Genomic DNA, 144,179 nt, shown 5'->3' on the forward strand with positions numbered 1-144,179 from the left:
TCAATAACTCTAGTGACCTCACCATGAGACAAATGATAATACCACAATTCTCATCTTTTTACTATGCAAAAAGAGACAACAAGCATCCACAGGGCTTTCACATGGGATTTTGTCCACTGGGAGTTTGCAATAAATTTATCAAGGTCACTAACCTCTTTTTAAATCCTAAAAGAGCTATTTATTTCTCTTTGAGAATGTCTAGTTGAAACTGAAGAAATAGCTTATCTGTCTGGATTTGTATGTTCTTGTATGAAACATGTTGAGGTGGGTGTGCCATAATTATCCCTTCAGGTGCCAATGGGTTAACTCATATCTGTTCTGTCAGAATATTTTTTAAAAATAGAAGAACCGTAGCCAGTACAAAACATGTTAAAAATTTATTAAAAAAACTCTGAAAAAATCTCTGACAGTTTTAACTTTATATAGCCAGTGAACGTTTTTTATACATTTTTAGAATATTTTTTGTTTTGAACATCTCTCATACTTCTAAATGAGGCCAGAGTGCTTACTTGGAAACCAAAACCAGGATCTTTACATTCAGTAAAAGTACTGTATGTCATTTAATTAATAAATAATAAAGTTTAGTTGATGTTTAGCTGATGTGGTGTCAATAGCCATAGGAAGCTACATATATAATGCTTCAGTGAGCAAGTAAGTTAGTAATTTATCAAAATACACGGACACATTTTAAATGGGCAGGTAAGCGCTTATAAATGCAGGGAATAGTATCACAAAGGATGAATAAAAGCAATTTAAATATATAATCCTACAGTACTGGTCATTGTCGGAGGTGCAGTAACCTCATGGTTAGTGCGCTCGCCTCAGGAGCGAATGGTCCGGGTTCGGGCCCTGTCCAGGGACGTTGTGTTGTGTTCGTGGGCACTCTACTCTCACAGTGCCTCTCTCCACCCAGGTGTATGAATGGGTACTGGCAAATTTAATGCTGGGGGGTAAGCCTGCGATGGACTAGCATCCCATCCAGGGGGGAGTAGAAATACTTCTAGTCGCTTTATGCTACCGAAACCGGGATAAGCTCCAGCCTGATGAGCCACTCGGCTCGTATGTAGACTTTACCTTTTACCTCCCTAACAGCCGTACTTTCGAATTCCATCCATTTACGACTGATACATTTTCAACAAATTTACTTCTTTGTTAAGAAAATAATATTTGAGATTTCAGTAATGTTATATTTTAATTTTATTTGATTTTCCTTCAAAATGTCAATGTTAATTCCCTGACACAAAATAAAATTACCTAACCCAATCTCGTTCCCAGAGTCTTCGTTCCCCTTGACCAGCAGTCGGAAAACGAGAGCTCTGGGAGGAACCATTATGAAGTAACCGAATTCTGGTGATTCTGCCTGTCTGGTTTCATTGTGCAGTCTGCATCTATGGCGCATGCCTGAAATGGTTGCTCCCAGAGCTCTCGTTTTCCGACCGCTGGTCAAGGGGAACAAGACTCTGGGAACGAGATTGTACCTAACCTTGATGAACTAATTTTCCCTAAAACTTTTCTGACCTGTGAAAACCCAGCAACCCATAGCATTCTAACGACGAAAAAGCAACTACATGTCATGTAAAACGACAAAAAAAACAAGATGAGCTTAAACGTTAAACGTTCGCCCAAAACAACTACCAGTAAGGGCTTATATCAGGTGGGCTGATCAACTTTTGTTACTGATAGAAAGAAAATTGTAAACATCATCTTTTGCAAAATAAAACAGGGCAAAGACTCGAAGATGAACTTTATTCATTAATTTATTACTAATCTTTGAACAGCAGTTTTCAACATATTCAGAAAGGCTCACCAATCCATGTGGTTGATTCTTTCGTTGTTGATATCGTGATGCCATCTTGTTCACTCGACGAGTCTGATCCACTCAAGTTTATATCTGCTGAATCATTGCCTGATTCCCATGGTTCGAACTTACACCGCCGTTTTTTGACATTTTCAAATAAGACATCAGGATCTTGATCTATTTTATACATCGGCAAGTCAATAAACGCCAGGAAATCCTTGAAACAAACTCAGTAATTTCAAGGAAATTATTTGGTTGCGAATATGAGCTCGCCAAATATGACGTCACAAATACCCATAATTTCGTTTCCACTCCAAGCGCGGCCATTTCTGGTTCGTTTTCATGTAGCTCTCGGAAATCGTCCAATTTTCGTGTCTTGGGCGCCTCAGTTTACACAGAACTTATTTTTAAGAGTTGATTCTGCTTCATGTTGGTATAACTGACTTTTTGGTAAAGGTTTTTCGACAAAAGAAAAATTGTCAAAATTGCGTTGCATTTGACCTTTAATGGTTCGCAAGACTCAAGCATTGCTGTTTCTGAAGCTATTAAACTTTCCCCCGACAGTGATGCAGCAGTTGCTCGATTGAAGCCCAAGGAGAAATAAATTCAAGAAATCACAGGACGCATCCTGGCCATCGATATCAACAAACAACATGTCTGTGTAAACTGCAAACATCGCAACGACTACGATGAAGACACCCCCGATGACCTTATACAGTGTTCCTCCTGCAAAATAAGCACGCTTAAAGAAAGCCTCCCAGTGGATGTATCAGCATACATCATTATTGCTGATGAAAATCAAGAAAACCTGAGTAGGTTTTACTGCAACCGACAAACCCTGGATGGCATGTTTCAGTCACTTGCGGAAGTCGAGGGATTTAATCTTGAAACAAAGTCAAATAACATGTCCAGGAAATTAATAGTCCAAACTCTCCTCGTAGTAAAACAAATCTCATTTGGGATTTTCATGGAGGACAAAAAAATTAAGTCAATGAAGATAAACAAGTACAATACTTTGTCATCCTCATTGTCACTGTAAGTTTGCGGCTTTTCTGATCCTCACAAGACTTTTCTATTCCTCGGAATGTTATTGTTGTTGATAGTAAGCTATTGTTCTTGTTGTTCATCACAAGTTATTCTTGCGATCAAAGAGGACAAAGAAATTAAGACAGTGAAGGTAAAGAACTAAATATAATTTGTCATCCTCACTGTTGCTTTTGCTATAATTTAATAATGCCACTTAAAAAGTATGTGGGTTTTCTGATCCTCACAACACTTCTCTATCCCTCAAAACGTTGTTGGTGATCACAACTTGTTGTTGATGATCGTAAGTTGTTCTAGCAATCAAAGAGGACAAAAAGTATGCAAATGAAGCTTAAGATATAGAACTAAATATACTTTGTCATCCTCATGGTTGCTGTTGCTATCATTCGATAATGCCACTTCCCGGGGGGGGGGGTACTCCCTTATATAAGCTATATAGGTGTGCTACTCCAGACAGTATGGTTTTTGAGCTGTTTTGGTCTGAAAACGGGTATGGATTTTGGACATTTTGGCCTAAAATTGGGTAATTTTTTGCCTGCTTGTCTGAAATAAGGTATAGATTTTTGCCATTTTTAAGAGTCTGGTCCAAAATTGGGTAGAGAAAATCGCATATTTTGGTCTAAAATGGGTAAGTGTTTAAACAAGCTGGTCGCACACCCCCACCACAAGTTGTTCTGGCGATCAAAGAGGACAAAAACATTTCATAAATGAAGGTAAAGAAGGAAATATACTTTGTCAATAATGCCACTTAAGGCAAAGACTGTATGTGGCTTTTCTGATCCTCACAACACTTCTCTATTCCTCAGAATGTTATTGTTGCTCATCGCAAGTTGTTCTCGTTGTTGTTGTTCAACCATAAGAAAAGTTATGAGAGGGGCTGGACATAAAATGAAGGATTTTTATAGTGGGCACTGTCGCAAGCACCAATGTATAGCTCAATCCTTTTATGCATCACTGGCCCACTTGCTTTGTCCTACTGCCCCGCCCATTGTTGTTAAGAAACTAACCAGAGGTTCCAAGAATTTGTGAAATTGCAAGGAAAGCAAACAAATGGTAGTATGTTTCACTTCTGCTCACTTTCAGTGAAATGCATCACTCCAAGGCCCCAAAGAGCTAGTTCCCTGTGTACATTACCGTATCCTTCCACCCAACCAATTAACCACCCCTACTCATTTTCAGCCCACAATTATGAAGATCCATGCACACAGCATACTTACATGAAGCTCATAGCAATGCATCACACTGCACACATTCATGTATTTCAATAAAAGTAGGCAAAACTGACACAAACCATGAAGTGCAATTACACATAAAAACTCAATCTCATCCCTCAATTAATATGAATGAATTGGCTCACAGAGCCTTTGATTTACTTAAAATGTTACAGAGACAGAGACGTGATTACGCGCCATTACAGCGCTGAGCTACAAACGCTACAAACAGCCAAACAAACTCTCGCAACTTCAAAAAACTCAATAGAATCTACTCACAGCGACTTTCCTTGCTATTTAAAGGTGAATAGAGGTAAACTTGCGTTGATTAATCGTCTATGGAAATGTAAAAAAGGGCCAAAGATTGACGATTACCGCTAATTCGTTCACGAAAATAGATCAACTCGACGGATTCCACCCGCTGTGGCGGTCCGGATGATAAAATTCCGCCCGCTTCAGGAACCAATCAGATTGCAGGATTTGTTGAATTCCGCCCGCTCACGAGCTAAAAAAAAAAAACAAAAAAAAGATATAACCCTGATATTTCATCTCGATAAAAAGGAGAACATATCGTTAAGAATCTGTATATATGAAATCTGTGTTCCATAATCACTTGAAGCTATACATGACTGGACTTATGAAAACCCTGTCAAAAGTTTAAACCAAGTCACCCACGACTCCTATAGGCCTTAAAATCACTCCAAGCGATGAAAAGAAAAAAAGAAAAATAGTGGACGGCAAAAAAAAAAAAAAAAAGGCTGACATTCCTTTTAACTTTTGTATCATCTACTTGGTAGAGCGTCGGACTACCGTGCGGGAGGTCTCGGGTTCGAGCCCCAGACCGGACCAACACTCAGGGTCTTAAAATAACTGAGGAGAATATGCTGCCTTTGCAATGACATCTGCAAATGGTTAGATATTCTAGTCTTCTCGGATAAGGACGATAAACCGTAGGCCCCGTCTCTTGCATCTTCACTGTTATGGTCAACAGGGGACGTTAAAGAACCCACACACTCATCGTAAAGAGCAGGGCACGAAGTTCCCGGTGTTGTGGTCTGGTCTTTGCCCATTGTGCTGTTGAAATGCTCGGAGACATTAGTTGATAAAGCTACTCTACAATCCGAGGGTAAATAAAGTATACTACTACATACTACTACTACTACTTCGGAGGACACTTTTGAAGGACGCGATTTCTTTAGCATTGTTCTCATAAATTCTAGCATACACGTTTTTGGTTGTTGTTGTTATTGTTTTTAATCACTGTAGACAAGCGTTTTACGTGAAGAGCAAGCCTCATACAATGACCTAGCTCGAAAATTGTCAGGATCACGTGATTTGTAAGCTTCCGATCAGTCCGTGTAGGTGAAAGTGGATCTGAACTCAGATAATGATTTATGAAAGGCTGATAATGAATATTTTGTATTTATTAAATAACGCGAGTCCATAAACTATGTCTAAACGTAGTCGTTCGAAATTATATCGAGTTGTACAGTCTCCTGCTACTCCAGCTTCATTGAGTTCGTGACGAATAACGCCATTGTCAAACATCTAAACAGATCAACAAACGCACGAATAAGCAACATCTCCAGAAAAAAATTTGATTCACCTCCACTTGAACGAGCTCAGTAACAACTTATTTGAAGGTTAAGCTGGAACCAGCCCTCGAGTTGTGCGACTTTCGCGCGAGTCTTCTACTTTAGCCTGCTGATCTAACAACACAACGTTTTGTAGAAACCAATATAATGAATATGTTTCACTAATTTTCTTGAGAGACTGATATAGCGAGGTGGAGTGGACGAGACACTCTGGGTTCCAATCACACACCCAACAACGTTTTTTTAATTTTTTTTTTTTTTTTTTCTTGTGAGCGGATTTGTTTATATATCTATGCAGAGTTTGTTTTCTGATGAAAAATCATCTGGAGCTTTTAATCATTCGAGAATTCGTCCAGCACACCTATCGATTTCGAATTCAAAATATGCTAGCCTTATTCGAGTCCTCAGTTGTCACTTGTTTAAGATGGGATTGCGAAGGAAAAACGATGAAGACTTTCTCTTACAATCGTATCGAAGAGAATGAACCTTCAAGTCTTACCTGTAACGGTTTCTTAAGTTAGAATTGAAATCTCGTTCTCCCGGGTTGTTTGCACGCGCAGTCGAAACTCCTTAGAACACCAAGCCAGTTTAGGAGAGCAATCTTTCCTTTATTGTCTTTAATCCTAATCTTGTGGCCTCAAGGCGTTTTCATACGAATCGAAGCAAAGCGGTCAACTGAAATAATTACATCAAGAAATCACTAAATATCGTTGCGTTTCTAACTTAGAAAGTAATCATAATGATTATGCCATGTGCTCATGGTAATAGAGAACCTTGAGAGCGGTTAAAATCTAAGTATAGCTCTCACTAGAGTCACAAATTTACGTAACAATGTAAATTTAAATATTATGGATACATTCATAATTTCTTTTTTGTGTGCGTGTCCCCAATTAGCAGCAATGCTAAATACCCCAGACACGTTAATAAAGGTTTTTGTTGTTGTTGTTGTTGTTGTTACGTTGTAATATCAACATCAGTAAATTGTAGCTTACCAACGTTCGCGGGTCTTGATTTTCCTATGAGAATTTCGTTCTAACTTGTTTCACGATCTTGAACAGAAGGGGTCTTAGCTCGAACTGAATGTGGGCTATGTTCGTTAAGCATTTAATGCATCCATCACGGTAATGTCAATCAAATGGGAAAATATTTCTAAACTTTACCGGAAGCGGTTACATTACCATTACAGACCTTATGATCGTATATAAGCTTTATAAATGCGACTTGTGTCCTGGTGTTACGTTCAGGTCAATTATACAGGGTGCCACTTCAATTGAACAGCATTAAACTGGTTTAGCGTTGAAAATTTCATACCCTGTCGACCGTACAGAAACGATCCACGAATAAGAAACAGCCACGGACACGTAGGGGCCAAACCACCCCCCAAATGTTTCGTCAGTTCTTGGGTATTTCACATTATTTCGCATTACTTAAAAAGTATTGACTCTTTCTACACCAAACTTGGCAGATGAGCAGGAGGCCTATTGCCAATTATATTTACGTGAAACATTTCAGTAAATGTCAAAGTTGTGACGTCACAGTGATGACGTCATATTTTTTTGCCACTTTTGAAGTTTTCAATATGCATATTTTTTACAATGTGTTCGAAAGAGCACATTAAGGGGAGTTGAAACCTGAAAAAATTTTGTCCATATCACAAAAATTAAATGAAATATGGCATTTTTAAATATGAAAAATAACTCTGCAAAATATGGGGTCCCTTCTTGAGAAAAATCCCCAAATTGGAGCCGTAATTTTGTTCCAGCAAATGCAGCTATGTTGCACATGTGATGAGCCAGACGACTAAAGCGAAAATAAAGAAGAAAATCGGAATTAAAAATTATCCCTCTAGTGTTATTGCGTTAAAATTAGTTTTGTTACGTCATAAGCTGTGACGTCACCCGTTTTTTTACTGTTAATACCATCCTAACAAAACCGAAAATCAAATTTCTTAAACGATACGATTTTTGACAACATCAAGCTTTCTATTGTTCTAGGTTATTAGCCTTCGTAGAATAAAACTGAAAAAAATAAGCCAAAGAGACTGACTTAAGAAGGACAGTATGTCGAGGAAAAGGTTGTCGTTATTCATCGTGGTAGATGCAATAATAAAGTGTGTTATCGTTTGTCTCACGATGTTTGGCTGTGATTGGTGCATTTCGATCCTCCTATTGTTCCATTGTTCCGGCGAGTAGCTGTTCCCTCAGTGGTCCGCTGCACCAATCACAGCCGACCTTTGTGATATAAATGATACCGTGCAATCAGTCGACCTTATCGCCTGAAGAAGACTAGCAGTAAGCAGTCGAAACGTCGCGATCTACATCTCAAGTGACTACATCGTGAGACAAACGATAACACACTTTATTAAGGACAGTATGGTTAAGCAAATTCCGGGGGCGACAACAAAAAAACTCCTTAACTTACCATATCTCGAAAAATAATCATCGTAGCAAAAAACGGTTTCCGGCATTTTACTCCTCAAGTCAAGGCCTTTCCAATGACATAATCGTTTTATCAGATTTTACAAAAAATTATAACATGTTTTGGTGACGTCATCAATTATGACGTCATAATCTGACATTTTGTCACAACTTCCAAATTAAAATAAACTGGAGAACAAAGAAAGCTCATCTGCCAAACTTGGTTCAGAAATATATAAACCAAGCAAATATAGCCTTCATGAAACATTACGGGGGTGGTTTGGCCCCTACGTGAGAAACAAATTCCGACCTGGGCGCAAGCGACTGCCAACGCTTTAAATACTGGTCAGCGGATGTAGAAAAAGTTAACATGAATCGAAGGACGGAAGGAATGAGTGCCGTGTTCCATCCATACCTACATCTCGGATTAATAACTAAGTCATTATCCCAGTTTTCTTTTTTTTTTTTTAACGAGGGATTATACGAACTAATTAACATGGCAAAATTGAGCTAGTCAGAAAGGAGATTCTCATCTAGTTGCCTTCTCTGATTTATTATTATTATTTTTTACATGTACTATACCAACACAATTATGGCTCAACTAGGAGTAACATAACCAACGTGGTAACACAATCAACTGTTCTGAATACTTAAAATCATGATTTACGCAAGGTATAGTTTGACCCCAGGAAGCTTTCACTTTCAATTTACACTGGAGGCTCCAAGAAGTCGGAATGCCTTGCCAGATAAGCTCAGAGATCATTCGCAAATTTCTGCATCTAACTCTAATTAAGCACTTAAAACACATTTATTAAAAAGAGAGTTTAAACTAATGATTTGCGGTAAAAAATGTTCATTGTGTTAATTTGTTTTTTGCTTTTATTTACTCCTTTTAGTTGTGAAGTGCTATAGAACGAAACGGGATTAGCGCTATATAAGTGTTACTTCTTCTTCTTCTTCTCCTCCTCCTCCTCCTCCTTCTTCTTCTTCTTCTTCTTCTTCTTCTTCTTCTTCTTCTTCTTCCTCTTCTTCTTCTTCTTCTTCTTCCTCTTCTTCTTCTTCTTCTTCTTCTCCTTCTTCTCCTTCTCCTTCTCCTTCTCCTTCTCCTTCTCCTTCTTCTTCTTCTTCTTCTTCTTGTTATTATTATTAGTGTCATTGTGGGTGATTTTCTCTCGCAGCATCCGAGTCCAAACCATGGACTTTGGGAGGCAAAGAGGGTTTCTACTTGATGAAGAGGGCCCGCCTGAGAAGTTGGGCGGTAGAAAGGAGAGTTATTTTCTAGAGTTCATGTATGTTGATGTTGCCAGGGATTTTATTATTATTATTATTATTATTATTATTATTATTACGCGTATAGCATGTGAGCTAGAGTGGAAATGTCTGTTATGTCTTTTGCTATTTCTTGATATCTCTCTGTATTTTACCCGAGAAGAAGGACAATTCTTTATGTGTGCTGCTAAAACTTCATAAGACTACAAACCTGGGACATTCGTTTTCAGCTCGTGGAGAGCTATCGGGATGGTTGGGAAACCAGGATGTCAGTCGTAAACAATAGAAAATTTGTAATCGATTTCCGATCGTCTCAAGTTCGGCAGGCGCATTCATGCATTCGTTAAATGGTCGTTAAGAATGCTCTTGTTCGGCTATCAATGAAAGAGGTTCGATATGTCACGTGATATTTCGGTGTTCGGTACATGTCTTCGGCAAATCAGCACATGTGGTTGATCACACGTACTGTGTAGGACGTAGCTATTTTTGGAGAAGTTCTATTGACCTGGTGTCCGATTGATTTACGGAGTAGAGGTGAGTTCGTCGTCATTTCTTGTCTTTTACTGTGTCATTATTTCTTTGGATACTACTTTTTGTCCTTGAATTGAAAGACTCAATCCGAAATCATTGGTTTGTAAGACACAGCCAACAACCGTAGGGCCAAAAGACTTGGTCCAAAATCCATTAAAGTAAACACGAAAACCAAAGCAGAAATCCAAGTTAATTCTTCCTGGTACCCATTTTGTCACTTTAGGTTACCAGCAGAAAGCGGGAGAAAGCCATTTACATCTCTTCTAGTGTGAGAAGCGAAATAAATATAAGCTTATCTAGCTACGTACGAGGACACATCGCTTTGTTATACGCTACACATCGCTTTGTTATATACGCTAGTGCTCGGTTGCATTCCTTTGTCGTTATGCTGCCGTACTTTGTAGTTCTTTGCAGCATTGTGGCATTTGTTTTGATTACTATATTACTTTTGTACCATTCAGTCAAGATAGATGTATATCAGCAGATAGAAACTTCGAGGATTTAAATACATGCGCACGTGTTCGAATCGCCATGTCAATGCAAACTTGACAAAGCGCCAGTCACAGATAGTCGATCTCGATACGACAAGTTTATCACGGGTAAAGCTAGGCCATGTAGGTATCGAACCATTGTCACACGTTTGATCGTGAGCTAAGCAGTTTACCTGTCAAGAGAATTAATCGTTTATTAAACAAGTCAAGAAAAACAAGACGAATTATTCGTAAACATATAGCTAAGATATTGCCTAAATCGTCGAGAATCCATGAATGAACACGAAAAAGCAAAAAGGGAGACGACTTAAAATATGCCAGGCAAACATTCAAAACCAGAAGATTTTACTTCAAACACACACATTGTTTCGTTTCTCGCAAAAAGAAAAGTACCACTAGTTTTACAAACAGGAAAAAGAAAAAAAGATTATCCAGTCTGGCTGATGTTTGGGTAAGAGAAAAAACTATGAAACAACGATTAACCTTAGAAAGAACAACTAAATTAGAAGTCTTTGTCAAGTCTGACCTATTTTACCGATAAAGTCCCCTTTCATGCGAAGTAGGACACACTGAGAGGTTTTGTCCATCTAGGGAAATGTTAATCATGTCTGGAGATATTGAGCTTAACCCTGGACCAAAAGAAATAGAAAATACCAGGAAATCTCCACTTGAAACACTACAAATCAGGTTAGCTGAAAATGGATTGAGATTCTTAGATTGTGGAGGCGAAGGAGATTGTTTTTCTCTACAAAGTTATATGGATCACCTGACAATCATATTATCGTGAGCCGTAGTGGTGTCGGCTTTTTAATAAACAACCCAGAAAGGTTTATTGAAAGTAATACAGTCATTCCGTGGGTATCCTATCTTAGTAACATGTCGGTCCCAGGGTACCTGGGCTGATCACTTAATTATACAAGCAGTTGCTGATGCTATGAATCTGATAATACAGATAATTGAATCAAATGAGACCTTTTCTCCAGTGACTACTGTCAGACCACTGAATAATCAAGGTAATCCACCATTCGTCACCTAGGTAAAACGCATTATGTTTCTACGGTTCCAATTTGTGATGATATGAACAATGTAAGAGTTTCATCTTCTGTCAACGGGAAAAGCACTTATGAAACAGATACTATTACAAAAAACCAAGTCCGGTCTATAAATTTAGACAAAACTGATGACAAATGCATGAAGAATGCAGAAAGAAAAACCTATATTCGAGACTATATGAGAAAAAGAAGATCAAATGAGAAATTAAAAAGTCATGATAATCAAATAAGAAGGTCTCACACAATGACTAATATTGAAAAGACCAGAGAGAATAACAGAATTTATCAAAGAAAATCCAGAGAACAGAACAGATCGACCAAAATGGGAAATGAATTGAAAAGAAAATCATGCCAGAATGTTCTTCCTGTTGAGCCAAAGAAGCAATGTATGGATGTCAATGGTTGGTTTCGTTCTGTAGGAGACATTAAGAAAATAATTGAATCTTTTCATTGCAAAATCAGCTCTGGTCCAGAATATTTATGTCTATGCTGTGAGCAAATATGGTACAAAACATCTCTTAAGAAATTTAATGTTCATAATTATAAATCATGTAACCAAAATGTGTTGTCTAAGTGCAATTTAATTGATGATAAGGTCAGACTTAGCAAACATTGGATTTGCTTCACATGCGATTCATATCTTAGGTGTGGAAAAATAAATCCTTGTTCGAAAGCAAACAAAATGGAATTTCCTAATAAACCTATCTGCCTGAATCTTACATCTCTTGAGGAAAGATTAATTTCCCCCAGAATTTCATCCATGCAAACACGTGAGTTACCAAGGGGTGGACAGTTGTCTATTTATTCATGGTGGTGTTGTCAATGTACCAGCTGATGTAGGCTTCACTGTTCACACTTTACCTCGATCTCTCAATGATTCAGAGACAATTCCAATAAAACTGAGGCGACGCCTTAGCTATAAACATCACTACCAATTTCAACACCTTCGACCTCGCAGAGTGCTAGAAGCAATCAGATACCTTGTGCAAACAAGTGAATTATTTAAAAAAGAAAGGATTAAAGTGCAAGAGAGTTGGATTAACGATATATGTTCTGAAAATACTGATGAACGGCATGAATTTTTGAGAGATCCTAAAGCAAACACAGACTGTTCTTCTGATGAGTCTCAAGAAACTTTCAGTGGAACCCAAGAGATTTTGTCTAAAAACAGTCCTAGTGATGTAAATGTTAATGGAGACAGCCTTGAAAGGGCAAATAGTACTGACTCTGTTGATGACAATGATGACTGGTGTGAAGTTGAAGAACATTTCTCAGGTTCATTGGACACTTTGCTACAACCCCAAGAAATGATTAACGGTGTTGACAGAATAATAAGCTTTGCACCAGGAGAAGGGAATAGACCTCTTGGAATATTCATGGACACAGAGTCTGAATATTTATCATTCCCTACTATTTTTTGTGGAAAACAAAGAGCTTATTCCAAAGAGAGAGAAGTGCCTGTCTCCTACAGCACTAGTACTATATGTAAATGGAAATTGCGAAGCAAAGACAGGAGAAGGAGTCTGTGCCAAATATATTTTACAAACTGAAAAAATTGCAAATAAAGCAAATTCAGGATACCGCAAGAATATCATTAAGAAAATGTAAGACAAAGGGAAAAATATACACAGCTGGTGAACTTAAATCTGATGATTATCTTTCTAAACTTATAAATCTCGAAAAAAAGATTATCCAGTCTGGCTGATGTTTGGAATATTCATGGACACAGAGTCTGAATATTTATCATTCCCTACTATTTTTTGTGGAAAACAAAGAGCTTCTTCCAAAGAGAGAGAAGTGCCTGTCTCCTACAGCACTAGTACTATATGTAAATGCTATAGAGTTTTAAGAAATTTAAGAGGTTCACCTCCATACTTTGAAAAGTCCAAAAAAGATTTGTTTGCAATGATACGTCGCTAGGTAATCCAACTTGGTTCTGCTCATTTTCTGCAACCGAAACAAGGTGGTCTCACCTTTTGAGGATACTGGGAAGAGTTGAACATCAAAGAGATTATAGTGATCATGAGATTGCAAACATGACTTGCCTTGGCAAGAGAAGTCAGACCTTATTCAAAAAGATCATGCATACACACACACACACACACATACATACATACATACATACATACATACATACATACATACATACATGCATGCATGCATACATACATACATACCTGTTACTTGTGCCAGAAATTTTGAACACATGGTCTAGTTCTTCATAAAAGATGGCTTGAAAAGCACTGCAACGCCTTTGGTGGAGATAGCAGATTATTTTTACAGAGTTGAATTTCAACGAAAAGGCCTAGGTTCTCCTCACATTCATGCTTTATTTTGGGTTAAAGGAGCACCAGCCTATGGAAAGGCACCTGATGATACTGTTGTACATTTTGTGGACAAGTACTTAACATGTAAAAACAGTCAATCTGATGAAATGAAAGATTTAGTCAATTTACAATTGCATAGGCATGCTAAAACTTGCAAGAAACTAGGGCACAATGTTTGCCGATTGAACTTTCCTATGCCTCCAATGAAAGAAACTGTTATCCTTCAACCTCTCGATGAATTCATGCATGAAGAGAGTCAGCTTAAGATAATTAAAGGCAATTATACCAAAGTCAAGGAACTACTTGATGATATGAAATATGCAGAAGATATAACATTCCATCAATTTCTTCAAAAACTAGAATTATCAGCGTGTGATTACGTTACAGCTATAAAGTATTCCTTGAAACGCCCAACATTATTACTTAAAAGATCACCATCAGAAATAAGGGTAAATAATTGTAATACTAACTTATTAAAAGCATATGGCAAGCAAACATGGACGTACAATTTGTACTAGATCCCTACACATGTGCTGTTTACATTTTGTCTTATATAACTAAAGGCCAAAGGGGTATTAGTAAATTGTTAGACAAAGCAAGCAAGGAGGCAAATTCGGGCAACAAAGATATTTTAAACAGAGTACGCTACATAGGAAATAGGAAATAAATAGTACATAAAAACAAAAAGTGTTATTAGCACCACTCAAATGTCCTTGATGCAGCTGTTGATGACATACAGCATCAAAATAATGAAGAAAATTCTCAACCTATTTCTCCGAACACCCAACATATCAATGACCAAGATCTTGCTTGCAAGACAAAACCAAGTGAACTATTTGACTGTTTTGACCCAGGTGCTAGTAAGGAATATAGTCAATGCGACATTTTTTATGATACTGGAAATTTGCCAAGGTCAAATGATGAAGAAGAACTGCAACAGAATAGAATAAGTGATAGTGATTACAGGAAACTTGTGCGCTCCTTAAATAAAAAAACAAAAACAAACAAAACACAACAAAACATAACAAAAAAAACAAACAAACAAACAAATAAATAGAATTTTTTTGCCATGTACTGCATTCTATCAAGACCAAAGATGAACCTTTGAGATCATTTTTAAGTGGTGGAACTGGAGTTGGGAAAAGTACAGTAACTAATGCATTATACCAAGCACTCGATAGATATCTTAACACAATCCCGGGAGAAAATCCTGACAACATTAAAGTCTTGAGAGCAGCACCTACAGGAAAGGCAGCATTTAACATAAAGGGGAATACGTTGCATTCTACATTCAAAATACCAGTAAACAGAGGTTTTAGTTACTGCACATTGGACAGAAATCGACTAAATACCATTAGAACAAAATTAAGAAAGTTGCAAGTTATATTGATTGATGAAATTTCAATGGTGGAAAGTGGTATGTTTAATTTTCTCAATCTGAGACTCCAACAAATAACAGATACCAACAGACCATTTGGTGGCTTAAGTATTATTGCTGTAGGAGACTTATATCAACTGCAACCAGTTTTTGACAAGTGGATTTTTGAAAGAAGTAATGATGTTTACAGTGCATTTGCTACCAACATATGGAAAGAATATTTTTCCATGTTTGAGCTAACAGAAATAATGCGCCAAAAGGATGATAAAGATTTTGCAGAACTGTTAAATCGTTTAAGAGAAGGGAAGCAGACCCAAGATGATATCACAGTACTTAAATTAAGACTTCTGAAATCAAAACTAGGTGAACCAAATTATTCAGCCTCCCTGACAAATGTATTTTCAAGCAATGAATTAGTAAACGCCTACAATGAAACTGTGTTCAATTTGTTTCAAAGTGCAAAAGCTCAGATAAATGCTATAGGCATTGTTATTGGTGATATATCCGATGAATTAAAAGATGAATTAAAGAAAAAAATCCCCGATGATCCTTCAAAAACAATGGGCTTATACAAAAAACTTAATATTACAGTAGGATCAAAGTATGACTTGACTATAAATGTTGACGTAAGTGATGGACTAACCAATGGAGCAGAACGTGAAGTGCAAGATATTGACTATAGAGTCGCAGAATCTCAGAGACCAAGAATTATTTGGGTAACATTCTCTGATGGAAGTATAAGCAATAAGCAAAGCAAAGAATATTCGTTTCTGTTAAGAGATAAAATGGAAAACAAGACACCAATTTTCGAAATAACGAGACAATTCAAAATATCCAGCAGAAATCAACTTCAAGTTCTAAGAAGACAAGTTCCCTTAAGACCAGCTGCAGCATAGACTATCCATCGTTACCAGCCAGGGTGGTACACTTAATGAATTAGTTGCTGACCTCCCCTCAACAAGTAGGGATCACATCCATTATGTTGCCCTTAGTAGAGCTCAGCTCGTAATATTTCAGGATTACATATGCTTAACTTGAATGAAAAGAAAGTCTCCGTCTCCCTTAAAGTCAGCGAAAAAATGCACAAACTAAGAACATAACCATTAGAATCTTGTACTCCGTCATTATACAAACAAACCTTGACAAATACCTTTAAAATTATTTACACAATATTCAAAAACTAACAGCACCACTTGAAAGTAATTCTCACTAGCTTTCCAACAAGTGGTAATTTCGCATGGTTTTGTTCAAAGATGAAGTTAGAACCACCTGGTTCAATGACAATTTTACTTCAGTAGTCAAAGAGATAAAAAGAAGTTGAAATCCAGATAATAATAATAATAATAATAATAATAATAATAATAAACCAATATTCTTGTTAATATTTATACACTCTCTGGTGATCTGTCGTTATAGGGCAGAGCATTGGACTGCCCAGTGGCCTTTTGAGCCCAAAACGTATGAAATTTGGAGGATCACCACCTTCCTCACCCAGCAAGATGACAGGTAAGATTTAACAAATATATTCCATTTGGCAGAACTCTTATAATGCACGGATGACATCAAAACATGGTAAGAACAAAGAAGTACAGGGTGTGTATGGTATGACCCACAGCCAAGTACCGTGACCCACGTTCTTTCCACATTTTGATGTCCTCTGTGCATTATAAGAGTACACATGCACTGCCAAATGGAATCAATTTGTCTTATACAATTATTTTAAAATCAAAATATTTTGAGTTGAAAACATTTCTGAGTGTAATTCATGACGTCAATCCTGCATCTATACTCTGATCAAAAACTCCCATAGGCCAATCAAAATGTGCTCTACTATCTGCTACTATAATCAACACAGCTAAACAAGAGTGGTCTAAAAGAGATTAAACAATGTGAATGTTGTACGACAATCCCTAACCATATATGATATAAACTCTTTTTAATATGTATTTTTTAACTTGCAGATTTGGTAGGGTATGTGCAAGTCTGTACTAAAATACAGAAGAGTGCTCAGTCATCCAACACCTTCTTTGATGTCCATATGCAAGTAGCAGAACAAAAAACGGTCTTCAAAGTAATGGTGAAGGCACACGAGTTTTCAAAACGGCAACTGTTTCTTGATGCCATGGTTGCACAAAACCAATTATAGGAAAGCACTTACAAGTTTCATGCTCTGGAAATCTTTTCTTCAATTACAACAGTGCAGTACTTGATGAACCTCCACATGATGTGGACTTCAAAGTTTCTCCACCAACAGAAAAAATGGGGCTGTGGTGAGAAATGGGCTTCTCTACGATAGCACTGGCACAATCGAATTGTCTGTATGGCAAGATCATATCAAGCAACTGGATGAAAATAAATTTTACACCATAACAGACACCAAACTGAGATATTATTATGGCAAGTGTCTGTCTAAGACCAAGAAAACACAGATTTTGAACGCTGAGCTACAAGACTTGTCTCAGGGTACCATAACCAAAGAAAACACCCAATTGCTCTGCTACCCAAGCATAATGATTGTAGCCATAAATGTCTACCCAGTTTGCAACATCAAAGATTGTTCCAAAAATATCACTCTCAACACAGCAGGATCACGGGCAATCCACTGTCAAAGCTGCAACAGGGCAATGCCGTTGAAGCAATGTTACTATGAAATGAACATAAACTTCCACTCAGAGAAAGATGACACAATATACAAGGCTACTGCTTTTCCCAAAATAATCAGCGCATTCCTATCCGAAGATATATACAGTTATAAGCAAGACACTGACACCCTGATTGAAAAAATGCTGCTGATCGAAAATGTAGACTTCCAACTTTTGCCTAACCAAAGGCTTGTAACTAACATGAGACAGCACCCTCAGGAGGAAGTAACAGATGAACAGCTACTGAAATCCATACCCAATGTCAGCAACCAGGAGCAATCACAGGAATCTCAGCAAGCACAAAGAAACAAACAAAGTACACCAAGGCCAAAGGACAGAAACGCAACCAAGAAAACAAAGGACAAACCACTAAAATCCAAAAAAGTTAACTAAAAACAAAGATCAACAAGCAGTGGAACATTTAAAGGACAAACAATCTTTAATCTTTTCTCGTACAGCTCCCACTGATAGTGTTTCACCAGTAAAATTGAAATGTTTACTGCTGTTGTATTTAAAACAACCGCAAAATAGGATCAATCACATTTTAAGGACAAACAAACTTTGATCTTTCCTCTTACAGTTCCCATCGATAGTGTGTCAACAATAAAGTTGAAATGTTCACTGCTGTTGTGTTTAAAACAACTAGAAAAGAAGACCAATCACATTTAAAGGACAAGCAGACTTTGATCTTTCCTGTTACAGTTCGATTGATTGAATACCAACATTGAGGTTAACATATACAGTGCATGTAACGTGAAAAAAACAGGATCAAGCACGTTCAAGGGACAAAGAAACTTTATTCTGTTCTGTTTCCATTGATACTTCAAAGTACGATAGTATGTAAGCACTGGCATTCAATTGTGCGGTACAGTTGCGTTTACAAAGAAATGTACTTTTACAGTTATTGTTAATAAACTGTTACTTGCTATTACAGTATTTCTTGAATAAACTACTCTTCTGCTAGAGTGGTTTCAAAACTCCCATTCAGCAAAGTATATTAATCAATGAACAAGACCCAAGATACAACAACTACAACAAACGAATGAAATCGTACAACAGAAAAATGTATTACACTGCATTTGCAACCACTCTATAGGCTTGATAATCCCGCTATATCAGCTCCCTGACACAGTATCTTGCTTACTCTACGAGCTTACCACAGGATGCCTTTGATTTACAATGGTAATGCGTCAATTCTTGTTCGTGCAAAAACCCGCCGAGTCCGCCATTTTTCTTTAAGGTTATTTGAACCAATCAGCCTGTTCGTATGAATGGGCCAATCAGGAAAGGTGTTAGTTCAGCCCTGGCCAGGTTAGTGGAGAAGGCCCTGGGGACGGAGTTGCCTTTAACTTTCAATTTACAACATGGCGGAAGCTCCAAGAAATCGGCTTCCTTCGGGTTTCGACGAGGACTTTGTGGATGCGGTTGAAGATGAGAATCTCTGTTTAATATGTCATTTGCAACTCAAGGAGCCTGTCCTTACAAGATGTGGCCACAGATTTTGTAAAGAATGCCTCGAGGAACATTTTAGAAGGTGCGGCTGTTAGACTACAGTGTCATAAATTTTTAATTCATCTGAATGATTTTTGCAGAACCTAGTTTTCACTCGCTACGAAACCATAAGCTTAAGCACAACAAAAATTCCATTCAAACACTAGGATATGCACGCAGAAACATAGGGATCAAACACTTCTTATTTAATTCAATGCTTGCGCTCTCGTTTCTCAGCTGCTGCAGCTGTTCACGACTCGTGTGCATACGAATCACAATAGGAGCGTCTATGTTTGCATCGCGACTGGGCTTACCAATAGCTAGCTTACTAAATTATAACTGAACCTCTTATAGCTTTCATCGTCGATATAAATTTGATCAACAGAAGATCTAGAGTTGCAGGCTATTCAGTTGGCAGAGAAATGATATGATATTCATTAATTTTTTATGCAAGTGTTTCCATTTGATGCGATATCGACCAAGCTTGTCAAGATCATATGGTGTATGGCTTTTGCGTTATACGATAATTTTTCCTACATTTAGCATCAGTTGCTCAGATTAACAGTCAGTGTCAGTAAAAATCAGATATCATCATGAAAATCGCGGACACAGCCAAAAAACAAAGATTACGCCCATACTTTCTACATTGATAGACCCTTGTCCCAAAGTAAACAAAACAAGGTTTGTTTGTGTTCATATAAGTTTTTTCGAGAATAATTAAATAAAAACCGTGGTGTCCGGAACGAGCGAAATTTTGATATTCGATCCATCGAAATTCTGTCATGTCTCTGGTTTCTCAGCGTAAGTCGAGATTTATCTGTGGAGTTTCCTTTGCGACAACGTTATAGTTACGGCCTCGACCAACTCATTGACGACATAAAAAGCAGATATTCTCAAGTTATAAATATTTTATGTATTTTTTCTCGAAGACACCTTGCGGCTGTTTTTTAATAGCTCTGTGGTACCCTGAAACAACTGCCGAAAGCGTTTGTCGGTGCGCGAAGAAAAACTCAATAACTATACCGCAGATACAATATAAGGATAGACGTTCACAAATATACTTGCAATTTTTTGGGATACCTTTCAGTTTTTTGCAGTAACCGTTGTTTGAAGTTTGCTTATTTTCGAGATTTGCTGCAGCCGCCATATTGAAGTTGCAACTAAGCTGACCACCAAGAAACAATTAATTAAAATATGAAACGCTAAATAAAGTGGTTGTTCCGAAGACGTGGATTGCGAAGTGCGGAGTGCGGAGTGCGGAGTGCGGAGTGCGGAGTGCGGAGTGCGGAGTGCGGAGTGCGGAGTAGGGAGTGCGGAGTGTAACATAAAAAAAAAAAAAAGAAATGGCTTTTTTGGGAAAATATTTTGTTTTATAATTTGTTTTCTCAGAGTGTAACTTTACCCGTGTATTTATTTGTTTCTTTACTTGTTAATCAACATTTTTTTGTTACTATTTTACGACGAGGACTTTGTGGACGCAGTTAAAGATGAGAATATATGTTTGCTATTTCATTTGCCACTTAAGAAGCCTGTTCTTACAAGATGCGGCCACAGGTTTTGTACAGAAGGCCTCGTGGAACATTTTAGAAGGTGCAGCTTTGTCTACGTTGCTAGGCAGCGTCATCTGTTTTTAAAACAACTGGATGATTTTCGCAGGACCTAGTTTTCACTCGCTGCATAAGCATAAGACAAGAAAAACTCCACACAAACACTAGGATAAGCATGCAGAAACACTGGGATCAAACTCTTTTTAATTGAATGCTTGCGCTCTCGTTTCTCAGCTGCTGCAGTTTCTCACGACTCTTCAGTGCGCTTATGATTCACAATAGAAGCGTCTATGTTTACATCGTGACTGGGCTTACCAATAGCTAACTTACTATATTATAATTGAACCTCTTATAGTTTTCATCGCCGATATAAATTTGATCAACAGAAGATCTAAAGTTGCGGGCTATTTAGTTGGCAGAGAAATAATGTGATATTCAGTCCTTTTTTTATGCAAGTGTTTCCGTTTGATGCGATCTCGACCAAGCTTGTCAAGATAATATCGTGTATGGCTTTTGCGTTATACGACAATTTTTCCTTTTATTTAGCATCCGTTTCTTAGATCGATTAAGAGTCAGTGTCAGTAAAAATCAGATATGATCATGAAAATCGCGGACACAGCCAAAAACTTGATTTCGCTCATACCTTCTACATTGATAGACCCTTGTGCCAAAGTAAACAAAACAAGGTTAGTTTGTTTTTCATACTCATTTTTTCGAGAGTAATTATATAAGAACCGAGCAGTCCGGAACGAGCGAAATTTTGATATTCGAAATTGAAATTCTGTCTATGGCTTCTCAGCGTAAATCGAAAATTATCTGTGGATTTTTCTTTGCGATAACGTTATGGTTACGGCCTCGACTAACTCATTGACGACATAAAAAGTAGATATTCTCAAATTATAAATATCTTATGATTTTTTTTTCTCGAAGACACCTTGCAGCTGTTTTTTTTAATAGCTCTGTGGTACCCTGATACAACTGTCGGAAACCCTCATGGATACGCGAAGAAAAACTCAATAACTATGTCACAGATACAGTTTAAGGACAGACGTTCACAAATATACTTGCAATTTTTTGGGATACTTTCCAGTTTTGCGGTAACCGTTGTTTGAAGTTTGCTTATTTTCGAGATTCGCTGCAGCGCCATATTGAAGTTCCAACTAAGCTGACCATCAGGAAACAATTGATCGCATGTGGAAAAGTACATTAGAAATTAAGACTTGGTTTCCGTCTTATCTAGAAAATTAAATTCATTGAACGTAGAATCTAGTAGATTTTTGCTTGTTTACATGAGAATTTTCATTTGGTTTACACAAGATATTTGGTGGCTACTATAGCATGAGGTTGCGTTTTGTTGATGTCTTCGGTTCGGTCGTAACTCTCCTTTCTGCAGCAGGGCACTTTAGTTAAGTTGGTTTTACTTTTCAGAATATACAATCCACAAAAACTGTTTTCCATACAAACACTGATCAAACAAGAAATAATCAAGACTATGTAGTGTGTAAAACAACCGGTGTAAATATAATTTATCTGTCGCACGACTGTCGGCACGCTTCTGCAAAGTGGAGGGTGCAATTTGCAGGTTGCAGGTTGCAGGATATAGATTACGGGTTGCAGGTCAAATAATGATGATGATGATGATGATGATGATGATGGTGGTGGTGGTGGTGATGATAATAATAATAGTCATACAAACTTTATTGAGTACGTTTTCATACAAACTTTGATCTTACATGTATCTGCTATAAAAATTTAGAAATTCTGTTGTTTCTTAAGTTTTTCCCTAAAATAATTTCTGTACAAATTTCAATAGCCTAACCACATAATTGTACTCTGTAAGCATTTATTATATGAAAATAAATAAATAAATAAATAAATAATAATAATAATAATGGTAACAACCAACTTTATTGAGCACCTTTTCATAGAAACTTGAATCTTAGAAGTAAAAAAATCAGAAATTCTGTTCCCTTTGAAAATTTTAACAGCTTACCTACATAATTATATTCTGTAACCATTTAATAATAATAATAATAATAATAATAGCAACAAAAACATCATGAGTTAATCATCATAATTATCATGTAAAGTTTTAGTCAAGAATTTTAATGATCCCAATAAAAGTAATATATATTTTTTTTCTTTGAGGTCTTAAAAACAACAACAACAACAACAATAAATAATGGTAATAGGACTGAGTGGAGTCCAGTTCGGTCTCTAACCATACGAGTGATTACCAAAATCGGACGACCGCGAAGCGGGAGTCCGATTTTTTAATCACGAGTATGATTACAGACTGAATTGGACGACATGATGTCCTGTTAATCAAAACTATGACAAAATTTGAGAAACGAACAAACCATCGATTGATCGCTGAACGATTAAACGTCGTTATGAATGCTGAAAAACACAGCAGTTTACTCAATAAAGTGCACCGCAAGAGCGCGCGCAAAATGACGCGTGCTGTCCAATTACAAGCATGACGCGTACACTGTCCAATTATTGCTAAAATCGGGCTGCTGATAGCCAATCACGTTCGAGAATTATGTTATAGTTTTGATTATAATAATAATAGTAATAATAATCATCATCATCATCATCATCGCTGGACTCACAGCAAACTTGAGGGAATATAAGCACTTATGCACTTTTGAATGTGCATACAGGCTATGAATGTCCTTCATCCAAAGGTAGTTCCACAGATAGTTCTGAAAATAGTGCTGAACTTATTGTTAAGCAAGCACAGTTATCTTCTCCCATTTGATTGGTTCATGGACAATAGACAATAAATTTGACTGAGCAGCGTAAAGGGAAGCACATACACCGAACCGCAAACATTTCCCGAACTTTAATTGGTATCGGTTAGAGATGACGTAAAACAAGAACCCTATTGATCTCAAAAATAGTTAGCATTAAATTATTGAAATTACCCGTACATTCGTGTAAATTAAGATTACTTTGCTGATGAACGTCACAACACTAATATAAACACCAGTGGAGAAATGATTATTAACTTCTACAAGACAGTCTTGCCAATAAAACACTTCCGGGAATTTTAAATTTCAACGTCCGGTATTTATTTATTTATTTATTTATTTATATATCCAGTTAGTTATTTATTCGTACTCAGTATTATTATCTTTATTTGACCTGCAATCTGCAACCTACAACCTGTAACGTTCTAGATATGTACTCTCCTTGTCAGGAAAACCTTATACTGAGTATGTGTTGCTTGAATAAAACAATAAAAACCCTCAATCAGTCTGTAATTACTGCAGGGTCTGTAAAATTTTCTTACTAGACTCTACTTTTTGGACTATTTGTATTTTGGCCAATGCAATAGTGTTTAAGACCGAGTTTACCAAAGGACCAGGCAGGGGTGAAACATGCCATCTCTCCTTTTTGGATGAAACTTTGCCAGATTGAAGGTAATACCCAACAATTCTAAAAGAAAAAGTGTGCCGGCTTTGTGATTTTTCCCCTAGGAGTTAAACCACCCCCCCCCCCCCTCCTGTTTTTTTGGCCAAAATCCCAAAAATATCACTAAAATAAGCATCAAATTTAAACAGCGCTCCTGCTTACAGAGTAAATTGAATTTTATTGGTATTTCACGCAAGTAAAGATTGGACCTATGTTAGTTCACAACAGGAATTTCAAGTCATTTGAAGTGACAGGTACCAATCAAGGAATGTCATTTCCTACCCGTGTCACGCAAAATTTAGCTATAAGGCAAATTAGTTCAAATTCTGACTCAAATATTGCTTAAATCCAACTTTCTAAATCAAAACTAATTTTATCACAGTTTAGAGTCACCCTTGGCCTGATGAAATCAAGAAGAAAATTTTTGGCATCTGTTATTTTTTGGTAACAAAAGCTGTTCAAACAACAGGACAAGAGGCTATTTTTAACAAACAGACAAGGGCAAAAACTAAAATATTAGATATCATAGAATCAGTTTATCAAAGTTATTTCTATGTTAATGTCTTTAACAAAATCTATAGATATGATTTCAGTGATCCACAGAGTGGAAAGGACGTCTGTGACAGAGGAATTGCCACAGTGCAGAAACATGTGCGTTGTAACATAAATGAAAACAACGACATTAAAGGTGATAGTGATATCCTATGGCGGGTTAAAGGGTGTCAGGTATCATTAATATTGTGAAGACTCAAGAGTCAGGCTAGACCTTGAAGCACACAATGTCTGGGATCCTGTCTCTAAAATTTTTAGCCAAAATCCAACAAAGTTAACTAAAAACAAAGATCAACAAGCAGTGGAACATTTAAAGGACAAACAATCTTTAATCTTTTCTCGTACAGCTCCCACTGATAGTGTTTCACCAGTAAAATTGAAATGTTTACTGCTGTTGTATTTAAAACAACCGCAAAATAGGATCAATTACATTTTTAGGACAAACAAACTTTGATCTTTCCTCTTACAGTTCCCATCGATAGTGTGTCAACAATAAAATTGAAATGTTCACTGCTGTTGTGTTTAAAACAACGAGAAAAGAAGACCAATCACATTTAAAGGACAAGCAGACTTTGATCTTTCCTGTTACAGTTCGATTGATTGAATACCAACATTGAGGTTAACATATACAGTGCATGTAACGTGAAAAAAGAGGATCAAGCACGTTCAAGGGACAAAGAAACTTTATTCTGTTCTGTTTCCATTGATACTTCAAAGTACGATAGTATGTAAGCACTGGCATTCAATTGTGCAGTACAGTTGCGTTTACAAAGAAATGTACTTTTACAGTTATTGTTAATAAACTGTTACTTGCTTTTACAGTATTTCTTGAATAAACTACTCGTCTGCTAGAGTGGTTTCAAAACTCCCATTCAGCAAAGTATATTAATCAATGAACAAGACCCAAGATACAACAACTACAACAAACGAATGAAATCGCACAACAGAAAAATGCATTACACTGCATTTGCAACCACTCTATAGGCTTGATAATCCCGCTATATCAGCTCCCTGACACAGTATCTTACTTACTCTACGAGCTTACCACAGGATGCCTTTGATTTACAATGGTAATGCGTCAATTCTTGTTCGTGCAAAAACCCGCCGAGTCCGCCATTTTTCTTTAAGGTTATTTGAACCAATCAGCCTGTTCGTATGAATGGGCCAATCAGCAAAGGTGTTAGTTCAGCCTTGGCCAGGTTAGTGGAGAAGGCCCTGGGGACGGAGTTGCCTTTAACTTTCAATTTACAACATGGCGGAAGCTCCAAGAAATCGGCTTCCTTCGGGTTTCGACGAGGACTTTGTGGATGCGGTTGAAGATGAGAATCTCTGTTTAATATGTCATTTGCAACTCAAGGAGCCTGTCCTTACAAGATGTGGCCACAGATTTTGTAAAGAATGCCTCGAGGAACATTTTAGAAGGTGCGGCTGTTAGACTACAGTGTCATAAATTTTCAATTCATCTGAATGATTTTTGCAGAACCTAGTTTTCACTCGCTACGAAACCATAAGCTTAAGCACAACAAAAATTCCATTCAAACACTAGGATATGCACGCGGAAACATAGGGATCAAACACTTCTTATTTAATTCAATGCTTGCACTCTCGTTTCTCAGCTGCTGCAGCTGTTCACGACTCGTGCACTGATATTTCACAAAAGAAGCGCCAATGTTTGCATCGCGACTGGGCTTACCAATGGCTAGCTTACTAAATTATAACTGAACCTCTTATAGCTTTCATCGTCGATATAAATTTGATCAACAGAAGATCTAGAGTTGCAGGCTATTCAGTTGGCAGAGAAATGATATGATATTCATTAATTTTTTATGCAAGTGTTTCCATTTGATGCGATATCGACCAAGCTTGTCAAGATCATATGGTGTATGGCTTTTGCGTTATACGATAATTTTTCCTTACATTTAGCATCAGTTGCTCAGATTAACAGTCAGTGTCAGTAAAAATCAGATATCATCATGAAAATCGCGGACACAGCCAAAAAAACAAAGATTACGCCCATACTTTCTACATTGATAGACCCTTGTCCCAAAGTAAACAAAACAAGGTTTGTTTGTGTTCATATAAGTTTTTTCGAGAATAATTAAATAAAAACCGTGGTGTCCGGAACGAGCGAAATTTTGATATTCGATCCATCGAAATTCTGTCATGTCTATGGTTTCTCAGCATAAGTGGAAATTTATCTGTGGAGTTCCCTTTACGACAACGTTATAGTTACGGCCTCGACCAGCTCATTGACGACATAAAAAGCAGGTATTCTCAAGTTATAAATATTTTATGTATTTTTTTCTCGAAGACACCTTGCGGCTGTTTTTTAATAGCTCTGTGGTACCCTGAAACAACTGCCGAAAGCGTTTGTCGGTGCGCGAAGAAAAACTCAATAACTATACCGCAGATACAATATAAGGATAGACGTTCACAAATATACTTGCAATTTTTTGGGATACCTTTCAGTTTTTTGCAGTAACCGTTGTTTGAAGTTTGCTTATTTTCGAGATTTGCTGCAGCCGCCATATTGAAGTTGCAACTAAGCTGACCACCAAGAAACAATTAATTAAAATATGAAACGCTAAATAAAGTGGTTGTTCCGAAGACGTGGATTGCGAAGTGCGGAGTGCGGAGTGCGGAGTGCGGAGTGCGGAGTGCGGAGTGCGGAGTGCGGAGTGCGGAGTGCGGAGTGCGGAGTGCGGAGTGCGGAGTGCGGAGTGCGGAGTGCGGAGTGCGGAGTGCGGAGTGCGGAGTGTAACATAAAAAAAAAAAAAAAAGAAATGGCTTTTTTGGGAAAATATTTTGTTTTATAATTTGTTTTCTCAGAGTGCAACTTTAGATGTGTATTTATTTGTTTCTTTACTTGTTAATCAACATTTTTTTGTTACTATTTTACGACGAGGACTTTGTGGACGCAGTTAAAGATGAGAATATATGTTTGCTATTTCATTTGCCACTTAAGAAGCCTGTTCTTACAAGATGCGGCCACAGGTTTTGTACAGAAGGCCTCGTGGAACATTTTAGAAGGTGCAGCTTTGTCTACGTTGCTAGGCAGCGTCATCTGTTTTTAAAACAACTGGATGATTTTCGCAGGACCTAGTTTTCACTCGCTGCATAAGCATAAGACAAGAAAAACTCCACACAAACACTAGGATAAGCATGCAGAAACACTGGGATCAAACTCTTTTTAATTGAATGCTTGCGCTCTCGTTTCTCAGCTGCTGGAGTTGCTCACGACTCTTCAGTGTGCTTATGATTCACAATAGAAGCGTCTATGTTTACATCGTGACTGGGCTTACCAATAGCTAACTTACTATATTATAATTGAACCTCTTATAGTTTTCATCGCCGATATAAATTTGATCAACAGAAGATCTAAAGTTGCGGGCTATTTAGTTGGCAGAGAAATAATGTGATATTCAGTCCTTTTTTTATGCAAGTGTTTCCGTTTGATGCGATCTCGACCAAGCTTGTCAAGATAATATCGTGTATGGCTTTTGCGTTATACGACAATTTTTCCTTTTATTTAGCATCCGTTTCTTAGATCGATTAAGAGTCAGTGTCAGTAAAAATCAGATATGATCATGAAAATCGCGGACACAGCCAAAAACTTGATTTCGCTCATACCTTCTACATTGATAGACCCTTGTGCCAAAGTAAACACAAGGTTAGTTTATTTTCATACTCATTTTTTCGAGAGTAATTATATAAGAACCGAGCAGTCCGGAACGAGCGAAATTTTGATATTCGAAATTGAAATTCTGTCTATGGCTTCTCAGCGTAAATCGAAAATTATCTGTGGATTTTCCTTTGCGATAACATTATGGTTACGGCCTCGACTAACTCATTGACGACATAAAAAGTAGATATTCTCAAATTATAAATATCTTATGATTTTTTTTTCTCGAAGACACCTTGCAGCTGTTTTTTTTAATAGCTCTGTGGTACCCTGATACAACTGTCGGAAACCCTCATGGATACGCGAAGAAAAACTCAATAACTATGTCACAGATACAGTTTAAGGACAGACGTTCACAAATATACTTGCAATTTTTTGGGATACTTTCCAGTTTTGCGGTAACCGTTGTTTGAAGTTTGCTTATTTTCGAGATTCGCTGCAGCCGCCATATTGAAGTTCCAACTAAGCTGACCATCAGAAACAATTGATCGCATGTGGAAAAGTACATTAGAAATTAAGACTTGGTTTCTGTCTTATCTAGAAAATTAAATTCATTGAAGGTAGAGTCTAGTAGATTTTTGCTTGTTTACATGAGAATCTTCATTTGGTTTACACAAGATACTTGGTGGCTACTATAGCATGAGGTTGCGTTTTGTTGATGTCTTCGGTTCGGTCGTAACTCTCCTTTCTGCAGCAGGGCACTTTAGTTAAGTTGGTTTTACTTTTCAGAATATACAATCCACAAAAACTGTTTTCCATACAAACACTGATCAAACAAGAAATAATCAAGACTATGTAGTGTGTAAAACAACCGGTGTAAATATAATTTATCTGTCGCACGACTGTCGGCACGCTTCTGCAAAGTGGAGGGTGTAATTTGCAGGTTGCAGGTTGCAGGATATAGATTACAGGTTGCAGGTCAAATAATGATGATGATGATGATGATGATGATGGTGGTTGTGGTGGTTGTGGTGGTGGTGGTGGTGGTCAATATCGGTATATTATGAGGTAAAAGTTAATAAAAGAAATAAACTATTAAGGCCTATTTCAACAGTGTTGACATAATGGCTCCCTCCTGGGTTCCAACGTCAATATCAATGTTCTTAAAGTCATAAAAGGCTTTCCTTCTAGCTCTTGAATCTCTTAGGCAGATTAGTGCGGATCTTAGTAAAGCAAAGGATGTCCTTGCTCTTATCCAGGAGATTGTTTTAGCATAATGTTCTCCTTTCTTGATGGATATCAGCTGCACCAGTCTGGTATGGTATTGCAAGCACTCGTTTCCCATGCCACCTGTTGACGTGAAAATAAGGGGTGTAAAAGTTGCTTGTTCGATATCCAAAATCCTCCTCGCGTAAAGGCGCTTCTTCTCGTTCTCATGATTGCGGTATATCTGTTGGAGCTCTAGGTCCCTATACGAATCAGCATTAGGGTGACAAACCCTCACGTCAAAGAATGCTGATCGTTGGTTCTCCCAGAATCTGCGCGCATGAATATCTAATCTCGCATCTGGAGCTCGATTAGAACCTCTTCCCAGCTGTTCACCCGAGATGTCTTGCAGGACAGGCTCAATCTCAACATCGGTACAAACCATATTCAGGAGTTCGCCTTCTAAGTCCTTCAGCTCATTGTGGCGTTGGGTAACGAACCCACCTCTCTTGCATATCATTGCGAGGTCCACTGTAAAATAATAATAATAATAATAATAATAATAATAATACTTGTAACACGTTCGGTTTTGTCCACTATCAGGAGACGTACAAACGGCTCTTCAGGAGTCAATCGAAAGTGCTTTTAATCAGGTCTCTTACTTTCGTGATCTTACACGTTCAGCGAGCTATCGAGAGAATTGAATATATAAGTGATGCCAATCATACTATGATTAAATGTCACGTGAATCATATCAACGTCAATAAACAATCTATTGTGTCCATATTGTAACAATAATAATAGCAACAAAAACATCATGAGTTAGTCATCATAATTATCGTGTAAAGTTTTAGTCAAGAATTTTAATGATCCCAATAAAAGTAATATATATATTTTTTCTTTGAGGTCTTAAAAACAACAACAACAACAACAACAATAAATAATGGTAATAGGACTGAGTGAAGTCCAATTCGGTCTCTAACCATACGAGTGATTACCAAAATCGGACGACCGCGAAGCGGGAGTCCGATTTTTTAATCACGAGTATGATTACAGACTGAATTGGACGACATGATGTCCTGTTAATCAAAACTATGACAAAATTTGAGAAACGAACAAACCATCGATTGATCGCTGAACGATTAAACGTCGTTATGAATGCTGAAAAACACAGCAGTTTACTCAATAAAGTGCACCGCAAGAGCGCGCGCAAAATGACGCGTGCTGTCCAATTACAAGCATGACGCGTACACTGTCCAATTATTGCTAAAATCGGGCTGCTGATAGCCAATCACGTTCGAGAATTATGTTATAGTTTTGATTATAATAATAATCATCATCATCATCATCATCATTATCATCGCAGGACTCACAGCAAACTTGAGGGAATATAAGCACTTATGCACTTTTGAATGTGCGTACAAGCTATGAATGTCCTTCATCCAAAGGTAGTTCCACAGATAGTTCTGAAAATAGTGCTGAACTTATTGTTAAGCAAGCACAGTTATCTTCTCCCATTTGATTGGTTCATGGACAATAGACAATAAATTTGACTGAGCAGCGTAAAGGGAAGCACATACACCGAACCGCAAACATTTCCCGAACTTTAATTGGTATCGGTTAGAGATGACGTAAAACAAGAACCCTATTGATCTCAAAAATAGTTAGCATTAAATTATTGAAATTACCCGTACATTCGTGTAAATTAAGATTACTTTGCTGATGAACGTCACAACACCAATATAAACACCAGTGGAGAAATGATTATTAACTTCTACAAGACAGTCTTGCCAATAAAACACTTCCGGGAATTTTAAATTTCAACGTCCGGTATTTATTTATTTATTTATTTATTTATTTATTTATATATCCAGTTAGTTATTTATTCGTACTCAGTATTATTATCTTTATTTGACCTGCAATCTACAACCTACAACCTGTAACGTTCTAGATATGTACTCTCGATATGTACTCTCTGGACATCCATATCTGGCGAAGTGGTTCTTGAGTTTCAAGACGACGGTGCTTGCCTTAGTGTCAGGTAGTTTGTCTACTTCCCAAAAGTTACTGTAGTAGTCGACTGTTACTAGGTAGTTCTTGTCTTTGAATTCGAAAAGGTCTGTTCCCACCTTTTCCCAGGGTCGTGATGGTACTTCATGCGGTAGGAGGGTTTCTTTCTGTTGACTTTTCTCAAACGTCCTACAGGTTTCACATGCTTCGACTAGTTGTTTAATCTCTGCAGACATTCCGGGCCAGAAGACGTAGTCTCTCGCTCGTCGCAGACACGATTCGATTCCCATGTGTGAGGAGTGAATCTTGTTTTTCATCTCTTTCCGTAGAGTGGCAGGGATCACTAGTCTTTCTCCTTTAAAGATCAATCCGTCTTGGACTGTTAGCTCATCTCTTAGGCTGTAGTAGGGGGTTGCTTGTACCGGTAGATCGCCCTTGTCATCTGGCCATCCCTTGAGGATTAGGGACTTTACCACCTGTAGTGTTTGGTCAGTGTCTGTTTCTTGCCTGATCTCTTTTATCCTCCGGTCACTGATGGGGAGGGCCTTGACCATGTTTACTAACTCAAATTCTTTGTCGTCTTCGCGTCCTACTTCAGGGAGGTACGCTCGGGATAATAGATCAGCTATGTACATCTTCGCCCCACATTCATAATGTACACTGATGTTGTACTTTTGAAGTCTCATCATCATGCCTTGAAGTCGGCGAGGTGCGGATGATAGAGGCTTCTTGAGGATAGATTCTAGTGGCTTGTGATCGCTTCTCACTGTGACTGGTCGTCCGAAGGTGTACTGATGAAACTTCTCGAGAGAGAACACTATCGCCAACATTTCTTTCTCGATTTGGGCGTATCTCTCCTCAGTATCAGTGAGTGCACGGCTTGCATAGGCGATTGGCTTTCCCTTTTGAAGGAGTGCAGCTCCGAGACCCTTTTGGCTTGCGTCGCATTGTATCTCGAGCTCTGCTTTGGGGTCGTAGTAGCTTAGTATAGGAGCCGTGGTCACAAGCCTCTTGATTTCTTCGAATGATTTCTCCAGTTCCTCAGTCCACTGCCATTCCACATCTTTTCTTGTTAGTCGCCGCAGTGGTTCCGTTACATCGGCCAATCCAGGTAAAAACTTCGCAAGGTAACTGATGAATCCGTTAAGTCTTTGTATGCCTTCAACGTCTTCAGGCTTCGGCATTTCTTGAATAGCTTTCGCTTTCTCTGGGTCCATCTTCACACCATGACTCGTTAGTTTGTGACCCATGAAAGACACTTCTTTTTGTTTGAGCTTTAACTTATCTCTGTTAAGGGCAATGTTGCGCTCACGACATCTTTTCAGTATTGCTTGGAGGTTCCTGTTGTGATCTGCGACTGCTTCTTGTTCGCTGTTTCCAACGCCATATACTAGGATGTCATCTGCGATGTTAAGAACACCGCTCAAGCCTTCTAGCGCTTGGTTTACACGCTTTTGGAAGATTTCAGACGAGACTGACAAACCGAAGGGCAATCGGCACCAGCGGTATCTTCCGAATGGTGTTGCGAACGTCGTGAGTAGGCTTGACTCTTGGTCGAGAACACAGTGCCAATATCCTGAACGCAGGTCGACAGTGGAGAAGACCTTGGCTTGAGATAATTCTGGCAGAATTTCATCCAGTACAGGTATCTGGTAAGTTTCTCTTTTTAACGCCTCGTTCAATGGCCGTGGATCGATACACACTCTCAGCGCACCTGATTTCTTAGTAGCGACTGCCAGACTGCTTACCCTCGGTGTTGGCTGTTCCACAGGTGCAAGGATTCCTTGTGCGACGTATCGATTTAGTTCTTCCTTCAAGTCATCTTTTAGTGCCGTAGGAACTCGTCTCGTCGGGGTGATGACAGGTTTAACGCTATCGTCAACTTCTAAGTGGACTTGACCGGGAAAGGTTCCCAATGGACGGTCAAATACGTCTGAGTATTGCTTTATTACTTCTTCGGCTGTTATCTGTTTAACTTGTAGCTCGTTTTCTTTTGGAGGAGGTGAGGCTGCGATGAAATTTTCATCATGAACGGTGATTAGCCCCATTTGTTGAGCCGCTCTTGCGCCGATCAAAGGTGTTAAATTGCTTTCGACAACGACGAATTCTACGGAGTACTTCTTCCTTGTTCTCGGGTTACGCATGATGAGCCTATGGGTTTCACTTGAGATCCATTCCACATTCGCAGAGTTTTCGTGGTCGGCTGGATTTCGTGACCTATTGCGTGTTTCACCGGGATGATGTTGATTGATGCTCCACAGTCAATTTGAAGGTTGACCTTTCTGTCATCGATAAGCATCTCTGCGTAAATTTCTTTAGCGTAACGAACAGCATGGACGTCAGATTCTTGAGAATCCATAGCAACTCCAGCTAGAAGCTCGATGTCGCTCTCTTCTGATGACACGTCTTCAGGTTGGTCGGAGATTCCATGGACTCCTCGGGATTTGGATTTCTTGCAAACACATTTGAAGTGGTTTCGGCCGCCACATCCGGAGCATTTCTGTCCCCAGGCTGGACATTTCTCCTTTTTCAGCGGGTGTTCACCTCCACAGAATAGACACTTCTTGTGAGATTTGCAAGGAGGTTTCGGTGGCACATTCCGATCATTCTTCCCATCGCGTGAGGGGTGTTTATCTTTCTTGCCAGGTCGTCTCCAATCTCTTATTTTATGCACGCTATCGTCCCCAGAAATGGCTTTTAACTGGGTCGCAGTGGCTTCATTACTTCTACAAATATCTATGCATTGTTTGAGGGTGAGACTTCGCACTTACAGAAGCTTCTTTCTTATGGTATTGTTGTTTACGCCTAGAACAATACGATCTCTGATCAGAATGTCACGCATGCAATCGCAGAAATTGCATGACTAAACTAGATTGCGAAGGGCAGTGACATAAGCATCAATGGACTCTTGTGCTTCTTGGTTGCGACTATTGAATATATATCGTTCATAAGTTTCATTAGTTTGGCCCAGTGTAAACTCGTCAAACTTTTCTAGAACCTTGTTCAGAATCTTCTTGTCGTTTTCATTTTCGAATTGGAAGCCATTGCAAATTTTAAGTACTTCCGTCCCGACACAATGCAGAAAGAATGCGACCTTGTAGTCCTCTGTTTGCGAGTTTAGCCCAGAAATTAGAGAATAATTCTCCCATACCTGTTTGTAGGATTTCCAAGCGTCTGCCAGATTCCCTGAAGTGTTGAGCTTTCCAGGGGGTTTAAGGCCATGCGCTGGAGAGGACATAGTAGTGTGCGTGATGGGTGCTGTCCCAGTCCCAGCTGTTGCTGTAGTTGTCGTTGAAGTTGCAGCCGTTGAAGAACTTGTTACCATTTTCAGAATGAAATCCTACCACCCGCTGCCACCATGTAACACGTTCGGTTTTGTCCACTATCAGGAGACGTACAAACGGCTCTTCAGGAGTCGAAAGCCGGCCCACTTTTTCTTTTAGAGTTGTTGGGTAGTACCTTCAATCTGGCAAAGTTTCATCCAAAAAGGAGAGATGGCATGTTTCACCCCTGCCTGGTCCTCTGGTAAACTCGGTCTTAAACACTATTGCATTGGCCAAAATACAAATAGTCCAAAAAGTAGAGTCTAGTAAGAAAATTTTACAGACCCTGCAGTAATTACAGACTGATTGAGGGTTTTTATTGTTTTATTCAAGCAACACATACTCAGTATAAGCTTTTTTTGACAAGGAGAGTACATATCTAGAACATTACAGGTTGTAGGTTGCAGATTGCAGGTCAAATAAAGATAATAATACTGAGTACGAATAAATAACTAAGTGGATATATAAATAAATAAATAAATAAATAAATACCGGACGTTGAAATTTAAAATTCCCGGAAGTGTTTTATTGGCAAGACTCTCTTGTAGAAGTTAATAATCATTTCTCCACTGGTGTTTATATAAAAAGGCCAATCACTGCTATGAGATTAAGCGAAATCGGCCGAACTTCATTTTCAAGTCTGCCCCGGTCTCTCAGGCAGAAGCTCTTAAGCGGAAAGATGGCATTTTAATTGATCATTATGTCATTTATTAGTAATACTCCGTTACTAAATGTCTACCATATGTCATAGTATACCCTTGTGTAAAGTTGGAGATTTAAGTATCTAACTTAAAGATACATTATTGCCTTTCACTGTTGCTGGAATGGTTTTCCACCATCTCCCAAAATAAGTTTAAGCATGGTGTAAAGTGCAAGCTGTAACTATGATGTACTTACCTAAAAGTCATTCTCGCTAGCCCGCCAAAATTTCATCTCTCACAGTATTTCTGTAATTTGAATTTTCTCAAAAGAGTTCCCAAGGGACTGCTAGGCCTTATGGCATCAGGCACGACTTTCTTTGCAAGGCAATAAGTTCAGAAGCTAAAAGTTATTTTCTTGAGTCAAACAACTCCTTCATGTACATGAAAAAGGAGCTGCTGTTTTCCCTTGGCTAATAAGCCTTACATACTTAAGACCAGGGGATTGTAAATATCGAGAAATAATTTTCAAAACTGAAATAACGGATTTCTTCCTATTTTGCAAGGAGAAACCTTTTGGTAAACTATTTTCGAAAATAAGACTAAAACTTGCCAGAGAGTTTTTGATTTTGAGAAATCCAACAAAAAGTACAATTGCGGTTTTCGCGTTGCAACTGCAATAAATTCAGCCGAAAACGTGGACATATTCACATCACTCTCAGAGAAAGACGGCTCTGCCTTTTAAAATGATCTTTTGCATGTATGTTTGGTATCATAATTACAACACAAAGATGTAAAAATGTTGCCAAGAAGTGCATTTTAACTTTGGGTTAGAAGCGCCCGAAGATTACTAATTGTTGCACTTTGAAAATAGAACCTTTTTGAAGGTAATTTTCGTGCTTTGGTACACGAAAATTGTAAATGAAAAATACATTTTTGCAAAGCCCTGTTATTGTTTTACATCATATAAAAAATCCAGCTTGGGCAATTGAAAAGCTGAATAGTAAAACATTTGTAACAAAAGGCTTTTTACGCGTAATTTACACTACAATTACGAGGGTCACGCATTCACAATTTTTACCCGTGTCTAGACGAAATTCAAGGCTCAAAAAAGCACTCTGGTACATGGCTTCACCCAACAAGACTACACTCCCGGGAAGATCAATCATTTCAACTACACATCAGGTGAAAAATAGTGGAGTAAATAAAACGGCGAATTCTGAGAATATTTTCGAAACAGGTCATTTGAGGCGACCCTTTGACCTTTCATGTCATTCGGACTGATCAACACACTTTCCAAAGTGATTGTAAAGATATACAGTTGGAGGTATGACAGTTGTACAGTAAAACGAGAATTGCTAGGAGCATAAAATGCCAGTTTTACTAGCATAAGCGGGAAAGGCCTACTCAAAGAATGCCCGAAAAATGGCCGTAAAATTGTCGCTTAAGTGCGGGCTATTATGGTACACTGAGAAAATTAGTGGGTTTAGATGGAAAAGAAGTTGCTTTATGGCGAGTTATTTTTGTTTAAATTCAAACTGCCAAAAACAACAACAACAACAACAACAACAACAACAACAAAACAATTTAGTTTCCATTACGTGATATTCTTGTTGCGTGTTGAGAGATAGGTAGCCTACCTGAGCAAGTCAAGCAAAAAGAAAATCTTTGTGACCATAACATTCAACTTAAGAATCTAACTATGTTTAAAAAAGAACATTCAGGTTCATTCTTTGTACGCAATTGACATCTGCGGTCTTTTTGCAACTTTCTTCTCCTGATATTAACCCTTTGACTGTCAACGGCGCTTATACAGGTCCTGATTAGTCCTTCTCTTGACACCACTTGCGACGTCATCAAGTTAAATGTCACCAGTTATTCTTGATACGCAGATAGTAGAGCTAGAATGGATCTATCCGCACAACAGACTGCTTTGGGTATCGACAGCATTCTGACATAGCAAATTCAAAAAGCAACGTTATCAGTTTTGATGCAAACTGGTGGTGAATTACACTGAAGTTCTGATATTAAGTTTTTACTATGGCTGTAAAGGGAATATTGAACAACAATCAATTTGCATGGAGAATTTACAAGGTTCTAATCACTGTACATTTTGTATACTTCTTACAATGGCTTGTTTTAAAGTTGCATGTTGATCAATGGGTAGTTGTTTGTAGAATGTCTGCTGGACAGAAGAGTGTTTCTATTAATTAACTGAATCAAAATCTTCAAGTGGTTGTTAGAATACAATAGATGCACAAAGAATTCTGTGAATTAGTTCAACTCCTCACATAAAACATATTGATGAGACGTTGATACAAAGTTAGATACTTGTATGAAAAAAAGAAATAACAATGGAGAACAGAGTGTTCCATTTCCCATTGCCCAGTGTGCCTGACTTTGACTTACTAGATTCTTGTGCTCACATCAGACATGGCATGGTGCAGATGTCCTGCGTTGTTGTTAGTATCAAAATTGTTAAGTGCCAACTTTAACTCAAAGTGTAAGAGCATGTTTCCAAAGCAACTGTCCTCAACTTTTCTGTACATTAGTTACTTCTTTATAGGTGCAGATCAATATGTTGGTATTTCGTCTGCTTTTGCATCAGAAGGTAAATGTCAGCACTGTTAATTTTGAATTTGCATTTTACATTATGTGCGAAACTCAGTGCCGCTTTGTTTCATTGGATCTGTTTATAACTCACATAATTATTGAACTGAAGTAATAATAGTCCAAAAGCACTTGAAAGGATACAAATATACAGCAAAATCGTATAATTAGTTATTTTCATAGCAGAAATCCTACTTGTCAGGTCTGTGCAAGACATGCAAAACTGTCGCACTTTCTCTCTTTCGCTGATAAATAGATATTGACTATAACATTTGGGAAATAAATCACTTATTACACGATTTCATGTGCAATATCGAAGTATAATTTTACTCGTTGTTTGTATATTGACTTGCTCATCAAAATACAACACATTGACTCATAATAATATAGAGTAATATTTTGTACATAAAAACATCTATTAAGACATATGTGCTGTATTGCATTGCATGGTATGCCATAATAGCCATTCCCTCCATGAGATGCACCTGTAGGGAGACATGATGGTAGTTGTATTAATCATCTTGGATTGGATATTTGTTTTTATAAATACGACTACCATGATTCCCTGCAGGCGCATCTCATAGAGGGAATAGAGCATTGCAAGGTATTGTATTGTATTGTATTGTATTGTATTGTATTGTATTGTATTGTATTGTATTGTATTGTATTGTACATGTATACATCTATCAAAAATTGACAACAAACATGGACTGCAGTGTATGACATTTGCAAACTACATTCAGGCCTAAATAGTGGCCTGGTCAGCCTAAAAATCACTCTGCTTAGCCTAAATATCACGCAGGCTAGCCTAAATAATGCTCAGGTTAGCCTGTTTACGGTTAGCTCTCGGTAGTGGAAATGAGGATGCCGATAATGAATAAAAAGTGTGCAGTCTGGAAATGTCATAGACCCCCTGGATGTAAGTCAGCTGGCTACGTGTATCAGCCTACAGCAAACAGTCATTTGTTCGTACAGAATATCTTGAAGAGCTATATAGGTTATTTCCAATAATTAGATTCAGAGTGAAATAAATTTGCAAATTAATATATTCCATTTGATGAGACAATTCAACACATTGCTTACCAGTATCTTCACCAAAGAGTGTTGCATTTCCTTGATTTGTAGTCTACAGACACAGTGATCGTTGGACCAACCACATCAAATATTGCAGGGCCTGGAATTTCCTCCACATCATTCAGTTTGTCATGTAGTAATAGAACATCATTTGTGTAAACCAAAGCATCATTTGATTCCAGTTTTTCATAGAGTACATAAGCTTAATTTGTTGCGATGTTGGCAAGTAAAACACAGTTAAATAAAAATCGTAAGCACAAAATTCCAGCATCCCCGTTGAACATGTGATGAGGTAGACAATCAGTTATTCGCAGATTGATCTTTCCATTTAATACGATAACAAACAGCTCCAGTAAGTTCAGCAATTCGACTGAAATCACATCCCAATGTGACTATTTATAGCCATGGTTAAGGAAAATTTCAACGGCTTGCGTGACCAAAGCAACTCCTGTCGCCGAGGAAACTCGGTTAGCAACACCTGAATGAAATAACAAGGAGGCATAGCAAGGCATTTGTCGGTAGGTAAGCTTAAATTCTCGAGGGCTGTGCAGTTAACTTTCGAAGAAAGGAAGAAAACGACATAGTGACTGAGAAGGTATGGATAATAATTTCAGCTTACCTTGAAAATTAGAAACCAACTCGCGACGGAAAGCTGTCCATATTATTCGAAACAGAAAAAACGGCAACGACAACACAACATGCAACGATAGGCCCAGGAAGTTACAGCAATGTGGCCGCCTTCACTTGAACGCTCAAACGACAAGTTGGTCGAACTCTGCTTCCATGCACACAGACGACGTGAACCAACACTGGCTATCATTAGGTCGCCATTGCGCTTATGTACTTGGTGTTCGGCCTTCCCGATTTAATACGATGACAGTGCGAAATAATACTCGTGACGATTCATTTCTTCGGGAAATCCCATGGGACCTCCGAAGTTTTACACTCGGGATGGTTTAACACGGAACCGTTTTTAGCATAGTTGTTTAGAGCGCATGCGCATTAAACACAAAAATGAGTGCAGTCACGGCTTCGATGATGTGTGTTATTCAATAGACCATTTTACAGTTGTCTGCTCAGTGACCTGGCCTTTGTATGGCAGCGAGGCTAGAGTTGACCTTGTTTTGATACAGACCTTACTGCTTTTGTTGTGTAAAACAAGCATCAGAACAAGTTGTTCTTATGCTAACTAGGTGCATTTACATGACAAAAGCAGTGAGGTCTGTATCAAAACAAGGTCATCTCTAGCCTCGCTACCATACAAAGACCAGGTCACTGAGCAGACAACTGTAAAATGGTCTATTGGGTGACAGCTAGAAACTGATCGAGCCGCGTTGAACGGTCCTTGATTGTTGTCATGTATCAGATGTTGTTCTGTCTGCCAACGCCGAAAAATGTTCTGATAGGAAACACCACCAACATGAAGCCGGTTTATTAAGCAAAAGTCGCTTGATTGTTAAAAGGTGAAAGCACAATTTAGCGGGAAACAACGAAATAAGACGTCGTGACGAGCTAAACATGTCAAGACGAGGTCAAGAGGTTAGTCATAGCAGGTTTCTCCACGCGTTTCTGTTCGGTGAAATTCAACATTTTGCTCTGAAGCATATTCAACATATTCCGTTGATTTTGCGTCGCTTGACAGTACAGATAAGTTTCACATTAGAAACTTTTAACTGCAAACATGTGTCCGAGGGCGGCAATCTTTGAAGTGCTATACTTAATTTGCAAAGTAAGTAAGTACACCTTTTGCGGTTCATTTACAGAAAATATCTTTTCATTTGAGTCCAACTTTGTTTCATTATGGTCAATATACTCTCATTAACACCAATATGACCTTCATTTGCGCGTAAGGAACGTTCAAGAATAACACTTGCATATGTATTAACATTCAAAATCATCATAAGATAAACAATACCTTCCTTTGACATTCATTGGCTGTAAATGTACTTTTATTTTTGTCGAAATAAAATTCGTTGTGACGAAACGACAATCATTTACACTTTTGGACATTTCTTTTTCAACAAAAGACTTTCCATAACACAATTTGCATGAGCAGTCGCAATCAATTGCATTATTATACAACCATATCCATGAAGGTGACAATCTTAAGTGCGGTTGGACAAACATTACAACCATAATAATATTTATTTTTGGAAGAGAGAATATTCAATTTGCTGAACGATTTATGCCTCAATTGCCTTACTATCGAGGCACCGTGGCAAATATGTTTGCATGAAACGGTACCATCGTCCACATTTAGTCCCTGATTATCCTTTCGCTGTGTTCAAATGGGATTCTATTTCTTCGTTGCATTTGTGGGGAAATCTAACTGTCGCTTTATTACATGTACATGTATACTGTAGTGCGTCCTCTGAGTTGCGCGCGAAAGATTCGTAAGAGGCTGAATTTATATCTGCAAGGGGAGGATCGTGAAAATACGATTTAAAAAAGGTTCATACGGTCCCTAGTTCTATAATCAAATTTTCGAGGAAAATTGGGCGCGATGTCTCTGTTTACGATATCTCTCCGTTTATCTCTGAATTACGCTAATGAGCTATTGTTTTCTCTTAACGTTGGGTGAAAACATGGTAATGACTGTCTCAACGTACTAAAGATTGTCACCTTTACGAATATGGTTGTATAATAATGCAATTGATTGTGAGTGCTCATGCAAATTCTGTTATTGAAAGTCTTTTGTTGAAAAAGGTTTGTCCAAAAGTGTAAATGATTGTCGTTTCGTGACAACGATTTTTTTTTTCTACAAAAATGAAAATACATTTAGAGCCAATGAATGTCAAGGGAAGATATTGTTTATCTTTTGATGATTTTGAATGTTAATACATATGCAAATGTTATTCTTGAACGTTCCTTACGCGTAAATAAATGTCGTATTGGTGTTAATGAGAGTTTATTGACCATAATGAAACAAATTTCAACACAAATGAATGGATATTTTCTGTAAATGAACAGCAAAAGGTGTATAATTTCCAGTGAAATAGTAACTCAAATATTGAGGTACTAGATTGTTATGACATTTATATACTAAAACACATTTATGGCTTTTCCGTTTTGTTTCTAGCTCAGCCCACCCTAAAACATTTAAAGTGTCTTTAGAAGAATCACGCCTTAAAACGATGCGGGCAGCGCGATTTTGTAAACACTGTAGAGTTATGTTGGAGGTGGCTGACAATTCACCCCACCCGGTGTCCGTTTGGGGTAAAATATTTGCATATTTCAAAATGGCGGATATTGAAAATTGGCTTATAGCCTGAACCTCTAGCTGTACAAATACAAAAGAACCCAATAAATTTAAACGGCAGAAAGCTGGAGCCATCCTTGAGCATATCTCAGGAGATTTCCTGGTCGGATTCATCGCTTACCGCGAACATCTTTGGCACGTACGTTTGAAGCACCAACAAATCCATTTCAGAGAAGTTGTAGGTGCACTTGAAAAAAGTCATGTTTCATTTGTAAGGAATGGTTATGAAATGGTTTTGCTGTCATTCAGTTGCACGAGCATCAGACGAATAGGATTAGTGTGAAATTGATTGAAAACTTGCGATGAGCTGTGCATGAAAATACCGTAAACCGTTTCAAGTTGATTTCTCCCAAACAAGCGAGAATTGTTAACAAACGAACATCCTTGTCATATGTATGGGACTAAGGCCTACCAATGGACAAAGTATGTGCCAAATTGAATTTTAGCTGTGTCCACAATTTCTTTGATCCTTACTGACACTTACTCTTAAGTTTTTTAATTGCTCCTGGAATAATTTATTTAACAAATATAATGAAGGCGAGAAGCGGAAGCATGAATTAATTTTACACGTCGATGGAATTGATTTTTGTTTCGTTTCCTGAGGGTGGTAAAGGAGGATGGAGGGGGTGAAGATCACATTTCACGGAAAATATATTGACCATTTTACAATTTACGAGAAATAAAATCGGCATTTCACGTTTCAAGAAAAAAAAATGGCATTTTTTGACACGAACTTACGTAGCTTATGATATTTGAAAAGTTACCTCTAGAGCACAGCCTTGTTAGATGTCTTTATCTTCTGTCCGCTTCTTGTTCTGCGCGCAGCAAAAAGAAATCCGAGCAAGAACACGAAGAGGGATGTTTGCATGTCCTGTCTCGGTCACGCAATATTGTTAATTACGGTCGAAAATGATAGAAGACACAACTAGAATCACGGTTCACGACGAATTAAATACTTCTTTCTCATTTCACGGATAATTATTTTAGAAAATCACGGTTCACGGCTTCTAATGAAATCACTATTCACGAGAAAAAAACAAGCCATTTCACATTTCACGGAAAAAAATCAGGCCATCCACGAATCACGAAAATAGCTTTTAATTACCATTCTCTTTCCTCAGAAACGAAACGGTATTGTTTTCAGTTTAGCGGGTGAATTATTTACATAGCGGAGGTAATATCAAATCAGAGTAAAGTTCAAAATTGACTCATTGTTAATGTAGATACGGCGGTAACATTTTCGCAAATTTCGGTGCATCACAACAAAATGTGGCATTTGTAGCATTCGAGCATTTATGATTTAGAGTGATTTATTGACATAGTGAGTATGAATGTCATCGGATAAACGCTTGTAATTCACAAAGTAAACATGTTCAGCAAAAACAACTTTTGAAACTAGATTTAATTTCGTGCCACGGAAATAAAAATGCCATACAGGTAGAAATAATTGGCGACTTAAATGGTCTCAGACTGGAACAATGCAAATTGATGTTTATTTCATGGTCTCATGATCATATTAAAGTCCGGTAACACGGGCAACATTTTTCTTCAACTTGTCACGCAACATTGTTGCATTGCAAGTTGAAACACTCTGTTGCGCGTATTACCAGGTTTGTGACCAACTTGTCCCGCAGCAAAATACAATGTTACAAGTCTGCGAATTCTTTACGTTTCGTTGGTCGATCGTGTGTAAATAAAGATGGCTCCTTTCATTGTGACAAAAAATTGGTTAAAATAAAATATTGAAAAACATTTAAAACTTCCTTTACGTATGTACAAGCCTAAAATTGATAAATAAATCGACAGAATAATCAACTATATACACCGCATTTTGTAAGTCCTGTCAAATCTAGTTTGTTAATACTATGAGCTTGTGTATTATTTGTTTTATCATAAGCACTTATTTCAGTTACAGCTGGAAATTGAAATATTCACCTTTAGTCATCAAAAATATGAGATCAGGGAATAGGTGGAATTAACAGCTTAGCTCTGTTATATCTTTCTTTTGTATCTCATTACAAGGTGTAAGCAAAAAACGTAATGAAAAGGTGGGAAAACTGGTCACATGGCTATTCCAACTACCGTTTGCCCTTTTCCGGCTAGCCTGCGAGAGCACTTTAAGAGCCGAAAAACGGGACGCTCTTGCGGGCTAGTTTCCGGCAGCTTGTCAATTATTTCATCAGTTTGCGCTTGATATCGAGTGTGCCGTGCACTCTGTCTTTTTTCCCTAGCGTCCAATTTTCAGGCAGTTTGAGAAAAACAAAAACAACAACAAAAAAAAAACCAGTGATTCGACAGGGCAGGCAAGGGAAGTTCAAATAAGTAACCGTTGGATACTTTTGTTCTGATAACTATTTCAGCAAATCTGGAGAGACTCTTTGTAAAGTGTGACACTCGCCCATTAGATCATTTACTCATTTCTTATTCATATTTGTACCCTATTATTTGTTTTATACAATTCACATTCCTACGCTTTTCACACATTTGTCACACACTTAACTAGTAATTTTTTATGGTATATAGATGAGGTAGAGCTGAGGGAATTACTCTGATTTTCTTCTTATCATTTCTTTCAACAGGCAAGAAGGCGAACCTTTACCTTGTCCCGTGGACAGGCAGACCTTGAACCGTGAGGTATATTAAATGCATGTCAATGTTCACAAGTCCATGACCATCGGTGTTTGTTTGATTGGAATAGGGCCCGTTAGAGTCTTGAACAAGGGACAGGGGATGATAAATGCGAGACTTTGCTAGACCCCGAGAGGAGCGTTTTCTTTACTAGCCCGAACAGATTTTGACTTTTTAAATTGCCACAAGGAGACCATCTGGAACTGGAAATTCAGCTATAACACTATACGTTATGATATCCTGAAACACGCTCCCTGTTTTCAATTTAGGCAATTGAGGAGAATTTCGGATTGGCCTTTTCTTGCAAAATTGAAAGTTGTGTTATCAAAATTCAATACATCAGGTGACGAGATGACCTCATTTATTAAAACAAGCCAACAAAATGCAATCACGGGACTTCGAGACGTCCTCAACCATACAAAAAATTGAGATCGCGGGACAGCGTTGTTGTAGAATGTTGTGAGCTGTGTAACCGCTTCTCCAGTAGTTTTCCAGTAGTTCAGTTGGATGAAACACGTTTGCAGTCGCTTGAATTAGAATAGAGCTGCGTTCTCGAGTTTTGGCTGGTTTATTGGCTCTAGAATATTACACTGGCGACGAGGTACGGACAAAACCATGGCATTGATCGGGAAAATCGAGGAATACAACGAGAAAGACAGCTGGATTGAGTACACCGAACGGCTCGAGCAGTATTTCGCGGCGAATGATATTACGGACAACAACAAGAAACGGGCGGTTCTGCTCAGTGTGTGTGGAGCGAAAACTTACAAACTCATCAGGAATTTGGTTAATCCAAGGAAGCCTACCGACAAGTCGTTCGTAGAGCTGGTTAACTTGGTAAAGAATCATTTGAATCCTAGACCATCATCTATCGTGTATCGCTTAAAGTTTAACAGCAGCTTTCGTCAGCGGGGAGAAACAATACAACAGTATGTCGCCGAACTGAGGAATTTATCGGAGCACTGCGACTTTGGCGACCAACTGGAGAAAATGCTGCGTGATCGACTGGTTTGCGGATTGAACGACGAACGGATACAGCGGAGATTGCTTGCTGAAAGTCAACTAGAGTTCAAGAAGGCGATGGAATTAGCCACCGCGATGGAAATTGCCGACAGGAATACACGTGATCTGATGGCTGGAAATCTGAGTGAGAAACCCGAAGAATCGCAAGTTAACCGCGTGACCCAAGACCCACCGAAACAGCCACCAAGGGATCCGAAAAGGTGGACAAAAGAATGTTATCGTTGTGCAGGACAATTCCACGATCCTGATAAGTGCAGTTATAAAGACGAAGAGTGCGAAGAAGGGTCAAAAGGCAAGCCAATGTCTCGGTAAGCGTAAACCGGAGTTTCGAAAGAGCGGCAGATTTGGAAATGCACATCACCTGGAGGCAACAGACGAGTCGGGTGAGGAAGAATGCGAAGAATACACGATGTTTCACATAAACGCCGCGGAGAGAGAACCGTTTCGAGTCGAGCTACAGCTGAACGGAGTTCAGACGAGCATGGAAGTGGACACTGGCGCCGCTGCTACGATCATCAACGAAGAAACCTACAAGAGAATTATTACAAGGAATCTGGTGAAGAACCGAAAGTAATTGGAAACTGCTAAAGTGAAGCTCCGAACGTACACAGGTGAATTAGTCAAGGTCATAGGAACTTTGAATGTTATTGTGAAGTATGAAAAACAAGAAGTGGAACTGCAAACACTCGTGGTGGAAGGATCTGGGCCTAACTTACTGGGAAGGGACTGGTTGACAGTCCGGGCCATTACCAGAAATAGATATGCGGTGACGTCATGAGAAATGGCAATATGGCCGCCAAAGCTAGGCACACTATACAAAGTCCCTTCCGAGCTCTTTTCGGGGCTTAAAAGCAGCCTTTTCCCTCAAGGCTTTGCACACAATACAATATAACAATGAAGTTTTAGTTGAGTGTGAAAAAAATGGCGGCTAGCGAAGCGTCTTCGAGTTTCGAGGCAAAAACCTCACTGTTTTGTACTATTTTTGCTCTGGTTTTTACACGACAAGACTCCAAATAGATGGAAAAATCAGGTACGTTGCAATTTTTTTTCCTCTTTGAAAAAAATATGTCGTTAATGTCTATAAATCTGCTTTCATTTGGTGGTATTTTTGTGTTGGTCCACGACTGCGTCGCTTGGTCCAAGGTTTTTAAAGATGAAGTACTGTAGTTTCGCCACGTGCGTCTGTTATTGACCGATCGCGCTGACCATGCAGTGGACCCGATTTCAAGCTGTGTTTACTTTATTCCCCGACAGGTAATGGAAAAGCACCACGATTTCCTCAAGAAACACTGTAGATAAGATATAAGGCCTCTTCAGAAAGAGACTTTTCTACCAAATCCGCGAAGTTGTCGGCAAAACCGTCGGAAGAGTTCAATATTTCTTGAACAAGACATTTGTGGAGGAAATTGAAAACGGGACCGTTGAGAAGATTGAAGAGTAAGTGTATTTCACTATTACATTGTACATAAGCTTATAAACAAATAACAGGCAGAAAAAGTCTGTAAATTGCTTAACCACTGTTTCACTTGGGTTTCCAAACTCGTGCTGCACAGCTGACGTAAGGTTTCGCCTACAGAGATAAGTGAAAAACTTGCCTGGTGCTTTTGTGGGCACAGACACTGTGGTCGTGATTTGTAATTGGGGTTTGGCTGACATCTTTTTTTTGAAAAGAAAACCTGTATTAGCCCTGGCTAAGAAATGAACTATTCCTTTGATTGATCCAAACTGCAGATTCAACTAAAGATCAGCAGCCTTCTCCTACCCTTACCTTGCCTATCAACCTAAGTAACAAATGCAATTCCACAAACTTAAAAGAAAACCAATACCCAATGCTATCCTCCTCCCTCCATAAAGCCATAAAGAATACAAAAAGATATCCCCCACCCCTAAAAATAATCCACAAGTTTGCTTGAAGTTAATTCTGCATGCTGAAAAACAAGTAATGAGTTGTGATTCATGGATAAAGGAAAATTAGGGCTGTTATTTATATTGCTTATATTTGTTTCATGACTATTTTTTTAAGTCATGCACAGGAGGAATTCAGGTATGTCAATATTAATTGTTACATTTTTTTTTTTTAAGCATAATAACCGGAGAGCCAAAGGCGTCAATGAAACCCACTGCTACACAGAAATAGGCGAAAAATAAAAGAGCAGGAGGTGATGCAGTCATTCCTTGCAACTGGCTATTGCGTGTTGAAAAGGAGGAGAAAGCTTCAAAAAAGTGACCAAAATAACAAATGCTATTGGGTCAGTATGATCTTCCATTGATGGTTTTCAAGACATGGAAATACGAGTAGGTATAAAACTCACTTTTGATACATGTAGCTGTGGTAAGGTACAACAAAACTTGGCTGAAAATTTAAATATAATTTGATACTTCCTTATTTTGAACAAAAGCGCAGCCACAAAAAATCCCCTTTAAATACAGATCTATCAATTCTAGTTTTATCATTACGGATAAAAATAAAAGATAAGAAAGTGAACCTTGCTTCTTGTTAATAAAAGGCTCTTTGTTAAAATTTACTCCCAGAAAGGTGGATATGGTTGGGGGTCTTGTGGAGGATCTGGCATGTACTGGCCTTGTACCTGCTTTGAGAATATTATGGTATCTTCCCCTATGATATTCCAAAAATTCAGTAAAGTATAATGACATCATGTAAAATAATACCGACTGAATTTCACTTTTGATGGCTATGAGTGTGCATTAACTATATTGGTCGCTAACTTCATGATTATTTTTGTCTTGCAGGTTATGGCAAGAAAGCAATAAAAGAGGAAAATGAAGTGTTATATGATGAAAATAACATAATCAAATGACTAATCAATGCTTATAGTAAAGTAGCTTTTGAATAAAAGAAACTGAAAATGCTTTTAGTGAATTAGTAGCTGTTTAATAACCTTGCTTGTCCACAGAACACAAATCCTGTGACAATTTTCGTGTGCAGAAGAGGGAAGTGTCTGAGGCAGCAGCAAAGAAAGATGTCTAAAATGGGATAGTTAAATTATAATAGTGTAGTGACATACAATATTTTTAAACCTGGATAAAAGTAAACATTTACTTTTATTACCTATTTTTCCAATGCACAAGGAATTCATACAATGTGAATAAAATATTGGAACTTTTGCTTAAGGACACTTGTAGCATCATGTTCTAAAATTCACTGAAAAACTTCCATATATGATATGACACATGGAAAGGATGAAATAAATTTCCCGTTTTAAAACAATTCTAACCTGTTCTACATTGAATCACAAAAAGTTGAGATTGTTGAGATTCACTGCCCCAGAGCACATGTTGAAAAAGGGTTAAGATTTAAGAAAAGAAATGAATAGAAAATTCACAAAAATCCACAAAAATCCACATAACTGCAAATGTCTTCATTACCTGATAGAGATGATATAAAATCAATATTTCAGCTAGATTACCTTTCATATTGCAACAGTAAACAGCTTAGCTTAAATTAAAAGTGGTGATCAGCGCTGTCGAGGCCAAAATTAGTCTTTGTTGATCTTCGGCAGTCCTGGGTTGCGAAAACGATACCTCGTGCAAAGTAAGTCGCATTAGTACAGTTTATCTTAACTTTATCGAAACTAAGCTTTTATACGATAGAGGAAAATTGGTTCGAATCGGGGGTAAAATTAATTACACGAATAAATCGAATCCAAGGAAAACGCCTAGTAGTTCGAATTATTCGCAGGTTCCAGAGATCACGGGATTAATAGATGGGGAGGATTCCACCGTATTATTATTGTAGTTTGTTATGCGACGTCCCCGCCGACATAGATTTCTTTTCGCTCGCCATTCCTCTCGGTCTTAGTCCTTTCGCGGTCCAGGCAATGTTTAGGTTTTGCGTGAGCCAATCAGAGTACAGGAAATCATATACCCATTTCTGGTAATGCCCCGGACTGGTTGAGAGTTCTGACACTCAATTGGAAGGAGTTGTTCAAAATGCAAGTTGTCAACAACAACCAAGAGTCTTCACGTGAAAAATTGGTTGACCGGTACTCAGAAGTGTTTAGAAAAGGACTTGGGACCTTCAAGGGCCCAAAGGCGAAAATTCATGTGGAATCAGATGCACAACCAAAATTATTGAAGGCGAGACCAGTGCCATATTCTATGACGGGGAAGACTGAGACTGAACTCAAGAGGCTACAAGATGGGGGAACGATTGAACCGGTTCAGTTCTCGGAATGGGCTGCTCCCATTGTACCTATTTTGAAATCAGACGACTCAATTCGCATCTGCGGAGACTACAAAACAATTGTCAATCAAGTGTCAAAACTGGACAGTTATCGTATCCCGAAGGTTGAAGACCTCCTGGCGACACTAGGAGGAGGTGAAAAATTCACGAAGTTGGACATGAGCCAAGCCTACCAGCAGCTTCTTCTTGATGATGAATCTAAACAGTACACCACCATTAACACACACAAGGGGTTGTTCCAGTACAACCACCTACCCTACGGGATATCGTCAGCACCAGGAATATTTCAGCGGAACATGGAGAATCTACTGCAGAACATTCCTTGTGTAATCGTCCGGGTGGATGATATCCTAGTGTCCGGAGCCTGCGATGAAGATCACTTAAACAATCTGGAAGAAGTCTTAAAACGACTAGCAAGTGCTGGCTTACGACTTCGGAAAAACACGTGTGTGTTCATGGAACCTCAAGTAACCTACCTGGGCCACAAGGTCAGCAAAGAAGGTATTCAACCATTGGATGACAAGGTCGAAGCGATCACCAATGCACCAGCACCCAAGAATGTGTCGGAACTCAAATCGTACCTAGGCATGATTAACTACTACCAGAAATTCCTGCCTAACCTGTCGAGCGTGTTGGTTCCATTGCATGATTTACTACGTAGAGAGACCCGCTGGCATTGGGGTAAAGAGCAGATGCAGGCTTTCCAGAAGTCTAAGGATTTCCTGAAGTCCTCTAGACTCCTTGTCCATTATAATAGTCAGAAGAAGTTAAACTTGGCATGCGATGCATCACAATATGGCTTGGAAGCTGTTCTCTCGCATCGAATGGATGATGGCTCAGAACATCCAATCGTATATGCTTAAAAAGGACACTGTCCAATGCAGAAAGAAATTATTCCAATCTTGAGAGAGAAGCCCTTTCCCTAGTATTTGGTGTGAAGAAATTTCACCAGTACATTTGCGGCAGACATTTTAGTCTGGTGACTGATCACAAACCATTGGAATCATTGTTCAATGAGAAGAAGGCCACACCGCCTATGGAAGCAGCTAGAATTCAGCGTTGGGCCTTGACTCTAGCTGCATACAACTACTCCATTAAATACAAACCAGGACAAGAACATGCCAATGCTGATGCCCTCAGCTGACTACCCTTGCCAGTTAGTCCTTCAACTACACCTTTGCCTGCAGAAACTGTGTTTGCAATGGAACTCCCCAATTCAACACCAGTGAGTGTGAATGAGATCAGAACCGGAACCAGATGCGATCCAATATTGTCACAAGTAATCAAGTTCGTTCAGCATGGTTGGCCTAATCACAACTCAGATGAAGCATTGAAGCCCTACTTCACTAGGAAAGATGAATTAAGTGTTCAAGATGAATGTTTGCTGTGGGGCAATCGCGTAGTGGTCCCCCTTAAGGAAAGCGCAAGAGTGGTAGAAGAGTTACACGAGACACACCCTGAAATTTGCCGTATGAAGGCGTTGGCGAGAAGTTATGTGTGGTGGCCAAAAATGGATGCAGACTTAGAGCAGAAGGTTCACCAGTGCAATCCCTGCCAGGAAAACAGGAAGTCCCCACCAGAAGCCCCTCTACATCTCTGGGAATGGCCTCATAAACCATGGGTTCGACTCCACCTAGACTATGCGGGTCCGTTCCTTGGAAAATTGTTTCTCATTGTGATGGATGCCAACTCCAAGTGGATGGAGGCGTTTCTAATGAATACGTCAACTTCAAGTGCTACCATTGAGAAATTGAGAATCGCTTTCGCGACACCCGGCCTACCGAAAATTGCCGTCACAGACAATGGTAGCAACTTCGCGAGCAAAGAGTTTGGAGATTTACTCAAACAGAACGGGATCCGTCACATAAGAACAGCACCCTACCACCCAGCGTCTAACGGACTGGCTGAGAGAGCGGTACAAACATTCAAGGAGGGAATGAAGAAGATGAGTGGAGGAAGTGTGGAGACACGAGTTTCAGAATTTCTAGCTCGTTACAGAATCACCCCGCAGACTTCAACAGGAGTGTCCCCTGCAGAATTACTTCTAGGAAGGAAACCCAGATCAAGACTAGACCTAGACTACCCCGAAATCGGAAGGAAAGTGCGACAAAGCCAAGCTTCTCAGAAACAGGCACATGACTGGTACGCTAAGGAACGCACCATGCAGGGAGGGAAGCAGTTTACGCAAGCAACTTCCGAAGAGGACCAAGGTGGTTACTTGGAATCTTGAAAGAGTCAACAGGTCCAACTTCCTTCGCAGTTCAGCTAGAAGATGGCCGACTCTTGAGACGTCTTCAAGACCACCTTATACAGCGATCCTGCATTCCCCAAGCGCCTATTGCTGATCAAGAGGTTCCAGCAGACCCAATTCCAGCATCGCCGGCAGCTGAACAGCCAGAATTGCAGTGGGAAGAAACCCCAAGGCAGCCAGCTTTTCCAGTGCAATCAACTACGCAAGGCATTCCAGAGAAGCGTGAGCCCACTAGAAACAGACACGCCCCTCGATACTTGGCTGATTTTGTTACTAAGAGACTTTTTAGGTTATTAGGACAGAGACACTTGAGAACTGCAACCTAAGTTTTGTCGTTGATTTATAGTCCTAGTTTTCATGGCTTAGTGGGGGAGTGCAGAATGTTGTGAGCTGTGTAACCGCTCCTCCAGTAGCTTTTCAGTAGTTTAGTTGAATGAAACACGTTGTCAGTCGCTTGAATTAACATAAAGTTGCGTTCTCGAGTTTTGGCCGGTTTATTGGCTCTAGAATATTACAGTTGTGAAAAAATCGTGACTACGCACATAACCGCTAAAAAACGAAACTGCGAGTCCGTGAAATTCGGCTAAAATTTTACAAGACCCAGAAGTTTTGAAGGACCATTCCCTACCCTTTCAACAGGTTATATTACCATAGACCCTTGGTTATAACTTCTCTCAACTCTTTTTATAGACCGAGCACTCTGCCGCCAAAACTTGTTCTTTAGAAATTGCCGGAAACCTTTGATAAAATCGGCGCGGGATAAGTGATGGTAGATCTCAAAGTCAAGTAATTTATTCATAAATAATTACTCTCTTGATAATTAGTTATATTTAATTACTAATTGTGTAATTATAATTGCTAATTAATCTTTAAGTAATTATTCGTAATGATTACACAATGTGCATGCTTCCTTACGTTCGGCGATCAAGCACAATATTCAGAGTTCTTTGTGAAATTGTACAATTCAATCTCTCAATAGTCATAGACGTTCTGTTCCCTTTTAGGATATCTTTCCAGACAAAGCAACGGAGCGGAAGATTCTATCGTTGATCATAAAATGTCCAAGTGATGGTTGCGGGTGGACTGGTGAATTAAGATATAAAGAGGTACAGATTGTTTGTTTAATATCAGTGGAAGGAGAAATAGCACCATCAAATTCCAACAATAAATCTCCCTCCTGGACCTCAACGCCCAACTCAGGTCGACATCAAGATGATCCAAATATAACGCTGCAAAAGCTCTTGAAAGTGTCAAATAGTAGATAGTAGATAGTTAATGTAAACTAGTCGTTTCTGGCTTAGCCCATCTTCAGCATGCGAAAAAAGCGCGTACGTACACGTGCGCACGAAGTACAGAGTAGCCAAAGGCGTGCTGTGACGTATGACTTTTCATATGAATGATGGTTGACTTGTTTTAAATAACACAGACGGTGAATAAGTGATCTATTGAAGGTAAACCATATTAACCAGAGCATGTTGGTTTTCCGACAGACTCACTTGGCATCCTGCCCTTTTAGAGATGTTCCCTGCACCAACGAAAACTGTCAAGTTACATTGAAACGGAAAGAACTCGGTGAACACGTAAGTTTCACGTGCCAGTGGAGGATTGTACCGTGTGAACTATGCAGTGAGCCACACCCAATGTGTCAAATGGAGGTAACAGTAAACCGATGAAAGCTTTGCTTAAATAGATTGTAAAACGTTAACTAAATACAGTTTGAGCCGAGTGACCTTGAAACCAGTCAGCGCGCGCTTAACAAACCTTCAAACTGGCATCTTTATTAATAAAGGACTTTTCATGATCTGTTCTTCCTCATTGGCTTGCGTTTATTGTGTACATTCCTACAAATCATTAATTAAATCTAATGGAAAATAAAAAAAAGAAAATGATCACATGTTGTCAGTATGCAAATACGGAAGTACTCGTCTTAGTACTCTCCAAAATAATGTAGTGGTTTTCTCGCGCCCTGATTGGCTCATCAAACTCGGGATATCATTTGCTCTTTACTTCCAATCTAAAGGTTTACCCTTTTCTTCATGTGGAAAAATTAGAATAAGCTACTGGTTTAGCAGATTTGTTAGATAGCTTTTCCAACTAAATAAGAGTCACTAAGAAAATCGCTAGAATATGGGCGAAAATGTTTGTTAACTATCCGAAATCGAGAAGTTTACAAAAACAAGAAACTCTCCATATTTTGGTACGTCAATATTTTTTTAATTTAGTAAACACGTACAGTTATTCAACTCCACTGCGGGAAAGAACGCAAGGTTTTGCCGTTTTCTGGAAAAAAAAATGAGATGCTTTTGACCTACTGTACCAAAAATTGTTTACGCAGGTGATGTTATGAGAACTGAGACATATTGACTTCTTTTTACTTTTAGGATCATGTGCGAAAAAAATGTAAATTGCGTCCATTACCATGTCCATACAAGTGCGGCGCTTTAAACCTGAGAGACGAGGTGAGGGTGACGAATCAGTGTTTTCTTGTAAATTCCATGACTATTTGCAACAGGACAACATAATCATCAACATCCTCCTCGTCCTCACCTAAATCATCATTATCATCATCATCATTGTCATAATCATCATCATCATCATCATCATCGTCTTCATCATCAGCGTCATCATCATCAACAGTAGAGGGTTTCAACAACATTAATAATCATTCACGTTTGCTTGAATGGTAACGAACACAGATTCCTTCATTGGTTTTCGGGTGTGTCTATAAATTCTGTTCAGCTATATAACTGAAAATTGATAGCGACTGGACATTTAGTAATATTATTATTATTATCTTCATCATCATTATTATTATTATTTCGCTACGTTTTGCTTTAACTCAGTTTATTCTAAGCACCTATCATAATAAATAGGTTTGAGTGTTAAAATGTTGAGACATATTCGTATTTAAGAGTGCCTGCTTGTAAAAATCAGACAAATTCTTAATTTTGCCGCAAGGGTCGAAAACTTGATTTCGCTCATATTCTTATGGTAGATAGGCTAGGGCATGACGAAAACTATGGATAGTTTTTTTTGGCAAAATATTCTTTTATTTCAAAGAAATATCCAAATTACCAAATTCCGTTAAAATCGTCATTTGACGCACCATTTTATTAAGCACGTTTGAGAGCCTCATATGCAAAACCACATCATTCTTCCGTCTTTAAGACACTCAAATAGTTTTGTGCAATGTTTAAATGTGTAGTGGGATAATTTTAGGGAATGTTGCGTTTTCTTTTTAGGTGCAAAATAATTAAATTTCAAAGACATGTATTTCATAAACTTAAAAGTACTTCGTGAATATAATTAATTTTCACCATGTGCGAAACCTTCAAATGGATTAAACTTCTGGTGCTTGAATTGCAGAGGGATGGTCTACAGATTCCTGTAAAAATTTCTTTGGGCAAATGATTGTGAGCGACGCGAGTGCTTTTCAAAGTACGTCAAAAATGCAAATATTTGACCATCGTCAAATTTCGATTTACGGATTAGACATATATTTTAGCATGTGCCACATGACTTGACCTATGATAAGTTAAAATAGACACAGAGCTGATAATTTCGAAATGTTCTAACCTTATTTGCTGTAAAAGGCAATAATAACAGTAGTTTTTGTCATGCCCTAGGCTATCTACAATGAAAATATGAGCGAAATCGAATTCTGGACCCCTGCCGAGTTATTTTCCATTCTTATGGACAGGGACTCTTAATAGACGCCGGGCCGCGAAAAAAAAAACCTGACTGCTTCATTTGAACACTAAGTCTTTCCTCATACATGAAATGTGCCTTGAACACTAAAATAAACACATTAAGTGATTTGTTGAAGGGAGAGCAAATTGTAATTGGTTTTTATAACTAGCACAAAGTCTGCCGGACGTTTTCAATTTCTATTTAAACTGGAGGTAGAGGGTCTGGAAGGGTATTTTCAGGATCCGGGATTTGATTAAAATACGGTGTGGGAGTCGGGAAAACGATAAATATCTTGACGGGTCCCAGGATTTGACTGCTCCCAGGAAGTGGGACTCGCGAAAATTTCGGGCACGGGATGCGGGATTTTTTTTGCCTGTCTGTCGGGAATTCGGGAAATCGTCACGACCCAAATAAACGTTCTAGCGGCCAAAGAGAATCAACCAAGCGAGCGCTAAGTGGTGTCTCCTTTCGAGCCAAACTACACAGTGTGCCTGGTTAATAGTTATCTAATTGAAACTGTCAGAGGGTATTTTCTTTAAACGAGATGCCAGAAAAGTGCACGTGGTGTAATAGCATACCAGTTACTGACTCGATGCACAATTGACTCAATTGCTCAAGCTCTTCAGTCCTTTCACAGGTTCACATTTATTCTAATCTTGGGGCGAATTTTTCAACAACTTAACCGCTAGATTGCCCGGGATATGGCAAATAGTGATGCCAGCTCTACTACAGTAAGAGTTTTGGTCTCGTTTTATCTTGCGGTCACCGACGATACTTCTAGTTCTAGCGTCAGAACCTTGGGCATCCACAAACTGAAATTCAATGTTCCGTGAGCGACGAACACAAAGACCAGTTCAACTTTGTGAAAAACTTAAAAACCTTCACTTGGCAGAAATCGCTAAGAGTAAAGGCCTCGGAGAAAACCCCGAGGTCACGATTGCCATATTGTGCTCTTTCATCAGACTGAGGTACAAAAAGCTATTTCTTTTTGCAGGAGCCTTTAAAAATTGACAATTAAGTAGTTACTTTTGATAATGCATTGTTCGTGCTAGTCTTACGCAGCTCGTTTACACCTAGCTAGTTCTCAGGTATGTCACTTAAGGTGGAAGAAAAAAAAGATATATTTCAAATAAACATAGTAGGCTTAAAGATTTCCCACTGGCCGCAGGCAGAACAGATATCTTTTTACAGGCATGACCAAGGAGTAGAACAAGGGTCTACCAAGGAACAACTCAGCCTAGTTGTTAGTGCCGAACTTGAACCCGCGACCTCCACATTTCAAGTCCGTCGCCCTGACCATTCGGCCACGCTACCTCGAGGGTCTGGAAAGGGGGGGTCCTGATCCCACATTCCCGCTCCTTTTTTTGTTGTGATAACAACAACATATACAAGATTTGTATCGACAAATACACAAATTATTAGCTGGTTTTAGTTCCATTTTTTATCCTCTGTTGTGAAATAACAAAACTATGAACTGAGATAATGTGTATCACGGCCAAGTTGTAAAAAGTTAATTTCAAATATGCCTGTTGCTTGTTCCAGTTTACCTTAAAAAAAAAAAAAATACGTTTTGCTTGTTCCAGTTTATCTAGGAATTTTAAAAGTTCAGACTATTGAAAAATAAAATGAAGTTGAGAACGCTTGAATCGCGAAATTAAGTACCCACGAAATTAAGTACTAGAAAAGGTATTTCCTACAATCTACATTTTTTTAGGGATAAAAATAATAATAATAATAATAATAATAATAATAATAATAAACTGGCTTGACTCGTGTTTGACTAGGGGTTGATATTTCACCACTATAACTGTGAAGTTTAAAATTACTCGCTTGCTTGAGAAACGAAAAAAAAAAGAAAAAGTGAAACAACAACAACGACAAAGGCTAAGGAAAATAGGCTGAAACGTTTACAGGCTGAGATAAAGTCCTTGACTCATTTTACGCCCTAAAGGCCTGCAAACGAGTAATAGGCTATTAATCGATTCCAAGAAATGTAATCACAGGCAGAATCGCTTGAGCACATCGATTCGATTGAATTTCGTACGACTTCAAATGCAGGACATTTAGCTCAATTGTAATATAGCTAGTGCTTCTCAGTATAACGACTGCCTGGGTACACGCAGTAAGGCGTCTAGTCTTATAAAGAAAACTGAGTGAATTTCAGTATGTATATGATAAATCATTTTTATCCACAAATGTGACCATACCATTCTTGATAACATTTTCTTCCCCTTACTGTACCTAAATTTGTTAGAGAGTGATCGAAACATCTTCGGATCTTCTACAGAAGTCCTCGACAATTTTCGGTTGTCTTCGGAAATCTTCGGACATCTTCGGAAATGTTTGGTAAATGTTCGAAAACGTTCATCTGGCCTTCGGACACATTTTGGAAAATCTTCAAAAATCTTTGGAAAGTTGTCGGAAATCTTCGGAAAATCGCCAAAAACGTCGTTATGTATTAAAAATTTTATATAATAAAAAGAAAATTGCATGGTCGTTTGGAGATTCGAAAGTTCTCTTTTCGTGTTGAAAAATACTTCACGAGTGAGCACAGCCAACTCGTGAAATATTTTTCAACACTTGAAGATAAATTTCGTATCTCCGCACGCCCATGTAATATCCTCTACTTTGTTAACCACTTCATCGTAATTGACATTATTTTCCTAAGGGGATGCTCTGATGAAAATGTTAGCGTTTTTTATAAAATTTTTACAGAGCTCTGTTTCTTTAAAGACGCTTACAACATTTCTCCAAAATTTTACTAGACTGCCTCCTGAAGGGTAGTGAAAAAAATTACGACAAGAGTCCTGTTTCAGAACTGGTACCACTTAGGCGTGAAAAACACATCAAGCCACGCCCACAAAACAGGATCTTGGTACCTCTTACGGGTTCTTTTCAAAATTTCCGACATGCACCCCCGTCTTCCCCCTCCCCATCTCAGATGTTTTGGTAGGGAAAATTCACGAGCCTTGTGGTGTTCTGTTTTAATTGCAGGAGATGCAGGATCATCTTGAAACATGTGTACGCTACCCAGTGAAGTGTCCAAACAACTGCAAAGAAGTGATTCCTCGTGAAACGGTGGGTCACCTCAGTACTCCCTCTTGTCTGGTCTTGTTTGGTCTTCGGAAATTATAACAATGTTGCTTTTCGCCTTTTCTTTGTGATTAATTATCGTTCTTAGATGTGTCATTAAACACCCTTTTTTTTCCCGTTGAAGTCACCGTTAAATGCTTGAAAGCATGAATACGTAGTAGCAAAACAAGTGAGAACACGGTTTCACTTTGTTCCTCTCATGGACCAGATTACTTATTTACATGTTACAGTAAAGGTCACCGTGCCGTCGTCCCTTGAAAAAGTATTTGATTAATTTTAATGAACTATCTGATGGCTTTCTTCATAGAAGGCTAACAGAAATGCAAGCTGGAAATATGAGCTAGGACGGGGTGTATAAGGTTTCATTGAGCTGTACATGTTTGCTTGCTATACGGAAGCTGTTAAAAGGTTGAAGAACTTATTTGTAACTAGTAGAATTCTGCTATTATGCTGCAATCTGATTAGTTGAGATACTCTTTAACTAGCAGCCATTACTGTGCAATAGCTAGAGGTCGCCCACATAATTCTCTATTTTCCAATTGCCCACAGTTCACTCTGTTTGCCCCCCCCCCCCAAAAAAAGATTTTTTTTTTTCATAAACTATTGTTGTGTAATGCTCTTGGGAGTATGCAGACCTCCCAAGAGCATTTCACAACAATAGTTTATGCAAAATTTGGAGGGGGGGGGGGGGGACAAACAGAGTGAATTATGGGCAATTGGAATATAGAGAATGAATCTAATGTTTCGGGAAAGATTAAAAAATTTTTAAAATCTCACAATTTTTTAATGAACTGATGAACACGCGTGCGCAAGCATGAATTTTAATACTACTTTGAGAAGTGACTGCAAATGATATGAAAAAAATATATGGTAGAATTCTATTAAGAATACTAGATTATAAGTTTGAGATTTCTATGAGATGATAGTTGATGAGGATGAAAGCCAAATCAACTATCACCTCACGCACAGACTGAAATCTCGAGCTAATAATCTAACTGTTAAATAGTAACCTTGAGCTTACAATGTTATTGTCAATTAGTATTATTGTTAAAAAGATGCCAAGAAGCTGTCAACAACAGACAGCAGTACAACAATCGTGATTGTAAACAGCGTCAACCAAATGTGCTCATGTCATCATTGTCTTGCAGGTCTCAAGTCACATTGAAGACTATTGTCCCTTGACCAAAATCCCGTGTTCATATGAATGGATGGGCTGCCGCAAAGAGGTAAAATGTTTTGGCTAAGTTGAATACAGCCACGTTATGACATTTCCCAAACGCCAAGGCAAGCTCTTTAGAGGATTGGTTTTCAGTTGTAACACTGAACCGGTTCAAGTGACGGCAGGTGCACGTCTTTTACCCTAGAAGGTTAACGTAGTGCAACTGGCGACAGCGTGTTTGTCAGGGCACTAGAAATTGCACTTGTTGATCGCTGTGTTCATTGAGTGGTCTCCTCTGTAAGGAGATTTGCGGTACAATATTACCACTGACTAGTGTAGCTTCCGTAAGCTGGTCTTTAATATCAACGTACCAAAAAGGGTACGATAAAACGTACAATTCCAAAGAACCGTGCAAGGCACGTTGAAGAACTGTTTGGTACTACGGTCCAAAGTGCAAAAACAAAAACTCGCTACCTTCCAAAAAACGTCCCATCTGCGATACCCTGGGGAAATGTCACGTGACACTACAAACCTGGATGTGACAAACCGGATGTGACAAACGGTAGCCACAACTAGCTGGGGACCTCTTATAGTTTCATGAGAAGATCAAGGTACATCAGGAGTCATAATTGGGGACGGAGACTGTAAGCGCGCGGCATTTCAAGTATTGGGGTTGTCCCCATGATATGGGACAATAATTCTATTTTTAGAACAAATTGCGCCATCGCCTGCGGAACACGCGCGTACATGCTGCGAGGATTTCTGCGGATGTCGCGCGGGGGAAATGGCGTCCGAAATTCCCGAAACATTTCATGTTTTTGGCCCATAACTCAACGCGTTTACGTCTGTTGGAATTTTGCTTAATTAAGTATTTTCGTCGTAAGCTGCTCCAGTTTGAGTGAAGTAAGACCGTGTCGAATTTAGGTATGTTCCGCTTTAAGCTTATATATATCGCTGACCAAGTTGTGTTTCGACGGATGCTTCTTTTAAATGAGCTGTACATTACTCCACTTTAAATTTCACATATGTTGAAGATTAACAGCTTTTCCATTACACAGCGAAAAACTAGCTGGATATGTTTAGATATAGCAGAGCTTCAGGACTTCATGGTTTCCTAGCTCCTCTTACCATACGCTTGCGAGGAATTTGCCAGTCTATCGCGACCGAAAAGTAAAACAAAATAATTGCTAGTTTGAGTTTCGCCTGAATTGTAGGCAACACTTAATGTTTCATCAAGGCCCAATAACTTTACGTCCGTAGATACTGCTCAGTTTTATTTGTGTAAAAATCCACTAAATTCTCTGTTGTCGATGAATGAGAGCGCCCGCCAATGGATTTTTTGTACAGTCAGTAAACATGACAAATTGGACTTCTACCGCACTTTCGTGTGAAAGCGTACATCGAACTCAAACAATAACTCTATAGTTTTTAAATATGTTTAAGATTGATAAATGTTTGAGAACATATTAAAAGCTAAGCTGGAAATACGTGAATAAAGCAGAAATAATCAGCAAAGTTACAATGACGCTTTCTTTAATCAACTTCGAGTTACGATTTCGATTTTGTTGATCGAGTTATCAAAACTCCTGTCTATTTTCATTTTCGCAGTGTAAAACTTCATTATGCTTAAGTTGAAGAAACACACATGATGTTAGTAGCCTTTTTTGCGTTCGTGAAATTTGTTGCAGCATCTCAGCACAAAAGATAACGAAAGAAATCTTTGTCAAGATTTGTTGACAATTGAAAACACCGACTCGGAATTGAAAGTGCGCGAGCTGCACTATGCAAATGAGCAAATTGTACGCGTACGCGTCAGACTTTCCTTTCAAAAACTTTTGCAAACTCGCCAAACAAGCAGAAACAATAAGAAACCATCTAAACAGGTTTTGGTTATGATTAACCATTGTCTGAGAAACTCACAAATTAACTCGATACCAGAGTATAGAGTTTTCTTGCTATATTCTTGAGTCAGAACAAACGCAAAAACATACGCGTAAGCTTACAACAAGCGCGAGCAGATCTTATTATTCATTCCCAGCGCGAGATTGAAGTCTTGTTTTCGACCCTGAAAAACCCACCTTTTCCGTCAGCTCAGAGCATAAAACTACATATAAGCGCCCTGGTTCGTATTCCCTGCCTTATTCCCTGCCATCACGGTGAAAAATACGCAAGAGACTCTCGCAACTCCCACCATTTGATCACGCAACGTGACAGCATCCACGTGAGAGCCCCCGACATGTGCGTGGATCCGCGCGGATATATGACGTCAGGATGGCGCAATTTGTTCTAAAAATAGAAAAATTGTCCCATATCATAGGTATGCGCGGATCCCAAGACTTACGGTCTCCGTCCCCGATTATGGCTCCTGGGTACATATACCTTTGATCTAAATCGGAAAATCTATTGAACGCTAAAAAGAAAAAAACGAGGATGGATTAAAAGGAAAGAAACGTTACAATTATAATAGGTATGAATGAGTAGCTTTGTTTTTAAGGAAGAAAAAAAAAGTATAGCATTTTATTTTCAGGTGCAGAGAGATCAACTTGAATCACACATTGAACGTGCAACTATAGGTCACCTCGATTTATCGTGCGGTAAGTTACGGGAGACCCAGGAAAAATTGAAAGAGCAGATAATGCATTTCGAAAAACTTGACGCTAGGATAATTGCCAATTTAAATTTAAACGAGTATCTTGAAAGGCAATTAAATAATATTCAACAACAGCAACAGCAACACCAACAGAGCGCTGGTATCCTTCAAAAGCAGCTCGAGCAAAAAGTAAAAACGTGCCAACAGCAACACCAACAGAGAGTTGATACTCTTCAAGAGCAGCTTGAAGAAGTAAAAACGTGCCAACAGCAACACCAGCGGAGGGTTGGTATCCTTCAAGAGCAGCTTGAACAAGTAAAAGCTTGCCAACAACAACACCAGCGGAGAGTTGCTATCCTTCAAGAGCAGCTTGAACAAAAAGTAAAAACTTGCCAAACAAAACTAGAGCAGAAAATATTTTTGGTTTGCTTGGTGTTGGGAGTGGTGTTGGGACTGGTGTTTTTATGGCTGACCAAACTTGAAGATAGAATCCAGAAAAAACAAGAAGAAAAAGTAAGTGTTATTCAGAGTCTGCATGAAAATGATGTAGGTATGGTGGATTTGTTTAACACAAATCTAAGCAATAAACCGTTGATATTAGAGTTGGATCCAGAGGTATCCCGCATTTTTATATGGAAGATAACAAGCTTTGAAGACAAATTGAGGCAAGGAAAAAACAATGAATTGAAGTACATTGAAAGTGTTCCGTTTTACGCGCATGGCTACAAATTAATGCTAAGATTTTATCCAAATGGCGTTGGCGCTGGAAAGAACACTCATCTCTCTATAAGTGTTGCTATAATGAAAGGTGAATATGACGCCATATTACCCTGGGGGTTCTCCAAAAATTTTACATTTACGTTAATCGATCAGCAAGATAATCCAAATCTACGACAAAACGTTGTTATGGGATTAACTGTAGACCCAAAAGATAAACTCTTTAAAAAGCCTGTAGAATATGAGACCCGTTTAGGGCGTGGATTCCCAAAATTTGTATCACATAATGACCTCAGAACAAGACGCTTTATTGTTGATGACACCTTATTCATTAAATTTCAAGTAGATTTACCAAAAGCTAAGAAGTCATGGTTTTAGCTTTAACAGTTTACACCTTAAAGGCTGCTAATGGTGTGGTATGTCAATTTTCTTGGAAAAGAATGTTTTCTTGGTGACTTTATTTTGACAGGCATGCTTTTTCAACTTTGGAATTTTCTTGTTTTTATCAGTAAGATGTAACTTTATGTAGTTGAGGTTTTTTCATTTTTTATGACTTTTTGAGACCAATTTATGTCTTCATAAATTCTAGTTAATGGGACAACCGTGAGAATTACGTGTGGATTACGTGACATGCAGTAACATAGGGTAGGGTTTCAAAAGCCAAAGTTCAATTCTGATCATGTGCGTCCATAGTGCAATCTGCAGGCTGAGCCAATCAGGGTAGTCTTTATTTCGCTGTCAATCAACTCCTAGTGCATTGACCATAAGCCTCGTGTTTATTCATTCCATCGCTCTAACAGGCAAACATAGTATCGCATACTTTAGTTTGCTTTGTTCTAGTACAATTATTTTCCCACCCCCTCCCCTTGCCTATGTCATAACCATGTCATGCACGATAGTACACACACATATACTTTACTTCTTATCCAGACTTATGTTGCATGATGTTACATATAAGATGTATTGAATATGAAATGTTATATATACAAAATATATTGCTGTAAGTTTAAAATGAGATGCATGATATATATTAGATGTTACAGTTAGCAGCCAACGCTATTCAGACGTGCTGCATATTTGCATCATAGACACTTAACGAATAGAGTAGCCCTGTCTACTCTCATAGACTAGGTATATACCTGTATTATGGAGTTAGGATTCGGTTCTATTCGTGTTTTATTGCACATTTTCTTGAAATGAATTGTTAACGAATCCTCGTCTAAGCCTTTGGTTCAACATATCGCTACTCTCTAGTTTATCCGTATCTCACAATGTCATTGCGATCTTATATAAGTTGTTACAGTTTGCAGTTGTGTTATGTCCCAGTTTGACCTCAGCGGCTTCCCTGTGCCCAAGACGCATAACGAACCGATAAGCTATGCCTGCTATTGAGATCTACACAATTGGATTCTAGAGTAAATCTTAGGTGTAAATCTTTTCTACGTTCTGTAATCTTGAACTGATATAGATAAATAAACGTTGAATTGGGATGAAATGCTCCCATACAGGTCATTCTTATCCCCATAGACTCACAGAATGGATTGGTTACCATGGTAACGATGAGTCTAAACTACCTTACTTGTTTAAGGACCTCTTTCAGGGTATTGTGACCTGCAGCCCTGAGGAGGATTAAGGTCCATTCCCAAGGTATTGGGATCTGCAGCCCTAGAGAGGAGTAAGGACCTCCCGCAGGGTATTGTGATCGGCAGCCCTAAAAAGGAGTAAGGAACTCTAGCAGGGTATTGTGATCTGTAGCCCTCACGAGGAGTAGGACCTCTCTTAGGAGATCGTGATCTGCACCCCTAGATAGAAAGGGGGTGAGGGGGGTTTTGACCCCTCCCATCTTACCCATCTAAACTAGTATTCTGTTAGTGACACTGGCCTCTTGGAGTACTTCATTCCCAACCCCTTTCCCCACATTTATTGTTGTCTGTGTTTCTGTTTCTCATGTGTTGTAAGCATTAATCATTGTAATTGATTTTACGAGCTTTGAGTTGACTTTGATGGTTTTCGAACGTTTTCGAAAATCATGAAATCCAAGATGTCTAGATAAAATAAAAGAATTTTTTTCAATTTGATACTATAACTGTAAATTAATTGATGCCTTAATTAGGACTATTTGCATATATGTATAATGTTAGCTGCTCACAAAGTCAGTCATACTGGAGGCTGCGCATGCCTTAGCTACGTTCTCTATATTACCATAGTCTGTGTTGTGTTCTTATTGTATTTGTGATGAATGACTGAACAATTACAACAAAAATACAACAATAAGAAACTTAGTTTAGATCACGACTTTATTAAGCGCTGTGCTGTTAACAGAGTTATTAAATTTTAGCAGTTAAATTATTGACTTCGTAAATCTTAGTTATCGACCTCATGAACTGGTCCATTAGAGCCAGTTAGCTTTGCGATTTCCACTCGATTCGATTCGAACTCAACCTAGCTCTCAAAAAATTATTAAACTTCATATATGCTTCTCGACAGCAGTGTATGTTCAAAATGTAACTGAAGGGCGAGAGAATGTTTTTGCAGGGGATTGAAAAGAGCGAGAACAAGCCAGCGAAAACAAGACTTCCTGGTCTTTTGCTCGAATTTATCCACAGGTATCCCAAGCTCCTTGGGAGCCGTGAACATTAATGTATCAAAATTACGTAACAGCCTAAATATGAGAGTTTGTATGGGAATGTAACGATCGTACGTAACAGTTCAAAATATGGAAAAGAAATTGAATAAAAACGACTTCGACTCTTCTGTGTGTTACTTTTATTTTTGTGCTGTTTCGGGGCCGTTCAACGCAGGTGCTGGGAGGCGAGCGAAGCAAGCCAAACGTAGAATATTCCAAACTCGTTCCCGGGGTCTCTGATCTTCTCGCCACCCCCTCTATAGAGAAGAAAATCATGAAACTGAAGCTCGCTGGAATCGGGTTAAAACCAGCCCCATAACGGCACGGAAACAAATTTCGCACACAGAAGACTCGAAGTAAATCGTTTTTATTGAATTTCTTTTCCATATTTCGAACTGTTATATACCGTCGTCACATTTTCATAAAAATTCTTATATTTAGGCTGTTACGCAATGTCATTTAATAATTAATGCTCACAGCTCCCAAGGAGCTTCGGATACCTATGATTTATCAGCGGAGAATATGAAAATATCAATTAAGGAACAGTTGATTCTTTACGAATTTGTAGTTTAATACATTTTGCAATCTTTTCTCTACGTCTTAATGTGAACAAAACCTGCAAGAGGTATACGCTGTTTTAGTCCTTTACAACTGCAGTTATATAAGTTTGAATTTACAGAGTTATTACTTTTTACCCTTTCCAATTACTTTTGTAGGGCATAACGTTTTATTCCGTCGAGACACTACACGGCATCAATTCAGATAAAGTTTTCATATTACGTTGTGAAGTTTGATGATGATAGTGAAGTAAATAGAAGGTTTAAACATTAGGTAAATAAAATCTTATTTAGATGTACATGTATTAATTAAAGCAATGTACAAACCAAAATTGAGCATAAATAAAAGATAGATGTTGATGATGGTAGTTATTATTTTGATTAACCGATGAAAACAGTTAACTAGCGTACAATTTCGAGAAACCGCAGCCAAGATGAGTCACAGTAGAAAAACATCTGGCTTAAACGGGCGTGTTTAAAACAAGAAATGGCGAAATGACGAAATAGCGAAATGGCGAAATGGCGAAAGGGCGAAACGGCGAAATGGTACTTAAGATAAGAGCCAAAGTTGTAAGATTGCCGTTCCACTGAAATATCTATCTGTTGCCGAATTTATTCTGTAGATTAATCCCGACAAATAAAAGAAACATCTACCATCACAAATCTTTGTGTAATTTGGATTTCAGTCTTTCTCTGTTAACAGGCCGCGGTTTGAGATACCTAGGATATTCTTGAACAAAATGGCGGCGTTTAGTTTTGACATCGGAAGAAAACGATTTACAAGTTTATCTCGTATTTACCATCGAAAAGCGACTATGACGTTATGCTTTGAGCTCCAGCAATCACATGAAATGGATTATCAAAACCGAACCCACTTCGCGATGAAGTTTACACACGATATTTCGCAAACATGTACTTTACACAGAAACGGAGTGACGTTGGATGTTTATATCAAATAGATAGAAGGTAAGATTCGTAGTGCTGTGCAAATTTGTAACTTGGCAAGTACAAAATGAAAAAGAATGATCCTGGTTTGCTGAGACCTTTCATTAATACGTTCAGTTATTTTATTGGTGTGGTTATATCTTATAACTTTCGCTCTTATCTTCAGTAGCGGACCTTCAGTGCGCGAAGCGCGCCAGCGAACCACCATGGGTAAATAAACTTGGTAACCCATCAAGCCGAGAAAATTTGGTTATGACGTCAGCGTACGAACGAGCGAACGCCATCAGTACAGACTCTGGGGGACGGGGAGAGGCGTCTCGAGATAGTCCTCACGGGGAAGATAAGGAATGCCATCTGTCCTGGGCGGGATTTTTCAGAAACGTTAGGGACTAAAAAAACTTATTTCTATTTTTAATGTTAAGAGGCCCTGCGCCTAAGAAACGACCGATGATTTCCGGCTAAAAAATAAAATTGACCGATTTTTATCTCCCAAGTAGAGGTTACCGAATACTATTTAAAAATGAATTTCTTTTGTTTAAGTTTCGCTTTAAACCAAAAATATCGAGCCGCAAACTTTTTTCGTCTGATAGCAGCAAAACTAGCCTGAAAATAAGCCCCCGCAAAAAACTGTTCAGAAATTACTCTCGCAACGCAAAATAATGAGAAAACTACACAGTGTTGAAGAAAAGGGCCTTTTAATGCAATATCATTCGATAAACATCAAAAAACTGCCGAAGCGATTAAAAAATAAAGTTTCAAATATTGCATACTAAATTAGATGGAGCGTTGCAGCTGACTTTAAAATAATTATTTCTCAAAAGTTCAACGCTTTTGAAAGCAATCACAGTGATGAATCAGACATTGGAGGGATACACATCACGTTTCTGGAAAAACGTTTTTTGGCCAAAGTATATTGACCTTGTACAAAGCGTTCAAAGTTACCGTGTTTACCGTTATCCTGCTACTTGGGCGAAACACTTCTCTTTTGCCAATACGGCCGTGGATAGCGTGGTAAACGCCACTTTAAACCTTGCTAGGCATTCAAAGACCATCCTAAGTAGAAGGATGTAGAACTGAAAGAGAAAGGAAGATGAAAACTACGCAGAAAGAGAAAATGACTCGAAATTACCATCTGCTAACGAAAGTTAAATCGAAAATGTCGTCGCGTGACAGCGGCCATTGACGTCATTTGTCTAAACAGCGGCGGAATCCGAACGAATGCACAAATAGGAAAACAATTTTTCCCGGCCAGAAAACGTTTAGTGGAACAATCTTATGTTATTTTTCACAAATGATGGTCACTCAAAAAGAAAAACTTCCCCAACCCGCCACACCGTTTTGGCCACAGCGTAGTCTGAGTTATGGGGTCACGATCGGTCACGACTGGATCCCTAGCCGCTGACCGCCCGAAGGACATTGCAGACTCGTTTTCCCACGCTCTTGCGACTTGACGTGACAAATGACGTCAAGGACCGCTGTCACACGACGACATTTTCCAGATTCAACTTTCGTTAGCAGATGGTAATTTCGAGTCATTTTCTTTTTCTGCGTATTTTTCATCTTCCTTTCTCTTTCAATTCTACATCCTTCTACTCAGGATGGTCTTTGAATGCCTAGCAAGGTTTAAAGTGGCGTTTACCACGCTATCCACGGCCGTATTGGCAAAAGAGAAGTGTTTCGCCGAAGTAGCAGGATAACAGTAAACACGGTAATTTTGAACGCTTTGTACAAGGCCAACTGATATTCTTTGGCCGAAAAATGTTTTTCCAGAAACGTGATGTGTATCCCTCCAATGTCTGATTCATCACTGTGATTGCTTTCAAAAGCGTTGAACTTTTGAGAAATAATTATTTTAAAATCAGCTTCAACGCTCCATCTAATTTAGTATGCAATATTTGAAACTTTATTTTTTAATCGCTTCGGCAGTTTTTTTTTATGTTTATCGAATGATATTGCATTATAAGGCCTTTTTCTTCAACACTGTGTAGTTTTCTCATTATTTTGCGTTGCGAGAGTAATTTCTGAACAGTTTTTTGCGGGGGCTTATTTTCAGCCTAATTTTGCTGCTATCAGACGGCAAAAGTTTGCGGCTCGATATTTTTGGTTTAAAGCGAAACTGAAACAAAAGAAATTCATTTTTAAATAGTATTCGGTAACCTCTGCTTGGGAGATAAAAATCGGCCGATTTTATTTTTAGCCGGAAATCATCGGTCGTTTCTTAGGCGCAGGGCCTCTTAACAAACGATCGGAGAGGTTGATCTAACGTTTTCAAGATAGGGTTTAACTGAAGCAGAACGTGAAAGAGAACGGCAGAGAGCAAGGATTAACAGCCAAAGAAGTGGCGAAGAAGATCGCGAAAGAGCGGGCCTGGGCTAGAAAGGAGGCGAGATAGTACTGAACAATGCTGTGAATTAGATCGAGTTAGGGCTAGAGAAAGGATACGAAATAATACCGAACAATGCCGTGAGGCAGAGCGAACGACGGCTATAGAAAAGAACTGGAATACCCGAAAAATTTACTCAGAAAACTACAGAACTTCGCGCGTCGAGATGTGCAGCCGTGCAAGAAGTCACATGATCAGGTGATCAACAAGCGAAATCAAATGTGTTTCTTGTGTTTAGAGGAAAAAACACAGCGGGAAAAAAGTGGTTGATTCATTGATCTATCGAACGATTAGTTCAGTTCAGTCTTCGCAATTTTTGCTGGAAGTTTCTGCTTATAGGATTCAAACTGAAGTGAACTGCCAAATTGTGGTAAGCGACTTTGTTACATAGAAACTTTCGCGTTTTCCATAACAATGATGTAGTTGCTTCGGCAAGACAAGCTTAGAAGTTAAGCTTATATCTTCAATAGGAGTTTTAAAGTCTCCCAGATTATCTGATTTGGAAGCATACTGGGAGAAATTTGATAAATTTCAAACAATAAGACTAGAGTCGTTGTTTAATATAAAGTTGCATATTGTAAACAAACAAGCTTAGTTTTCTGTCGTTTTTCGCCGTATACCGATAACCTCACGTCTAAAAGTAATAAAACTGTATTTGTAAATACTGCCAGGCGAGTTTTGAAGTTTTCTTTGTGTTAGTAAGGACAGCCGCTTTGTAGACTGCTATAATTTCTTTTTCTGTTTACCTTTGGAAGAAGGAAAACCATCGATTTGCTCTCCTTGACAGCTTTTGACGCTCGTATGTTGTCATGCATACTGCGTTTACAAATTATGGAGACTTCCTCGTTTTGTTTGTTTAATTTATTCGGTTTAGTGAAATGTTTGGCTGAATTTCTTTTAAGGTTATTGGTAAAAGACTGGTAAAGCTACGGCCGAAAAAAGGACTACAAAGCCGTCGGCAAAAATAATCTTCAAATTATCCTTTGGCGCGAATAATTATTAAACTTGAACACCGCAAGTCTTTGAGATTTTGGACGTTTTGTGGCTTCTAAATGCATTTGTTGGCTTTAACTGGAATGATAATCAATCTTAAACGAATTTTCTGTAACATTTCTGGCATCCTTCGTTTGATTCAGGTGTAGTGATATGCATATTGTGACTATGTAGTTTTCCTCGGTTTTGTTGTTGTTGTTGAAATGTCGAGTGGATGATTAGTATTACACTAGGCTTGCTGATGCAGCAAGTATGGAACATAATTTTCCAAAATACTAAATCCATACACTCTTCTGAAACATGGTAAATTGCTAATAGCACCTCCATATTCTCCTTTTGCACATGAACTATTTTTTCTACATCAATCAATGACCCTGCATGCAGAGAAAGCTCTACACGGAGATGATTCCATTGGTGCCACTGCATTTGGGGATACACGGTCCCTATTTTTCAATTTTTTGAGGGGGTTTACGTGTTCAACTTTGGTGCATGTAGGATATATTTTTTATCTATTTAGCTGTAATTTTACTGATGTCTTAATTAACACATCTTGGATTTGGCTGACCAAATGCACATATGCATCAAAACCTCCGAGTGTGTTCAATTGTCTACATGTAGTGAAGGCAAAATATGTGTCTATGGTATACCTTATTTATAGCTTACTGATTAATTTTTGACATAATTTAATTACAAAATTATATATTTGATGGGGTCACTCAGTAGTTAACAGTCCCTGTAGTCCACAATCTTCGTGGAGAAAAAAAAAGACATCAATTATTGAAGTTGAATTATAAAATTATTAATGGCAGCCTACATGCTGTAAGTGTTCATCCACAAAGTGTTATATTTACCATTAATGCCAGGGGGATTTTTTCATAGTGAATGTTACAATGTTGCAATTTTGCAGTAGGGAATGGATCTCATTATATTCCTGTATGCTGTTCTTAATACTGTACAGCTGTCATACCTTTAACTGTATCTTTTTACAGTCACTTTTGGAAAGTGTCTTAAGGCTATGTAGAATTCCAGTATTTTTTTTAAAGGTAGACAGTATTAATAGCATATTTTATGAAAAAAAAACTGAACTATTGATGGATGTACAGCATGAAGGCAAATAGCAATGCACGATTATGTTACAAAATACATGTACAAATTCACGCCACCACTGAGTCAATTGTAACCATTGTAATATTTAGATTTAGCCGAGCCTAAAAGTGGAGCTCCTGGGCCAAGGTTGCTTAAAGCCCGAGTAAGCTAACCCAGGATTTTGATGTGAGTTTTGTAACTTTGCGTTGAGGTTTTCTGTTTATAATGTCTGGCCTTCTGTTTTGAGTTTCAATAATCTCAAACTACATTAAACATAAGCAGTGAAAAACATTAGTATACCTTCTGAACAACACAGCCCTGATCAACAAGTTCACCTAGTTTGAGCCCATGATCCAATAGAAAACCGGTACTTTGTCAGTAGTCAACTTTTTAAAAAACACGTGACCTCGATGAGCTCTTAACCTGAGCCTGTGATATGGTCACATAATACTGGTCAGCAGATATCTTGTTTTGACAGCTTTCAATTGACCATGACATGGATGTCCAATATCATACATGTATGATTAAACTATGGCCGCCATGTTCTGGGGCATTGGCTTTGTTGGGCGCACCCGCCATGATCCACAGTGCTAGACATGTTGACCATGAAAAAATAGTTCTGTGGTTTTCTATTTGTTCGCGTGCATGTGGTTCTGTTTCTATAGTTATGGGGCTCTGCTTGGCGACAGCCGCTGGGAGCTCCGCTATAAAGGTGACTGTGTCAAAAATTGTTTCACAAAAAATGGAAGGAAGCAATAAGTTCATGGTTTAAGGTTACCGTATATAGGTGTTTCGCATCCAAGAGAAGTAATGCTCCCCTTTTACACTGTACTGTAGATACCTAAACCCCTATATCAAATTAAAGCTTATAGAGCTGGTTATCAAACGAGACCAAGAATTTTGAAATAAAATGAGTTATCCAATTATCAAGGCCCCCTAATGGGAGTGTCCAAATTACCTTTAGAAAGCTACAGGTCAATTCAATTTTTTTGCTAATTTAATATGTTACTCAGGTTCTAGACTCAAAGTGCTTAAACAATATGTCTGCATTTTGCCATACTCAATTTCAGTGAAAATAAAAGTTACAGAACAATTTTGAAATAGGATTAAAAAAATATACGAGGTGATTGTACAAAAATCACTCTTGGAAAGATAAAAAAATTCAAAATAAAATATCCCCTGACATGTTTTTGTTGTTTACATGTCAAATTAGCTACATCGCTTAGATGCATGACACTTCAAAAGGCATACGGTAACCCTAAAGACACAGCATTTACGACAGAGTGATTCTAAACTATATCCTTATTCTAGATCTAGACTACACAATTATATCACTGTCACTCAAGACTGCATAAACTTCATGATCTAAAGGCAAGGACAAGATCAGATCTACTGACTTTTTCAAAGCTTGGGATTGCATAACCCCAGATACATATATGCATGTTTGCCAAGATGACTTGACATCACAATTTGTTTATTTATTTATTTATTTTTTAACCAGCACATTCAATACAGACTAAGGAAAACAAAAGAAAAGCCACTAACAGGAATGCAAACAGTTTTAAGAGCTAAATGGAAGATCAAGATGTCTATAATTATTTGGACCAGGACAATAAACATAAACTGAGAAGAAAGTTGAAGCCACTAGATGGAATGCAAACAATGAGACACTGCAAAAGTGTTACTCTTTTCTTTTCAGTCCAGACTGAAGTGTCATCGTGTTCAAGATTATATATTTCATGAAAAGGTTACAAGGATCATATTTGAAATAATTTTCCTAATAGGCCTATTGCAATAGTGGATGACATCGCCTCAGCAAAGACAGGAAGATCTTCCAGTGTCATTTGTTGATTGCAATTATAAGTAGGAAAGATACCAAATTTACATTCTCCAGACCTGCTAATTAAACTTTGACAATCCTACCTGCAAGACAACTCAGAAGGCTTGCATGAACTCTTCAGATCACGTGTAATACATCAAATGAATGGTTCTTGATCCTTCTCAAACAGTACTTAACAATTAATGACACAAGATACAACTATCCTACTGATGAACATGATGCCTGTGCTGACCTTCCATGAAAGCATATACATTGCTGATGAAAACTTTAAATAAGTATAAAAGCTAATGACTTTTAATTAATTAAATTAGGAAAAAAGTAGACAGAGTTCTAGAGCTGGTATTCTTGGTTTGTACTGTCTCACAAAAATTAATTCGAATTGACCATTCAGTGGATAAGTTCAAGACATTGTGATGTTATAGGAGATAAATAAAGAAGACACCTTCCCAAGTTTTAGCTCTACAGGCTGTGCATCTTCCCAAGCTTCAGATGTTTGTTGAAATATTTTGCGCAAATTTACAGAGCCCAGTATGAAACTGCCATGTTGGTGTACCTCCATTATACACCAACATTGCAGCAGGCAAATATTGTAAACATCTGGAAGTTACTTTGGATATCTAGGCGGCTGATTATCTGAACTGAACAAGCAAACATCTAAATATTAAGCACTTTTCCTAATACTTTAACTCCTAAAAAGGCTAAAAGCCATGAGATAAGTAAATATTTTTTGACAACTGCTTTCGTACCTTTATGTTACGCACCACCATAACTCTGAAATTCAAAATTTGCTTGTTTCCAGACAAAGCAAGCTATTAAGGTGAAAAGTTGTTAAAAGATATAAATTTATACCCCTCTTATGCCTGATGAGGATAACAACTTTTGTAAGCAGTATCAACAAACAACAAATAACAAGTTTTAGATTTTAGAAAATGATCATGTCACGCACAAATGAAGATTATCCTTAAGGTCAGATTGGGTAAGATTTGAGTCCTAGATTGAATTTTGGTGGTTTCACTAACCTTGGTATCATCTTTGGTTAAACTAGCAACTCAATTTATTTTAGCAAACGATTACAATCCCTTGGGCCCAGAGGTTCGGTGATCTAAACACCTTGGAAAGATTGACCATGATAAATGCAAATGTTTGCTAATTTTGCAATTAGTTGTGGCAAAGAGTAAACACCTCAAATTTTCCACTGTTCCTTCTCAAATAAATTTGCACTTGATTCACATATTACAAAATATAATGGAAGACTTCTATTTTCATCAATATCACTCGTTGCTTTTCGTCGTTGTCAAAATAATTATTATTATGATGAAACAAAATAATGAAAGTACTGATTTGGATTGTTTGCGCTTGGCCACTAGTCGTTTCGGCCCAGCACATTGGTTTGTGAAAACAGTTTTCTCACGTTAAAAATATCCCAAACCCTCTTTGCTAGTGTTTAAATAGCCTGTAAGAGCAATTATCTAATTTCTTGTATAACCGAAATAGAGGATTTATTTTGAGACCGGTCAAAACAAATTTGTTCCATGACCGATAGAAACTCATCTGTTTCTGTGGTTTCTGTGGTTGTAGATCTCGCTCATGATTGGTTATAACACAATAAACGTTACAGACATATTTTAGGTGTTCACGGTCTTGTGAGTTTGACTGTAAGGTTCTCCAATAACTGCATAGGTACCATGCACTTCAATTGTACAATCTTATAACAGTGATTGGCCTTTTTACGGACTACACATTATAGTACATTGGCCAAAATACAAGTAGTCCAAAAACGAAGAACAGACTAGAAAGTAAATTTAACAAAGCCTGCAATGATTGCAGAATGATTAAGCCTTGTTATTGTTTTATTCAAACAAACACATACTTAGTATAAGCTTTTGCTGACAAGGATAGTACAAATCTGGAACGATATTCCAACAACTCTGGTTACTGCTGTACTATCTGGTGAAACCACAACCTGCATGCCTCTTGTAAGATTTGTGTGCCAAATAGAACCAATAAATTGTATCCATTTTAGCATTCTGCAAACAGAATGTAAGTGGACATAAACAAATAAACAAATTAACTATCCAAAATTATTCCATTAAATTACTGGAACTAACATAATAGCCAACTAATTTGTTATAAACTACAACTAGATTCTAACATGGGACCTACAGAAATTTGATTACCTATGGTATTTTGAACTTTAACACCCAACGTTTAAGTACATTGTATATGGGAGTAGACTCTTTTTCCTTTATGTTCTAAAGATACTAATTTATGCACTGCATCATTTACTCTGTACTGATGATACTGCTTACAAAATTCCAACAGTTAAGCTGTTCTATATATTTAAATGATTTTGTGGTTATTTTATGAAAGGGCCTGTACGGTCAAATATTCTTTGATGGCCTATATAATTTAGTAATGTACAAAGATGTTCCGATTTCACTTCCACTTTGCTGGCAATCAAATTGAAAATCGTCAGTGTAAAACGCAGACTGCGGGCTGCAGACCGGGGTAAAATGCAGACTGAGAGTAAAATGCATACTGCAGACTACAGACTTCATAAGTACATGTCGTTTTATAATAATAGTATCAGGCGCTGATCTTAAACATGATTATTCAGGCTAATTGCAGTGAAAGACTGCACTCCGGTCAGCTGAGTCGCGCTCCGGTTAGCCTGGATATCACTTAGGTTAGCCTAAAAAAAAATGCTCCAGTTAGCCTGTTTTCGGTTAGGACTCAATGGTCAGTCTGCATTTTAGTCTGTAGTTTGCGGTCCGCAGTCTGCGTTTTACACTGACCGAATCAAAAATCTAGTGTAAAATAAGCTTACATACACTGTAACACTGTAATCAACCCTAAAGCCTACCACTATCAACAATGAAAAATATCAGATGGCTCACCTCTTAATCTTTTCAAGAAAGTACCTATTCTTGTGTCAACATTTCATGGCGTTCAACTTCGAATTTTTCTCTTGCGGATCTTGTTAGACCTTTCGTAAACACGTTGCTTATGATCTGACATGTTTCTAACTGAGCATTAATTTTTCCGGTACCTAATAAAGAGGAAAAATCACTTGAAACCTAAAAACTCAGATCAAAATAGTTAAATCCGACGTGTTTTGCAGGGTTATATACTTGCCACGAGCGGCGAATTAATGTCTTGTTCCCAGTGTTCCTCGGCCGTTCTCGAGAGGGGAAAATCCGCTGAGTGCAGGCGCAGGGCTACGTGAAGGGCGACCCAACATGGGACGATTTGTGTAACGAACGTTCGAAGAGATCTAGATAGAAAAAAGTCGTAGGGGAGGGGGAAGGGGTGGCCTACTAAGTTTCCCTGGAATCTGCCCATGAATTAAGGCTCAATTTTCGTTTTCATTATCACATCACCTAGACTGCGAGCAGTCTCTCTCGTCCTCGAAAATCCATGGGGAAGAACGCAAAACAAGTAAGCGCGCGAGCGTGACTCATGACTGTGAGCGTGACGTGCGAGCAACGATGCCGCGAGCCGCTAGTAGCGCGGACACCGAAAGACGGCTGCTAGCGGCTCGCGGCATCGCCATTCGTCGCTCGCATGTCACGCTCACAGTCACGCTCGCACGCTTACTTGTTTTGCGTTCTTTCCCACGGTTTTCGGTATGGCATACGTGGGGCCGCACACACGAGGAATGTGTTCAATATAGAAAAACCCTTTTTCTCTTCTTCTCACACGTTGATTTATTTAGTGCATACAATTCAGCCCAATAGCCCTTTAAGTTTAATGCTTAGCTTTTTTCATTTGCATTACAATGTAATCCAACGCAGATGCCGTGCAAGTTGGATTATAAACAATTATTGGCTGAGGTTTTAGTGATATCCGGAAAAATCAAGGTCGAGGTAAGTGAAGCTGATAACACTAACCGAGACCTTGATTATTTCGGATATCACAAAAACCGAATCTAATAACTGTTTTATTATACATTGTTTTAAAGAAAATAACGACAAACGCATTATCGCACCGAACACAGTTTATTTTCGACAAGCCATGTTCTTACTTCGCTGTCCGTGAACTTGACATTACCCTTGAAAATCATGCATGGCGCGCGCAACCTACAGATTATTCACTAATCTGCTAGCAAATTAGTGAATAATCTGTAGGTTGCGCTGTTTCCCAGAATTAACTGTAGTTTTTTCTTTCTCTTTTTTTTTTTAGCCAATGAGAAGACAGATGGTGACTACAATGTATAGATTGTTTTCACATGACGTCATCACTTTCTAAAATCCAAAACTAAAGAGCCAGCAAAGTTTTTATCCTCATCAGGCATGAGAGGCGGTATATTTATATCTGTTTACAATTTTACAGCTCAATAGCGTGCTTCGTTTGGAATCCAGAGCATTCTGAATTTCAGGGTTACGGAGGTGCGTGACACAAGGCTACGATCGAGTTCGTCGAAAAATATATACTTATCTCATGATTTTGAGCCTTTTTAGAAGTTAGAGCATTAGGGAAAGTGCTTATGTAAATGCTTGTTTGATCAGTACTAATAGTCAGTCGCCTAGATAGCCAAAGTAAGTTCCAGATGTTTACACTATTTTCCAGCCGCCATATAGAGTCCTAAAGTGATGACGTCACAAAAATAAAATTTTTGAAATTATGGGATATGATGTCATAGTTTTTATAGAGGAACCTAATAGAGGTCCTCATCCCAAAAATTAGCTCTAAATTGCAATTCCCGATAGAGAAAAAAGGGATCAAAGTTTGATAGCATGCCATACAAGCCCTTCAAATTTTGTTTCAGTTCCTTCAGTTTAGAACTGACTCAAAATTAGAGAGATTTATATGGGGCAATACCAAATTTTCATCCTTCATATTTCGGCTGGGAATTACAATTAAGAGGTAATTTTTGGCAAGAACCCTTCTTTTAAGGACGCTCAATTCGAAAATGGCGCCAAATCCCATAATTTCTCAAATTTGTTTTTCTTTTTTGTGACGTCACACTTTAGGACTCTATTGGTGTACCACGGAGGTACACCAACATGGCGTTTTAATACTGGGCTCTGTAAATATCTGCGAAACATTTCGACGAATATCTGAAGTTTGGGGAAACGCACAGGCCTAAAACTTGGAGAAGTGTCTTGTTCAGTTATCTTCTATAACATCATAATTTCATAGCTTTTTCCAAAGAATGATTTTCGATTTATTTTTTTATTGCGTGACAGTGAAAACGATCTATAGTGATTTTAATTATTGACAACATCCAATTAAATAACTGAGGAGCTCCGCTTTTAGGCTTGGCTAAATCTATATATTACCGTTTCGCCATTTCGCCATTTCGCCATTTCGCTATTTCGTTATTTCGCTATTTTGTCATTTCGCCATTTCGTGTTGTAAACACGCCCGGCTTAAACTATTACAAAACGCAAGCTTTCGGTTGCGTAAGCTGCAGATTAGACAGTCGAAAGCTTGTCTTACAATATTTTTAACCAGAGAACCTTTGCCCCGCGTTCAGAGCCAGTGCATTCAGCGTTCCTCTTGTGAAGAAGGCATGTGAAACTTAATACCATCAGCTATGTAAGGGAGGAAGGAAGGAAGGAAGGAAGGAAAGAAGAAGGAAGGAAGGAAGGAAAGAAGGAAGGAAGGACGGGAGCGAGCGAGCGAGCGGGGGAAGGAGGGAGGGACTCGGTCAGTTAGTCAGTCAGTCAGTCAGTCGGTCAGTCAGTCAGTCAATCGGTCAATCAGTCAGTCAGTCAGTAAGTAAGATCCTTTACTGAGACAAAATGAGATTAAAAGCATTACGCGCTTGAGGGGTCGTGTGTAACTACCTAATACCTAATTAACCTTCAAGTTAAAGTGGATAAAATATGCATAATCAGACTTGATAGTAAAACCAATACTGAATACATAATATACTTTTATAATTCAAAATAATTTAAAAATAAAAATCGGACGTCTTCGCTACCGACTATGCAGGTAATCTGGTAAACTTTGATTTTTCTAATTGTGGGATCAGATTTCACCTTTCTATTAAATTGTTTAAAGCTACAAGAGTTTCCATCTTATTTTGTATGATCTCTTTAGGTTCTTTTCGAGGCATGTTACGTTTAATCGAATGTTATCCTCTCGCCAAAACAACGAAGCTGGTGCCGGTCTGATTATATTACAGGGGGATCTTTGCAGACCTTTAGCCAAGTGGTTAAGAAATATAACATTAAATTAAATAAAGCTTCATCATGAAGCACTCACCACGGTTATCAACCTCCTTCCAAAGCCCTTTCTTCTTTTCGTCTCTTCCTTGCGTTTCGACGTGACCGCCCCGGGAGACTTTCCATATGGCACTGACGAGGAGGCTTGTCGTACCTTTTCCCTTAGGGGTTAAAAATCACTTGCCACCCGACCCCTCCCCTCTTCCACTTTAGATGGCTTGGGATTACGTAATTTTCTTTTTTGTCCCTACAAACATACATTTCATTACGATAAAAAAAAGACTGAGGTAAATATCGTCAAAAATTGAGAAATCTGTGGCCTATAATCCCTTGAAACTATGCCAAGTCAAATCATCTTTATTTCGGCAGGGTAGCCCCATCAGCCATAGGCTGGTATCAAAAGATAATAAACAATTATTGGATGAGCTTTTAATGATATCCAGAATAATGAAGGTCGAGGTTACTCTGGATATCACAAAAACCGATTCTAATAAAACGAAACCAAAAAAAAAATGGAAGTCATGTTTTTGCTTCTTCTATGACGGCAAGCAACACAAAGCGCGCGAACTAGACATGATTACCCTGAGAAATCATGCACTGCGGTCATACGTGACATGACTATCCATGACCTTGAGTGTCCTTGACATGATTATGATATAATCTCATGACGTCACAGGCGCTGATTTCGAAAATTCACTGTGCGCTTTCGACCAATTAGAAAAGAGATGGTGAGTTCAATGTATAATATTAACTACTTAATAACCGAGAGTGAGGTCGTTACGGGAAAATCTCAAACTGAGGTCTTGCCGTATTGACCGAGCGATAGCGAGGTCAATACGGTAGGCCGAGGTTTGAGATTTTCCCGTAACGATCGAACGGTCGAGGTTATTAAGTTGTTTATTATATGGCTCACGAATTAAAGAAGAAAAAAATATTCGAGCGGAAGTCGTCAATTTACATCCGGCAATGCGCGCGTTTACGGATTCATTCATCGTCTCAAACCTAGGGCAAAACTACACAGTCAGTGAACTTTATCACTGTATTTCTTTACGGGAAAAATGATTGTCACAACCCTCAAAAACGTATTTCAGTATCGTGTTGCCACAACTTGATGAGGGAGTTTTTCCAATTTTTGTGGCGAACGTCAACGTATATAGAAAAGACAGAAAGTGCTTCAAAATAGTCCAAACCAACGGTCTTTCGGTGAAAGAAAATACGAACGCTTCAGAATGCACTGCTCAGAATAACTCGATCTTCGCATTCGCTTTCGACAACATATCTTGGCCTTCTTCATTCTGGGACTTATGAATGAACTTTTCAAGCCTTTTGAGCGTCTAAAACTTCCTGCAGGTATCAGAAACACTGCTACCGACAGAAACCGCCCGATTGTTTACATCTGATGATCCTGGAAGCTGATTTACACTTGCTTGTGTTAAAGCGAGGGAATCTATTTGATGAGAACTGAAACGGAGTTCAATATTTCGGTAATTGTTGTGACTAAGATGATAACTTATAAGTTTCTTCGTGGTGTTCTGCTCAGGATACGTGACACATCTGCCGATGAGGTTTTTCACTTAGCGATTTTAGCTTTACTCAACACTCCGCAAACCTTGATTGTTTTTCACTAGTGCCCGCCAAGGCTACCGGTAAGTCAAAAACGACTTCTATACAAATTTTATTAAGGAAAAATCCTTAAACTTTTAGCTACTCGGAATTAAATTTACTTTTCTTACTGTTTTTAATCGGCTTTGATCGTTTCAATGCGCTTGAATTTTCCGAGCCGGGCTCTTCCTAATTTGCATAATCCGTAATCGGCCCGTGGGCATTACGGCTGCATAATGACCGCTCAGATCTCGCTCTTAGCCAATCAGAGCGCGCGTTATATCGGCCACAAGCCAAAGCCGTATAATACTTAATAATTATTGGTCGAGGTTGAGCAAAATATCATGATTTGTCAGTGACGAGCAGATCAATCATTTGCCGAAGTCGAAGGCTGAGGCAAATAATTGATCTGCAAGACGTTAACAAATCACGATATTTTGCGATAACCGAGTTCAATTACTGTCTTAACCTTCGATCACCAAGTTTGTTTTCATATTTAAATCACTCTATGACTGCTCAAGGATTTTTCACACAAGAACGTGGGTACAATTACGCATGACTAGAACATTATTTTACAGCAAAACACTTTTAGACAGTACTACGCATGGGCAAACCATTATTTGTAGGCAGTTATTTGCACATTCTCGTCATGAGAGACTGCCCACCTTTTGGTCAGCACCAAGAATCGCGACCTGTGGGAAGGTTCAACACCGAAAGTCCGCGACTAACGGACTGCGCGTGCTCAGAGTAAAGTCGAGCAAATCTGATTGGCTGAGAGCACGAAACAAATTCTCTGCGCATGCTCAGAAAATCGGACCCGGCCAGAGGTCGCGATTCTTCGTGCTGACCAAAAAGAGCGCGACCTCTGGGGATGAGAATGTTATTTGCATTTCATGCAATGGGATCTTGGTCAATAAAAAGGAAAAAATGAACATGCATCGAATGATAATAAAAAAAAAAAAATGGCTGTTCTTAAAATACCGTAGACAAATTAAGAGGCTGTCTCTGTAAAACCGACCACTGAGTTTACTTCGAAAATTCGATTTTTCTCATAAGCTGGGATTTCGAAGCCCTTACCTAGTCAATCACTAAAATGAGTTTTATTTGATTAAAAATTCTAATTGACGTTTTCTAGGATTGATTGAAGTTCGGTCCTCTCGACACAAGCTGCATGCCTGCCGAAACTGGAAAAATAGCACATATTGCCGGCCCTCTAAAAAAAATAATATTCGCTCAAAAGTCCCAATTTTTTTTTTTTTTTCAACTATAGATATATCATAGCAGTTTGTTAAGCCATGTTGCAGTTATAATTCAATGTTGTTCCTTCAACAGTTAAAAGAAGAGTTTCTACCCGTTAAATCGAGTTTTGAACCAAACGCGAAAATAGCTCTACTTTGAAGGCACGTTGTAAAAATGTGGCACCTGTTTGAAACTGCTGAACTACATGAATAGAAAGTATAAATGTCCTTTAATTAAAACAGTAATAAAATTTGTCTGCCCACTAGGTCTTCAAAACTGACGACCGCTTAAAGTTCAGGAAATTTTGAAAATATTCCAATATTCTAACATACTCGCTCTCGTAAAGTGCTCCGATAAATTCACGTAAATCTCTTACCTGGCTTCAAGATTAAAGTTTTGGTCCTTTGTAACGATCCTTGAAACCTAGGTAGCATTAAAACTGCCAGTTCTTCCTTCCAGCTGTAGGTTTGTATATAAAGTACATTTATCCGTTCATCATCTGTGTCGAGCGTGACGGTCACATACTTCGATGTTCTTTGTATTACTGCCTATTGTTTTCCTCGAAGCCGGTTTAATCATGTAGAGTCCTCTTGAAAGGTTAGTAGAAGCACTCTTTTAGACAACTCTCGGCACACATACATGTATGAACAGTAAACAGTGATCCGAGGAGCCATGGAAGGATTGATATACGCCACGACCATTTTGTGTTTACAACAGGTGTTTTAGTTCCCAATCTTCCCGTGAGTTTCACATCATTGATTCCCGTTATACTCACGGGAAGATTGGGAACTAAAACACCTGTTGTAAACACAAAATGGTCGTGGCATTTGTCAATCCTTCTTTGGCTCCTCGGATCACCGTTTACTGTTCATACATGTATGTGTGCCGAGAGTTGTCTAAAAGAGTCCTTCCACTAACCTTTCAAGAGGACTCCACATGATTAAACCGGCTTCGAGGAAAACAATAGTCAGTAATACAAAGAACATCGAAGTATGTGACTGTCACTCCACACAGATGAAGAACGGATAAATGTACTTTATATACAAACCTACAGCTGGAAGGAAGAACTGGCGGTTTTAATGCTACCCAGGTTTCAAGGATCGTTACAAAGAACCAAAACTTTAATCTTGAAACCAGGTAAGAGATTTACGTGAATTTATCGGAGCACTTTACGAGAGCGAGTATGTTAGAATATTGGAATATTTTCAAAATTTCCTGAACTTTAAGCGGTCGTCAGTTTTGAAGACCTAGTGGGCAGACAAATTTTATTACTGTTTTAAATTAAAGGGCATTTATACTTTCTATTCATATAGTTCAGCAGTTTCAAACAGATGCCACATTTTTAAAACGTGCCTTCAAAGTAGAGCTATTTTCGCGTTTGGTTCAAAACTCGATTTAACGGGTAGAAAATCTTCTTTAACTGTTGAAGGAACAACATTGAATTATAACTGCAACATGGCTTAACAAACTGCTATGATATATCTATTGTTGAAAAAAAGAATTGGGACTTTTGAGCGAATATTATTTCTTTTAGAGTGCCGGCAATATGTGCTATTTTTCCAGTTTCGGCAGGCACGCAACTTGTGTCGAGCGGACCGAACTTCAATCAATCCTAGAAAACTTCAATTAGAATTTTTAATCAAATAAAACTCGTTTTAGCGATTGACTAGGTAAGGGCTTCGAAATCCCAGCTTATGAGAAAAATCGAATTTTCGAAGTAAAATCAGTGGTCGGTTTTTACAGAGACAGCCTCTTAAACGTTCTAAGTTGAAAATTCTCAGGAACATGACACAGAGCTTTCGATCATTTGCGCTTGTCCGCAAATGATGTGATGCACGTTTTACGAACTAAATAACCTGGAAAAAATTTAGCTACTCACAAAAGGGAAGTAAACTTTGTTTTTGCAAGCTACGTAAGGTTAACTCACATTGCATTGTGTTACATTTGATTTTTTAAACACCTCTCCCGGCTGTTTACTTTACAAACTCTTAACTAAAGAAAGGACTTTACCTGTGAAGGATGTTTGTGTCGTTTTGCGACCTTGGCCACTAAATGTACCTAAATACACCGACCCTGGCTACTAAATGTACCTTCAAATTTAAATGTTGCTTAGGATAATTTTGTTTTTTCAGTTTTGATTGGTTGATCTTTGCTTGCCTAACTAGAGCAACCTGTTTTTAAGCTTGGTTAAAATCCTGTCCGCATTTAGAGTCAGCTTAAAAGCGCGAGTCAGTAGCAGCAGTGGCAGCTGCAATAGTTGTTAGTTGTGGGAAGAATTTGCAATTGTTGGAACAAAGAATGAATCGAACAGCAGACTTAGACGGAGGAAGATTCTTGATATCTCCCTTAGGCCGGGCGAATGCAGCTAGTTCCCCAAAATCTCAACAGCACTTTGACTAGAACATTGTTACACTTGTCGTTTGTGAGAGTAGGGCATGGAATTCCTGGTGTTGTGGTCCGGTCTGTTGTGACGTAAAGGTTGGGGTGGGAAATTGTTCGGCATATTAACATAGCATTGCTAGAGGCCTAACAAGCCACATCAACCCGAGGATAAATAAAGCTATCATAAGGTGTGATAGAGGTCTGCCACGTCCCCAGGCGCCGGTCGGTCGAAGTACTAAGGCGAGAAAACAGGGACCGCAAGGGTTGATGATTAGTTCTACCCCCCCCCCCCGGCCACCCCTCCCCTACTGCCCCTCTGCTCTGCAGCTTATGCTGTATCTGAAGAAGGCTGGTTTGTAAGCCGAAATACAGTACACAAAATCTTACATCCATTCTACGTTGCATTTGCTTTTATACTCTTCAACCAAGGAGCGACGCTTGCAGACGAGACGGATATTACTATGGCTTGTAAAAATTCGAATCGTGCAGAAGAGTGGAATAGGTAGCGAATAGCCATTAACGGGGATTAAAAAGGCTTAGTTACCATGAATGATAATCATCCTTGGCTAGCTATAAAATTGCCTTTTCATCACAGAAAGCCTTGAAAAAAACACCAAAGAGTTATGTAAGATACAAGGATGGCTTCGAATGAGGAAGATTGCATGAGAGGGATCGTAATCAACACTCCTGAAAAATTTATTCGAAACGTTTTTAAGATTTTTCATCCGTGACGGAACTCCTTAAAACAGATATAATGAGGCATTGTACGAAAAAGCGTGCTGGTGTCTTGTACTCTTTGGCTCTCTCGCCGTATGATAAAGATTGAGGGTGGACAATTACAGGCCAAAAGCCTCTCTTGTGAGTAAGAGTTCATCAAGACTATCGCTGACACCAAAAAACCCTCTCTTTTTTTCTTATATATATTTTTTGCTTTAATAAATAGTTGCTCACTTTTCGTTGTTTCTTTTTAGCCTTGTAGGTTTATGCTGGAAGCTACTCTGAGTGAGAAATAGCTGCCCTACTGTCCAAATCAGACAGACCGACGGAATCCCAACAGCAAATCACGCAACGTTTGACGAAGAATTCACCTGTCGGCTGATAAGAACACCTCTAATAATTAACTGAAATTACAATTTAAGGCCATTGCCGACATGAAAAAATATGGAACTGATCCTGTTTACGTTGTGAAGTGTTGCTATGGTCAGAAATGAAATAGACTAAAGAACAAATGCACATTAAAATCATTTACGATTGTGCAGCAATTTTAAACCATTTGCTGTTTTAATTATTTCTCGGTGAATTTATAGGAAATAAGTGTAGTTAAGCCAAATCAAGTTGTTGCTGCGGATCGAGCGTAGGTTAATGTAAGTCTAAGAACGCGCAGATAGATGAATCACTACGTAAAAATGTGTCAGTATCAACAGAATGTGCCGCAGCATTACTGTCTTTTGGATACTCTAGTTTAATAATAAAAACTTCAAGTGTTTATCTGGAGTTTATTTAGTGGCAGTCTCACTAATAAGAGCGGCCCGGTTAATTCTGGGTCGTAAAAAAGTTAGCCTTTATATTTTGGGAAACAAAAGGACCCGGTGAGTGATAATTAAAACCTGGGTGTTTTGTTAAATTTGCTGCATTCCGTTTTTGCTACGCGCCAAAATGACTTCATCCGTTCGAGGGGAGATTTTAGGCGGATTCAGAGGGCGAAATTGGCGACTTTTCCAGGCCGCGCTTCTTCAACTCAAGTGCGTATGGTTCCATATTGACAGGACCACAGTATTCAGGTACATTTGAAGTGCTTTGCACAAATATTTGGTAATGGCTGGATGGAAATTAAATATAGCAGGTCAAATTAAATGAAAACCACCCTAAAGTGCGCGCGCTCCTCAAATCTTTAGAAGTATGTTTCTTACAAGGTACATGTTCTGAAGTCGAGAACCTTTGAGAATTATTATTTTAGGCAGTTAACGAGGACTCATTTGTCCTTCAAAAGGAAGAGGTTGAGAGTTATTTAACTAAGTACCTGAAACCAATTAAGATACTTTTGTTCTAAGAAATAAATTTGTTTTGAAGGGACGCGTTCTAAGGTTTCAAGGATATAGTAGAAGCCGTAACCGTTGTGGTTAGCTGCGGCAAAGTTTCTAGTTACAAGAAATTTCTGTAAATCTCTCTTAGTGATTTCTTGGAGTGAGTTAGAGTTAGTTTTCGACAACAAACCTCGGCTTTTTTAATTCTTCCGAAGATCACCGCTGCTTTAATTTTGCACTGGTTGAGTTTGGCATAAAGCTGATCCATTTCCTCTTTCGAAGGCGACGATGCGTGCTGCATGCGCTTAGGCGCCGGCTGACGCAGTCCCAGAACTAGAAGCTGTTGCATGCTTCGAGGCTTGCGACTGTTGTAGATCCTCAATTTTCTGGTCGAACTTTTCTTTGAGCTTGTTAGCCGACGAAAAATCGATGTCCTTAGCCTTCGCATCCGGCACTTCATTGACATATGTCGGCAAAATCCATGAGCATTTTACTTGTGTGCAAGCGAGCTTGCCATGAATTCGCCGGTGTAGTTGCCTCTAAATAAAATAAAACACTCGCGATATGTGAGCATGACTCAGCCAGTCCAGCTTTCTATCCCAAGCAGTAGGCTGAAAAAATAGTCCCATCGTTTTCGGAAATGACCCAGGCAAATGTTCACTAAAGGATCATTCATACGCTGTGAATGCCAAAAGCTTGCTCTCACGACATACTTGCCGGCGATTACTTTTACTTACAACCGAGGTTACAAATCCCGACACTATTTGATTAAACGCCTCCAGACTCTTGAACGCCTTGAACTGCTTGTTGGTGTAGCAGCTGGTCTCAAGAACGAGGTAATTCAGCAAGTCCGAGACTTCCACTGGAGGCAAGCAATCTGGACTGAACTGCTCGGCTGTTATGCTTACGGGGTCAACCCCGATGACTGAGATCTTTTGCGGATATCTTTCCTTTACTCGACTCTCTAAGCTTTTAGTATACTCAGAGAGCACTGGGATACCTTTAGATGAATGCCCGGTACTTTTGTCGTTTTTTTCCTTTCTGAAAATTCACGTAGTTGTCGAAATAATAGAGCGATAATAGAGAAGCTTCATTGTAGAAATGGACTATCATTAACATAAATTTGACATCCGAGGGACACCAACATAGCGGATACTGATTTTATCAAAGCTTGTGACGTCACGTGAAACCCAAGAATAGGTCAATCTCTGACAGAAAGCCCGAGCGGAGCGAGTGATCAGGAAATTTTGAAACGGAGGTGTCCGTATTAAAAGTACGTTTAGTAAATGCGCGAAACGCCTGTACAAGAAAAAAAAACTGATTAAAGGTATGTCAAGGCATTTTTCTTTGACTTTAGCGCTCACAATGTACAAAAAGAAGAGCTTTGGAAGAGATTAGAATAACAATTGATATGGAACTGACTTTTTGGTGAGAAGTTAACCTCAGTTAACCTACGTGCAGTTGAGGGGACTTCAAGACATATGCCGACGGGAAGGCTAATCCCGCGGAAAATGTGCCATTCATTTTTTTTCTAGATTGATCCGTCATTTAAGAATAAGGCTCGGAAAGTCAGAGTGAGGTCGATCTTAAAGATTAGCCCCAAGTTTATTTTCAGTCGTTCTGTCCCTCTGGGGTGGAGTGGAGAAGGGTCAATTCCTGTTTTGGCAGTTTCAGCTGCAAACGGAGGATTAATGGAAATTGCTCCCATAAGCGGTTAATCCTAAGAACAAAGTGACATTCTAGCATAATGTTCCCATTAAATCACTGCCACCAATATATTCATTCTCGTCCCCCCAAAAGGATTGCGGTCTCTGGGAACCAGAATGAAATATATTAGGCTGGGTTCATTCAGATAGCGTCAGTCTTAAGCAGTCCATAACAGAGTGCGCCAGACCACTGCAACCCTACAAAGTCGGTTACGCCCCCCGTGAGGTAAGTTGCACATTTAACAAATTATTTACTCTCGAACACGCACCAAATCAGTTTTTCCCGCATTGTTTTCCCTTGTTCTGCCTTGTTAGCCCTTGTCTTGCAAGTGGAGCCGGCTGATCAAGACATTGTCAGATCAGCTGTCGTTAAGACACAAGCAACCATCCTGAGAAGACCAATTAATAAGCTCATCCTGATCCGGCCCAAGGAAGAACAGGAAGGAGATCAGGAGAAGAAATAAATCCCCTTTCGGTCGTTTAGGGGCCCGGGAATGTTACTGCAGAATCATGCGCGCGTGATTCTAGTATTGCGTAACGTAGCGGTGTCTCCGACCGTTTTTTTTTTTTCCATTTTTTTTCGATTCTGCGATTTTGGCGAGGAGTAGCTACTGTAGACAGTGTAGTGCTCGAAGCAACGTGTACGTTTTTTAGAAAATGATCCGACTTTGTGTATTAAATTGAACTGTGAAAATTGCATAGAGTTCGCGGATCATCCGTTCCGTGTTACGTATCGAACCAACGAGTTCACTGTTCACTCGGCCTGCCAAACGAACCAACCAGTTCAGCAACCGAACCTGTGTGTTCATCCGACCTACGTCCCTAACGGTTAGTCTAAACAAGCAACACATTGACAAACGATATTCATACGATATTCAGTCACGATACTCATCGAATTAGTGTATTCAAAAATCAAGGACTCCATCACGGAAATCATCGACACCAACCATTTCAAAAACTCGCTCAAATATTTGTTGGTTTGCAATTGAAGATATTAAAGCCTCGAGAGTTTTGCTCTATCGAAACTTTCGAATGTTACTAAAAGTGGTAACGGGCAACGGGCAACGGGCAACGGGCAACGGGCAACGGGCAACGGGCAACGGGCAACGGGCAACGGGCAACGGGAAACGGGAAACGGAGAACGGAGAGCAGAGAAGGGGGAACGAGAACGGGGAACGGGGAACCGAGAACCGGGCACGGGAGTCTGAGAACGAGTGTACAGCAGTAACTCGCCTGAGAATTCAAAATGGTGACAAAGGAAAAGCAAGGAAACAATTTGGGAAAATGTGAGGAAGTGAATCGAGAGTTTCTACCGGCTATGCCCCCAGATGACCAGTACGTCATTGTTGGAGCAGAGTTCGATTGGTACCGGATAAACAAAGCATGAAATGACGCTTTGGGAGAAAATCGAATCGGTATTATACCGGTCAGTACAGAATGCAGACTGCAGACTGCAGACTACAGACTAGGTACAAAACGCAGACTGAGAACAAAGGCTGTTTCTCATCTGACACGTGACAACATGTCGACTGAAAACACTTTTCCGCTTTTCCGCGGTCATCTTTCACCAACATTAGCATTATTGTGGAATATTCCATGCTCTTTTTTTTCATATATTTTGTCGTTAACAAACCAGCCAGGCCACAGGTCATTTATCTGCTGCTTACCTGATCTCCGAAGGGCCGTTATGCTGCCGAATGCGAAGAGAGTAGACGACTCACGTTCAAAGATGATCATGCCCATGGGAAATCCCGCAAGGCTCACCGTGGAATCAAAGACCATTCTTAAACTTGCGGTCATATTTATTCCTGTTGGCTCTGGTAAGTCTACGTAGTTTTGCAAATTTATGGTTTTGCTGTTACTTAAACTAAAACGCAGCGGTGGCATTCAAGGGCCTGGTTACAAGGAGGGAGGATTACCGTAGCAAGCGGGTTAGCCATAGCTGCATGGCAAAAGATAGCCCGGATTTACAAGCAAAATTTCACAGGGAGGATAACCCTACAATCCGGGACAACTTAATGCGCAGTTACACTCATAGGGCCTGGAAACAAGTAGAAAGTTAACCCGGGTAGGCGGGTTAACTTTCTACTTACCAGGGTAATCCTGGCACGCAGATAGGGTAACCCGCCTACCCGGGTAACCCTGGCTGCCTTATAAGCACGACGAAGAAAAAATGAGGACATGTGCGAGTGCTAGGGTAACCTGTTTGCTAGGACAACCCTCTCTCCTTGTAAACAGGGCCTAAGCCACAGACTGAAAAAGTCCAGGACACAAGAATCTCGTAGGTTAATTTTTTTTTCTTCTGTTTGTCTGTCTGTCTCTCTCTTTCTACCTTTCTGCCTTTCTATCTTTCAATTTACTTTTCTTTTTTTCTCTTCTTTCTAAAAACCGCTGATTTTATTTGGCTTAGCTTAAATAGCGCCGGCACTTTTTTCTGGCAACGAAATAACAGACACTGACTGTCGCAGCCAGCGGCTTTCCCGAGTTGGTTTCGTCGATTGAATCTGGTTTAGACTGGGATATCAAATTGAACCGGGTGTAGCTATTTGGCGGATGGTACCATTTATACTGTGTGCACGGTGTTTGCGCACGGAAATCTGTTGGGTATTATTTTCTCTTCCTCTAAGTTCCATCCCCTGGGAGGAGCCCCTATCTAAAGCTTCGGTCAGCAGAGGTAAGAACTGTACACTAATCATCTGACGTCTTACGCCACTCGCCAGTAGTGCCTCAGTGAAACATTTAATGACTTAACGAGACTATTTACTTAATTGATTGATGTTTATATCATGTTTTCAAACATGTGACAACATAACATTGAACGGAATCGCATAATCTTATCAAAAAAGGAAATTTGACCAGAGATCTAGTATCTATCTCAGCTAGGGGGTTTAGTTTCAAGCTACTACATGTAGATGCAGTCATACTACCACAAATAAATCTGGTTTTGTTGGGTTTCCTGTGCACGTAGTTTCATTGCGTGACAAACATGACCGACCTATTATCTTGGACAAGACTCAGCTAAACGCGCGTCTTCGGGCTTCAAAATTTGTTTACCTGCAACTATAAATAATTGAATCATCGTTCTCTATCATGCAGTGTCAAGCTATCTTGATTACTATAGCCGTATGAATTTCAATTGTGGTGAAATTGAAAAAAAACTACGATGTTTCGTGCAAGAGCCGTACGGTATGCTTGTTTACTGTGTCATTTGGTAAAACATGATGATAACAGTTTGGGTGAGAAAATAGTGATAAAACTCCATCTGCAGCCACTAGATTTACATGGTGAACTTACAATATTGACTTTTTATTTAATAGGATGCTAAGAACTAAGATTTGCTTGGAAGTTTAGTTCGACAACAGACTCTTATTCGATTATTTGGAGTTCTTTACACCTCGAGGTAGCGATTTTCCCGAAATAGAGTGAGCATTTTTCGTGCAGTAATTAAAAGCCCCAAAGTAATCTTTATGTCCTTGAAAAGAAGAACATTTCCACTAATCACAACTTTAATCTCAAACGATTCGGAGTTATACCGCTTAGGAAAAACGTGTATTGAAAAAATGCTCCGAAATTAGATTTTAAAACCATAAAATACTCACTGGTGATTTTTGAACAAGCGCCGTGAATTCAAAAAATTGACAAAATCCTGGTTTACAGCTTAAATAATTTGCCAATACCTGCCACAGAAATAGCCGAATTGAAGAAAAGCGAACTTGCTTTCGCACTTTTCAGGAGCGAAGTTCTTGTGTTGATGCTCGGCGCACTAATGTCCGCCATTTTGTAACGGTTGGCATCCTGTACAGTTTTGCAAATTTTCTGGAAAACAAATATACCACGTTTTTTAGCTCATAATGGGGAATCTCCGAGCGAAAGATGAGGGAAATCAATTTTTCAAGCATGTGGCACAGTTTTGTGATTTCACGTGGTCTTCGGGGACATTCTCTCTTAAGGCGGACATGTATGGCGACTTCACTCTCGCTGTTTTCCTTTCTCGCTTTCTCCACAGACTTACTACTAACAAACATCGAGCTTTGTTCCTTTTCTTTTCTTTCTCTACTTGTGTTCTTCAAAGGTGAGAGGAGTGCTCTGGTGTCGATCGCTTTCTTTCTGAAGATTCCATTTCTACTTCAGCAACACACAAAGAATCGTCATCTTTTACTCCTGTTGTTAACTCGCAACCATGACAAAACTTCGCCGCAGAGAGTAATCGTGAGTCACAACCCGAGCAAAACATGGCGAACAGCAAAATTCGCGGGAAACCCGGGAAAAGCTAACTTTCTTAGGTTCTGGAGAGTCTGGAGACGAATTTGCCCAGTCTCTTTGGCCGAGTGCGCGTGCATGATGTGTTCTTTTTTATTTGCAGCGTACATTTGTTTTCTTTATTTGCAGCGTTCGTTTTTTTATTTGCAGCGTACTTTTTTTATTTACAGCGTTCGCTTTTTGCTTGCAGCGTTTCTTTTTTGTTTGCAGCATTTCTTTTTTGTTTGAAGGGTTTCTTTTTTCTTTGCAGCGTGTCCCTTGTGGGCCATCGTACAAGGTAAATATGTGCAAAGACATGGCGATGGGCGGTTGGGGAGAATCACGAAATTCATCAATAGTTATGAGGGGGATCACTTCAATAATATAAAATTTAAAGTGAGGATCAGGTAAATGTTGCTTTCTCTAGCCCAAAATCCTCCGATGCTCCCTTCCTCCTCCAACCCAGACCATAAATAATGTCTGGTCCTTAATTGTGGAGGCTGCACATTGATTCTCGTCTCAGTTTGCGAGTATAAAACACAGCTCTTAAACTTTGCCTTCCATTGATAATTACTTGAAGCTACTACAAGATTAAACAAGAGCCATAATCGGGTATGGAGACTGTAAGCGCGCGCTATAAGCGCGCTGTAAGCGGCTGTCCCCATGATATGGGACAATTTTGCTATTTTTAGAAAAAATTGCGTCATCACGTGTAGTACACGCGCGCACATGCTGCGAGGATTTTTGCGGATGTAGCGCAGGGAAATGGCGTCCGAAATTCCCGGAATGTTTGATGCTTTTGGCCCAAAACTCAATACGTTCATGTCTGTTGGAATTTTACTTCAGTATTTTCGTCGTAAGCTGCTTCAATTTTTAATGAAGTAAGACAGTGTCGGATTTAGTTATGTCCCGCTTCATATCACTGCCCAAGTTATGTTCCGCTGCTTCTTTTACAAGAGCTCCACATTACTCCACTCTAACTACAGTTTCACATATATTGAAGATTAACAGCTTTTCCATAACACAGCAAAAAACTAGTGGGGTATATTTGGATATAGCGGTGTTTTATTACTTCAAAGTTTCCCTCCTCTTGCCACACGCTTGCGAGGATTTCGCCAGAGTCTATCGCGACCGAAAAGTGAAAAAAAAAAAAATAAAAAATAAAATACTACTACTACTACGACTACGACTACGACTACGACTACGACGACGACGACGACGACGACGACGACGACGACGACGACGACGACGACGTCGACGACGACGACGACGTCGACGACGACGACGACGACTACTACTACTAATAATAATTGCAAGTTTGAGTTTCGCCTGAATTGTAAGCAACGCTTGATGTTTCATCAAGGCCCAATAAATGACAATAAGTTTATGTCTGTAGGTGCTGCTCAGTTTGTTCGTGTAAAAATCCAACAAATTGTCTGTTGTCGATGAATAAGAGCGCCCACCGATGCGTGTTTTGTACAGTCAGTAAAACATGACAAATTGGACTCCCGCACTTTCGTGTGAAAACGTACATCGAACTGAGATAATATCTCTAGTTTTTAAATATGTTTAAGCCGGTTGATAAATGTTTGAGAACATATTAAAAGCTTAGCTGAAAATATGTGAATGCAGCAGAAATAACCGGCAAAGTTACGATGGCGCTTCCTTTAATCGACTCGAATAACGATTTCGATTTTGTTGGTTGAGCTATCAAAACTCCTTGTCTATTTTATTTTCGCAGTGTAAAATTTCACTATGTTAAAGAAACACACATGATGTTGGTAGCCTTTTGGCGTTGGTGAAAATTGTTGCAACATCTCAGCACAAAAGACAACGAAAGAAATCTTTGTCAAGATTTGTTGACAATCACTGACTTGGACTCGAAAGTGCACGCGCTGAACTAGGCAAATGAGCTACCCAAAAACTTTTGCAAACTCGCCAAACAAACAGAAACAATAATAACCTATCAAAAACAGGTTTTGGTTATGATTAAGCATTGTTTGGAAAACTCTCAAATTAATGTAACTTCAAACCTTCGCGGGAGTCCTCCAGAAAAAAATTCGTACGCGTGCTGTTTTCAAGGAAACCCCCACAAACCATATATCAACAGAAAGGTTATAAAATGTAAAATTCGATAAAATTGTTTTGTTTTGGATTTTGCTTTCCAAAGGCGGCAGAGGCCGTCAACTCCAAAATGACCGACTGAAGTTCCAGCGAATTAATCGGGTATCAAATGCGATCGTTCATGCAAAATAACTGTGCATTGTTAATCACAAAGCTTCAATCTCCAAAAACGTGTCAGCATTTTCTTTTATTTCTATTGGTTATCTTTTTATAGATCTGTCAAGTTCGACTATCGAAAAATTCGCGTAACCTGTTATGTTAAAGGCCGCCACGAGGAAAGTATTTAAAATAAAGGAATTCGCCGACACGCTGAATGTTCTGGCCGAATTTCACGGAAAACCGTCAAATCTACATACCCTATTAATTTATTTAAAGAGAAGGGATTCTCTCGAAACACGAGTGCGAGTTTTCGCCTTCTAAAGATTTATAAACATATCACGCTTTCACAGAGGAATGTGTCAACTTGAAAGTCGCGAGCCAATGAAATAACAGAACCCCTAGCGTTCACATATGCAAACTCGTGCTTCGCGGACAGTAATTTTCTTGGCCAAAAAAAAAATCGACCAATATAGCCCCGCGAAGGTTTGAAGTAACCTTAACTCGATACCGGAGCAAAAAGTTTTCTTTCAAAATTTTTCTTTGCAGAACAAACGCAAAAGCTTACGCGTTCAACTAGCGCGAGCAGATATTATTCATTCACAGCGCGAAATTGAAGTCTTGCTCTCGACCCTGAAAAACTCACCTTTTCCATCAGCTCAGAGCATAAAACTACATATAAGAGCCCTGGATCTTATTCCTTGCCTTACTCCCTGCCATCGCTGTGAAAAAAAAAAAAAAACTGCAAGAGAATCTCGCAACTCTCACCATTTGATCACGCAACGTGACAACATCCACGCGAGAACCCCCGCCATGTGCGTGGATCCGCGCGGATATATGTCGTTATGGTGGCGCAATTTGTTCTAAAAATAGAAAAATTGTCCCATATCATAGGTGCGCGCGGATCCCAAGACTTACGGTCTCCGTCCCCGATTATGGTTCCTGGATTAAAAAAATATATCTTTTTTTAAGGGGGGGGGGGGGGGCTGATTTTTTAAACTACTGCAGATAAATCAAGGGTTTCCGTGAGTTTAATGAGGCGTGAATAAGCCTCCTGGCTCCACTTTCGACCATTGCGAGGGATCAGCAGAGTGTACGAACTAAATTAATTGGAACAATCGAGCCATGCAGAAAAGCGAAGATTCTCCTTAGTCGAGTAAAATCAGGCGACAGCAAGAGCAACAACTTCGAAACAACTTGCGTGAGACGGTAACACAATCCCAATTGCACTAATAAGGACTTTTAAAGGGCATGATTTACGTAAGGTTTAGTTTGATTTCAACAAGCTTTCGCTTTCAATTTACAACATGGCGGAAGCTCCAAGAAGTCGGCTGCCTTCGGGTTACGACGAGAACTCTGTGAGTGCAGATGAAGATGAGAATCTCTGTTTAATATGTCATTTATTGCTTAAGGAGCCTGTTTTGACTAGTTGCGGTCACGGGTTTTGTAAAGAATGCCCCGAGGAACATTCTAGAAGGTGCGGCGTAATTTACGTTGTTACTTGTAAGGCTACAGTGTCATTTATTTCAACATCTGAGTGCCTTTCCCAAGGTTTATTTTTCACTCATGGCACAAGCGTAAGCTTAAGCACAAGAAAGAGTCCATAGAAAGACTAGGATATAAACATTGAAAACAGGGATCAAACTATTTTTAATTCAATGCTTGGGTTCGCGTGTCTCAGTTGCTTGTTCTCGTTATGTTTGCATCGCAACCGGATTTACCCAGCTATATTATATTATATATTATTGTTATTTCCCTAGCTTTATTATAATTGAACCTCTTACAGTTTTAAGCGCCGATATAAATTTGATCAACAGAAGAGAGGTAGGCTATGCAGCTGAAAAATATGACATAAAAGAGATTAGATATCGACATTTACCTGTTTGATATATGCGAATGTTTTTCGCTCGATGCGCTCGATCAAACGTATTAAGCTCAGATCATGTCTGGCTTTAGCTTACTCCACGCTTTTTCCTTATTTTTAGCATCCATCCCTAAATAAGATCAACTAAGTTCTCTCTGTCTGAAAGATTTCGTTAACAACCAAAATTTAACCGAAAGCGGAAGCTAAAATTGTTAATGTCTTAAAGTGGTTAATTTACTTGACTCATAACAATTTATCGAGCGTTAATTGAAAACTCAATTTGCTTTTGTTAACTTTTCTTCTTTCACAATGGTATCTGGTGTTTAAACATGACTCCGTTAGTAAGCATTTATGAGAAAATTTGACCATTTAAAGTAGACTGCTTGAAAGTGTTTAAAAGTTTAAGACAGAGGTTTTAGTACTTTGGTAGTTTATTTTCTTTCCGTCACAGTATACCTATGAAAATACAAATTTACGGAACATTAAAGTTGGTTTAATCCTCCACTATAATGATTATCCAACCTTACGCTTAATTTAAATGTTATTAAATATGATTTCCAGTATGTACTGCGCACTCTCAAGAGTTTGTTTACCTTTTTAGTTTTGCTTCATGTAAGACATCACAAAATGAAATATTTCGCAACTACTTACATGAAGTAAATTCAAAGTTTCATGTCAACCGCATTGTGGATGATGCAAAGCTTTAGAGAAAGCCTGTAGCTTTCCAAACAGAGTTTGCGATTAGCTCAGTAAACAATAGATAAATTAATTAAATAATGCCCCCAGCGCTTGAAGCAATAGGAGCTACAGGATAAGAGAACGAATCAAAATACAGGTCTGGAAGAGGTACTAAAGCTTTATGCTTTGTTCTTTCTCATATCACTTGATGCAACAACTTCGCAGCTGTAAAAATCAATGAAGCTGTTGGAAAAAGATTTTGAAATGCCTCAAAGATAAGGTATAGGGTTTCTAACCGGAATAACATCGATTCGCATTCCATCGAGTGAAACTAACAGTGTTTATAAATATTTGGCTGCTGAGACTGCGCAGTACCGACTGGAAATCATCTTTAAAGGACTTTAAAGCCAACATTTAAGCTACCCTGTGTAAAGTTGACATATGCAGAACTTTAAGCAGTAACTTAAAGTTCGCTGAAAAGTTTGAGTCTCTTTAAGGAAGCTTTAGACGTGAGTGCACTGTGTAAAGCACTTCTTTTATGAACCTATTAAGGTAGCATAGAATTTGTTAATTAGAAATTAGAAATTTACGCCAGCTTTACACAGCAGTAAAGTTAAGTTTTCATGCTGAGTGTAAAGCAAGCGTCCTGCATCTTAGAATACAACACTGATCGCGAGACAACAATCACTATTTCAGGTAAAACCACTGCAGGTATTATAGGTATAGTATTTCAACGAAGTTTTTCAATGATCCAAGTTGAACTATGTATTAAATTCCAGGCTTTTCTCTTTACTTACAAAGCCTTTAGCTCATTGCTCCTTTCTATCAACATTTTCTAACAGGCAGGGAGCTCAAGACCAACCTTTAACTTGTCCTGCCGACAGAGAGGGTCTGAACCGAGACCGGGTAAATAAATTTGTTTTTCAGAAGTTCAGTGTCAATAAAACATAAGATTAGTGAGTTATTAGACCGAAATTTAGAGGGAAAACATAACCAATTTACTTTGAACGTGAAGCTTTTGACTCAGTAATTTCCATGAGGAGGTGGACAATTCTTTTGGTTTCAGCTTCTTAAACTTCATAGAACTGCGAACCTAAGCTATACTGATTGCTTCCGTATTTTCATTGTTCAAATGGTATTTATCGTACTCCCTCTAGTCTCCTAGCTCAGTAGCTCTAATAAAGCAAGATATGTAATTGTTCCTCTTTCATAGCATTCCGCCAAGTCGCCTGTTGTCACTTGGACTAAGATGTCTTTAGTGCTCGAATTCCTTGTGGTTACTTTTACTCTTTTTAAGGATGTCTTCCCTGACAAAGCAACAGAAAGGAACATTCTTTCTTTTGCCATCAAATGTCCCAGTAAAGGTTGCGACTGGACTGGAGAACTAAGAAGTAAAGAGGTAAACAAGAGATTGCACTCATGATGGCTTTATAGTCTAATTTTGAATAAATCAAGATTGCTGAATAAAGAGCCTAAATACACCTGTCTGTACGGAGTCTTAATATCATGATCAAGTAAAACATTTGCAAATATCTATGAGAACATGAACTATTGATAAGTACTCTTGCTTTGTTTCATCATTCCTCCAGTTATTTGTAAATAATCTGTGAATGTTTCACTCTAGATGACTGAATGTTCTGGTCTAAAAGTAAACCAGAACTGTATTGTTGAAGTGTAGGTATATTTTATTTGTGAAATAGGTTCACCTGGCACCTTGTCTTTTCAAATTCGTCTCCTGTACCAACGAAAACTGTCGTGTGACTTTGCAAAGAAGAGATCTCGAGGAACACGTAACCACCATGTGCCAGTGGAGGATCCTTGAATGTGATCACTGGCAGTGAGCCACACCCAGAGTGTAAGATGCAGGTAAAATGATTTAATTTGATGAAAAAACGATAATTGTGATTTTCAATCTTTACGAGAGGGTTATGCAGCATGTTGTGTTTAACTATCATCAATAGACTACAGTCTCCTGGTATCTCTTACAACTACAAAATTACGACTTTTTCAGTCCCTTAGTCGCCAGAGAAAATAATTTTTATTTTGCATTTTGCATAGCCATTTCCTATCATGTTTTGCTGCCATATTGTCGTTATGGTCTGCCAAGATCATACCTGCTGACTGGCTTTGAGGCAATACAAGAGCTTGTGATTCTCTTGAGGCATATTGTTTGTTATTATTACGAATATCATTATGATAACTGCGAAAATCTACATTCGCTGCATTTCGAAAGATTGAAGTATACAAATATATTCAGGAATCCAGCTGGAAAAAACAAGGGAAACAGTAGCTGTACCAAAACAAACTCGGCTTAAAATGTCGTATTTGCTTTTTCTCTTGCAAGATCACATTGGACAGTGCAGCAAGTTCCCAGTATCTTGTCCTAACAGTTGTGGGGCTTTGATTCCAAGGGAAATGGTAACACGTTCAATTTGGCCTTTTTGACTGACGTCCTCGTGTTAATCGAGCTTAGTTGTCAAAGTTTTAGGCCTGCAAAGTGAAGTTTTAGTTGAAACAGTCCCAATTTGTAATTCACTCGATGACGCCAGTGCCGGCCAGAATTGTGTACAACTGTATGCGGAATAAAGAAAAATGTTGTCTACTATTTATCAGGTAACCCGCGCCTGCTAGTGCAGTCGCTGCGAAATTTCTAGGGGACATTTGTACGACGTTGCTAACCTGTTAGGGAGCTTAAGCAATGACGACCACGATACGTCACCAAGATTGATCGCGGCGCATAGTAAAAGTGGGGTTTTATAGTATGTGTAATACAGCGAGCAGTCCCAGTCGATTCTGTGGTTTGTCAGGTGATATTGTTCAGCAATGTGACATATTGTTGATATTAGAGATTTAATACGATCATTTCTATAAAACGAACATGACGAAGAGACTATGTTTTAAGCAGGGTTTGATTTTTAAGCGATGACGTCAGAAATTGTGATCGGTTTATGCTGGCACACGATATTCCTTTGAATGGGCACCGCATATTTGCGCTTATGTAGCGCACGATTCACCCCCCTGTGGAAGGGCAATACACTCCGAGAGGTAGTAAATAAGCACTGTGTGAGCATTATATGAGCACTGAGACATCTGAACTAAACTTATGTGAGTGGGACACGCGATAGGTCAAGGGTTTACATTAAATTTACGTATTGGTGAGCGTTGTTTAGGGCTGAACTAAACATATCTGTGGGCTGAAATAGTGGTGAAATTGAACTAGAATTGAAGAGGGCATTGAAGAAGTTCGCAGTGAAAGCAGCTGAGATAGCGGAAGGCAATGGAAAATAGTGTTACGAAAAGGTGAGCTAGCTGAAGTTTTTGTCTTTATCAGAACTGGTTAATGTAGCTTAGATTATAGTCTCTTTAATGCAATAGAGAGTGGCAGTTGGGTTACACAACATTTACATGAAAGCCAAAGAATACTCGAGTCGTGTAAGAGGGAAGTTCTGGTTCATGCTATTGTTTACATTTTACCTGGAGGCAATGTAATGTATCTTTCAACTTAAAAAAATGTAATTCGATGAAGAACTAATCCTTTTGCTGTAATGAAAACAGCTTATAACTGTCACGCATGATAAGAGCACAAATTAGGTTTGGTTTGTGAAAAACAACTAGAAGAGTCTAGAAGACGTGATTTAACTTCAGGATTTTTAGCTGAAAAACATTCACAACGGAAGACAGGTTATTTTTGTAATAAAACAGAAGGTTTACAGTAGTGATAATGAATTCAAGTTACAATTTATTTGCAGGTTTTAGTTTTTTGTAAAGTTTTACAAATGTGGTATTTTACATTTTCTCTTAACAGAAGAGTGATTGTGATTAAACAATAGATAATGGTTTTGTCAGTGGTAGATCAATGGAAGGCTCATTAAAAACAGGTATAAGGTTAAAACAACAAATTAATTTCCGGTCAGGTAATTAGCGTTGCCAGATGTCTGTATTTCAAGATATGGTGTTGCTTTCAGAGAGAAACAATGAAATACGATTTGTTGTTTTCAAGTTTATCATTTGCGGCTGTCTTTTGCAGTTTGTAGGATCCGCGGAGTGTCTTTAATTTCAGCGTTTAAAGGAAGATTTTTATTGTGGATTGTGCTTTATGCAATATCCGATAATTTTGCGCTCACCGGCAAACTGATATTACGAACCCATCGTCTATACATAAAACTTTAGATCTACAAGCAAGTTGCACACGCGATAGGTCAAGGGTCAACATTAAATTTACGTATTGGTGAGCACTGTTTAGCCCGGACTTTTTGCTGTCTTGAGATGAATTCAATTAAATGAGCACTGTCACAGCAGTGTATGAGCACTGAAATATCTGACCTTATCTGTGAAACGTGAAATAAACTGTATTGGTGAAAGTCTGGATCCGCCACTGGATTTCTCTTGGGGACATCTATCACAATATTCTTTTACATTGTTATATTGCATAAAAATTTGTAAGCATCACTGCCGGTCATTTCGAAAAGTAAACAAAAGGGAGAAAGGTGAATTGCATTATTCAGTTCAAAGAGGAACAATTGAAGAAAGGGAACAAGTAAGCTTGCGATGCGAGCGATCACTTGGACTCTCAAAATTCAATCAGTATGCAAAGCCACTAACAATACAAGTACTTCCCACACAGGTTGTACCTTACTTTTACTTTTAATTAAGTTTAACCATCAGCCTGTCTGTTTATGTTCCAATTTTCTTGGAACAATTTTAGAAACAGCACGTACGCGTCATCGCTTCCGCATGCATTGCATGCCGTTTAATTTTTAATCTCGTATTATAGTTGGTTCGTTTGTTCGTTCGTCTGGTGTCTTTTTTTCTAATTCCTTTCAGATTCCAAATCACACTGACAATGAAAAGATGGGATGTAAAACCAAAGTGAGTACTTCAACTGTTTGGTGGATTCATATACATGAGTTTAGTCGCCGGGCTAAAATATATTTTAAAATGAGGAAAGGCTTTATAAAATAATTTCGATTTTTAATTCTTTTTTTTTTTTTTTTTTTTTAATTATTTTAGCACATAAAATTTTAAATTCTTTTTCTAGTGTCCTTTACAGTAAGCGAGTTGTATTTTTAGCGGTTAGCATAGAAGAGCCAATTTTATTTGGATTTTCTGATAAAGCCGTTTTCATTATTACTGTCATTATTATTTACTATCACTAACGCAAGCGTGAAAGAGTACGCGACAATGCCGAAAGGTCTTCTGGGTCGCGGCAGTTCACTATTGCTTGATACAATGTTCATGTCATGATATCTCATGACAATTTCATCTTGCACTTTTAAATTATCACGATGTCTTGTGTTTTTAATCATTATATTTTTAGTCCAGGGCCCCTCTGTATATCAGCCTCGTCGCGGAATGGGCCACCCTGGCTAAATAAAGTTTACCTTTACTTTTACTTTACCTTTACCCAGACGAAGGAGAATCTTATGTCGTTGTATTCATCAGGATTTGTGATTTGTACGTCGATCACGCTGAGATCACCCTTGAACTTGATGATCACGGAAAAATTACGTGTTTTTGCGTTGGCCTTTTTACGTTCCTTGGATGATTCTTTCCTGATCGAGACAGCTGTAAGTGAACAAAGTTCACGACTGTTGTAGAATTTTTTACATTTTTCGAAATGTTATACCTCGAGAGCATTGAAGCATCAGTATTTTGCGATTCAGTGTACTGCATCGGTAAATTTGCCACTGATAGAGAAACGCAGTCCGTATTTGCCGATTTGGCTTTGGCCATTAATGCCAAGCTTTCGCCACAGCTTACTTGAGAGAAGAACTTACTGTTAAGTTTACTATATTCTTTAGGAAATTCATCTTTACTTGCAGGTTCAGCGAGTTCAAGTGGATTCCCATCTTCAATCACCCACGAGACTCCATCTTGACTTAGCTTGTGTAATATTAAAGGTCCGTTAATACGGGCAACATTTTCCTTCAACTTGTCTCGCAACATTGTTGCATTGCAAGTTGAAACACATTGTTGCGCGTATTACCACGTTTGTGAATAACTTGTCTCGCAGCAAAATACAGTGTTGCAAGTTGAGGCAATATGTTGCGCAAAGTAGACTCCAGTTCTACTTTCCGCAACAAATTTTAGTTTTGCTGCTCGTATTACCACTGAAGCTACAACTTGTCTCGCAACAAATTTGAATTCAACGCTTGTGATTGGCTGTCGCGAAGCGCGGGAAATAAAAAAAAACATTGCGGACGGTGAAGGCGAGCCTGAATTCGAAGTAGACCAGTAACTCTCGGAAAGTCATAAATTTGTCCTGTACAAAGATCTCGAGAGCTATCATAGTCTTTGGGAGACCTCGTTTGCCTGGCTTCAAAACAAGCAGGAAAAAAGGCAAAAGGCTTGGAAGAACTGTCGCAAAAATACAACTTTTCGCCTAGCTACCTGAAACGACACTGAGCTTCATACTGAGAGAACGTCGCTGGCACGGAAAATTAAGAAGAAAATGGCGGCCAGAAGTCGAAGTGCAACTTCGTCGAAATGCTAAATTATGTTAAAAAAGGCGCCATCTTTAGTTACACACGATTAAGCAATTATACCTGTGGAATTCTGCAGACTTGCAACACTGTATTTTGCTGCGAGACAAGTTGCTCACAAACGTGGTAATACGCGCAACAATGTGTTTCAACTTGCAATGCAACAATGTTGCGAGACAAGTTGAAGGAAAATGTTGCCAGTAACACTGTATTTTGCTGCGAGACAAGTTGGTCACAAACGTGGTGATACGCGCAACAACGCCTGTCGTTGGTTATTGCTGTAATGAACGGTGAATATGACGCTAAATTACCCTGGCCTTTCAAAATGAAAGTGAAGTTTACGGTGATTGATCAGCAGATAGATCCAGTTAAACAGCAAAACATTGCGCACCTGTCTATTCTAGACAACAACCCAATAGCCTCTTGGACGCCTGTGAAAGAAGAGAACGAATGGTTTGTGATTCTTGGTATATGTCACGAAACACTTCGTTCAAGGTGTTACCTTGTAGACGACACTCTGTTTCTTCAGGTTTAGGTCAGCCCTCCATAACTTTCCGCGCCTCCAAACCTAAACCTGCCTCGGTGCAGTAAATTTGAAACATCTTTTACAGCCAAACAATAACTGCAGTTACTACGAGAATGAAAATGTCCCGAAAGCGGAAAAGGCCTTTTAAGTTAATCCAGTTGCAAATTTAATTTAGTCAGTTTACGGTGTCGTTTACGGTCAGTTTAGCAAGTTTGGGCACCGATTTAAATAAATATTTCATGCGTGGCGATGCTTCAAAAAAGCAAAAATATCAGACACTTAGATCCCATGAAAATACAGACTTAATTAAAAAACAAACAAACAAATGGCATGTAAATAAACAAAATTGTTTTATAGTAAAGCAATCGCCCTGACAATCAATAGTCATTCTCAACGGTTATTTTTGGTAACGGAAAAAAAATCTCCCTTGATCATTTTCATTGTTAGAAATGTCTCTTTATTGTATTGAAAACTAACACACAGCGAGATATCTTTGCCTGTATTTTACGTCCTCGTGCTCTCTGAAATAATTAGTATTAATAAATCGTCTCTATCCTCAAGCAAACTACGTGGGTGAAAAAAGGCATCCTCTCTCTTTGTAGTCCACAATATGAAGTAACCCCGCCCCGGTTACCACATTCCAGCTAGAACTCCTCTGTAAATGGATACTTGTAGTCAGTCGATGTACGATCTTGGATGTAGTTTGGAATTTAGTCTTTGGCTACGCTAAGATTAAATGCGATGAAATAATACCTGTTTCTATTGTCTTTAATTTCCTTACAGTCTGTTTCCTTTCTAATCGCCTTCTTTCCCCATTTACCATTACACACACAGTTAATACCTCATCCTTACTTTATCTTCATTAAAATTCTGAGACTCTTAAAAAAAAAAACAGGATTCACGCCTTACACGGGGGAATAAGGTCGTAAGGGCATTTTTAGATTTCACAAGATCCCAGAGAGATAATGGGACGCGGATGATTAGGATTTTAACCTAACATTGTATATTACGTTTGAGTAAATTAAATGCTAGCTCCGCAATGTTTATGTTGGTTTTGATGATTACCATTGAACTTTCTTCGTTGAATACCATTTTATCCAAATTCATGCTGTTTGACACATCTTCGAACCTCTGTTTACGACGATTCCTGATTTTTTTTCGACATCTGAGGTGTTTATGTCAGCATAAAAGTTTGTTTTAAGTCAGTAGTCACACTTTTTTGTCAGTGTTTTGGTAGTTTGAACTCGTACATGGCTCATTTGTTATCTCGTGAGAACGAGCAAGAACTTTGCTCATTTCCAGGCTTTCAAGCAATTTTATTTGTTGGCCGACCCGTTCCGAAAACGATCGACATCTTCTAATCTTTCCAAAACACAGCATTCAGCTGTGTAGGGTATATTATGTTGTTCACGAAGAGCAATTGCAAGCACACGATAAAGCAAGCTGTGGCATTCTAATCCCCAGTTTCCACTCTCTACGGCAGGCAAGGGGACCATATGACACCCCATTTGGTAACCAAGCATTTCAGAATAGACGATATCATATCTGCTTTAGTTTAGGCCTGGACAAGGTAGAAACTGGTTATAATCTGTTGATGGAGTAAAACACACTCACCAAATGCTTAATTGTTCACATTCACACTGGTTTGCTTGCGGTTAGCTTTTATTTGTTGGTTGGGGCATCTCCATCATTAATATTGAAGAAAGTCACGTTTTACAATTACATTTTGCGGAGATTTGCCTTGACGCAATCATGATAGGCCGTTGTCAAGGTGATGACACTTTCGTCGCCTTGCAATTAATGGGAATTTTCCGTTTCTTGATTTACGGGGAATTCACTTTTCTCCGAAGGTGTCTACAGTCCCTCTATTTATCTTGGTCCCCATCCCCTAGCCCGTCAAGTCTTCCGTTTTACGCTGTCGTCCAGTTCTCTCGCGATTCTATCCGCGTGTTCAACGATGGAATAATATATAGAGGATATTACACTGTGGCGAGAAGATATTAATTTTATGTTCGAGTGGCAAGAACAATATTGTTCTTGCCACGAGAACATTAAACTCATATCTTCTCGCCTCAGTGTAATGTTCTTTTTATTATATAGACATAATGATGATGGCGTTTTTGACGATTTTCTGAAGATTTCCGACCACTTTCCGAAGATTTCCGAAGATACTCCAAAACTTGTCCGAAGGTCACACGAACGTTGCCGAATATTTTCCAAAAATTTTCGAAGATTTCCGAAGATTGCCGAAGACTTTCGAGGAAGACCCGAAGGTATTTCGATCATACACCAACGAATTAAAGTGAAATTTAAGAGAAAAACTTGATATCAGTGAAACCATCGATATCCTCACTAGTGAGGATATATATGTTATTTACCGGGCGGGAGGTCCGTATGGCAAAAATCTGTGCCCGAGGTCTTGAGTACGGCCCGAGGCCTTCGGCCTCGGGCCGTACTCAAGACCAAGGGCACAGTTTTTTCTTATACGGACCGACCTAGCCCGGTAAATAACATATTTATTTATTTCTTTTGGATGTCTTCTTTTTAAAGTGGGAAAAGAGATCATGACGTAAAGGTCATGACGTAACTTCCAGCGTGCTTACAAAGCACCAAGGACCAAAGAAAATAATGTGAGCATGATTTTTAGTGGTAGGCTTTTATTTTGACGCGTGAGTTCGCACATAGACGTAAAAAGAAAAAAGCCATGCAAAGTCATTGAAATGAAAATCACCTGTCAAACGTCAAAAGTGAGTCTAGGACGCTGCAACTGTTAAAAAACGCATGCTCCGAATGGCTAAAAATATCGATCGAATGTTTAATTAATATGGATGAAGGACGCTAACACGGCGAAGTTTACCGTTCCTAACGACTTAAAACTTGTTTTACTGGTAATAAATTTGATAAATCTAACTTCATGAGGAAACTTTAACTTAATCTGAAATAATAACGTGGCTTTTCGCGGCTTTGACTGATTGATGTTTTCGCTACTGCTGCAAGGTGCACTGTTGAATAAAAAATTAAACGTGCATCCCTCGATACTTCTGATGTTGGAACCGGTGAAAAGGCCAGAGAAGCCTTGCTCTTCGCCCAAAGAAGCTTGCTTTTTTTCTTGCTGTTTGAATGGCTCTAGCTCCCAGGCTTTGACTGCTGGTTTAACTGGTACAGCGTTTGAGAAGATGGGAGATTTCTTCTTGCCGCTGCTCAAAACCAAAGACATCTTGCCCTGGTGTTCGTCTGAAGCTCTCTTATAAGAACCTAAGCTTTTTAGGTTCTTATGCCCACTCAGTTGTGCTCCATAATTAACAGGAACCTCAGCATCCATCAGCCTTGAAATGCACGTTTTCCTCACAGAATGGTTGGTTACATTTCCTGGCAGCCCTGCATTTTTAGCCGCTTTCGTCAAAAATTCTCCGATCTTGTTTTTTCCAAGAGCTGCTCGATTGTACCAGACCGGATTGTCAGGCGCTCTGCTATGGTTTACTGCCAGGAAAAAAGGGGCGTCGGGTTTCTTCATTTCGTCAGGACGATGGCTTTCAAACTTAAGATATAGACGAACTGGACAGCGCTCGGTGTTGGTGGCGAGGGCTTTTGGACTAAAAGCCCTGCAGTGGCCGTCTCCTTGTCTTGTTTTTGATCCTCGTTCGGCTTTCCACACGAGGACCTGCTTTCCACTAACTGGATCATCTTCTACTGCTATATCACCCTACTGCAGTCTTCGACACTCGTCTCGAGCTCTAAACCCGAAATGCAAAGACAGCACCCACCATACCGTGCGCTGGAGAACTTCGGGGTCGTCTTCCCTAAACTGACTGGTTTGAAACAACAAGTCCTCTTCATCTTCTGTTAGCTCGCGGGCAGCCTGTGGACGATTTCCTTTGGCGTTGTTAACTACCAAGTCTCGTTTGCGAGCTGAGAGGACCTCCCTCGATTTGGCGAACTCTTGGACTTTCATAATATTTGTGCTACAGTTGTCGTTCAGGTAGCGTTAAATACTTCTCTGGAAAGAGGCAAGCGAACCTGGCTCGTAGACTGCGCCATCCTTTTTACGGACGTCCATGAAAAACCTGCACAGAAGTATGTTTAGCTCTTCGGGAGGAATATTTTCCAAGGCTCTCGTCTCTCCAACTGTACGTGGAACAGAATCTTCGCCAAATGTTCAGATCGTAAGTTGTCTTTTTCTTAGTGTTATCAGGGCGAAGTGAGTAGATAAAATCTTGAATGTTGTTCAAGTGCCTCTCTTGTTCAACTTCGTCACGATTTATAGGCGTCATTTGGTTCAAAGTTTCTTCCTCCGGATAGTAAAATTCGCTTTGACTGTGTCCGCTCTCATCCGAATCCATTTTCCTTAACAGTTATATTTCGGTAGCATATTTTTCACCACGCGGGGATGTTTACAACTAACTTTGTAACATTAATATTTTTAAGGAGCCGCCTTGATCGCTACAGCGGGGAAAAAATCCGGCCCGTAGGCCGTATCGTAAAAAGCTGGACCGGTCACGTGCGAGTGCTTAGCCAATCAAATTCGAGGATTTAGGATTCCGGCCCGCTCAGATGCTTGAAAAAATAAATAAATAAATAAATAAATAAGTAAAATAAAAATGAAAATACGCCACTCGAGTCCCGGATGTAGTTTCGTATGAATGTTACGAGTGGTGGATTTTCCAGTAAAACACTCGTGTCTGTATAATAAATAGATTTACCCAGGCCTAAAAGCGGAGCTCCTGATTGCAATTATAGACCAGTTTCGATATATTAAAATTCAGCCTAAAACATTAGACCTCAGTACGAGGCTCTGGGGAAAAACTATAGAGTTTCTGGGGTTTATTTCCCAAAGCCTCGTGTTGCATGAGGTCTATTGTGTTAGCTATTGTGTTAATGGAAAAAGAAGATTTGTTTTTCTTGTGAGCATGTAACTGTTCAGCGTGTGGTTTCACTATCTTTTCCAGTTAAATTTTGACAAACTATACCCAATAAGCGTACCCAATTTTTTCACGATTATAGAAATTACGTTCGCAAAATATCAGGGACTTTCTAAGAGACAATTGTTCAAGGAGTATGTCGAAGGAAAAGTCAACAACGTACCAGGGGTTAATTTGGGCCGAAATTTTGCCTTTGCATGTACTCCCTCCCTCTCCAAAAGAGTACTAACCTGGCCTGTGAGCGATCCAGTCAAAAAGCCCGGCCAGTACCTGGTCAGCTATCAACTTCAAAAAAGCACGTGGCTTTGATGAGCTCTTAACCTAAACTTGAGCCCGCGATATGGTCACGTAATACTGGTCAACGAATGTCTTTTTCTGACTGCTGTCAATTAATCATAACACGGATGTCCAATATCAAAGATGTACTATGCGCATGGTAATGGCGCACATGCTACTCTTTTATTTTTCAAGCTATGGGCCAGGCGTACGGACGTACATACTTTCGTACGGAAAGTGAAGTGACAAACAAAATTTTTGAGATCGATGGGTTACCAAACTTTCTAAGGTCTGGGGCTCCGCTCGCCCGCCTTCGGCGCGCTAAAAATACGATGAAAATATGATAAAACAGAGGGCTGTGAGCAGTCTAGGGATAGCCATAGAGGCAAGTGGAGCCAGACAGTCAATTAAGTGGCATTAACCTATAACAAGCTGACTAGCACATAATCGTAACAATTGAAAATGTTCGCGGTCGCAGATAACCAGTGTTCTTAAAGCGAGGTTAATTTGGATTACCCTTGGAGCCAGAGTTTTTTGTTAGTTTGTTTGTTTGTTTTCGTTGCGAAGCCGCAAAGCCGAGAGACTTGGCTTCCAAATTCGAAATTTCCCAGTATCGTATCATCTGCTGACAGCTTTATTCCGATCATTGCGCGTGAGCCAAATATTTAGGAGATTATACATTAACTAAATAAGCTTAAATAACTTGGGAAAATTGAAGTAACGGAGACTCTAATTCAATAAAATACATGATACATGGTAAGTGAAAATAAGTCTGGGTTTGAGCGAGAACATTCTTTTTAGGCAAAAGAAAACAAGGGCAGTGAGAAGCTGATACTTTATTAATAAGCTTAGGCTTTTATTGTTTTACTGTTAAGAAACAGATGTTTCTTAATCTCGTTTCCAGACCCCTTATTTACATTTCATATATAGTTTTCAAAAAATTGTAACGGTCTTTATTCCACTTTTGAAAATGTATGTTGCGTAGCATACGAAACGTCAAGTTATTAAAATGCGTAAGTTTAATATGTTTATCACCGCTATTTGTGTATTATTCCTCGTTAAACTACGATGGCCCAAGAACAAAAGCCTTTATAAGGGAACAGTTATTTTCTTTTTTGGTAGATTAAAACACTGACAATGCGTCAGAGAGTAACAAATTGCCTGAGACGGTCACACAATCCCAACTGCTTCAAACATGAGGCTGAGGTCATCATTTACGCAAGGTTTAGGTTGACCCCAGAAAGCTTTCTCTTTCGTATGCTAATTTCAAACATGGCGGAAGCTCCAAGAAATCGGCTACCTTCGGGTTATGACGAGGACTTTGTGGATGCCGTTGAAGATGAGAATCTCGGTTTGATATGTCATTTGCCGCTCAAGGAACCAGTTCTAACGAGATGTGGTCACAGGTTTTGTAAAGAATGCCTCGAGGAATATTTTAGAAGGTGCGACTTTTAGCCACAATTGCATTGTGCTTTATATAACCATCTAAATGACTTCCGTTAGGCCTAGCTTTCACTAGTGGTGTAAAAATAATCTTATAAGCACGATAAAGATAAAGTACATAGAGAGACCGAGAAATGTAAGTGGAAACACAGAGGTGGCTTTTGATTCAGTCCTGCGTTTCTCGACCGCTTGTTCGGACTCTTACAACTTATAATTCAGTTTGCGCGCGCCGCTTTTGCATGTTTGCCTTTGCAAACACCGGCCTAACTTAGCTTAATACGTTTAGTTTCCTGGGCCGATTTTGACCAACCGAAAGAGTTGTAGGTTAATCAATTGAAAGATATGAATTGGTTATCCGGCAACATTTACCCCTCAGTCAGCGAAATAGTTATGTTCAGTCTTGTAGTTTATGCAAATTTTCGGAAATTTAATGGGCTCGATCAAGGATATCAAGATCAGTTTATAATTACTATCTGACTTTCAGCTTTCACCCGTCGCTTTTTTCTTGTGTCGAGTTTCAATTCTTCAGATCAACTAAGTTCCGCGTTATGCGTGAAATATTTCAGTAACTTAAACATAAAGTAACCGAAAGCGGAAGCTGTTTGAATACTAATGATCCCTCTGGCTCAGTTGTATCATAGCACTGAGTTATTAGCAATTCATCAGACATGAAGTGATTAAATATGGCTTGTACTTGCTATAATTACCTCTGTTTACCCCAAATGGTATGCCACATATTAAACAGAACTCCCAAAAGACGCATTTAATGATGTTAGGCCTTTAGAAAGTGGACTGCATAGAAGTGTTTAAAAGGTTGGGACACAGGCTTTAATTTAGCAGTTTTAGAAACTTGATCGCCCCTAAAATTGCTCTCATTCAGTATTTGGTTCTTTCCGTGGTAAGCAACCCAATAGTAATCAGTGTGATGAATGCAACATCACGGGGAAACTAGCGCTATTTTAGTTAAAACCACTCAACTGATATTAATTATCAGTAGTACTTTCACTAAGCTTATGGATCAGAATCCACATTTAATGTGGTAAATTCACCAGACTTTTTCTTTACTAGAAAAGGAAAGCACTTAACTTGTTTTCTTATCATTAACACTTTTTAACAGACAAGATGCTCAACACCAACCTATAACTTGTCCTGTCGACAGGGAAGGTCTGGACCGAGAACGGGTAAATAATCTAGCTTGTTTCTCAGAAGGTCAGTGCTAACGTTTAGACGATGAAATAACCAGCTTACGTTGAACTTGAAGAATTAATTTGACGTAGAGTCAGAGGTACATATTTTTTTTGTGGACTTTTGCTACCTCTTGATATGTTTGTGGGAGCTTCTTTATATTCTCCAGTTGAAATTGGAACACCTAATAGTTATATTATGAACAAGGGAAACTATGACACGGTAATGTTTGAAAGTCGTTGTTATCCTACTACCCTCCCAACCACCCCCTCCCCCCTCCCCCCCCCCCCCTCCACACACACACACACACACTCTCTGGTCGTCTAGCTCAGTAGCTCGAACAAAGCATGATTTGTTCTTTGCCTTCTTATTTATTAATATAACATTCCAATTCAGTTCTCCCTTTTACTAGTCTAGAGTGCTCGAGTACGTTATGATTATTTCTCCTCATTTTTCAGGATGTTTTCCCTGACAAAGCAACAGAAAGGAAGGTTCTTTCTTTTGCCATCAAATGTCCAAGTAAAGGTTGTGACTGGACTGGTGAACTGAGAAGCAAAGAGGTAAAAAGCCTTTGTACTTGATGGCTCTATAGAAAAAAACAACAACTGTGTGCATTGTTCAGCCCTTTCCTGCAGGTGTTGGTCAACATTTCACTTCAGATTTGATCGACACTGTAAAGATGAGCCTTTCGTCTTTTATTTAGCGGTACTGACTGGACTAAGTGATCTAGTTTAAAAATATTCTGAAAACGCTAAAACGCATACTTTTTTTTTGTACAACAGGTCCACTTGGCATCCTGTCTTTGCAAACTTGTCCACTGTACTAACGAAAACTGTCACGTGACAATGCATAGGCGACATCTCAAGGAGCACGTGACCATCAATTGCATGTGGAGAATTCTTGCATGTGATCACTGCAGTGAGCCACATCCAGAGTGTAAGATGCAGGTAATATATGATTTAATTTGATGAGATAATTGAAATTTTCATGACAGCGTCAGACTTAACAAAAGGGTGTGTAGCATGTTATTTCTTGCTATCCGCCACTTAACTGTCTGAAGGAAATTGGTAAAATTCGTTTTTCTTTTATATAAATTATGCCGTTGCACACCAAAGAAAGCAGTTCGTTTTGCATCTCGACTGTGATTTGACAGTTTGCTATGATTGAACATGTTCACTTGTTCTGTGGTTACGTAATTTATCATCAAGACTATTAAACCTGAAGGCTTCATTCGCTGCATCTCTTAGCTTTAGTATACATGTAGTCTGGAATTCAAGTGGAATGAACAAGGGCAGTAGTAGGACAACCCCCAAAAAAGCACAGCTCCTACACATGCGATTTCTTTAAATGTTGTACGTGGATTTTCTCTTGCAGGATCATATTGGACAGTGCAGCAAGTTCCCAGTAACTTGTTCCAACAGTTGTGGGGCTTCAATTCCAAGGGAAATGGTAAGACTTTCAATTTTGCCTTTTTGGTTGATGTATTTGCATTAATCGAGCCTACTTGTCAAAGTTTCAGGCCTGCAGTGTCAGGCGTTTTAGTTGACACATGTCTAGGTTTTGATCGTCACAGGACGAAATATCAAGAATCCGTAAACGGAAACGTGGTAGAAATATGTGAAACCGTTGCGGAAACACGACGGTTAACACGAGCAAACGCATACTGATCATTGCACAGTCCTTACACATTAAGGGTCCTTACACGTCAGGTTATCATTCCGTATACGTTATTTATACGGACTCCTCATACCACCTTATATTTGTCATTTTTCGAAGTGTGAAGGTGAGGTACTTCCTGCCGCTGCAGCTGTAGTTCGTCTCCTACGGGTTAATATGTTAAGATTCATTGTTGTTCAAAGAACAATCTCGTGTTTGTGTTTTGGTAGATGTAGCTGAAACAAATGCAAATCCGTTTGCAGAAACATGACGGAATCCGAACGCTGTAGTTCGTCTCCTACTGGTTAATATAAAATGTTAAGATGCATTGTTGTTCAAAGAACAATCTCGCGTTTATGTTTTGGTTGATGTAGCTGAAACAACTGCAGATCCGTTTGCAGAAACATGACGGGAACGAACAATGGCGGAAATCTGTCAGCTAAAATATGACGGAAACGTGACTTGACATTTCCGTTACGGAAACTTGACGGAATCACGTAGACTTGAATATTCACGTTTCCGCAAGACGTAAACATAACGGAAACATAGAGTTGCATGTTTCCGCCACGTTCATGAAATACGGAAACATGTGATTTCGTCCTGTGCGACTAGATGAAGACAGTGCCGGAATTCCTATACGGCCGGCCAGGATTGTATGCAGTTGTATGCGGAATAAGGAAATATTGAAGTCTACTATTTATTTCATAACCCGCACCCGGCAGTGCAGTCGTTGCAATATTTCCAATAGAATACTTGTGCGATTTTGCTAGGGAGCTTAAGCAATGATGACGACGACAACAGATTCATCACGCCGCCTTGTAGAAAAATGAATTTCAGTTTTCTCTTTGTGGTGTTTGTTCTAAGCTGGCAAAACAGTTTCCTGCTTTTCTAAAAGTGGTTTGCACTAAGTGTAATACGGTGAGCAGTCCCAGTCTATTCTGTGGTTGGTCAGGTGATAGTTATATTTAGCCTCTTACCCAGATGCTCTTTAGGCTCGTCACGCAATCTTCCTCCCCCACGAACGTCTGCTGAAACAAACAGCACATTCCTTACCCTTTGTTGTAAAGGTCAGCTGGAGATCACGTGAAAATTTCTTTAATTTGGAGCCAATCGGCGCCGGCTTAATGTGTAATAAGAAGCTAATAATAAACTTAACGGCTCCCTTGGTGAGAGAACTACGACGCTAATTGTTACGTGTCACGTCAACAGCAACGCTCTTAAATGATTTTTTTCTTTTCCCGTCCGAGTTCATAGATTTACGAAAACTTTATCTTTTTTTCACGCCCGCCAAAATCCGCTATAGTTTCCCGAGGGGCGATTTAAAGAGAATATCGTAAATGTCTCAAAAACTCGATGAAAGGCCATAAGCCTGATATAAGTCTTATATTTTGTTGTCTTGAGATCATTTCTCAAGTTTCAAGCAGACTTCCTGCACGCAGGCTTCAGCATTTGAGAGGAACTAGCCTAATTAACGAATGTCTTAACACTCTGTAGCCTCTTGCCGATAAGTTATTTAATTACTAGTTGAAAGGTCGCTCTGGTATCCGTTGAAGTCTCTGTCAAACTTCTCTGGGTCCAAAGTCTGCAGCCGTGATTGGGACGCGGCAAGCAAAGAGAGAGGAATGTGCCCTTGGCAGCAGACTTTGAGCAGTGTTTGATTTTTTAATCCCATGTTGGTTGGTTCGTTTCTTCGTTTGTCAAGTGTTTGTTTGTTTGTTTGTTTGTTGTTGTTTTTTTTATTCTTTTCAGATTGGAAATCACATTGAATATGATTGTCCACTAACCATAATCTCTTGCCCTTATGAAAAGATGGGATGTGAAACCAAGGTGAGTACATCAGCTTTTGGAGGACGCAAGGGCAGAGGCGTACGTGACGATGCGAAAGGTATTCTGGGTCGTGGTAGCTTACGATTGCTTGATCGAATGTTCATGTTATCCCAGCCCAGTCCAAGGAGAATCATTTATATTTTATTCATCAGGATTTATGATTTCTCCTCCGATCACGCTGAGATCATCTTTGAACTTGATGATCACGGAAAAATTATGTCTTTACGTTGGCCTTGATTTATACGTTCCTTAAAAAATCATTTCCTGATCGAGACAGCTGTAAGTGAACACATTTCACGATTGCTGTAGAATTTTTTTTAGATTCTTCGAAATGTTATACCTTGAGAGCATTTGAAACATCTGTATTTTGCGATTGTACTGTATCGGTAAATTTGCCACTGATGGAGAAACGCAGTCCGTATTTGCCAATTTGGCTTTGTCCGTAAGTGCCAAGCATCCGCCACCGCTTACGTGAGAGAGGAACTTACTGTTATGTTTGCAATGTTCTTTAGAAAATTCATCTTTACTTGCAGGTTCAGCGAGTTCAGGTGGATTCCCATCTTCAATCAGCCACCAGACTCCATCTTGATTTAGCTTGTGCAAAATTAACTAACACAGAAGTTAAGTTAAATGACACTGACGCAAAATTAAATAATGCACATAGTAAGTTAAATGAAACGTTTGTAAAGTTAAATGAGACAGAAGAGAAACTTGAAGCAACACGGAAAGTAGTGGAGAAACTCGAGACACAAATATTTATCTGGAGAATTAACAGCTTTAGTGAAATTGGGAGACAAGCAACAATTGACGAAACACCTAGTAAAGATAGTGTTCCTTTCTACACAGATAGAGCAGAACGTTATGGATACAAGTTAAAAGTACGTATTCATCCTAACGGCTTTGCGGGGTCTTTTGAGGATCATCTGGTGGGGTTCATTTTTGTAATGGAAGGTGAATATGACGGTATATTACCCTGGCCTTTCAAAAAGAAAGTAAATATTTCATTGATTGATCAACAGGAAGATCCAGTTGAACGGCAAAACATTTCGCCCCTGTGTGTACTATCAAAAACTCGCCCAAACGTCTTTGCAAGGCCTGTGAAAGAAGAGAACGAAGCGTTTGGGTGTTTTGTTATACCTAACGCAAAACTTCATTCAAGGCGTTACCTTGTAGATGACACTCTATTTATTCAGGTTGAGATCAGCCCGTGATAACTTTCCGCACCTGCAAACTTGAACATATCCAGACACAATAAATATAAAACAACTTTTACAACCAAACAATAGGGACTTCAAGGTACGCTACGGCGAACTACTACTACGGCTACTTTGGCCGTAGGGGACTAGGCTGGCAACCCCGTTTTCTCCGCAAAACTCGAACGAATTAAGATTTCGCTGTACAGCAAATCTTTACAAAATATGGCTTCGTTCAAGGAAACCAGGGACTTTTAATTTTTCTACTTTCGTACGGCTTTGGCTAGATTAATGACGAGAATCTCCTCTTTCTGTACCAGAAATTAGATTTGACTCTCAGCTGTTTTAGAACCGACTGTAATTCCAACCACAAAATAAAATAACACTGATAAAAAGCTCGATTTCAGCACGGGCATGGTGTTTATACAACGTCATGGCGACAAGCCCGAAAATACCGAACTTTTGATTCTTATATAATTTTGAACAGCATTAAACAATTACAGATCAGGTTAGTATAAACGAAGTTTTCCGTCTCTGCGGCTGTTCGGCCCGGTACAAATATGACTGTCGTTCACGGTAGATGTTTAAATCGCTCAAATTTTCCCTACAAATGACAAAGAAACAATTATTTTAGAACGGATTTTTATGATTGAGTACTTTGTCTTTGAACTAGGCTGTTAAAACAGTGAAATAAAAAGCGTTAAACTGCGAAGTTAAAAACAGGCTTTTACTCACGTAGTGAAGAGTACGTGGGGGGAGGGGGAGGGGGGGTGGGCGTACCGCGACGCGTGTAATGTAAAGGTAAAATCTTTATTTAGACACGGTATTTCCTTCAGGACTATACAATATTTAATTTAAATAAATCTAACTACCTAACTAATTTAATATTGTAAATAACTACTAGAATAAGAGAAATGATAAAAACCTGCTTTACAAGGAAGCCGTGTATAAAAACAAAATAAAATTTATATAAAACCACTGTCAAAATCATAGTTCTTCAACTTAGATTTAAATTGATTAAGGGAGAGCGATTGTCTAATATTCAAGGGCAGACTATTCCATAGTCCATAAGCAGACTATTCCGATCTTCCGATCAAGCGATCTTCACAATTTGCCGCCGTACCACAGCCTAGCCGTACCATATCTTAAAGTCCCTGATATGTTAGGTGAATCCAGTTACACTGAGTTTAGTCAGTTTACGATCAGTTAAGCAAGTTTGTGCACCGATTTCAAAAAGATATTTCATGCGTGGCGAGCTATCAAAATGGAAAAAAAATAAATAAATAAATAAATAAGACATAGATCCAATAAAAATGCAGAATTCATTAAAATACAAACAAATAGCATGTAAATAAACAAAATTGTTTTCTAGTGAAGCAATATCGCCCTGACAATCAATAGCCTTTCTCAATGGTTATTTTTGGAATCGGAGAAAATCTCCCTAAATCGTTTTCATCGTTAGAAATGTTTCTTAATTGCATTGAAAACCAACACACGGGGAGTTATCTATGTATTATACGCCCTCTTTGAAAGAATTAATATTAATAAATCGTCATTATCGTTTAACAAACTACGTAGGTGAAAAAGGCAGCCGTTCCAGCGACGTCTCTCCCTGCAGTCCATAATATGAAATAACTCCTGCCCCGGTTGACCACATTCCAACTAGATCATAGAAGTAGGCTGTAAATTGGTACTTGTATTTAGTCGATGTGCGATCTTGGATGTAGTTTGGCACTTAGTGTTTGGCTAAGCTAAGATTAAATGCGATGAAATGATACCTGTTTCTATTGTCTTTAATTTCGTTACTCCCTGTTTCCCTATTTACCATTACGTAAATAACTAATCCCTCATCCTTACGCTATCTTCATAAAATCTAAGTTAAGACTCGTCCAAAAAAAAAACAAAAACAAAAAAGAAGAGGAAAGAAAGAAAAAAAACGGGAAATAAAGTCTTGAAGGCATTTTTAGATTCCACCAGACCCCAGTACAGGGAGATGGGAGGATTATTCAAACTCACCTCTTTAAAATAAAAGGCTTAGGTTTTAACCTTACATTGAAAATTGCATTTGGGTAAATGGTAGCTCCGCAATGTGACGCATGGTTTATGTCAGTTATGAATGCAAAACAATTCTGAGCACCTCTAATAATAAGTGAACATTACTTCTCCATATTGCCGAATACATGAAGTGAGAGCATAGCTTGTATATGTGAGTGTAAAAAACGTTTTTGAATGAATGAATGAATGAATGAAAAGAAGGAAATAAATTATTTCAATCTTTTCTGCTTGTAACGGAACATTAATTGTTGCCGCAGTGAGTGAGCCTAAAGCGAACAAACGAGGCAGCTCTCTAATCGGGAAAAGGTCACATTATAGGGACCGTGAACACGTTTTTTCGAAACGGAAGGAATTGTGGTAGCGGTAAGATCAAAGGCGCAAGGAATTGTGGTTATTTTGCTTTAATCATTTTTCTCAACAGAAATACATACATATTCATATATATATAAAGCTGAGGGGGAAAGCCAAAAACAGGAACAAGTTCCCTTACAAATGGCCACCCAAACCACAGAAAAAGAAAAAAAAAATTAAATATAAATATAATAGTAATAACATCAGTCTAGAATATCCAACACATCACTCTTGTGGAGTCTCATCTAATACTAACAGGAGTCATTTGGAAAGTTACAGAAACGAAGAAGTTATTGTAATTCAAAGGCGCTCGCCGTGATAGAGAACCAAGTCAGTTCAAAATTTTATCCGGTTAGGTTACCGTAAGTGTTGAAGCTCGCAAAACCAGAAGTGTAGAGGTAAACCAGTTGTAATCACTCGTGAAAAAGCTTAAGCTACTGATGATGTTTAACTGTGTCAATTGATACAACAGCGAGCAAAATTTTGATTTTTAACCAGGCATCTGTTTTATAGTTGAAGCAGAGTTCCCTCTCATCAAGTGTTATTTGCGATCTGTTGAAGTTTAAAAATAAAAAAAATCACAGATTGTAGCGGTACTGTTTACATTTTTTATCTGGACAACTGTAGTCAACATTTTGGAAATGACACGGGGGAAGAATACACTGCATCCCAATCCTTCGCAAAAATTACGGCTTGTTGTTGTTAAAATCGCGAAGTGGAAGTTATTCAGCCGTGGCCTAAAACCTTCAGGAATGTTCTATTTCTCAGGTAATATTCGCATTTAGAAACCTTGCAACAATGCTAGTTAATCAATATTCTTTAGAGAAGTTTCTGGAAATTCCGGATGTACTGGTATAAGAGCGTGAGTTTGCTCCGTAAGAGAGCAATGAAAAATGTAGTGAAGCCTACTGCTGCTGAGTGCTGTAATCCGTTAAGTTAAATTAACCAGTTTGTTACTGTTACCGACGATGAGGAGTTCTGTATGGGAACAACACTGCTCTGCATTGACACGCCTTACATCCTCCTTCCCTTCGACAGCATTTTGTACCATTCAGGTAAACTAGTATATACAGGTGTTATATAAGGCTTTGATCATGACGGGATGCTTGTCTTTCCTTTTATGGGCGACAATGTAAACATTGTTTAGGGCTAAGCACACCTCCGCCCAATCGCTGCACATGGCATGGGGATCACACAATCACTTTTCACTATCACTATACACCCCGAAAGCGTTCTTGCGGGTTCCAGTTGTTCAAAACGGGGATAACACTATCTACCCGATAGTGGTATCACCTTTCTGTTATTGATGCACTCGCAAATACTGTGCATTGCTTCATTTGATTCTTTCACGGATTATCTTTACAAATTTGACATATTCATCTCTCTGACGCGGATGTAAAAAGTAAGAAGTGAATTATATATTTGTAAACTGTGGAAGTACACGGTTTTTATAATTCAGCCTCTTAAAAGTTATTTTCTTGTTCAGCTATTAATTACACTGATCATGAAACCCGGTCATTCGGAAACTAAATTGTCAGTATTTCAAAAGAAATTTCATTATCCGTATTAACTTATGACTGTATTAAGCGAGCACAACCTTGCAATGTAAAGGAAAACATGGGCTTTCTGTTTCGAAAAACAAAACTGTTCGTATTATTACATTTAATGGATGTTCGTAATGATCGAGTGATCGTAGAACTTGGTTCCACCATAATATTTTTAGAGTGCTTTTAAACCACTGAGTACAAATCAAGCAGCGAAATCAATCAGCGAACCGGGAAGATGGCTTGGATCCGACATTTTCTCACTCTGAAACTCACTCTAATCACTCTGGCAAATCACAAAGGACACAATCCAATAAACCAATCAAAACTGGGAGTGAAGAAACGTATAGTGAATGCGAAGCGCGGGAAAACGTACGAGCAAGTCATGCTTGGTTTTGGTTTTACTTCTGATTGAACGAAAAAGTGGCGCGAACCTTGTAAGCTCATCATCACAAGTTTTATACTAACAGAGACTAATTGAATAAATTACATCGTACGTGTAAGTAATTGTGGTTGCAAAGTATGGAGGTTTGGCCTTTCTTCGTCAAGAGAAAGGGATGGGACGGTTTCATTTGTCTCGTTTTAGTTTTCTAACATATTTACAGTACTTCAAAGAGTAGCAGCTTGTGTGAGACGGTCACACAATCCCAGCGACACTAAATATGAGACTTGAGGTGAGGGTTTAGTTTGACCCCAGGAAGCTTTCTCTTTCAAGTGATAATTTACAACATGGCGGGTACTAGCGTTCACAGAAATCGGTTACCTTCAGGTTATGACGAGGACTTTGTGAATGCAGTTGAAGATGAAAATCTCTGTTTAATATGTCATTTGCCACTCAAGGAACCATTTCAAACGAGATGCGGTCACAGGTTTTGTAAAGAATGCCTCGAGGAACATTTTAGAAGGTGCGACTTCCAGCTACGATTTGATTGTACTTTTTAAACATCTGAATGGCTTTCGTTAGGCCTAGTTTTGACTAGTGGTGTTAACAGAATTTTAAGGACGATCCAGATACAGTAAATATAACGACTGACAAATGTAGGCGGAAACACAGATGTGGCTTTTGATTCTGTCCTGCGTTTCTCAACCGCTTGTTTAAACTCTTATCACTGGCAATTGAGTGCGCGTACGGCGGTAAGTATGTTTGCCTTTACAATTTAGCTTGATATGTTCAAGTTTCCTGGGCCGATTTTTATCAACCGGAAGCGTTGCAGGCTATTCAGTTGAAAGATATATATGGGATATCAACTGAAATATTTCATTAACTAAAACAACTTGACACAATTATAACCGAAAGCGGAAGCTGTTTGAATTCTAATGATTCCTCAGCTATCATAACAGCAATTCATCAGGAATGAAGCGTTTAAATTAAGCTTGACTTTCTTCTATTAAATCTATTTAATTCCCTAAAAAGACTCGTCTAGTCTCAAACAATACTCCTAAAAGACGCATTTTTGTAAAGAAGTGTTCACGAGATTGGGACATAGGCTTTATTTTTTGGACGTAGTTTTAGGAACACAATCAATACCAATCTACTTATTCAGTATTTGTTTCTTTCTGCTGCAAGCATCCTAATAATAACCAGTGTGAATAATTCAACATCACGACGAAACAGTCGCTATTTTACTTAAAAACACTACACAGCTATAAATAATCAGTAGTTCTTCCACTAAGGTTGTGAGTTAGTATAGACCGATTTTATATATTAACTGAATTCACCAGGCTTTTTCTGCGCTAAAAAAGGAAAGCATTTAACTCGTTTTCTTTTTATTAACTCCTTTGAACAGGCAAGGAGCTCAAGAAAAACCTATAACTTGTCCCGCCGACAGGGAGGGTCTGGACCGAGACCGGGTAAATAATTAATCTTGTTTTACAGAAGTTCAGTGCCCACGATTAGAGGATACAAAATAATCAACTTACGTTGAACTTGGAGAATTCTGTGACGCTGGATCGGAGGAGGGCATGTCTGTTATGGACTTTTGCTATTTCTTGGTATCTCTTTATGTTAGCGTGTAAATATTTTCCAGTTGAAATTGGGAACAGCATCGAGCATCTTAAAATTATGAGTCTGAGGTTGTAGAAATGGAAAACGATTAAACAGTAATGCATACCTTTGCCAGATTCTGGGATATTTTCATTGTTTCAAAATAGCATGTATCCTACCCCAGCTGGTTTTCTAGCTTAATAGTTCGAATGAAGCAAGATTTGTTATTTGCCCTCTAATTTAACAATATAGAATTCCAATTCATCCGTTCTCACTTTTACCAGTCTTGAGTGCTCGAGTACAGGATGATATGCTATTTTCACTCGTTGCTTAGGATGTTTTTCCTGACAAGGCAACAGAAAGGAAGATTCTTTCTTTTGCCATCAAATGTCCAAGCGATGGTTGTCAATGGACTGGTGAACTGAGAAGCAAAGAGGTAAAAAGCCTTTTCTACTTAATGGCTTTATAGAAAAAAAAAACAAAACAAAAAAACACTGAACTATGTGCACAGTTCAGCATTTTCCTGGAGGTGTTGGTAAACCTTTCACTTCAGATTTGACTTTTATTTATTTTATTTCGCTTTAAGTTATTCTTATTTATTTATTTAGCGGTGCTGACTTGACTAAATGCTCTAATTTAAGAATATACTGAAACCGCTGATGCGCATATTTCTTTGTGTAACAGGTTCACTTGGCATCCTGTCTTTTAAAACTTGTCCACTGTACCAACGAAAACTGTCACGTGACAATGCAAAGGAGACATCTCGAGGAACACGTGACCATCAAGTGCACGTGGAGAATCCTTACATGTGATCACTGCAGTGAGCCACATCCAGAGTGTGAGATGCAGGTAACGTATGATTTAATTTGATGAGAAAATTACAATTTTCATAACAACGTCAGACTTGACGAAAGGGTTTGTAGCATGTTATTTTTAGCTATCAATTACTCAACTGCCTGAATGAAATTAGTAAAATTCGTTTTTCTCTTATATAAATTATGCTGTTGCAAACCAAAGAAAGCAGTTCGTTTTGCATATCGATTGTGATTTGTCAGTTTGCTAAGATTGTACATGTTCACTTGTTTTGTGGTTGCATAATTTATCATTAAGACTATCAAACCTGAAGGCTACATTCGCTGCATTTCTAAGCTTTAGTGTGTACATGTACTCTGGAATTCAACTGGATTTAACAAGGGAAGTAGCAGGCCACCCCTATAAGAAAAAAAAAGGCACAGTTCCTACACATTGCGATTTCTTAAAAAGTTGTAAGTGGTTTTTCTCTTGCAGGATCACTTTGGAAAGTGCAGCAAGTTTCCGGTAACTTGTCCCAATAGTTGCGGGGCTTCAATTCCAAGGGAAATGGTAAGACTTTCAATTTTGCCTTTTTGGCTGACGTAGCTGCATTAATCGAGCTTACTTGTCAAATTTTCGGCCTGCAGTGTGAGACATTTTAGTTGAAACATTTCTAGGTTTTGATCGACTAGATGAAGACAGTGCCGGAATTCCTATACGGCCAGGATTGTATGCAATTGTATGTGGAATATGGAAATATTGTAGTCTACTATTTGATTTCATAACCCGCACACGGTAGTGCAGTCGCTGCAATATTTCCGATAGAACACTTGCGCGATGTTGCTGGGGAGCTTAACCAATGATGACGACGACGACACCAGAATTCATCAGGACGCCTTGTAGAAAAATGAATTTCAGTTTTCTCTCTGAATAAGGTTGAGTGGTGTTTGTTCGAAGTTGGCCAAACAGTTTCCTGCTTTTCTAAATGTGTTTTGTACTAAGTGTGATACAGTGAGCAGTCCCAATCTATTCTGTGGTTGGTCAGGTGGTAGTTATATTTAGCCTCTTACCCAGATGCTCTTTAAGCTCGTCACGCAATCTTCATTCCCTACGAACGTCTGCTGAAACAAACAGCACAAACCTTACCCTTTGTTTGTAAAGATCAGTTGGAGATCACGTGAAAATTACTTTGGAGCCAATCGACGCCGGCTCAATGTGTAATGACAAGCTAATAGTAAACGGAATGGCTCCCTTGGGGAGCGAACTACGACGCTAACTGTTTCGTGTCACGTCAACGGCAACGCTCTCAAATAAATTTTTCTTTTCTCGTCCGAGTTCATGATCATAGATTTACGAACACTCTTTTTCACGCCAAAATACACTACAGTTTCTCGAGGGCGATTTAAATAAAATATCGTAAATGTCTCAAAAACTGGATGACAGGCCATAAGCCTAATGAGTCTTATATTTTGTCGTCTTGAGATCATTTATCAAGTTTCAAGCAGACTTCCCGCACGCAGGCTTAAGCATTTGAGAGGAAGTAGCCTAATTAACGAATGTTTTAATCCATTGTAGCGTCTTGCCGATAAGTTATCTAACTACTTGATAAAAGGTCTCTCTGGTAGCCGTTCAAGTCTCTGTCAACCTTCTCTGGGTCCTAAGTCCGCAGCCCTGATTGGGACGGGGTAAACAAAGGGAAAGGAATGTGCCCTTGGCAGCAGACTTTAAGCAGTGTTTGATTTTTTAATCCCATGTTGGTTGACTTGTTTCTTCGTTCGTCAAGTGATTTTTTTTTTCTTATTCCTTTCAGAATCGAAATCATACTGAATGTGATTGTCCACTAACCTTAATCTCTTGCCCTTATGAAAAGATGGGATGTGAAACCAAGGTGAGTACATCAGCTTTTGGAGAACCGTCAAGCGTACAAATGTACGCGACAATGCTAACAAATTCTGGGTCGTGGTAGCTCACTATTGCTTGATCGTATGTTCATGTTACCTCAGCCAAGTCCAAGGAGAATCATATATACTGTATTCAACAGGATTTGTGATTTCTCCTTCGATCCGCGCTGAGATCATCCATGAACTTGGTGATTACGGAAAAGTGACTGATATCTCTTTGCGTCGGCCTTTTTACGTTTCGTTAAGAAATCCCTTCCCGAGATAACTGTAAGTGAAAACAGTTTGCGACTGTTATAGAGCGCTTTAGATTTTTCGTTGTGTTATACGTTACGAGCAATTGAAACATCTATATTTCGTGATTTTACTGCAGCGCTGAATTCGTACATGCTAATTTGGCTTTGTCCGCGGCATAAGTACCAAGCATTTATTGCTAGCTAACTTGAGAGAAGAAGTTACTGCTAAGTTTGCAACGATCTTTAGAAACTTCATCTTTACTTGCAGGTTCAGCGAGTTCAGGTGGATTCCCATCTTCAGTCTGCCACGAGATTTCATCTTGATTTAGCTTGTGTAAAATTAACTAACACAGAGGTTAAGTTAAACAAAACAGAAGCTAAGTTAAATGACACTGACGCAAAATTAAATGATACACATATTAAGTTAAATGAGACGCAAGTAAAGTTAAATGAGACAGGATGGAAACTTGAAGCAACACGGAAAGTTGTACAGAAACTAGAGAGCCGAATATTTATCTGGAGAATTAACAACTTTAGTGTAGCTGTGAGACAAGCAAAGATCAGAGGAAAAATCAGTAAAGAAAGTGTTCCTTTCTATACAGATAGAACAGAAAGTTATGGATACAAGTTAAAAGTACGTATTTATCCTAACGACGATTGGTTTTTTAGCCATCGCCTGTCAGTGTTCATTGTTGTAATGAAAGGTGAATATGATGCTATATTACCCTGGCCTTTCAAAATGAAATTGAAATTTACATTGATTGATCAACAGGAAGATCCAGTTGACCGGCAAAACATTACGGGCCTGTTAATTCCAGACAATAAACCAAAAGCTTTTGCAAGACCTGTGAAAGAGGAGAACGAAGAGTGTGGGTGTGCTATATCTCACAAAACACTTTATTCAAGGCGTTACCTTGTAGATGACGTTCTGTTTATCCAAGTTGAAGTCAGCCCGCCATAACTTTCCGCGCCTGCAAACGTGAACGTGTTTCGCCACAATAGATATAAAACAACTTTTACTGTATAGTTACTACGTGAATGGAAATGACTCGAAAGAGGAAATCGGGTCAACTTGTTAAGTAAATCCAGTTACAAATTGGAATTAGTCAGTTTATGATCAGTTTAACAGGTTTAGGTACCGATTTCAATAGTTATTTCACACGTGGCGAGCTTTCAAAATAGCAAAAAACAAGACACTTAGATCCCATGAAAATACAGACTTAATTAAAAAAGCAGACAAACAAACAAACAAACAAATACCATGTAAATAAACAAAATTGCTTTCGCGCCAACAATCAATGGTCTTTCTCAACGGTTATTGTTGGTAACATAAAAATCTCCCTAGATCGTTTTCATTGTTAGAACAGCTATAGAACATACAGCGATATTTCTATAATTTTACGCCCTTTATGAAAAAATAAATATTGACCCATGAAAGATCGCAACTTTCTTTCAGCAAACTGCGTGGGTGAAAAAAGGCACCTTGTAGTTTATAATATGAAGTAACTCCTGCCTCGGTTACCATATTCCAGCTAGAAGTCCTCTGTAAATGAATACTCGTATTCAGTTGATGTAGGACCTTGGATGTTGTTTAGAACTTAGTGTTTGGCTAAGTCAAGATTAAATGCAATGAAATAATACCTGCTTCTATTGTCTTTAATTTCATTACACCCTGTTTCCAGTGATCTAATCTTCGTCTTTCCCTATTTACTATTATCTAAACAACGAATCCCTCATCCTTACTCTATCTTCATGAACATTTAAGACTCGTCAAAAAACAAAAAAACGAAAAGGAAAAAAAAAAAAAAAAAAAAAAACTGGATTCGCACCTTGCACGAGAGAATAAAGCCGTGAAGGCATTTTTAGTTTCCACAAGATCCCAGAGAGATGACGGGGGATTATTCAAAGTCATCTCTTCAAAAAGCTTCGGTTTTAACCTTACATTGTATATTGCCTTTGGTCAATCCGCAATGTTTGTGTTGGTTATGAATACAAAACAATTTAGAGCGCCTATAGTAATAAGTGATAATAAGTAAACTTACTCCTCCTTCGAGGAGTAAGCATAATATATATATGGTTGTACACAACGTTTGTAATGGAACATTAAAATATGTATGTGTCGCATGTGGCACAGACGGAGACGCTTGTCTTTCATTTTATCGGCAAAAAAAATCGTGTTAACATTGTATAGGGGTAAGCACGCCTCCACTCAACCTGTGTAGATAGCCTGGGGATCAAACAATTACTTTTGCTTTTGTCACTGTAGCTTCCGGAAGCGTGCTGCAGGCGTTGAGGCCTTCGTGAGCTCTTTAACAGGTTCAAGTTGTTCAAAAAGAGGATAAAACACCCGCGATAACACTATCCATCAGATAAATCGCTACATTATCTACTCGATAATGGGAGCCGCACCTTTCTCTTATTGGCTTGCATGTACTCACAAATACTGCGCATTGCTTTACACCTTTTGCTGTTCATTTACAGAAAATATCCATTCATTTGAGTCCAAATTTGTTTCATTATGGTCAATATACTCTCATTAACAGACCGTAATGACTGACACATTTCACGAAAAAGCCAATGTACGGCACTGATAAGAGACCACTAACCTGGGTTAGACCACGCAGAAAGGTAGTTTAAAATTAACCTCACTCGGTTAAATAATCTATTGTTCTATAATTAATTTCCATGGTAACCGTTAACCCGGTTTAAGTTCAGTGAACTGTCGAAAATAGCGGCCACTCACGATTTTTCGGTAACCCGGTTAATCGTAATTGATTAATTAGAAATAACCCGGTTAACTCTGATAGTGCAGCCGCAGCCAGTATATTATTCTAGACACAGTGCTGCGTGAATTCATTACTTTCTTCAAATTTTGCTCACTGATTAAATAGACTTCATTGTGTTATGTTCCAAGTTAAATTATTTAAAGCAGGAGCCCGTATTTTCGGGAAGAAAAAATAGGGGGTCCAGATGGGGGTCCAGAACGGGGTCCAGAAGGGGGTCCAGAAGGGGGTCCAAATGGGGGTCCAGAAGGGGATCCAGAAGGGGTCCAGATGGGGTCCAAAAGGGGGTCCAGTAGGGGGTCCAGATTGGGGGGTCCACGTTTTGTACCGACCCGGTCATAATTTACAACATGGCGGAAGCTCCCGGAAATCGGCTACCTTCGGGTTGCGATGAGGACTTTGTGAATGCAGTTGAAGATGAAAATCTCTGTTTAATATGTCATTTGCCGCTCAAGGAACCTGTTCAAACGAGGTGCGGTCACAGGTTTTGTAAAGAATGCCTCGAGGAACATTTTAGAAGGTGCGACTTCTAGCTACACTGAAATTTCATTGTGATTTGTAAACATCTGAATGGTCTTCGTTAGGCCTAGTCTTCACTAATGGTGTAAACATTATCTTAAGCACGATAAAGTGCACCTAGAAAGACCGGGAAATGCAGGTGGAAAGCAGATATGGCTTTTGATTTGGTCCTGCGTTTCTCAGCCGCTTGATTGGACTCACTTATGAGTGAATGTGCCCGCTTATATTTTCCTGTGCAACTAAATGCGGCCTAATTTACCTTATTATGTTATAATTGAACTTCTTTAAGTTTCCTGGGCCGATTTTGATCATCCAGACTGTTGTAAGCAATTCATTTTGCAAGTATGAATTGGATATCAATATTCAACCTTCAGTCAGTGAAAAAGTTAAGTTAAGTCTTGCGGTTCATGTAAATTTTAGATAATTTGATGAGTACAACCAACTGATATCAAGATCGGTTCATAATTGGGCTATCTGACTTTCAGCTTAACACGTCGCGTTTTCGTTGCGTCGGGCTTAAATTCTTCAGATCAACTAAGTTCTTTATGCGTGAAATATTTTAATTCATTGACTTAGGCCCGGTCCGAACGCCGCTCCACTCACGCGCCGAACCAAACTTGATAAAGTTCGACTTTAGAGCGACTTTGGAGCGACGGCTGGTTCAGACGGCGTACTTGCGTCGAACCTAATTTGGGAAGCCGGTGGTAACAATTTTCGACGAGAAAATATGTGTTCTGAATTCAAGAACTCTGTCCAAATAGAAAAGCTGTGACTAACATTTCGCTGTTATAGCAATATTTAGGGAAGCAAATTCAAACTCAAGGCTCAGTGTTTGTATTTAGACAGGGTTTCTCCCGGTTAATTCGACTTGTTAAAGGGAAATCTCATAAGCTGGGCTATTATCACGAAGAAAAAGCAAAAAATTAATTTGCGCTAAAGGAACTCCCTTATACAGTCCCGTTTCTCATAAATCGAGGTATACATTACAGTAATTTATGCATTAGGTTCAACACATGAGGAGAACGCCGTATGAATCAGCTGCCGCTCCAACGTCACATAGTGCGACAGACCCTGCCGAATTTCATGTTGTTTGCCGCACCAAGCCTAACCTGCCGAACCAAACTGATTCAAACGCCGCTCTTCTACCGTACTTAACTCATCAGTTAGGTTCGGCGCATGAATGGAGCGGCGTTTGGAACGGGCCTCAAACATAAAGAAACCGAAAGCGGAAGCTGTTTGAATACTAATGATCCCTCAGCTATCACAACAGTTATTAGCAATTCATATGGCATGAAGCTGTTAAATAAGGCTGGACTTTCTTTTGTTAACTCTATTTTCTATTTCTCTATATGATTCCTCGATTTTTTATATGTTTCTTTGTCTTAGTAAGCTTTCCAATAAGTATCAGTGTGAAGGAGGGAAGATCACGAGGCCGATGAACTATCGTTATATATTTTTGTTGAAACCAGTATACAGTTATTATTAGAAGTATTCCCTCAAGGTTATGAGCTAGTGTCGACATTTAACGTACATGTTTAATTTACCAGGAAAGAAAAGAATTTAACCTTTTTTTGTTTAACAACAACAATAACAACAACAACCATTTTATTTTGCTTAATACATAGAATATCATATAGCAAAAAAATAAATTAAACTTAAATAAGCCAAAAAAAAAAAAAAAACTACTCAGAATAGTAAGAACTAAACGAGCTGAGTAGTTACAAGAATTATTATGCATTAAATCGGTTGTAGGAAAAATAATGTAAAGAGGAGAGAAAATAAATAAAATAAAATGAAATACAATAAAAAAGTATATAGATATAACTATAAAAAGAAATATAAAGAGTAATTTATCAGTTATATTCATTTATATTCACACTTTTAATTTTAACAGGCAAGGAGCTGAACACCAACCTATATGTTGTCCGGCCGACAGGGAGGATCTGGACAAAGACCGGGTAAGTAATTTTATTTTAGGGAAGTTCAGTGACCAATTTATGTCAGAATATGACCCGTAGGAGTGCTGTTTGTAGGCTCGATTTCCGCCGCTTTCTCGAGTCCGGTCTACGTTCCTCCCCGAGAAGAGACGGCTGGACGCGTGAGCGGCAAAGCATGTCTGTGACGTATCTTCATAATGTAATTTTTGCGGCGCTTCAGGTGGCCGGAAATGTCATCTGATGACAATCATAGGCAGGCACATATGACGCCTACGGCTCGTAAAATTTGTGGCATTTTTTCACATTATTGTTGCGGAAGGGCTTTACATGCTGTGTTCTATAGAAGAGTTTTTTTTTTTTTTTTTTTTTAAAGTAGAGCAGAGCTGTTTGACTATACTGTAGCAACTGTCATGTCAAAGGTCACACATATGTTGGTGTAAATGGTGTTGACACCATGTTTATGTTTTGCTTGTTCGGTTTGCTTTGGCTCATTTAAAAATTTAATTTTGTCTGGCTTCGCCAGAGACTGGTGTTGCTTCTCTTGAAGGAGACTAAGGTACACATTAATTTGACTGGGTGTTTTGTTTCTTGAAATGGATGTTTGCGTTTATTCCTCCCTTTGTTTACTTTGTTCGTTATCTCATATTCTGGTACCCCATGATTCAAATATAGATTCTAACGTATAAGTCTGTTGACTATTTTTCGTGTTGTATATGCTACTATGGTTTAGATCAGGCAAGATTTCATCAGTTGACGGTATTTGGTTAAATATCCCACTAATGCGATCGCACTTCATATCGAACAGCTCCTTTGCTACTGCGAGAAAGCTAATTTATGCAGCCTGCTCGATTCAGGCAGGCAGGTTTCTTATTGGTTGAAATTAACAATGCCAAGTCCACGAGTCCAGCCGTGAGTTCGGGGGAGGAGCGCGGGCTCTTTTTCCGAACAGCGGCTGGTAATCGAGCCTATGCTGCTTGTAGAAAACCGTTTTAGACGATAAAAGAATCAACCTACATTGAACTATAAGAATGTGCTGCACGGTTAGAGGTAGACATGTCTTGTAGGTCTAGTAAGCGCTACAGACGTCAGAGCTTGAATGCACGAGTTTAATCATACTGGGCGCAAACACGAGGGAAACAAAAGTGATCGTAGGTGTGTGATGTGTGTGTGTGATTCAACTGAAAAATAAACGAGACAAATTATTTAAGTACAAAATATAACGTCACAAAAACCTGACAAAGGAGCAACTAAACTTACAAAACTGTGGCGACTCGAATTCTAGAATTTGTACTTCAGGACTCACAACAGTGAGACAGCTGAGGAAGACGCGGTAGAAACCAGCAGATCGAACTTTCAGTGCTAAGAAGAACTGGGGAAAATGAAACACAAAACTACGCATAATGAGGAACGCTTAAGTACTACAGAGTGGGTTGCATAATTCCCTGGGGTCACGGAGAAACGTGAAAAGAAAGTTCTAGTCGCTACATGTCTGTAATGGACTTTTGCCACTATTTCTCAGTTGATATCTTTTGTTTTTTATCTATCTTGATATCTATCTTGTGGGAGCTTCTAATTATTTTTCCGTTTATATTGGGAACAACAAAGAACTTTCCAAAAGTTATGTGCCTAGGTTGTAGAAAAGGAAAACTATGACCCCCCGGGGGGGGTTCTACCTTATATGGGCTATATAGTTATGTGCGGCCCCAAAGGGTAGGGTGTTTCGGGCGTTTTGGTCATAAATAGGGTATCGATTTTGGCCATTTTGGTTATAAATAGGGCATGGTTTTCACACTCTTCTCTTGAATTGGGTACGTTTCTTAGAAGAAGCTACTTTTTCATCGTTGTCAATAAGACCGTCAGCAAAAGCCCTTCATAACTTATGCTTGGAGCAACTGTGTCAGCCGCAACGGTCATAAATAGGCTATCGAATTTTTGGTCAGGTCATAAATAGGGTAGCAAACAACGCAGATTTTGGTCATAAATAGGGTAAGGGTTTTGGGAAGTGGGCCGCACACCCCCACCTAACTTTTGTGGAAGTAACCCTTCCCCCCACCCCCCTCCCCGGGACTATGACATAGTGATGCATGTTTTGGCCGGAGTCTGGGACATCTTCATCGTTTTCTAAAGTAGTATGTGCCCCTCTGGTTTTCTCACCCAGTAGTTCGACTAAAGCTAGCCTGATTCTCAGACGTCCGAGGTCGTTCGCGGCCCCTCTCTCCCTCTCACGTCTGATATACTCTGTGGGAGGTCGTGTTCATGACATCAGAGCACCTACTGTATAGCAAGAGCCAATCACAACGCGCGTAAGAAATGAAGCGTGGAAAAGTCAACAAATCTATTTCACGCGGGTTTTTCCTTGATCAGATTTGGCAAAGCGAATATTCCTTAGCTCTGTTTTTAACTTCTACCCCGAAGAAAGCCGTCTTATCTCAGACGAACTCGATTCAGTGCTTGTTTTGCGCTGAATTTCTCGAAACAAACGATAGAATAGCGCTTTTGGGCGCTTTGCGAGGAACTCTGCAAGCCTAGGCGGTGAATTACAAACTTCCAACGAAGACTTGCAATATGTTTGCAAAAGAAAATGCCACTCAAAGTTGAAAAAGATCGAAAAAAATGATGTGAAATCTCAAAAGTCTCGAAGACGAGTTAAGGGCAGAGTTGCCTAAAAACGCCGTGGCTCGCATAAAGCGGGGATTGAGTCGAGATCAAATTCGGAAGTATCTGTCGTGAGATCGCTGGAAGCGAAGCTAGTGAAGAAAGCTCTATTTCCTACAAATCCACCTCAAGATCAAACAAGGTTTCCTTCGCCGGCAACGGCAAGGGAGATTACAAGTCTGACAGGGTTACCTCCTACAGTCTCGATGGTTGGATATACAGCAGTAAGGAATTCAGGTGTTCCTGTAGTTGTGCGGGCATTTCCAGCATGTGCAAACATTGGGAGGAATTTCTTCTCACCTCCACCGGACAAACTCGGTGCAACAAATAGGGAAACAGTGTCCAAAAGCAATTTAGATGAAGAGCCTTTTGTACAGGTGTGGACAATTTCTATATTGACGTCCCTTTTTGCGTTTTTTTTTTTTTAATAATATTCCCGTAATATTCGATCATGGTTTGTTTTGCTAAACAAAACAAACCGACCATTTCCTAGTAAGGACTCCGGCGACGGAAATACCACGGAGCACTCTCCTTTCTCAATCTTCAAATTCAGAGCCTTATCTTCTCCCATCGAGCCAGCTGATGTGCCAAATTTCCGTAAGAAATTTGTTTGATCTTCCATAAGGCTCACTAGAGGGGACATTACAATTATCGCTGGATTCGCTGCAAATCCATCGTGGCGTCGTGAACTAAAGGAGCCATCTGGAACACAAGCGACTTTCCGAATCCCGTTGGCAAGTTGAGAAGGACATCAATACCAGAAACAAACGTTTTTGAGGGCTTTGAAATGTTCAGAGGACAGTTTTTCCACGCCAAAAACCTGGCAAGCCTTTGCACAGCCGACTTGAATTCGAAACCTTCCATTTTGAATTACATTCCATACATTATAATAATAATAATAATAATAATAATAATAAATAAATATTTATATAGCGTCTATCCATGCCTGCTCTAGGCGCTGTACAATTCGCCAAAATGATCTGTACTAATCTTAATAATTAAAAATGTGCATTTAAGAAAGTAATAGAAAGTAAAAATCGCTAAGAATAATAAGTTTTCTTAAAAAGATGAGTTTTGAGTTTAGATTTAAAAGAACTTAGATTGTCACATGAGCGGATAGAAACAGGTAGACTGTTCCAGAGTTCAGGAGCGGAAACAGCAAAAGCTCGAGAACCATATGTCCACACTTCTCAGGATGTGGTACATCCGCTCTGATTGGTGGAAATTGACAATGGCTCTGACGTCATGAACACGACCTCGCACAGAGTATATCAGACGGGAGAGGGAGATAGAGGCCGCGAACGACCTCGGACGTCTGAGAATCAGGCTAGACTAAAGCTTGATTTGTTCTTTTTCTTCTCATTTATAGTCCCCGGAGGGGGGTACTCCCAGAAAAATAGGGTGATGGTGTGCGGCCCGCTTCCCAAAACCCTTACCCTACTTATGACCACAATCTGCGATATTCCCTACCCTATTTATGACCTCACCAAAAATAAAAAACCCTATTTATGACCTAACCTTTAAATCAAAACCCTGTTTCAGACCTGCATTATAATAAGTTCGCTAGTTCAGACCAATGTTAAATTACCGTAAACATAATTTGTGAAGGGCTTTTGTTCATTTTCTTTTCGATAATGACGAAAAAGTGGCTTCTTTTTAAAAACATACCCATATCAAGGCTAGAGTGCAAAAACCATACCCTATTCATGACCAAAATGGCCAAAATCAGCTAACATCGATACCCTATTTATGACCAAAACAGCTGAAAAACCATACCCTTTCGGGCCGCTCACGCTCATACCTATATAGCCCATATAAGGGAGTACCCCCCTCCCCCGGGTTTATAGTGCTACAAGTTACATGTTGTTACTTTTACTAACAAGTCGTTAGTGCTGGAGTAGGGTATGATTATGTTCACTCTTATTTTTAAGGATGTTTTCCCTGACAAAGCAACAGAAAGGAAAATTCTTTCTTTTGCCATCAAATGTCCAAGTGAAGGATGTGCATGGACTGGTGAACTGAGAAGCAAAGAGGTAAACAGGATCTTGCATTAAATAGCTCTTTAGTCTAGTTTCGAGTTGACCAAGATCGCCAAATAACAGAGACTAAAGACGTAATTTATCAAACACGGAAGACCTAATTAGAAAACGTTTCGAAACACTGAGCTAGTGAAGAGAGTTGAAATCAAAGTGGCTGTGCGCCACTGAATTTGGAAAATAAATTATGTAGGGTGTTATGAGGCATTGCTCATGAAGGAACCACTTGTGATGTGAGGGCAGTTTAGCTTTCGAACAAGCCCATAAAGCCTTTTTCCATTCAGGGGTGTGTTTTGATATTTGCAAAATGAAAAAGTTCAACGTTAAGAAACGTTTGTTACTCAGGCCTGCCTACACGTTTTACATTACATGTAACTGTACATGACTTCGTTGTGCTGTAGTCAAAAACGGCAAGATCACTTTGCTTGGCCAAAAGTGAGGTATAGAGTGAGCTAAACACTTGAGCTGCGGTTCGTAAATAACTTATTAATACTTTGGTCCATGCGGTAACTGATGGACAATTAGCGCGGTGTGATAAGCGCCGGCTCACCATGCGAGACAACGAGAGTTTGAATTTTAGCGGTGACTACTGATTATTTTTAATTTTCTTCTTCATTGTTTTTTCTTTTACTGTCAAGAAACCGTTTACCGAAAGATAGCGTTTGTCTTTCCGTTTCTTGTGTTAAAAAAATCGTCTGGAGCCTCTAATCATTCGTTTACATTGATTGCTTTCGAACTCACAATATCACATAGGTTAGTGAAGGAAAAACAACGAAGACTTTCCCTGAATCGAATCGCTAAGGGAGAACCAAAGTATTTTCTTTACAATGCAAAAATCGTTCTACCTCTCGAAAATAACTATCTTGACACGTTGCAAGCGACTATTAAACGGCCTTAGACGGCTGATGTTCGAAACCCGGTTTTGGGGGGGGGGGGGGGAATCCTATATGAAAAGGTCGAGGATACTCGTCGTCTCGGGTACAAATCAAGGATTGTGGTCTCACTTAGAGTGTTGATGACGAAACGTCACCATTTCTAGCTGTCAAAGTATCCTTTAGGGCCGGGTGGACTCGAGGAAATAATAATAAAAGAAACGCTCTCATTTAACTTCTGTTTTCAGGCTTGATTTCTGCTGATCTTTCGAGTAAGCGAGTCGGGTCTACAAGTGCACGCGGGATCCTTTCTTGGACAGTGGCAAGTGATCGATGCTCCTCCGTTTTAAGTGGTATCTTTTATTTAGGGGTTCAATGAAGCTCAAGTAACGTCCGCATTAGTCTCCCGTGGGAGTTAAATCCATATTTTCCGACGAGCATCCCTTTAGTTTGCAAATGTCTAACGGGAAGTGAAGGAGTGATGGAGTGAAATCATTCCACCACTACAACTTGGAAAATAATAATTTCCATGTTTAAAAACGAGGCGTAGCAGAGTATTTTTGACAAACCTTTTCAAACGTTTGGAAATGTGGTCGAATTAACAAATTGACGTCAGTTTTTCATGCGTCTGTAGAGGCGATGGTGGATCAGCAGACTACTTTGACAATGTTATGACGAAATTCATTGTCAATAACAGGACAGACGCATGAAAAACTGACGTCAATTGTTTTTTACGATAACAAATTGTCAAATTGTCCGCTCTCGCTCGTTGACGCATCGCATAAATTATAAATTCACGTGTTTCATGTGACAATGAAAATTTGCCAATGATCATGAGGGCGCAAGAATTTCTGCAGTTATCGTAACACACGGTCTTCAGTGTTTGGTATATCTTTTCAAGCTAAACTAAAAACAATCGAGTAAACAGAGAAAGAAAATCGTATAAATCTATGCTAATTAGGATTAGGCTCGATTTCCGCCGCTTTCTCGAGTGCGGTCTAAGTTCCTGCCCGAGCGCGCTCTTTTCCCGAACAGCGGCTGGTAATCGAGCCTAATTAGGATCAGATATCCAAAAACAGTCACGTTCATGATTTCCTTTGTTTAAACTTGTTGAATTATTAAGTTTGCATTGAGAAGCATCTGTACAGTGTTAGTCTTGATCTCAAGTAAAATGTTTGCAAATACTGCCGAGAATATAAATAAGAATTATAGCAATAACAATTAATTTCTATAGCGCTCTTTCTCAACGTAATTTGATTATGCTAAAAAATAAAACGTGATTGTTTCAGCTTACGCATCAGCTCTTTCTTACCCTGCAAGCAGATCGAGTCGGTTCGATCTGACTCTGTTCGAAGGGTAACACTTTTCTACAAGTATTGGTTGATAGTTTACTTTAAATGAAGTCCAACGTTGCAAAGATTAGTTCTTCGTCTTGTTATTCAGCAGTTTTGGTCTTCTCGAAACTGATCAATTCCTTAAGGACAGTGCCCACTTTTGCTGGTGCGCACACGGTCTGCGCATCATGCCAGGCATGGTGTACACCATACGCGCACGCTAAGGTTGACATTGACGTAATCAACTAGCTACTAAGTGCGCGACTAAAATAAACCAAATCATGTTTAATGAGTCTGTACGAAACCCAGGAATACCAGAATACCACCATATCGCTAACCATTAACTGTTAACCGTTTCAATCGGAAAAACTTACTGTTATCCGTTGAAAATGATACTGAAATCCAACTGTAAACATGTACCAGCAGACAGCGTAGTGCGCGCTAATCAAGTGTGAGAGACGCAAATGCTTGACTGATTACTGGGAAGGTGACAGGGAAAAAAATTAACAAGCACCGAAGGAGTCTCCAACAAAGATGAAAACAACTCTTTTAACTTTTAAAAACGCGTGGTCGTGAAAGTGGCAGGCTAATTCAACACGTAATTAAATTATGGTTGTGTGAAAAAGCTACTTAGACTGCATTTGGCCAAACCAGAGAGCTGTCAGAGACGCTAACAGAGCTGCTGCGACGATGTTGTTATTAAAAATATAACTGATTTTTGTGTTGTTATTTACCATGGAGTTTAAAGATCTTTATAAATTCGTTTGCTGTTCTGTATGTAAAGACGAATTCTTAGGAAATCTGTCAAAAAAAATATTCTTTCCTTATTTTTCAAAATGACCCAAGTAACCTTAATAGAAGCGAAACCAATTTTATGAATAGATAGTAACTAAATCGTCAGGTCGAATATCAGGTATGGTCAGTTTGTTTAGATGAAAAAGGAGCTTGTGTATGGCCACCCACCAACCGCCTTGATTTTACATATTTAATTCATAACCCCATTAGCATGCTCGCTGCGATATTTCATAGAGAGCACTGATATGACGTTGCTGAGGGTCTCAATGGGGGCTCCTTTGACGGCTGACGGTTAAAAAATAAGCCGTTTTGATTTCGGTTGACGGTTAAAAACTTAGGTCGCTTGACGGTTGGCGGTTACTTTTTCAGAATGACGTTTAACACAAAATTAAAGCGCAAATTTGGCTGTAGTTTCTCATAAAAAAATACAATTTTGCTCGTATTTGAATAATCCAGTCAAGTCTCCCGTTTGACGCCGGCGTCTAGTTCTCTCGCGACTCTATCCACGCGTTCAACGGTCGAATAGAAATACGATAAAATGGAGGGCTGCAATCGTTTAGTTCGTAATTAACGATAACTGGGACATTGACAGCTGCTATATTGACTTGCTCATTCGACGGTTGACGGTAACGATATTGCATTTTTGACGATTGACGGTTACTTTTTTGGCCATTTAACGGTTGACAGCAAACTGCATTGGGACCCTCGTTGCTGGCCGGGTAATATTTGCATGATCTATTTCTTTCAGATTCCAAATCATACCGAAGACTTTTGTCCTTTGACCATAATGCCTTGTCCTTATGAACAGATGGACTGCAAAAGAAAGGTGTGTACATGGGTAATTTCATGAAAGCATTTCATGGGCATTGAGCTTCTGGCTGTTAAAATCTGCTTTATTCCGAGCTGAATTGGGAACGTATAAGCGACGTAGTCATAAAAATTACAATTTCCTCGATCGTGATTGGTTTAAAAAACTCCTATTTTCCACTAATTCATTTGTCAAGTTGTTATCGGACAGTTTGTTATCGGGCAGTACTGAAGCACCGACCTGACGTCCTGAAGAAATTCGGTCCGTTGTACCTGACGATAATTCCCAGACCAACAAGTAATACTTGGTACTCGAAAACAAGAATGGGACAGCGCAGAATTGGGCAGATAATGAAGTCTGTAGCCAGCTGTTTGCCCCCCGAGTCCAACAAGATCACAAATCACTCAACGCGAAAAACCGTCGTTGCCAAGCTTAAGAATGCTGGTCAACCTCGTCACAAGATTATCCAGGTCACAGGACATGCTCGGAAATCCTAATTGGATGATTATGACGAAATAACTGTCAGTGAAAGACGAGAATTATCTCACATCGCTAGCGGATACGTTCCAGCCCAATCCACCTCGACACCTGCGATTTCTTCGACATCTGCTTCATCAACAAGTCGTTTCCCTTCGCACAGTTCGGTGCCTGCAGCTTCAGCAAATCCATCAGCTGCATGCATGAAGGAGAATGTTCAACCAGCAGTTCCAATCAGTTCAAACCAAGTTTCTTCATCAGGGAATGTGGCAGCATTGACCGGTATGCCCTGGTCCATGTACAGCATCGCCACTAAACAGAATCTCTCGGCGCCATTTCAAATTTTTAACAGCTGTGTGTTTAACATCAACTACTTAAGAGAAAGTCCCCGTCCCGAAAAGCCAAGCAAACGAAGAATCATTATTGTATAATTGACTCTGATTAGTTTACGACTTGAAGTGAGCTGTCGATCGACTCAGCTCAAAAACATTGTACTTTGCAGGAAAAACTGCCCTGTTTAGCGTTCGGGCTGATTTTTACGAAATTCTGGTAAGTTGTTCTGCGCAGTTGTGCGTTTTTCATGCACGGTTGCGTTTTTGACTGACATAAGACTTATTTTTCGCTCATCACTTAGCAACCAGCAAATCCATTTTGACTGTAGTTTATAATGGTAATAAGACTTCGTGTCGTCCAATTCGATTTGTAATCATACTCGTGATAAACAAATCGGACTCCCGCTGCGCGGTCGTCCGATTTTGTTATCCCTCGTATGATTACAGACCGAATTGGACTCCACTCAGTCCTATTACCATTATAAATTTAGGCATTTTGAATAGCTAAGTTTCTTTTTATATTAAAAAAAAGTAAAGCAACTTTATTTTTACACGGTTTATGTGGTCCATTAGCTCGGTTTGCCAGCGCGTTTAAGTAGACAAAAATAAACTTTGTATATAGAATGCGTAGGAACCATTCATCTTGGCATCCAGCTTCCAGTTTAGGAAACTTTTTTGATGTTTACGGATTAAACCTGTAGAGTCCTAAAGTGTGACGTCACAAAAAAATAAACTTGAGAAATTATGGGATTTGGCGCCATTTTCGAATAGAGCGTCCTTAAAAAAGGGTCTTTGCCAAAAATTACCTCTTAATTGTAATTCCCAGCCGAAATATAAAGGACGAAAATTTGGTACTGCCCCATATAAATCTCTCTAATTTTGAGTCAGTTCTAAACTGAAGGAACTGAAACCAATTTTGAAGGGTTTGTATGGGATGTTATCAAACTTTGATTCCGTATATCTCTATCGGGAATTGCAATTCAGAGCTAATTTTTGGGATGAGGGCTCTTTTAGGATCCTTTATAAGAATATGACATCATATCCCATAATTTCAAAACTTTTATTTTTGTGACGTCATCACTTTAGGACTCTATTTTGTTAGCTTACCAGATACATTGACATGTAAAGAAGTTCATCAGTATTTTCTTGCAGGTTCAACGAAGGCAAGTGGAATCCCATCTTCAATTTTCCACGAGGCTCCATCTTGATTTAGCTTGTTTGAAATTAAACGACACTGAATTAAGATTAAGTAATACAGAAGTAGATTTAAGTCGAATGCAAGAAACAAATAAGAAACTGATGGAGAAAGTCGACAAACTCGAAAAGAAAATATGTGAGGATGCAGGAAAAACTGAGCCCGATTTCCCAGTTTGGAAGATTAACAATTTTAGTGAAGTTCTGAGACAGGCGAAGGCCAGAGAAAACGTAGTAGTAGAATGTGGTCCATTTTTGACTGGCAGTCATGGCTACAAGTTAAAAGTTAAAATTTACCCTAATGGTAGTGTGTCCTGTAGGAATACTCACCTGTCGGTGTTCATCGTCGTCATGAAAGGTGACTATGACGCTATATTACCCTGGCCTTTCAAAAAGAAAGTGAAGTTTACATTAATCGATCAACATGAAGATCCAGTTGAACGGGTAAACTTTAGCAATTGGGTCCGTCCAAGCAATGCCCTAAAACACTTTGCAAGGCCAGTGAGTGAAGAGAACACAGGGCGGGGGTTTCCGACGTTTATATCTCACGAGAAACTTTTTTCAAGGCGCTTCGTCGTGGATGACACTTTGTTTCTTCAGGTTGAAGTCGGCTCGCCATCCAGTTGATTTTAAATGTTTAAGGAATTAGTTTTACTCTCGCACTCCTTCACATCGCGCGGAAAACGCTATGTTATCGGGGAAGTCAATCCCTACAAAAAGAAAAATCTCTAAGGATTTCGGGGTTGCTATGTGTACACGCATATCTCATGCGACTATGGCTCTGAAATAGAGTCGTAATATCGTAAAAAAACCTTTTCTACATTGTAATAAACCAAAACATGGTTTTAACGTTGTTAACAATCCTCGGACTCGTCTACAATACCATTTACCAGGCGCGTGGAACTTTCCGAAAACAATATGAAAATAGGTCTTGGTCTAGCTTGTAAATCAAACGAATTACACAGTTCTCCGTGGATAATACCACGCTCCAAGCATACAAAATCGGCAAAAGTGAGAGACTTTTATCAGAGATGGCATGCATAAGAAAATGTAGCTTTTATTATGAAACAAAGTTTAAGCAATTTGTACGGCTAAGTAATTTTCTTCTTGACCAAGAGTGTTCCATATTCAGGTTAAAATTCCAGATTCATTTTATACTGATTGCAGTTTATCAGTTTATTGATACGGTATTTACAATCAATTACTACCAAGTACTATGCAGTTGTTATCGCCGTAAAAATACTTTTTAATCATAAACAATGTTTCTTCTATTGTACATGGTAAAGGGTGTCTCGATCTCTTTCACAATGCTACAAGCACCAATCTCTGTAGATCTATGGCAGCCTGGGACTGCCATAACAAAAAACCCATTGTCTTAACAAGTTTCTTGGAATTTTTGTTGTTGTTGTTTTTTTGTTTTGCTTTTTCAGTTGTATTTTTTCTGTTTCGTTTAATGTCATTTTGGTTTTTTCAAATCACAAAAATATTTTAATTTAAAATCAAAAGTAAATAAATCAGCGTTTGCCGTTGACCTTGGTAAATGCACCGAAATGCATTCTGGTCTATGGCAACGATAGGCCACGCGTGCGTTTTTTTATTATTTTTTTTTTTTCCGCTATGGCAGCGATAGGCCATAGACATTTTGTTTTTA

At 39.0% G+C, this 144,179-nt stretch overlaps 5 protein-coding genes and 1 pseudogene across 6 annotated transcripts in view; all 6 read left to right on the top strand.

The window, feature by feature from the left end:
- Positions 1–25,195: 25,195 nt before the first annotated feature.
- Positions 25,196–64,835, top strand: LOC145484219 (TNF receptor-associated factor 5-like). Its single transcript, XM_081462855.1, has 8 exons — positions 25,196–26,187; positions 45,087–45,141; positions 53,618–53,719; positions 54,104–54,268; positions 54,995–55,072; positions 59,298–59,381; positions 60,545–60,622; positions 63,083–64,835. Exons 1-8 carry the CDS (start codon positions 26,018–26,020, stop codon positions 64,238–64,240), a joined length of 1,890 nt encoding a protein of 629 aa, XP_081318981.1. The 5' UTR covers positions 25,196–26,017; the 3' UTR covers positions 64,241–64,835.
- A 32,349-nt stretch (positions 64,836–97,184) lies between these two features.
- On the top strand, positions 97,185–100,838 carry LOC145484290 (TNF receptor-associated factor 6-B-like). Its single transcript, XM_081462932.1, has 5 exons — positions 97,185–97,354; positions 99,262–99,325; positions 99,717–99,818; positions 100,120–100,285; positions 100,764–100,838. The coding sequence occupies exons 1-4, from the start codon at positions 97,185–97,187 to the stop codon at positions 100,258–100,260; spliced, it is 477 nt and encodes a 158-aa protein (XP_081319058.1). The 3' UTR covers positions 100,261–100,285; positions 100,764–100,838.
- Positions 100,839–111,751: 10,913 nt separating this feature from the next.
- Positions 111,752–118,645, top strand: LOC145484228 (TNF receptor-associated factor 6-like). Its single transcript, XM_081462865.1, has 7 exons — positions 111,752–112,064; positions 113,183–113,246; positions 113,709–113,810; positions 114,033–114,197; positions 114,625–114,699; positions 116,656–116,733; positions 117,267–118,645. The coding sequence occupies exons 1-7, from the start codon at positions 111,760–111,762 to the stop codon at positions 117,942–117,944; spliced, it is 1,467 nt and encodes a 488-aa protein (XP_081318991.1). The 5' UTR covers positions 111,752–111,759; the 3' UTR covers positions 117,945–118,645.
- Positions 118,646–122,361: 3,716 nt separating this feature from the next.
- On the top strand, positions 122,362–128,445 carry LOC145484242 (TNF receptor-associated factor 6-like). The gene is made up of 7 exons (XM_081462883.1): positions 122,362–122,781; positions 123,664–123,727; positions 124,195–124,296; positions 124,545–124,709; positions 125,148–125,222; positions 126,463–126,540; positions 127,055–128,445. Exons 1-7 carry the CDS (start codon positions 122,606–122,608, stop codon positions 127,745–127,747), a joined length of 1,353 nt encoding a protein of 450 aa, XP_081319009.1. The 5' UTR covers positions 122,362–122,605; the 3' UTR covers positions 127,748–128,445.
- Positions 128,446–129,753: 1,308 nt separating this feature from the next.
- The window catches only part of LOC145484248 (TNF receptor-associated factor 6-like), a 48,873-nt pseudogene continuing 34,447 nt past the window's right edge, over positions 129,754–144,179 (top strand). Inside the window, exons 1-3 of the transcript XR_014048994.1 lie at positions 129,754–130,089; positions 131,983–132,046; positions 136,612–136,713. The product of XR_014048994.1 is annotated as a TNF receptor-associated factor 6-like (transcript). The remainder of the gene's footprint in view (positions 130,090–131,982; positions 132,047–136,611; positions 136,714–144,179) is intronic.
- On the top strand, positions 138,707–143,854 carry LOC145484276 (TNF receptor-associated factor 4-like). Its single transcript, XM_081462919.1, has 2 exons — positions 138,707–140,543; positions 142,487–143,854. The coding sequence occupies exons 1-2, from the start codon at positions 140,448–140,450 to the stop codon at positions 143,153–143,155; spliced, it is 765 nt and encodes a 254-aa protein (XP_081319045.1). The 5' UTR covers positions 138,707–140,447; the 3' UTR covers positions 143,156–143,854.

This window comes from Orbicella franksi, chromosome 4 (genome assembly GCF_964199315.1).
Source record: "Orbicella franksi chromosome 4, jaOrbFran1.1, whole genome shotgun sequence".
Taxonomy (NCBI): Eukaryota; Metazoa; Cnidaria; class Anthozoa; order Scleractinia; family Merulinidae; genus Orbicella; species Orbicella franksi.

Coding starts and splice junctions, on each gene's coding strand:
- LOC145484219 (XM_081462855.1), top strand. CDS start 26,018: ATGGCGGAAGCTCCAAGAAATCGGCTTCCTTCGGGTTTCGACGAGGAC. Junction 26,188..45,086: donor CTCGAGGAACATTTTAGAAG/GTGCGGCTGTTA, acceptor TTCTTTCAACAG/GCAAGAAGGCGAACCTTTAC. Junction 45,142..53,617: donor GGCAGACCTTGAACCGTGAG/GTATATTAAATG, acceptor GTTCCCTTTTAG/GATATCTTTCCAGACAAAGC.
- LOC145484290 (XM_081462932.1), top strand. CDS start 97,185: ATGGCGGAAGCTCCAAGAAGTCGGCTGCCTTCGGGTTACGACGAGAAC. Junction 97,355..99,261: donor CCCGAGGAACATTCTAGAAG/GTGCGGCGTAAT, acceptor ATTTTCTAACAG/GCAGGGAGCTCAAGACCAAC. Junction 99,819..100,119: donor GAGAACTAAGAAGTAAAGAG/GTAAACAAGAGA, acceptor TTTGTGAAATAG/GTTCACCTGGCACCTTGTCT.
- LOC145484228 (XM_081462865.1), top strand. CDS start 111,760: ATGCGTCAGAGAGTAACAAATTGCCTGAGACGGTCACACAATCCCAAC. Junction 112,065..113,182: donor CTCGAGGAATATTTTAGAAG/GTGCGACTTTTA, acceptor ACTTTTTAACAG/ACAAGATGCTCAACACCAAC. Junction 113,247..113,708: donor AAGGTCTGGACCGAGAACGG/GTAAATAATCTA, acceptor CTCATTTTTCAG/GATGTTTTCCCTGACAAAGC.
- LOC145484242 (XM_081462883.1), top strand. CDS start 122,606: ATGGCGGGTACTAGCGTTCACAGAAATCGGTTACCTTCAGGTTATGAC. Junction 124,710..125,147: donor ATCCAGAGTGTGAGATGCAG/GTAACGTATGAT, acceptor TTTCTCTTGCAG/GATCACTTTGGAAAGTGCAG. Junction 125,223..126,462: donor CTTCAATTCCAAGGGAAATG/GTAAGACTTTCA, acceptor TATTCCTTTCAG/AATCGAAATCATACTGAATG.
- LOC145484276 (XM_081462919.1), top strand. CDS start 140,448: ATGATCTATTTCTTTCAGATTCCAAATCATACCGAAGACTTTTGTCCT. Junction 140,544..142,486: donor AGATGGACTGCAAAAGAAAG/GTGTGTACATGG, acceptor ATTTTCTTGCAG/GTTCAACGAAGGCAAGTGGA.